Source organism: Cyprinus carpio, chromosome B2, assembly GCF_018340385.1.
Source record: "Cyprinus carpio isolate SPL01 chromosome B2, ASM1834038v1, whole genome shotgun sequence".
NCBI lineage: Eukaryota > Metazoa > Chordata > Actinopteri > Cypriniformes > Cyprinidae > Cyprinus > Cyprinus carpio.
The window spans coordinates 13049561-13182346 of record NC_056598.1 but is presented as its reverse complement, the minus strand read 5'-3'; the positions used below and the strand labels follow the sequence as shown (position 1 = coordinate 13182346).

At 36.8% G+C, this 132786-nt stretch overlaps 6 protein-coding genes, 1 long non-coding RNA gene and 1 pseudogene across 16 annotated transcripts in view; 4 read left to right on the top strand and 4 right to left on the bottom strand.

Annotated features, from left to right (window-relative positions):
• The first annotated feature begins 33439 nt into the window (after positions 1 to 33439).
• LOC122136190 lies at positions 33440 to 61873 on the top strand. Its single transcript, XR_006153998.1, has 3 exons — positions 33440 to 33511; positions 52568 to 52650; positions 61740 to 61873. It is a non-coding gene; the product is annotated as an uncharacterized LOC122136190 (long non-coding RNA).
• LOC109103058 lies at positions 47928 to 57770 on the bottom strand (annotated as a pseudogene). The gene is made up of 2 exons (XR_002019969.2): positions 57030 to 57770; positions 47928 to 50012 (listed from the first exon to the last, which is right to left on the bottom strand). The product of XR_002019969.2 is annotated as an inhibin beta A chain-like (transcript).
• Positions 61874 to 64174: 2301 nt separating the features above from the next.
• Positions 64175 to 72825, bottom strand: LOC109103486 (AFG3-like protein 2). The gene is made up of 17 exons (XM_042718113.1): positions 72594 to 72825; positions 71915 to 72008; positions 71750 to 71830; positions 71539 to 71660; positions 71120 to 71272; positions 70937 to 71011; positions 69904 to 70028; positions 69500 to 69773; positions 69269 to 69406; positions 69019 to 69172; positions 68669 to 68776; positions 67851 to 67976; positions 67650 to 67760; positions 67390 to 67505; positions 67111 to 67311; positions 65668 to 65862; positions 64175 to 65544 (listed from the first exon to the last, which is right to left on the bottom strand). The coding sequence occupies exons 1-17, from the start codon at positions 72684 to 72686 to the stop codon at positions 65302 to 65304; spliced, it is 2409 nt and encodes an 802-aa protein (XP_042574047.1). The 5' UTR covers positions 72687 to 72825; the 3' UTR covers positions 64175 to 65301.
• Positions 72826 to 77146: 4321 nt separating this feature from the next.
• On the top strand, positions 77147 to 96153 carry plcd1b (phospholipase C, delta 1b). Of its 4 annotated transcripts, none has more exons than XM_042718110.1 (15): positions 77147 to 77403; positions 82398 to 82556; positions 85066 to 85294; positions 85385 to 85514; positions 88392 to 88620; positions 90172 to 90373; positions 90564 to 90708; positions 90865 to 91017; positions 93079 to 93225; positions 93327 to 93486; positions 94468 to 94584; positions 94750 to 94928; positions 95004 to 95136; positions 95215 to 95364; positions 95492 to 96153. In XM_042718110.1, the coding sequence occupies exons 1-15, from the start codon at positions 77373 to 77375 to the stop codon at positions 95581 to 95583; spliced, it is 2256 nt and encodes a 751-aa protein (XP_042574044.1). In that variant the 5' UTR covers positions 77147 to 77372; the 3' UTR covers positions 95584 to 96153. The 4 variants fall into 4 exon arrangements, with proteins under 4 accessions (XP_042574044.1, XP_042574043.1, XP_042574041.1 ...); XM_042718109.1 differs by having other exon boundaries at positions 93324 to 93486; XM_042718107.1 differs by lacking the exon at positions 77147 to 77403 and adding an exon at positions 81592 to 81796 and having other exon boundaries at positions 93324 to 93486.
• A 559-nt stretch (positions 96154 to 96712) lies between these two features.
• LOC109079932 (CTD small phosphatase-like protein) lies at positions 96713 to 112307 on the bottom strand. 2 transcript variants are annotated; one of them, XM_042718111.1, is made up of 8 exons: positions 111579 to 112307; positions 107450 to 107610; positions 107172 to 107204; positions 104482 to 104583; positions 102541 to 102597; positions 101073 to 101165; positions 100152 to 100337; positions 96713 to 98882 (listed from the first exon to the last, which is right to left on the bottom strand). In XM_042718111.1, the coding sequence occupies exons 1-8, from the start codon at positions 111652 to 111654 to the stop codon at positions 98757 to 98759; spliced, it is 834 nt and encodes a 277-aa protein (XP_042574045.1). In that variant the 5' UTR covers positions 111655 to 112307; the 3' UTR covers positions 96713 to 98756. The 2 variants fall into 2 exon arrangements, with proteins under 2 accessions (XP_042574045.1, XP_042574046.1); XM_042718112.1 differs by lacking the exon at positions 107172 to 107204 and having other exon boundaries at positions 111579 to 112304.
• A 1594-nt stretch (positions 112308 to 113901) lies between these two features.
• Positions 113902 to 120669, top strand: LOC109103072 (protein-cysteine N-palmitoyltransferase HHAT-like protein). 5 transcript variants are annotated; one of them, XM_042718102.1, is made up of 13 exons: positions 113902 to 114072; positions 115858 to 115970; positions 116657 to 116724; positions 117021 to 117134; positions 117393 to 117413; positions 117646 to 117840; positions 118303 to 118512; positions 118711 to 118882; positions 119009 to 119153; positions 119266 to 119301; positions 119421 to 119622; positions 119804 to 119945; positions 120193 to 120669. In XM_042718102.1, exons 2-13 carry the CDS (start codon positions 115865 to 115867, stop codon positions 120333 to 120335), a joined length of 1554 nt encoding a protein of 517 aa, XP_042574036.1. In that variant the 5' UTR covers positions 113902 to 114072; positions 115858 to 115864; the 3' UTR covers positions 120336 to 120669. The 5 variants fall into 5 exon arrangements, with proteins under 5 accessions (XP_042574036.1, XP_042574034.1, XP_042574038.1 ...); XM_042718100.1 differs by having other exon boundaries at positions 119801 to 119945; XM_042718101.1 differs by lacking the exon at positions 113902 to 114072 and adding an exon at positions 115333 to 115554 and having other exon boundaries at positions 119801 to 119945.
• A 1668-nt stretch (positions 120670 to 122337) lies between these two features.
• On the top strand, positions 122338 to 127409 carry LOC109103076 (kelch-like protein 40a). Its single transcript, XM_019116394.2, has 6 exons — positions 122338 to 123620; positions 123925 to 124085; positions 124832 to 124939; positions 125033 to 125218; positions 125296 to 125445; positions 125552 to 127409. The coding sequence occupies exons 1-6, from the start codon at positions 122511 to 122513 to the stop codon at positions 125661 to 125663; spliced, it is 1827 nt and encodes a 608-aa protein (XP_018971939.1). The 5' UTR covers positions 122338 to 122510; the 3' UTR covers positions 125664 to 127409.
• LOC109103075 (zinc finger and BTB domain-containing protein 47-like) overlaps positions 125956 to 132786 on the bottom strand; it is an 11872-nt gene continuing 5041 nt past the window's right edge. The window contains exons 3-6 of the mRNA XM_042718099.1: positions 129203 to 129350; positions 128957 to 129072; positions 128137 to 128276; positions 125956 to 127863 (exon numbers count right to left, since the gene is read on the bottom strand). Of these exons, the coding sequence (XP_042574033.1) occupies positions 127461 to 127863; positions 128137 to 128276; positions 128957 to 129072; positions 129203 to 129350 (807 nt within the window). The 3' untranslated portion in view covers positions 125956 to 127460. The remainder of the gene's footprint in view (positions 127864 to 128136; positions 128277 to 128956; positions 129073 to 129202; positions 129351 to 132786) is intronic.

Here is a 132786-nt window from a genome sequence, read left to right as displayed (position 1 = left end):
TACAAGAGTGATGTAGAAGTTTTTAGCATGAACCTTACACTTGTGATGTATCTGAGAGAAAACGGATTTCACAGTAAATGATTTAATTTTCGGCAGTAAGAAAAAAAAGTGTTTTAAAGCTTATTGTTTTGTAGAAAATCACAGTTATATGATGTGAGAACAGTAGGGCCTGTAGGGCGTACGTGTTATTTAAGAAAAATATTTTCAGAATTAGGCCTACATCATTTTTTTCTCAATCATAGTCTGTGAGGTAAAACACCGCTTTGGTACAAATGTATTTTTATAATTCCCCACCTGGGGGATAAATGTGTAAATGTTAGAGCCTTCTTACATATATGAACAGCTACAGTTTTTTTTTTCTCCTGTAGTCTAATTTTTTCTCTCATTTCACACTGTATGTGCTTTTCTCTAAAAGGTCTCTATTGCATACCAGCACATTAACTGAAGTGCAGTGTTTTGTATTTAATATTTCTCTAAAACCTGCATCAAATGTAAAATTAAGAACTCATGCCCTGGGAAGTGCATGGGAATTTGTCGAAAGCATGGTTTATCTCTTTATGTTTTATTAAGATATTTGTGAGAGCTATATCACTGTACTTAAATTTCTACACTATAAAAAAACTTTCTATAAAATAAATACATTTTCAAATTTGTAAACAAAACATACGCTATTGGAGTAGGATATATATTTTACAAGAAAATAGTATTCAGTTTTTCTACTTATAAATGCCATGTGTAGCTACGTTCCGTTTGAATTATGTGTGAAAATTACTAGCAATTTCTAAGTGAAAATTGTTTGAAAGTAAATACTTGTGTGTGTGTGAGAGAGTGAGTGCGTGCGCGTGCGTGTGCGTGCACTGGAAACTAAACTGTTGTTTCTCTTCAGCTGTCAGTAGAGGTCAGTGTAACCATTACTTTTTACACAGTTCTTTTAGAAAATAAAGCAATGAGTAGATAAATGTGTGTAATGAATCTTTGCACTAAATAAATAGAAAATCTTAGTAAAAAAAAAAAAAAAAAATTCCCTACACTCTCTGTGTGGAAGGGGCCAGGGGTCCTGTTGTTGTGAATAGTCCTCTGTTGAGGTCACGTCCGTGTTTTATTAGCTGTGCTCTTGAAAACAGATCATAATTCATCAAAGACAAAGTTTCGTGCTTTCTGCTAAGAGGTTTATAGTGAGGAGGAATTACGCTTCCCACAGCACTAGAGTTTTGATTCAGTACTGCTGATGGATTGAGTTCTCGAGCATGTTTTCTTTTAATACATTATTTTGTTCATTTCAAAGCTCTTGTGTCAAAGTGTCATCGGTGGCGCAGTGTTTGGTTTTGATATTATTTAATTTGGAAATCAGCATACCTAGAAAGTGTGCCCTTAAAAGGCAATCTAAAGCTTTAGACATTAGATTTGGGAATTTCCACCAGGACTGACGGCTGCAGTGAGAATAGCTACGTGGCATTAGAATTTTCTAATCGTCAAGTAATTTTGGAAAATAATATCAGTTGTAAATCATGGTAAAATTAATGTAAATCATGGTGTTAGTTCATTTGGATGCCTTTTTTTAGATCATTTTTCAGTGTTAGAAATTTCTCAACTCAGATCAGGTTGGCAGACCAACTGCAGTGTTTTTGTCCTGCATGAGAAAGACAATGTTGACCATTAGTGGGCTAAAGATCAGACACAGGCTTGACTGGAATAGCCTGAAAATTGAGTCTAAAATTAACAAGAAAGTACATGCACACAAAAAAATGCAGACTGGCACATGAGGCATGCTTTTTGTCTGCAAAACGTGAGGAACAAAATGTTTTATGGGACAAATCTGTGTCACTGAAGGCATAGACCATCTCATTGAGAAACAATGTGGCACTCAGATGAACCGTGTTCCCACTTAAGTGTCCCAGGCAAGTGACCTATTTCCTCACACCCTAGATTTCGCTCTCTAGCCCTCTGATTCCCATGTGTACTGAGTTCCCAGACTAACTTTGTCCCACCTCAAATGCCCTCCATCATTCACCCACTCGAGGCTGGTCACTTCTACAATTTCCTTAGTTTACTGTTTTTGTTGCTGTCCTAAAAATACCCTGAAACATTGTACTGTATGTTCTTGTTATGATGAGACTACTCAAACCAAAATGTGTGTGGGGAAAAACAAACAAACATTTTTACCACATTTAGTTTTGCAACTTGAATTTTATTGGTCAGATGCATTCCATGAGTGTTCACATACAGTCCATCCAGTAGGTGGTGATAGATGACCATCTTTAACAGTGAATCATTCAACCAATTCTTTCAAAATGCTAATTCATTCAGGAACTTACTGTTAAACCACGAAATGTATTCAAGTTACTGGTTGCGTCGTAAAAAACACTGAGTAGTTATTTCTTCTGAATTTGTAATTAGGCCTACTTTGCAATCGTTAAAAAGTATTTTCTATATAGTGTAAATTTAATCTGAATTTACTACATTTGTCCTGTTGTAAATGTTATATAACCTACCAGCAATGCTTGTGTCCAAAGTGTCCTCGGATGTGCACTTAAGTATCTTGCTGAATATATGGAAGTATGCATAGCCTATACTGATATAGCGTTCTATAGTAAGTCGTTTATTTATTTTTTTAATCAAATGATTCTTTCAAAACAGTTCTTTTCATTCTTCTGTGAGTTTGTTTGGATCTAGTGTCATTGGCAGAGCGAAAATAGATAAAATAACTGTCAATACTGGGTAAAAATATATATTTTATATTAACTTATTGTTCATTGATTTGCTCTATAAAAAATGTCATGCTGCTTAAATATATATTTTACTTGATTGCAATAAAAATAGGCCTATTTCTCATGTGCACTTTGCTTCCGAGTCTCTAGAGGTCGTCTTTGCTTTAGTTGTGCTAAGCAAAAGCTCGATCTGTTTTACTGGACCAGTGTCTATCCTCTGTCAATTTGGAATTTGTTAATGTCTTTAGATCCCAAACTAAAATTCAGCTGCAATAGTGAAGATCCTTTCAGTAAGATCCATGAAAATCTTGCTCTTGGCATTGGCACATCATGGAGAAGATACCTGCTAACTGTTCAAGTGATCATGTCCCAAATATTTTTTACTATTTATATTCTATTATTAAAGCCATGGCAGGCCTTTTGTTCATTAGTGTTTTTTGGGATGTATTGGAACTAGTTCATGGACCAAACTTGAGGTCAGTTGTTTGGGAATGTGTTAGAGAGAATGACTTGTTCCTTGTTGGGACATGCCATTGGTCTCGGTACATCAAAGGGCTTAGCAGTACCTCCACGCAGAGATATCTAGAGTTCAGAATCTCTCAGCATTGGTATACTCATGCTCTAATAATCAAATCTTGTCAACTGGCTTCATGCTTTGTTGGTCACATGCTATTCGCACCCGCTTCTCTCTGGCTGCTTCATTGTAATATTTTTTATGCCACTTCAATCTTTGTTGTTTGAATTGTTTGGAACACTATGAACAATTGAAGACTCATTGGCATGAAAATGAAAAGCCTTGTCTAAATCATTTCACAGTCTTTGATATAATGTTTCATCTTTCTTAGAATTTGGTGAATGGGAAAATGGTGCAGTGTGCTTAGCTACATGTGTAACATGCTCATTCATCTTAGTTTAAGAGGAAACTAAGAAATCACAATGAATGGTGCTGTTGTTTGTGGACTCTTAATGGAATTTGGGAGCTCAGGGAATCTGTTACAGGAATTGGAGGAGTTCAAGGCAGTGACAGATCTCAGGTGAGCAGTAGGTTGCACCTGCATTCCTTCAAAAGCTCAGCAGACTGAAACTTTTTTGAGTTAATCCACTTCTAGGCTTTGTCGTCACATTTTTTCCCTTCTTGGCAGCTGTGCAGAGCCTCTAATTTTTTATTTGACCCTGGAGAACTTTTCACAGATGCTGTGTTAGAGTTAAATCTTCTTGTTTCCTTCAATCATTCATCATGGTCTCATAACACGTAATGTTAGCGTCAATAATCATTCTGCCAGATAGCATCTGAATTTCAACACACATTCACTTTGAACATGTATGTGAAGTAACATAGCATCCTTTTGATATCAGATACATGTCTAAGAGTTGAATTCTGGGAAGAGTGCAGCAGACTGATTAAGATAATGACTTGAATATTCCTTAGAGTGGAATTATCTTCTTCCTTTGTCTGATCTCTCACAACATAAACAGCTGGTTGTTTTTTATACCAATCGTAAGAGGATAGATTTAAACACACCTGTTTGAGCTTTAGGGTATTATGAGGATATTTCACTAATTTGTTTTCTGAGTATATCCAGACCGATTTCTGCAGGTGTGGGTGACACAATTGAAAAAGTTTCTTGAACAACTTTATGCTGTCCTTCGTGAGGGCTGGGATGAAATCCCAAACTCGTGACTGAGATATGTAACTTCCTTTTTTCACTTCACAAGCAAACCTTTATTCTGGAATTAAACAATGCACCCTTGAAATGCTGTTCTTTTGATGGGTAATGCTGTTTCATAAACACAGTTGTGAAAAGAAAGAATGTATGTGTTAACAGATTAATTGATCGATGACAATACGTGTATTTTTAGACCAATTAGGACTTGAGCCAAAATAGATGCCGGTTCATCCTCCCTGCCAAGTCTGGATCGGAGGCAGCAATCGGTTCTGTGAATAGCTGGAGAAAATGTGCTCGGTTTCGAAACACGTCCGTTGTCATCTGTGTGGCAAATGAAAGATGGGGTCATGCAGGAATTTTTCCAAAACAAAAGAAAATAGTTGGATCGCTGCAGATCAAATAATAGTTTAGTAAATATTACATAACAAGATAGTTTGGGATCTTAATATGGCTGCCAGAGAAATGCCCAATCTTGTGTATAATGGCTCTGGTGTTATATAATACTTGTGGCCTATCCACTTTGTCCTGTTATCAACAACATTTCACATCTTGAATAATTTAGCACAGCCCACAAAGTAATACTAACAAACACTGTTTTATGTGTTACACTTTTGGACACATTTTACTTAGAAGAAACAATAACTCTGTAAGGTGTGTTTCATTAGCATGCCGTATGTATTTATACAGCTTGTAAAGGCCATAAATGGAACAAATGGATTTTAATGAGTGTATTAAATGAAATATGAGGAGGTCAATAAAACACTTAATTTAATCCAGCAGATATTGAGGAATGAAGGCATTTTTAAGGCAATATGATGATGACATGCAGTCATATATTCGACAAGTGATAAAGGTTATATGAATGAAAAGTTGAACAAATGAATGAAATGTTATTGAACAGATTACCTAAATTCCTTTTTTTATCTTTCTTTTGATGATGTAACCGTGTTTGATGGACTTATCCTGTAGTCAAGCATGCACTTTCCTTCTGCTCCTGGCATGACAATCACAAGGCGTTTCTGTTTGGTGATAATGTGAGGATTTTGCCATTCCAAACCAATGTGCAAGCTAAGAACAACACTAACACACCTCCTGTGGAAGTTTGTATTCATGCACACCCAATTTACTTTGGACAAGAGTTATTGATATTTCTGATAAAGAAGAAGGATCAGGAAACTCCTTTTTCCTGCACTGACAGAGGTGGTTGTTTGCAGCACTTGATTAGATATCCATAAGCAGCACTGTATATTACAATTATTTCTGTGAAATAATCTGTACTTTATACTTTTGGATGGACAGAAATACTAATCCAAAATGTCTAGGCATTTTCCACATTTTTTCAGGGTTATTTTTTTTAAAAAAAATTTTAATTTGTCATCTATTTCTAAATATAAATTCTTAGTGCTGTAATGTTTATGTGGTGCTTAATTATTTATCTTGCCTGCATGGCAAGTCTGATGTATGTGTCTTTTATCTGGAAGTACTGCAATCTGTTTTCGTGTGTGTGTGTGTGTGTGTGTGTGTGTGTGTGTGTGTGTGTGTGTGTGTGTGTGTGTGTGTGTGTACTTGTATATGCTACATTTTGGGGACCAAATGTCCCCACAAGGATTGTAAAACCTGAATTTTTTTGACTTTGTGGGAAAAAACAATTAAAAATGGTAAATGATGTTTATCTGAAAGTGCAAACAGGATTTCTGTAAGGGGTAGGGTTAGGGATAGAAAATATTGTTTGGTCAGTATAAAAGTAATAGAAGTCTATGGAAAGCCCCCACAATTCACAGAAACAAAAAAAGTGTGTGTGTGTGTGTGTGTAAACATTACAATATGTCAGCTGTTTTCTTTTTGAATATGTTTTAAAATGTAATTTACTCCTGTGATGGCAAAGCCAAATTTTCAGCATCATTACTCCAGTCTTCAGTGCCACGTGATCCTTCAGAAATCATTGCAATCAATGCTGACTTGGAGGTCAAGAAACATTTATTATTATTACCTTATTATTGTTACAAATAGTTGTGCTTTTTAATGTTATCGTGGAAACCATTCTTTTTTCTCTGATGCACAGATGTTCAAAATATTCTTACATTTTTCTTTTTAAATATAAATTGATTTAATGTCCTTGCTAAATAAAAGTATTAATTTCTTAAACTGACTGACACTGGCCCCAAACTGCGTAATATACTGAATTGATTCATCTTTTTTATGGATATTTAATTATGTGTATAGGGAGCAAAACAGTTTTAAGAGTGGAATAGAAGATTATTATTATTTCCTAATGCTGAGCCTTCATCTATCATGTTAAGCTTGTGTGCAGCTGGAGAAACTTGAAAGTGGGGAATAGTTTCCCAGTTTTCTAAAGAATACGCTTCTAAAAATGAATGGCTATTCACATTAAGGCATCTGACTGAGTCAGTGGAATGTGAGGTAGAAAGGTCAGAAAGAGAGATGAGAGTTGCACGCATAACAATTAGGGAAAAAAAGCATTTATTAACTGACTTCAGTTCATTTGACTGAACTGAGTGCAACATTGCTCCAAATAGGTCCTTGTGACAGTTCAGAGGATAAGGAGTGTTGGTATGGTTTGTAAAGACCTGCCCTTCAGGTATGAGCACAGCCGAGTGAATGACACCACAGAGACACAACTGTTGATTAACATATCCCATGTTTCGTCTATCACACAGCACAGGTCTTCCTAAATGTCTAAAGCGTTTCTGCCCCATAGATGCAGATTCGGAATGAACATTTAATGAGGTTCTCCAGACAGTGGACACTCCCTTGTTATTAGTTCATGACAGCAATTTACAATGAGCGATACTCCCAGAGATTAATGTGGATCATGATGATGATTGTCAGGTCAAACAGCAAGCATTAGAGAAATTATTATAAATGTTTTTTTAGACATCTTGCATGTTAAGTCATATGGCAGTCTACATAAGGAAGTCGGACGTGTTTACATCCAAAAGATAATTAATTTACAAACCCCAAAAAACACCTATGAAGTTCTTGAATCATCTAGACTCAGACTCAGATCTACTGAATAGCAAGATGTTTGTGTGTTTGTCACTGCGTATAGAACTTGCTGATGTCTTCTTTTAAACAGTGAGTGAGTAGTTCAGTGTAATGGTAATGAATGGATGGAATTTCAAGTTACTTTCTGCTTTCTTCAGCATGATAAGTGTGGCAAAAATAGGTTCACAAATAAATATGTGCTGCTTTAGACATGAATAGGCTAATACATGCAGCTGTTTATTGAGCTCATCTTATCAAGCTTCATTCATTTCGTAAATTGTCATATAATTTCACAGACAGGTTACACAAACATGTATTCAAAGACTTTAGCAAAGTAAGCTTTATAATGGCTGCACAGTATAAAAGTGTATTGTATATCATACATGTCTGAGTTTCTCTAAACAGTTGATCTTTTAAGCACAGAAATCTAAAATGCACAGACAAACGTATAGACTTATACATTTACACAGAAAGCAATTAAAGTACACGTTGAGCACACTGGCGTCTGAGCCCCTTTTGGGGAACGTCCAGGGGCACTAATTAACCGAACTGAAATGTCCCAATTCTGCTGTGGCTGAACTATGTGACCACAGACCTGTCAACCATTGCACTTGGGTCAGCACGTGTGGACCCACATTTTCTCCACCAGCAGCTTCTTTGTCCCTGCAATCAATGGGATTTTTTTCTTATTATAAAAAGAAAGAGTTCAAAATACTTTGTAGCTGATGCACACAATGTTCTGTGTTCACTGCTGTCTGAACCTCTTTTCAGCATACATTTGTCCTGTCCGTTTACTTCACATGGGCAACAAGCCAGAGGCATTAATGGGCCAGCGCTAAGTATGTCTCCACTTACTAATTCTCATCCTTTACACTGAGTTTGACTGGATAAATGAAGGAATGGACCATCAACTGCTCAATCAAGTGTGTACTGAGACAGACAGGGCAGAAGCTGTTGCAATGTAATGAATAGCCGTTTTACTGAAAAATATTGTCTCATTGACCTCCTTTCATTTGGCAATGATTGTTGCTAACCATTCTATCAATTGGAGATAACATTGAAGTAACATTCGCCATTTTTGTCCTGAGCTATTGCTTGCACTGGTCTGTCATTTCTGTCAAAGCAGCCTGTAGGAGCCGTCCTAAGAACAGCATCTCTCCAGGTTCACTCGAGTCCTCAGTTAACCTCTAGCTTGTCCCAGTTCTCTGCTCTCCTTCAGAAGCATCCCTGTATATACAAACATATTGGAAGGGTTCATTTCTAATAATAAAACAAATGGAGGCTTTGCATCTGAATGTTTAATGAGAACATCTGTAAAGTGAGGACATCTGTGTGTGTGTTTGGTGGGTGTGGTGGTAGAGTCGGGTGATTTGTGAGTGTTTTTATATATGCATTGCATATCACCAGTGTTTTAAAGTTGAAGGAAATGTTAGGTAAAATGTACTGCAAAGACATTTTGACACACACTATCAGTCAATATCTTTTATGCTCACCTAATGCTGATACTGATAACTTAATACTGATATTTACTAATATTTGATGGTCAGTTATTATTAATTGTTGTTAATGCTCAATTATTAATGAATTTTTTTGCTGCTTAATATGTTTGTGAAATTTTTTTTTCACAAACATATTAAGTATGTTAACAATATTTTTCGGCACAGGAAAAGAGTTTTTTTTTTTTTTATTCTTTAATGAATTAAAAGAACAGCATTTTTTTTTAATATAAATCTTTTGTAACATTATAAATGTCTTGACTGTTAATCAATTTAATGCATCCGTGCTGGATAAAAATTTATTATTATTATTATTATTTAAAATATTGCTTACCCAAAATTCAGAATGGTAATATTGTGTAATGTTAATATAAAAATATTACACGGCACAACTCGTTTCAAAATTAATAATAATAAGAAATGTTTCTTGAGCACCAAATCGTCATATTGTAATGATTTCTGAAAAATAATCTTATTTGTGATTTAATGTATCAAATATTCAAACATTTTATTTTCGAATATTAAACATGTTTATTGATTCCCTACACAAATGTAGCCATAAATTAATGATATTTTGTGGGGGGTTTTAACCATTTAGTTATTGTAATTAATCAAATTCATTGTCTGTCATTGCAGGCTTCATTCACAGAGCTTCAGGATTTGAGTGAAAGGATTATGAATTTGAAGGGGTGAATCTTACAAAGCATCAGGAAATATGTTACACTGTGTACAGGGGCGTTGCACAAGATCCCAGGCCCTATGCATAGGCAGTCCTGATGGGCCCCCATGAAAATATCCAGGTTAAATAAAATATATTCCAGACTTTTCAAGGGCCCTCTCTTCCTTTTTACCCCCAGTCCTACGCCCCTGACTGTGTATTAGTTGTCCCATGGCAAATCATGTTAAAATATTGAATGCTATTGATAATATGCACATTTTGGGGGACATACAACTTTAGAGAAACCTACATTTAAAAGTCTCCCAGCTGCAATACCTGCAGTCATGAACTGGAAAACTGGAAGAGAGCCAGAGGGAAGAGATTTATGGTTTTGGGCTCGAGTATGTGGGAGCCGCTTTGTAGTTAGTATGTTTTTTCCACAGGAGGTGCTGTATCTGTGTAAAGACGACCACACTTCTTCCATGAAAGCCACACAATTCATTCTGGCATTGTAAAAGCCTTAATTTGCATGTGCTCATTATTTACCTCTCATGATTGCCTAATCAAAACAAAGAGCCTGAGTGAGAGAGAATATTCTGGGATGAATTATGGCCAGCTGTTCACTGTGTTTCAAAGATATTTTCACACCTCACATCCTCTAAAATTTCACCTTTTGTCTTGAAATTGAAAAGACCTGATACCGTGAAGTGTTTCTGCAGAGATCAGCGGCACAGGAAAAGAGCTTAACCATTTCTGTCAGCTGTTGAAACTTTTTTCACTTAACTCTCCCTGTGGATTTGAGTGCTTTTCCAGGGATCTGAGATTAGCTGCTGTAAAGCTGTAGAAATCCCCTCTCACGTACACTTATTTTCTCTCATTCGCTGACTTTTTTCTTTTTAACTTTACTGGGAACAAGGTGTTGGTCATTCAAAACTGCATTTCACATTATTACTAAAAAATAAGGAAATATTTGTTAGGAACTGAACATTGTGCAATTCTTTTGGCTGTTGTAAACCTGCAACATTTTTGACCAGTTAAAGAAGTAGTTCACCCAGATATGAAAATTTTCTTGAAATATACTCACTCTTCAGTCCATCAATTAAGTGGATTACTTGTGGTGTTTTCTCATTCTGATGGCACCCATTCACTGCACAAGGTACACTGGAAATTTCTCCAAATTTGTTCTGATGAAGAAACAAATTCATCTACAACTTGGATGGTCTGAGGGTGAGTACATTTAAGCAAATTTGAATTTTTTTGTTAACTACTCCTTTAAGATTTCCACATGAAACAGAAAACATGTTCAGTTTAACATTAAAAAGCACAATGCAATCAGTCAGAGGGAAAAGGCACAGAATGCTGAGGAAATGACAGAAATGAAAGCAATTTGCAGTTGATTAGTTTAAAGAGATCAAAATAAGTCCAAGCTCATGATATCAGCTTACATTGCTCACAGCAATAAACTGTATCCCTCTGTTATATAAAAAAACATACAGATCTAAAATCTTTTAATCTATTAAAATCTCAGTCTGTGAATGATTAAAATGCAGATGTGTGTGGCAGTGTGAACAATTGCTAATTCTGTAACAGATTCTGTGTCATGCGAGCTCTGTCTTCAGCAGATGTTCCTACACTGAGCACATTAAGAGCTTCTCACCCCACTTGCAAAAGTAGTGCACGTTTAACCCCATCGAGCAGCTCCTGTCTTATCCTGGAAGATCAGAAGGCAACAGTTATATTCCCACTGTCCTTCCCAAATACAGTTCAGAATGGTTTACGGAACCTAAATTCAGTTGCAGCTATTTTTTTGTTTGTTTTATACTTCAATGTAGTTGTTTAGAGTGACATACTTGAGTCATGTTCATCCATCCATGGCAATGTCTATAATTTTACAAAATAGTGTTTACCTGGCTCATGAAATGTCTCTTTATAAGGACCAATGAGCAGATTTAGGTCTAAAGTGAATGTCATTAGCTGTAACAGTCATGATGTAAAACATTCTGTAAAAATGAATGATTTCTAAAAATATTTTAACTCACAATTTCCATCTGGTATAATTTTTTAGAGCTTGGCCTAAGTAGAAAATTATAAAGTGCCCATGGTGTTACAAGATTTTATTAATTTACATCTCTTTTCTAGGTCTAGAAATCAATTTGGATTTCATTTATCAAGGTTTTTCAAGACCGTGGGAACCTCCAAGAAAAAAAAGAAGCTGTTGTTGTTGAGGGAGTAATTAAGATAGGAAATATCTGTTTTTGCTTATTTTAAAGCTTGTTTTTCATTTTTCATCATCCCCGGGCGCCGCAGCATAAATGGCTGCCCACTGCTCCGGGTGTGTGTTCACGGTGTGTGTGTTCACTGCAGAGCACGAATTATGGGTATGGGTTACCATACTTGGCTGTATGTACAATATATATATATTGTATTGGTTTAAATGAAGTTGTAAAAAGTATGACTTTTGTCATTAAAAATACAATTCAGTGATTAAGTGACAAAGTGATTAGTTTTAATATAACTTGGGTAAAGTTCAAATTCACGTCAATTTAATACACCCCTGATTCCTTTTAACCACAAGCCATCTGTCATACTATCCTCTAGCATTAGGGATATGTCCATTTATCCTTTATACACAATGTGTTAAACAAGTTTTCAGAGGTCAGGCATCATGCTTTGTTTTAAAAAGTTTGTCTCAAGGTCAACGAGACTATACAATATGAAAGAAAAAGGACATACAATACAGTCAAATATTACAATACAATACAGCACGTAAATACGGCATTTGTTAATTGCCAATCATAATAGAATCATAAGAGACATAAATTGTTGACTGTAAGGGGAACAGTTGAAAGATTTGAGCTGGGAATGATTTTTCTCACCACGAGCAGTGAAGAGCACTTTTCTAGAGTGGACGATGTGCATACTTCAGACTTCACTGAAAACACATGTCTGTGTGTCTGTTTTCACATCTGCTGCTTGGAAAAAGCATGTGAAAATGAATTAGTATCAAGAAGATTTTCAGTTCATGTGATAGATGTACAAGCATTGAGCAAGTCAATGAGAAAGCCAACAAGAAAGTCACTATGCGTCAAAAGTTATTTTTTACTGCATGCTTAAACAGGTTGAAATCACCATGAAATCAAAATTAACATTTAAGAATATTGCAGTGTTTATTATAAATGTTTTTTTTTTTTTTTTTTTTTTTTTGTGCACATCATTAGTTTTAATAATAGATTTGTAGTTTTTACTTCACTTCAAGGACTGGAGTTCTGTGAATTACTTGGGGATTTTTGTGATTTTTTTATCAGCTATTTGGGTTCTGATTCTGACGGCACCCATTCAATGCAGAGGATCCACTGGTGAGCAAGTGATGTAATACTAAATTCCTCCAAATCTGATCCAGTGAAGAAACAAATTCATCTACATCTCAGATGGCCTGAGGTTGAGTATTTTCAGCAAATGTTTATTTTTGGGTAAACTATTTCTTTAACAGTATCAATTTAGTTTCTATGCTTTGCATTAGCATAAAAAAAGATCCAGCATCACAGATGCCCCGGAGGTGCACTGCTTTGTCACCGTCATGACGAACTAAACACCAGGGAGCAGCTGTTTGTGCCCCAGAGGTCACCTTGATCTAGAGATCGGTAGGAGGCTGGTGGACGTCAACATCCCACCACATGAAAAAGCCTATTGATTGAAGAAGCTACCTCTGATGCCTCTATGACTCATCTATAGGAAAGGAGCGATAGGAGCCGCGGCAGATCAAAGGGAATAAAAACACTGCATTAAACATGGAGTTTTTCCTGTTAATTCCGGTCTTCCATTGCACCACTAAAGCTGAGAGCATTACTGTGATTCTCATGTGAAAGTTTGTTTAGTTATCACATCAAAGCATCTGAAATGATTGTCACATGGGATGCACATTAGCCTATCATCTTGCTGACACAGCCTACTGCTCTGGAACCACTGAGGAAATTAGCTTGTTTATGACTTACATTTACATTGTTTAGTCCATGTGGCCTGCACATTTCCTCCAAACGGCTGCATTTGCCCTTCCGGATGGAGTACATGATCTTTTTCCGAGGTCATGCAGTTGTATTCTTGAATATGGTGTGAGTGTTGTAAGTCTGTAACCTTACATTTCCCTGTAACAGGTTCCCAGACTCCAGCGGGAGCAGCACAGAATAATATGTGGTTTCAGGGTGAAGACTGTTCGCCTCTCTCCTTGTCAGCTATAGCCATCGCTGCTTTGGTAAGACACATTTTATACAGAGGTAATGAAAATTTATAGAAAACAGGTGGACATTAAATAAGTTCCACAGTGTCAGTCTCAGCTGTGTCCCATTGTGTGTGAGCTAAAACATCCAAGAAATCTGAACACATGAGCTCCTAGTAAAATGTTTCTCCACTGATTTACATTAGTTATGGTGTCTGTATCCCTTACTGCAAGTATACCAGAGTTTTGGATGTTTATTTGGGTACCAGTCTCTACATAGTGGACTGACCAGTTTTTTTTTTTTTTTACAACCCCAATTTCAGAGAAGTTGGGACATTTTGTAAAATGCAATAAATTCAAGAATCTGTGATTTGTTAATTCTCTTTAACATTTATTTACATTTACATTTAGTCATTTAGCAGATGCTTTTATCCAAAGCAACTTACAAATGAGGACAATGGAAGCAATCAAAATCAACAAAAGAGCAATGATATACAAGTGCTATAACAAGTCTCAGTTAGCTTAACGCAGTACACATAGCAAGGGCTTTTTAAATAATATAATAAATAAAAAGAACAGATAGAATATAAAAAGAATAGAGCAAGCTAGTGTTAGTGTTATTTAATTGACAAAAGTACAAAGAAAAGATTTACAAAGTTTTCACTGACCAATGTAAATGTATTCTGTAAATATGAATAAATTTTGTTTTTGCGGGCTGCAACACATTCAAAATAAAGGCAAAATAAAAGTGAAAAGTTTATAGAATATCCACGTTAAACTTTTTTGAAACAGTTAAAAGTAAGCAGGTGAACTGGTAATGGGTCAAGGTATCATGTTTGGATATAAAAGGAGCATCTCAGGCCCCTTTTACACTAGTGCGTTTTCATTTTAAAATGGCGTTTTAGAATGAAAACGATCCTCGTCTACACTGGTGTTTCCGCTGCGTTTCAGAAATGATCTCTGTTTACACTACACAACCTAAAACGCATGTCACATGACCATGCAGGTATAGCCATAGATATGAATAGGTAGATTCCCTATTATTTAGATCGTGGACGTGTCTATATGTTTGGAGTGATTGAATGGGGAATCTACCTATACATCTATGGGTACAACAATCTGCATGATGTTATTGTTTACACGGTAGTCAAGGATATGCAGAGCGAATGTGGGCAGCCACACCATCATTTTCAAAGGTTTCCGTTTTGGTCCATTTACACTGAAACGCAACCCCGGAGTATTTAAACTAAAATGGGGTCTGCAGCATTTTCAAAAGTTTCAGTTTTCGAGGGTCGAAAACGCCGGAGTAGTGTAAACGATAGGCGTAACCGTAGCAAAAGATATGCGTTTTAAAATGAAAACACACTAGTGTAAATGGGGTCTCAGTCTTTGCAAGCAAAGCTGGATCATGGCTCATCACTTTGTGCCAAATTTCACAAGAGAAGTGTCAAACAAATCAAAAATCACATTTCGCAATGCAAAATTGCAAAGAATTTAGGTCTTTCACCAAGTACCATACATAATATTGTGAAAAGATTCAGGGAATCCAAAGAAATCACAGTAAATGTTTGGCAAAGCAGGACACCTCAGGTGAATGTGCTTGACCTTTGAGCCCTCAGATGGCATTGCATAAGAAACCATCATGCTGCGGTGTTAAATATAGACAGATGGGCTCAGGAGTACTTCAGAAAACCACTGTTATTTACAACAGTCTGCTGCTGCAAAAAGAAATGCAACTTGAAACTCTGTTACTCTAGGTCTAGGAGAAACTATACATCAATTCTATACAGCGATGCTGCCGGGTTCTCTGGGCCAGAGCTCATCTCAGATAGTCAAAAAGGCAGTGAAAATGTGTGCTGTATTCAGATGAGTCCACATTTCAACTTGTTTCCGGGAAAAATGGATTTTGAGTTCTTAGTCCCAAAGACCAAAGGGACCATCCAGACTTTCATCAGTGACAGAAGCAAAAGCAAACGTCTGTCATGGTATGGGGGTGCAGCAGAGCAAACAGCATGGGTGACTGGCATATGTGCGAAGGTACCATTGACACGGAGGCATATACTGGGATTGTACAGAGACATATACCATCAAGATGATGTCTTTCATGGGAAGTCCATGGTTATTAGATGAAGACAATACCAGGTCTTATTCTGCATGTGCTATAACAGCGTAGTTTCGTGGACAGAGTGAATATGCTAGACTGACCAACAGATCTGACTCCTATTGAAAATGTTTGGCTCATCATGAAAAGGAGAATCAGACAACAACAATCACAGAACGCTGAGCATCTGAAGTCTTGTATCAAGCGAGATTAGATAAAAATTTTGCTTGCAGAACTTTAACAATTAGTATCCTTAATTCCTAAACAATTAAACATGTAAAAACAAAACAAATTAAATTAAACGAATTAAATTAAAAACAATTAAAAGGACCGTTGATGTGACAGTGCCTCTGTCCCAACTTTTTTGGAGTGTGTTGCAGCCATCAAAATCCAAATTTGTTTATATTTACAAAATACATTTATGTTGGTCAGTAAAAACTTTGGATATCTTTTCTTTGTACTTTTGTCAAGTAAATAAAAGTTAAAGAGACTGAACAAATCACAGATTCTTGATTTTATTGCATTTTACAAAATTTCCCAACTTCTCTGGAATTGGGGTTCTAAGAATTAACATTATATAAGAGTTAATCAATTGCACTCAAGCTAAATTAATTATTATTATTTTTTTTTGTATATTGTGAACTTGTGAAAGGAGAATTGGATAAGGAAGAACATTTCAAACCAAAATATCAGCTGGACATCAAGGTTATGGCCTCCTAATTTTCTGTCTATTTTACAGTGAGTGACTATTTATTAGTTAAATACTAGAAATTAGTTAGCCTAATTTTTAACATAAAATGACTATTCATAGAAAAAGATAAATTATCTTTTTTAATGAAAATCCTTAATTAAAATCCCGTTATTATGGCACTGTTTTAATATTAATAAACATTAACACCAAAACACTGCCAAATGTGTATTTTAATTTTCAAATTTGCAGTAGACATCATATTTATATATGATATCCTCCTACATGCATATATATACATATATATATATATATATATATATATATATATATATATATATATATATATATATATATATATATATATATATATCCTTCTTCTAGTGGGCAGTGTATCATTTTACAGAATTTACTACAATATTTTATAAAGTCTAGAGGTTCATATTTGATGGCTATTTTGTGAAGTAGGATTGTGACAGAAAGTTAGAAATTTGTGATAGGAAAATGTATTAAAAAATGAATTGGAGTTTGTGATTTTGGTAAAGCACCTAAATAAAATCTCACAGGAATGTAAATTTTTGTGGAATCAACTTCAGATTTGGAACATAACAGTTAGACATATGGCTTTGATTTTATAGCAATTTTAAGATACCATTTTCTTTTTTAAATATTTGATATATATTTTTAGTACAGTACATTTTCTTTACAGTAAACAAACTAATATTTCTGTTTTACACTTTAGTTTTTTTTAAATACTTTCACTTCAGCAATACTCTGGCCTTGTTTAAAAAGAGATTAAACTTAGGCTTGTATTGCAAAGTGTTCATGAATTTAACCATATAAGTTTGGATGGTATTTTATTTTATGTTCAAAACGGGGGTGGGGGGGTGGTTAATAAGGTTAATAAGCTTGCAGTTTAGAGTTCAGTGCACTTCATCAGATGTTGTGGACACAACTGGTGACTCATGAATATGACCATGTTAGAATAATGCTTTGAGCACTGAATGTAATGAATTAATTATTGAGTCTAAATAAATTCTTAGGAGGTCTTTGACCAAAGAAATACTTCAATTACTCTCCTGAAATGAAGAACTAAACCAGTTGTTTCATGCTAAAAATGTGACGCCATTTCCATTCTTGAAGTCATCCTGAACATTTACTGTGACGTCACAGCTCAGAGAAGAGTAACACCTCCCACCCTATGCTTTTTTTACAGTGGTGCGGAGAGCAAAGTTGTGAAAGAGACTACGCAGAAGGAATCCCCTCTTACCTCACTTTATCTCTTTTCCAAAGATGAATACTTATTGACACAGCTAGATGTGTGGGCAGCACCGTTAGAGGATGTCTGCATACGTGGGTGCTTGCGTACGTGTGTTTATACCGTTTTGCGTCCATAACGTCCCTGTTGGAGCATGCACAAACGCATCTGTGAGCATCTCACTTCTATCTGTGGCTAGATGTAACGGATGAAACATTCCTTGACCACACTATGTGGGCACCATCAGCATCATTATCATCATCCCTGAGACATAGAATGGACGGCAGGGTGTAGGTACACACAGTGTGAGGGCCACTAATATGAGAATGACACCTCTCTGCCCACACATGGCCTGTTCCTCACCAATCAGAGTCACTCACAGAGGCATGCAGGGTGGGCGGCCGTATCACGCAGGCTAAGTAATGAAGGTGTTGATGGAGAACACCACCGTTTTCACACGTCACGCCGGGCAGATTGGTCATATGGTGAAAATAAAATGACCCGTGTCATCAGTACACATATACAGAAATAGATCACATGAAATGGTACCGTTTTAATTCATCAACATGCTCCCTGAAGGCTGCCTACCGGTGTCCACAAGGTCCATTTTTGTGATTAAGCCTGTATTTCTATAATGATTACACCCGCTCCCAAAACACACATGCACACACACTGAACCACATGCCCAATTACCAGGTCTCTTATTAGCTTTAGATTAATGATCCCCTGAGGCTTATCTTGTGTGAAAGAGCGCAGCCCCACCAACCCACACACTGCTCACACACATGGGCATTTTAATTGGCAGCAAAATCCAACCATAGTAATGCTCTTACAAGTCTGAGTCATTCTCACAGCACTGCATGCAAAACACAGCGCTATTAACTTTCAAGGGTGTTTGTGTGTTGATAGTTCGATATGCTTTCTAATGTGAGGAACGATATGGCTCAGGCAAATTCAGATTACTTGTTTTTAATGAAAAGTAACCTGGCATGGAACACATCTGCAAAAGAGCAAAGATGGGACAAGTGTGTACTCCATTAACCATTTAACTTGACCTGTAACCAGACTTTAAGGCTCTCTATCGTCATCTGTGGATGAGACATAAGATTGTAAGTTACTTGGACCTTCTTTACGGACATGGACATGATGTAAACACATCGTATTTGTCGACTTTGTATATTGTCATTTTTAGACTAAATCCCTATTTATCCCTGTTCTGTTGTAATACACTACATTTGAATGAAACACTAAAAATGGCATTTGAATGAAACATAAAAATGAAAGACCACACTGCACATGTTGCCAAAATGAAATTGTGATCAAGAAACCATGTGGTGCCAGAGACCTCGATGGAGAACAGGTTTGGAGGATCAAAGGTGGATAAATTTACCCATTTCCTTTTGCACATTTGTGAGACAAGCATATGTGCCAGTAAGTACAGGATGGAGGATGTCTGAAGGGAATAAAATGGTTCAGTTTTTGCTAAGGAGGAACTCAAATAAAACACATCTGACTCAGACACCCTCCATTCAACCACAACACACAATTTGCTGCCATAGAGCATTAGAGTATTACACCTGGACACACAACCACAGATTTACAGTCACACCCCACCAGGCTCTGCAGCCGTGTCACTGACCGCAAACACAAACCCACTGGCACCTGGGAACAGCTAATTTTATCTGACTTACTGTCAGTGTGAGTATGTCTCCTACAGTTGTCTCCAGGCAAACATTCACCTTGCATGATTGTGATATCACACATAATGAGGATTCTGACAGAGTCAAAGCACCATGTGCACCTGTTACAACTGTCACTCCTGCGATCGTGAGTGATGAGTTCTGAGCAAATCACTCCATAGGGGTTTAAACAAGGTCCTATACTTGCCATTGACATGCAATCAGATCAAGTCAAGTGGATTATCACCCAATCAAAACATGGAGAGTTTACATTTGTCCACGTCAACCAGATTCTGTATGTAGGTAGAGCTGCACAATTAATTGAAAAGATAATTGTGATTAAGATTAACTAATCATAAAAATGCACTATTAGCATTTGATTTAACAAAGTGCTAAAAGTTTGTATTTACAACATGCTTTTGCAGTGTTGAGCAGCATAGCCAATCACAGATGAGCAACTGAATGCATAGTCCAACTGGAAGCATTTAAATTAGTCGCTGTTCAGAAGAATACCAAATAAGTTTTGTTCACCACACACTCTGTGAATGTTGCACTTATATCAAATTATTTGTTGACACATTTTAAATATGATATTCTTTGTGCAATGTAAATAGCTTCATTGATTGTTAATGGGAGTTTTTGGTGAAAGTGCAGAACTTAGTCAATGAGCTCCTGATGAACTGTAACTATATCCATAGAAGCATGCAGATTTCAAAGGACAAGCCGAAGGACAAAGGTCGAACCAAGCGTTTTTAAATGGGATGGTTGAGCTTGTGGAGGATTGATCTTGTCACTAAGCAACTGTGACAATTGAAGTTGACGAGCGGTAGTAACTGGTTTGTAGTGGACTTTTTTGAAAGTAATAAACTGATAAACAGGGTTAACAACCTATACATGCTTTCTGTACCAAATACACTCCTTCTGGGTTCAGAGATTTTTTAGAGATTTTTTACGAGTATGACCCTGTATGACATCATAAAAAGCAGAATTCCTTGTATGGGCACGTCTCCCGGAAGTGCGTGCCCATGTCTACCAGAACGACAGCAAGAGCAAGCCCACCAAAGCGCTTCATTTGTGTTATGGAAGTCATCGACATTGCTGCACAGGACTTGCTCGAGAAGTGATTTTGACATTTTGTTTTTTTAGACCACGAAATCAACTGTCACTAAAGAAATGTGTTTTTGGTTGTGAGGAAAAGATAACCTTGTTCAGCTTCCCAAAGAACCCAGCATTAAGGGAACAGTGGATGCAGTTTGTTTCTACGGGGCAGCAACAGAGTTCTAAAAGTGTGTTTGATTTTGTTCACTGCATTTCAGTGACGAATGTTTTATTAGTTAAATAAAATTTAAGTCAAAATGCTCATGACTCTTTAGCTTTGCCCACAGCACGCCTCAGAACCTCAACAGCTGTATTTGTCTTTTACAAATCTTTTACAAAAAACTAAAGACCCTTTTCGAGATATGAAGGATGCAATATTACTTGTAATACTACTGTCGTCACGATTGTGCAATGAATCTTGGGATAGTCTGGGCCACCAAGGGTCAATTTGTTGCAGTCTTTGTGGACCAGGAAACGAAGGACACATTGTAAGGCTGCAGTTGAAAGAGACTTAGGCCTTGTCAGCGCTTATTATGTTTTGGTTTGAAAATGCATATTTTTTTCTCTCCATTTTGGCCTTGCGTTTGTCAGACTCTGGTCCGTGTTTTGTGTGTGTTATGCTCCCCATTTTCCTTCCTTGCCATTATTTTGTCCTTCCTGTTCCTGTCCGTATGTTCATTTAGTCCAGGTGTTCTCCATTTAGTTTGTATTGTTATTATGTTTCATTAGTTCCAGGTGTGTCTCGTCTTGTCTTGTATATTTAAAGTGTTCCCAGTTCCTCGTTCTCTGTCTGCTGTTAAACGTCATACCTACGTTCCTGTGGTTGTATCCCTATGCTTTGTTCAATTTACTTGAAAAAATTGAAGTTAATGTATTCTCCTGGATCTCATCATTCCTTCCCCGAGTGACCATGACAGAACAGCAGACCAAACAAGATGACTATGGCTGAAGACAGACTTTGGTGTTTGCGGCAGGGTGGTCGGGAATTGGAGAGGTATGTAGAGGAATTCCTAGAGCTCTCCAACCAGGTGAGCTGGTTTGACTCTGCTCTCAGTGTCTGTTTTCGGCTGGGGCTGGATGATGTAATTGGCTGCAATCTTCCCACGTATAGTTTTTCCCTGATCGAGCTGGTTAATTATGTCCTTTATTTAAATGGAGTTAAACTGGAGGTAGAAAGGGTTCGGAGCCATTCATCATCCAGTCCCTCCCGAAAACCACCGAGCCACCACCAGCTCACCCCTTGCCAGGACCCTCCACATACCCAGCCAAATGTTCCAACCACCCATCTCCTCCCAGCACCATCTCTGTCCTCAGCCAAGAAACGCCGGCCTCTCCACATTCAAGCCCGCCGGTAATTTCCCTCTCCTCAGCCCAAAGGAGGAGATTGCGGCGGAAGAGACTGTGGACTCCAGCCCCAGAGGCCACTCCAGTGTCTGCTCCATCTCCAGAACTCCCTCCAGTGTCGACTCCAGCCCCCGAGTCTAGCCGACGGAGGGCCCCTGTACCCGAGTATAGTCCACGGAGGGCTCCTGATCCCCAGTTAAGCCCAGGGAAGGCCCCTGTTCCTGGTTTTGGCCCTGAGAGGGCCTTGGAGCCTGTAAGCATCCCCAAGTATTTTTTAGGGATGGGGGGTTTTCTCCAGCTGTAGATGCTGGGGCCACGGCCTCTAAGGTGGCTCCACCATGGCTTCCTGAACAGTTTGATCCACCATGGCTCCCCGTGCTCCCTGCTCTGCCATGGTCTCCTGAGCTCCCAGCTCTGCCATGGCTCCCTGTGCTCCCTTCTCCGCCATGGCCTCCTCAACTGCCTGCTCCTTTATGTCTCCCCAAACTGCCAGATCCGGCATGGCAACCTGGACTGCTAGATCCGCCATCAGAGCATGTGAGCGAAGTGGAGCAGTGTGACGCTCCGCTACGTTTTCCACTCTATAGACGTGCGCTCCACTCAGTCGCTCAACCGCCCAAGCAAGCGCTCCGTTAATATTCCGCTCACGCTCGCCGTAAACCAATTCTCGCTCAGATCCCGCTCCGACATAAAATTGCTCTAGTAGGCCTAATTGTTTACTGTTTGTACCGAAATTCTTGGATAATTGTATAAAATTATTCATGCTGAGTTGCTGTTAAATAGCAATTATCATGTTTCAAAAAGAAATTCTTACATTCTTCTTAATTTTATTAATTGTATTAATTAAAATGTATTAAATATTTTAATCTAACCTTAGCAAACATACCTAAAATGCAAAACCTGAAAGAGTGTATTAGATTTTCGTTAACTTTTATCTCCGTGAAAATAGGCTAGCTGCCGTTGTTGTGCAATAGAACATTCAAAACAGGTTCATTAAAACAAACGCACACACGAGATGAAATATGCGTAGATCTTTTCTTTATTTCTAACATTGTTTTTCGAGAGGTTACGTTTTTATAACATAGGGCTGTATTTTATTATGCTTCATATCTTTCATAACTAATTAAAATAGCCTAACTAAATGGTAATATATTATCTTTCATAACTAATTAAACAACTAAACGATAATATAATAAATAAATCTATTTCATGTTAAGCATAGATTAATCCTTTTAAACTAAGTAATTTAATACTTAATTCGTGGCCATAATTTAGACTAAACGAAAAAATAATAATTCTTAATTCGTCGCTTTAATGTAGGCTGGTCCTAGCATAAAACAGAATAGCCTATTCTAAATTCGTGGCCGTGATTTTGTCTGCATGTTATGATCGGGGCTCCGTACAACCGAATATAGCTAACCTTAGCCTACCTGTTTATTCGTTTTTTTATGGTATGTAACTAGCTCACCTTTTGCTGCACCATGTTTGCGTAGCACATCCTCGTGCTTTCTGGCAATGAGCCGCTCCCTCTCAGTTTCTTCTCCCTTCTCATTCTTAACTTTGATTTTTACTTTACATATATGTATAAGGCTTGCAACTTCGTTGAAACAATATCTGAACTCCATAACTGCTCTACTATTCTCGAGCTCCACAGATTCTCGCTCTCGAACAAGCAAATCACCAAAGGGCATTCTGGGTTGAGCGAGCGGCGCTGAGCGTATTGAGCGAGCGGATCGGAATCTTCAGAAAGGCGCTCTGCGCTCTTAAGGAAATATTACCACTCCGCTCCCCGCTCCGCTCACATGCTCTGTCCGCCATGGGTCCCGGAACGGGCGCCGTCCTGGAGGCCTTCTGTCTGGTAACCCTGCTCCTAGAGGCCTCCAGAGCGCCCCCCTTCCCTGTTGGATGTTGTACGGCACGGGGTGCGCCTTCCGAGAGGGGGGAGTTATGTCAGACTCACAAGCTGTTTAATGCCACTCAGCAGGTGTTGCATGCATCAGTCCAAAAAAAGTTAAATAAAAAGCATCCATCCATTAAAAAAGTGTCTCACACGGCTCCGGGGGGTGAACAAAGGCCTCCTGTGGCGAATTGATGTGTTTTTCTAAGAAAAATATCCATATTCAAAACGTAATCCCTTTAATCTAGCTTGCGCTCACTGTTGTAGACAGAAGCAGTTCCGGGCGGATGACGTATGAGTTTGGCTTTGCGCATGCACCGCTCAGTGACGCATGCGGAAACGCAGCGGAGAGATCAAAACGAAACGGTCACTAATTAGAACTATAAAGCACTTGTAAAGAATAATGTCAGAAGATTTCGATATAAGCCAAGAGGAGACTGGTTTTCCTTTTCTAAAGTAAGGAAACTTTGCTTCCTTTGATCCTGTAAACAAACATTGGTTTTCACGAGACTCACCGGCGTATGTGCAACGCTGACCCCATACATCAGTCCAGAGCTGCTTCCGTGTACAACTGTTGGCGCAAGCTACATTAAAGTGATTATTACGTTTTGAATATGGATATTGTTCTTACAAAAACACATCAATTAGCCTTTGTTCACCCCCTGGAGCCGTGTGAGACACTTACTTGGATGGACGCTTTTTATTTAATTTCTTTTGGACTGATGCATGCAACACTTGCTGAGTGGCATTTAACCAGAGGTGGAAAGAGTACAGAAATATTCTACTCAAGTAAAAGTACTATTACATTAATGACATTTTACTTAAGTACAAGTAAAAGTATCAGTCTAAAAATCTACTCAAGTAAAAGTAAAAAGTAGCTCATTTAAAATTTACTCAGAGTACAAATTACTTAGTTACATTTTAACAGTGGGAGGGAGGCAAATATGGGACAGACCAAAGGTGTCAAACTCAGTTCCTGGAGGGCCATGGCCCTGCACAGTTTATATATAACCCTAATTAAACACACCTGATCCAGCTAATCTAATCATTTAGGCTTATTTGAAAACTACATGATATCTGTGCTGGAGCAGGGTTGGAACTAAACTCTGCAGGGCTACGGCCCTGACACCCCTGGGATAGGCCTATTAATCCCAAACTAGTTGTTTTTAATTAAAGGAATCAGTTATTTAGAATAATAAGACATTTGGGCTGTTACCAGGCAAATCAGTATCAACAAACTCATCTTTTCAATGCAGAGGAAATGCAGAGGCTTCATTGGAAGTGGCATTTAGATGTATTTACACACTGTTTAGTGCAGGAGAAGAATGCATTTAACCTGCAGTTACAAATGCATGAATAATGTTTTGATATACAAGACATAAAATGTTGAATACTCATTTGAAATTATAAGAAATTAATTATTTAAAAAAATCAAAAGATACTTTAAATGTGAAATTAAAATGGCCAGTAGGTGTCAGGAAGTCACTGTTAATAAGTGAGTCATTGCGATTGAACCGAATCATTTAAACGGTTGATTCATTCAGGAACGAAACACTGTCATGTTGCTCAGAGACGCAAAACTGTGCTTTGGTGGCTGTGTTTTGAATTATTTTTTGTTGTAGAAATAGAGCAAAGACAGGCAATATGGTGTATAAAACGCAAGTCTCTTAATTAACTTGTTTACTGACCTGTTGTAAAATATATATCTATATATATATATATATATATATATATATATATATATATATATATATATATATATATATATACAGTATATACAGTATATATGTATAATGATATATGTAATCATGATCATTTTTTGGAGGAAAAAACGACGGCATTCTTTGTGTGATTTTGATTTACTATATGAAATGATATAAATTTGTAAATTTTCTGCCCCTATATCTTCAATTTCATGATCATTCTAAATGCATTTTAGCAGACTGAATCACACAGTGAAAGAACGCACTATAAATGCGCGCGCACATCATTAAAACAATTATGATATTATCGCAGACGTTATATATTACACACTCCGGAACACTGTAAGTCCTGCTTATTTGTGCAAAACCTCTTGCTAAAATGTCAAAGCTTCATTTTAACCACCAATGCAACGATGCAGTTATAGCTTACCTCTACATGCTTGCGAGGGGTTAACGTCTTGTCGAGATTTTATAACCTGCTAGTTTGGTCTCCCTAGGTAAGCACAGCTTACACTGCATAATAAAGCATAAATATGGCCAGGGGGTCACTTCATTTCCTTCGAGTTCAACTTCAGAATATGACGGGGTTTCGTTTTCAGCGGTGTCTGCACCACTAACGCCTGTCTGTCCGTCTGCATCTTTCTTGTTATTTTAGCGCCAGTTTGCCCTCCTGCCCATTATTTACTGCAGTAATTTCCAGGGAGCGATTTTTTATTTGTCTTTTTTTTTTTCACTCAGTAATTCATGTTTTTTAAAATGTAGCGAAGTACAATACTTCAAACAAAATATACTTAAGTAAAAGTAAAATTACAGATTTTAAAAATTACTTTAAAAAGTAGAAGTACACAAAAAAGCTACTCAATTACAGTAACGCGAGTAAATGTAATTCGTTACTTTCCACCTCTGCATTTAACTACTTGAAAGATCAAAGAGAATTTAATATAACTGACTGGATTCATCTGAAAGAAAGTCATATACACCTAGGATGCCTCTAGGGTGAGTAAAACAAGTCCTATTCACTTTCACATTATTGCTACAGATGTGTTACTTTGTACACCCTTCATATCACAGTCCTGCAAAGATGACCGCAAATTCAGTGAATGGTGAGATATTTTCCTAAAAATCTTCCTGCAAGAAGAATTGCATGAAAACGTATCATGTCTGTTCCGTTTTTATCATCTCAGTGAGCATTTAAGGCTCTATGCATGCACACTATAGCTAATTTAATGTTTTCTGACGTTTCAGAGTAGATAAGAATCTTTTGGAAAACACTAGTGTGGATGGAGAGCGTTTTAAATGAAAACTGCATTTTTAAATGTATATTTCAAATGTAATGATTGATTTAGACGTAGCCTTAGAAATGGGACAGTCTTCATCACCCCACTGTGATGCATTTGGTCTTTGAATGGATGCAGCCCCTGAATTGGGACACAGCTTATGCTAATTATTATTATTATTTTTTTTTTGGACTTGATAATGTAATCAAAGTCATAACTGGGCCTTCTAGTAAAAATTAGACTTCTTTCAGGTGCTTAGACAGGAGGTTAAACAGTAGATCTGTCGCTACTTCAGTTTCATTGTGACTTTAAATACAAAATAGACTTCAACATTTTAACTTTCTTAATGCATGTTTTGGTTTTATTGTGTGCAATTCTTTGGTCCATGTTTGATCCAGTTAATTGAATTAAAATCCAGCTCAGCCCAACACATAAATGACATTATTATGAATTCAATATATTAGTAAATAAAACTACATAATTGTAAATAGTACATAATTTGCATCTACCAATAGGTAATATGGAGCTGCACTGTCGATTTTGACATGTGCTGTGCTTACTCCACAGCCTTTTAGAATAAGCTGCACATCAACATGACACTGAATGTAAATAAATGAATAGCACCTGTTTCCCTAAGAATTATGTCTCCAACAGTGACATTGCTGAGATCATTTGTTACTATCTCCTGGAGAGCAGTGACAAGTGTTCAGAATTATACAATACAACAAAGCAGTGGAGGGAAATGTGTGGTCCAGTTTTTGACTCACAGAGGAACCTGAAGAGACTGGCAGAGGACATATGGCTCATACCCCCTGTAGTTGGGCCACAGCATTCTCTGATGTGGCTGATTACACATCAACATCCAGAACAAAGAGAGCAAAACAGAGAGCACTCCATGTGGTCAAGCGTGCGTGACAGTCCTTAATTATCAAAGGTTGGAGTGGGATGTTGGATTGTTTATCACTGCACAGTCATTGAAAGTGGGAAAAAACATCCCATATTCCCATATCTGTGAGTGAAGCCTTGTTTAGGCATGGCAAGGGGATGGCACACGGCCCTTGCCCACGGCACATAATGCTATCGATTGTAAAGGAAAAGCTTTTACAGTTCCTGCAGCCACATGTAAACACAGTGCCTGAAAGATCTTTCTAATTGACAGTGTTTTTGTTAGAAAGCAAAGCAAAACGATGTAAATAAATACGTGAAATAGATAACTTGTCCTGGTAAGGTGAGGACACAATAGTTCCCTCTGCATGTGCATTCAAATTTTTGTATTGGTTAATGTCCAGCTGGCAGTGACATCTGAATGACCGTATGACCGTGCAGAGGGAGTTGAGATTACGATTAAACCTTCTCAGGAAAACAATCAAATGTAATGAAACACGAAGCTGGCGATTCTTTCTCAAGATGGCCTGAAAGGGCTTTCCTCAATCTCTCTGTTACATAAAAACATATTTGGGGCACTTTGTCATGTTTAAAGAAAACACATGTCTGGAAGCCGTTCAGGGTTACTGGTCTGAATATTCAGCTCAGCTGTATAATCTGTTATGCAGTTCATTCACGGATATATTTCAGGGCAACCCTTCTAATGCCATGGAAACCATTAAAAAAACATCAGCAACGGCTTAATTGTTAATTCCTTCAGAATGACATTCAAAACCTGCCACAAAGGTTCATATGTACTTTTATTCATTTATTTTTCATTTTAGAAAAATAATTTTCATTGAATAATGATTTATACTGTCAACGCCGTTAGCCTCGTGGGCAGCGTGCCGAGTCCCAGCTCGTGGACCTTTCCAATCCCATCCCCCTCTCACTCTCTCCCACATCCCTTCCTGTCCTCTCTACACTGTCACTGTCCTATCAAATTAAAGGCAAAAAAAAAATTGCGTCTTGTTTTGGTCTGTTCCTCATTCAAGACTTTAAAGCCTTAATATTAAGTTCTTAGCAATGCATATTGCTAATCAAAAATTAAGATATATTGATATATTTATGGTAGGAAATTTACAAAATATCTTCATCGAACATGATCTTTACTTAATATCCTAAAGTTTTTTGGCATGAAAGAAAAATCGATAATTTTGACCCATACAATGTATTTTTGGCTATTGCTACAAATATACTCCTGCTACTTATGATTGGTTTTGTGGTCCAGGGTCATATATGTTGTTAAATTATGTTACATTATTCATTAATGAATGAATGAATAAATAAATAAATAAATAAATAAATATATTCTGTTGGAAATAAACTGATTTATCTTTTTCTAGGGCAGCAGTAAAGTATATATAGCCTTTGTTTAGTCAGTGTTATACAGGTATTCATTTTCATTGACGTCAGTAACATAAAGAACACCTCTATCACCACTGTCATTTTAATACAGCCTTTTCAAAACAACGCAAATGAGACTCCATTCTAGGAATCATGTTATAGCTCTGTGCCAACCACACACTTCATTATAGGAGAGGTCAATAATGGATTCAGATCAACGAGGCTATTTACGAGGAGCATATACAGGAGACAAATGCACTGCAACCACATCGCAGTACATGTAGAACTATAAGTGAGAAGCATCAACAAATAATAAGCTGAGCTGAGAGTGTGGGAGATGGAATAGGTGTAGGTGAGCTGTAGGGTAACCTTTTGAGGCAGATCTATAATGAAGTTATTATTTTCCTTCTCTCTATGTAGTGAAGTGGGCAGAACCGGCATGAGAGTGAGAGAGAGAGAGGCCTGGCTCTAAGTGGGATGCATTTCAGGGTGGGCATGTGGTGGGGAGACAGGTCACCACCACCGGGACGAGAAGAAACATGGTGCTGCCTCGTGACAGATGTGTCATCATCACCGCTCCAGCCACAGCCAATGTCAGCCCTGTATTGTGGATGTCAAAGGAAGCGGATAGCTTCTTGATCACTAAACTCTTTTATACAATATGATTCAGAAATCCAAAATGGGCAAAGTTTTCAAACAAACCTTTCCCAGAAGTTTATCCCACAGAAAGCCTACTCAGACCAACCAGACCCGCGATTGGCCGCGTCATCAAGCTGGCTGCAGCCAATCACAGGCCAGTCTTTGCATCCTTAAAGGAAGTGGTTAACCTCTTGATCACTAGGTATACAATAGGATTCAGAAAACTGACAGGCCTTTCAAACAAACCTGGAGCAGAAGTTTATTCCAGAGGAAGTTTTCTCAAATCCTCCGACATTTAGAGGTAATTAGGACTTGGAACTCACGCATGCTGTTTACTTCAGCCCTTAAAATCCGCAGAGCATTTGACAAGCTCGTAAACTCTGTAAGAGAGAGCAAAGTATTAAATGTACCCCTCCAAATTGCCTCACGCTGGAGCGAACACTGAGATCCACGTATTAACTTCAACACAACATGTTTGGCTTTTTAATTACAGCCTCTCCCACAGTACGGCGTCGTTACAAAGCTCGTGATATGTGAGAGACTCTCTGTTTGGCCCGTCTGACATTTTAGCAAATATGTCGGTACTGTGTGTGTGCAATCTGTGGTAATTAGCGAGGTCAGGACCACCCACCGCACGCATTTTTCTTAATAATTGCGCGACGTGTACTTAAGAGTGAAAAGCCTGACTGAAGACGTATAAGCGGTAATATAGCCTCCCCCTCTTAGTCCCTCTTCCAACAGCCTACATTCTTCACGAGCCCCCACACAGTGTGTGCCATGTCCTTAACCGATGTGTGTTACTCACCGTGAAGAGAAGTGTGGCCTTCAGGAAAGTTACAGCTGCGGTTTGATCTTACGTTGCACAAACGCTGACAAACGCTGACAAACCACCATGACTACTTTGGTTTGTACATGTGCAGTTGTGAGTGTGAGATTTGTTACTTTTGCATGACCAGTCAGGCTGTGTGTGTGTGCATGTGCAGTATGTGGAGGTGGCACACATGGCATTACACTTTAATCACCCACTATAGCTGTAGGAGTGAGTCAGCATCTCCAGTCTCATCAGAGGAAGGATGCATCCAGAGCCCAGCTGACACTCCACCATACACAACTCCATAACCGACTCGCTGCTTCTCCCTGCTAGTCGGTACAGGCTGTGCTGATCCTCAGGACACAAATGCCTGAGCACCAGGGCTGGGAAAATTGGAATTTGAATTGAATTGGGCACGGCGCATGAGTTGGAATGGCAGAAAGAGGAATTTACTGACTTGCAATTCAAAGAAATTAAACACACAGCTAGCACTAGGCCAACAGACAATTTAGCACAAAACACAAACAATTATGACTAATTGTTCCCATTTTTTTATTAAATAGGCTATATATTTTCTAAACAGATTCTACATATTGTTCTAAAGTTCAGTAAATGACCAGCCTAAACATCTTTGAATTATGCCATAATATACCACAAAGTGTCCATCACATTATTTTCAGACAAATACATAGAAATAATAAATATTGACCTCAGAACTGTAATCTATATAATAAATTATTATAAGTAAATTAGAGCCCTCTGGGGACTTACTTCGTAGTCATAATCGAACACAAAAGTGACTTAAAATGTAATTTGTCAACCGGCATGTTAAAATGTTAATGTTAAAATGCCCAACTTTACAGTAGAAAAAAACATGTTTACAGCCTGGTTCAAAAAATTATTTTGGTCTATATAGCTAATTTTGCCCTTCATGACAACTGTGAGGAGGGTGAATTTTTTTTATAACTCATCCGTTTAAATTATTTTAACCGTTAAAGTTCTGCATAATTAAGGGGCGTGGCCACTTTGTGTGTTTTTATATACCTGTTCTATACTGGTGACACTGCCATCGAGCTAGGTAGATGTGGCTTCAGCAACCAGCTCCCACCTTTTTGCCCATTTTCGATTATCCGGGAGTGATGCGCTGCCAAGATGGCGACGGCCCGCTCTGACCACTTTGAGCTTCAAAAACGCTCTTCAGAAAACTACGGGTGACGTCACGGACACTATGTCTATGTTTTTATACAGTCTATGCTGTAAATACATCGGCAATGACCTACAGCCAATAAAAGTTTGGGGAGGAGTTGTCTGAAATTTTTCCTATGTGTGACCTCCTGTCGCCAAATGAATGCTACCCCACATATTCGTGCAGTGAGAAAACAACGGTAATCCGACGACTTTGAAAATCATGCAGTGTGAACTTGGCATTTGGCTACATATATATTCGGATTGAGCAAATAGTAAGCATATTTGGTGTGCTTTCCTGAAGGAGTGCCCGAACCCAGAGAACTCTCCCATCCCTAATCTGGGACAAGAATAGTTAAGAGTGAGGAGTTAAGGCCAGACATACCAAGCCAACTTCAACGAACAAGCAGCGAATAAAGCCGATGGTGTTGTCGCCTCGCGTCGGCATCGTTGGACAAAAAGTTGCACATGAACACACTGCACAGACTTCGGCCGACTGCAAACTAATCACATGCATTCTGTGCCTATGTGAGAGGAGTTAGCTGTCTATATCAGCAGCTATCAATAGTAAATATTTGTCATTCAAATGGAGAAACCGAAACATAAAGATATACAAGATAAATGCAGACATACAAAACGTAAACAAAGATGTGCTTGCTTGCCGTTTTGAATATCAGTAACATTGATAACTTTCATAATTTTCATCAATTGTTATTATGAAAACATTCACATATTGGAATGCTTTGGTAAGATCATGCCACATCAAAAAACTTTTGTCTCTGCCGGCTTCATTTACTTGCCCGTTTTCATCACTTTTGCTTGAATTCTCCTGCACAAACTTGTTTGCTAAACTGAACATCCAATCATTGTTCTCTCTCTCACCGATGGTCCAACGGCCCTGACACAAACTACCACTGACGTGAGCCTGACAAGTGGAACACACCAAAAAAACTAGCCCTTCGGATGCTCAACGATGGCCCGACGTTGGCCGACAGCTGACCATCGGCTTGGTGTGTCCTGGACTTTAAGCCTGGAACACACCAAGCCGACACAGATGAACTAGTGGTGACAAAAGCAGACTGCGGGGTCGGCTCACGTCAGAGACTGAACAATATAAATACTGTTCAGTTTCTTGCACAGACCGATTGTTTTGTGTCTTTACACATCAATGTATTGTCAAAAGCCACAGTGTTTAATTTGGTTTTGTTTGTGTATGTTTTTGGACTCCCAAAGCCGTGATTCCCATCCACTTCCATTATAAGACTGATAGACTGCAACAGTTTGAGTTCAAAATCTTCATTTGTGTTCTACTGAAGAAACAAAGTCACCTACATCTTGGATGCCCTGGGGGTAAGCAGATAAACATCAAATTTTCATATTTGGGTGAACTATCCATTTAAGTACTATCGTTTCATATATTATTTTTTATAAAATACACAATACAAAATAGAAACTATGTATGTACAGATCTAATTATCCATATCCCATTAAAATTTATTATCTAAATGCAGACTGAATTCCTTTCAGGAATTAAAATTATATTTAAAAGATATTTCAAGATATTGGAATTTATCGTTACGCCAGTAGGAGGCGACAGGGGATTGTCTTTATGAATGAATCATTGAACCGATTCGTTGGAACGGTCAACATACTGATTCATTCAGTAAAGAAACAAGTGACTGACATGAGTGGTTCACTTAATCATTCACTTAACAGATTTGTTCAAAATACTGAATCATTCACCGCTACAATGTGTTGCTCAGAGGCAATGACTTAGCAGTTGTTTCGTGTGGAACTGTGGAAGAAAGAATAGTAAGTAAATATCAGTATTGTGTCTAAATTGTATGTTATTCAGTATCATGTTTTAATTACTAGTTGACATGTATTTTTTTAAAAGCAATATCATGAGAAGGCATGCTGTGGTTCTGAATATCAGCGGTCTCGTGCCAGTCATGCTGATATTCACAACAACGGTCTTTGTCTTAATTATCATACACTACCAAAGTTCACAAGACAGTGAAAACAAAAGCTCACTTGAAACAAGTGTAGCCTAATTGCCAAAGTCATGGGCTATAAAATGAATGAGTACACAAAGTTACAAAGCTCAAATTCCTGCCATACAGCTGTAGTAGTCTGTAGCTGTAGTATAATCTACAAGGCTAAAATTCATGTGATAAACACTGTTTGTGTTTTAGCCGTGGGTCAGTTGCACTGATGAATATAGATGCTCTTTTGCTTTAATTTAATTTGTTGCAATCGACATTCTGCACAATTTCAAGCAACAGTTAATAAACACTCCAAAATTCAAATTCGACTTACCCTGGAGAACCTTATTATACACCAAAACTAATACTGACATACACAAAAGAGAAGTAACACACAAAGCTGTCATACTGCAGGGTAGAGAGGAGGCTGTGTGAAAAAGGGCCTATCAAGAGTGCTCAACATTTTTGCAAGAAATAATATTTAGACAGTCCCAAAGGGAGAATGAGGTCAACGCATCAGAAGACAATGGCTGCCTATTTCATCCACGTCACTTCCTTATGCCTAGAATAACACGAGGACAACACTGGCCCTCAATGAATGAGACTCGCATCAGAGCCTGTCCTCAAACCTGTCCGCTATCCCAACAGGCCAACTCAAGCATGAACGTCCTAACCTTTAAAGGGAGGCATTTTCTTCTTCTTCTATTTTTTCTCATCTCCTAGCAAACTCAAAACCTTACCCACTTTTTTTCATTTTTCAGCTTCATAGACATTTTTTTCTACATATTTTATAAAACTCGTATAAGTGTCTACACATTTAAAAACATATTTTCCTCAAAGGGATATTTCACCCAAAATTTACTCACCTGCAGACCATGCAAGATGTATGACTTTTTTTTTCAGCAGAATAGTAAAGAAGATTTCTATCTGAAACTGTGGTCCTTGGTGATTCATATATTGCAAGTCAGCTGCACATGTTTGAGGAAAAAAGGAAGCATATGAATGAAACGATTTAATAAATTTCTCTATGATATAATTTCCTGTTTTATATTTTTTATGGTTCTGTATGTTGATGACTTTAATTTTGTGAACACATTTTTAAAAAATATAGTATTAAGCATTGAAGCAGTTTTGTTGACATTTTTAAGGAATAATAAAACCTTTTTCATTAGTAGTATTATTTAATTTTTAATAAGTGTATTTATCACCACAATTGTATAACCTTGACTTAATGCCCTCTCAGAAAATATATAAAAAAAAAAAATACAGAAATGAAAACATGCTTATCATAGATGAAGTGTATTCAACCATTGTACATAGCTATTTATTATTATTATTATTATTATTATTATTATTATTATTATTATTATTATAAATGTATAGATCCAGACATATGAAAGAGTATCATGTCATTGACCCACATGGTACATGTTATGAAGATTGATGTTCTTTTTTATTTAATGTGACAGTCCTGGCAATCATTATTTTTTACACACACTGTACTGTTATCCATTGGGATCCATAAAAGCTTGTTTTTCTCAATATCTTAGCTTTGTTCAGCAAGTTGTGCTTATTTGAAGTCATAAATAATTACATGGTATAAGTGCTTTGCTGAGTGATGTTGAACAGTCCCGTCAGAGCGGGACTTTCAAGGCATTTGATCTGTAAATATTGCGCCACCCGCTGAGCTGCCTCACCCTGAGCCACTCCAACCAAGTGTTTCCGACAGCACTGACTAACCTGTCAACGGGGTCACTGCACTTTGTCTGTTTGCAGAAACTTTTACTTATTTATCTTCTTTCACTCAATCCACTGGCTCTGTGCTCCCCCTTTGCACCAGTCTTTTTTCCCCGTTCAGATAAGGTCCGTGTTGCACACAGAGGACCGCTTGAATAAGCTTTACCCATTTGTGACATGGAAAGAGAGTTTACTTTAGTTTACTATGTTATACAAACGAAATGTGTTAGGAATGCAGATTCATCAAACGAACAGCATGCACCACTTCCTTTGCCTGAAGTGACTCTGTTGTTGTTTACTTTCGGCACATGAGGGAAACAGAATTATAGTTTGTCTCAGAGAGGACAGGGGATCTTAATTTGCCATTAATTTGCATTTGATTGCTGGTGTCTTCTGGGAAATTTAGAATATTAGGTTGAAGCAAGATGCATTCAAAACAACTATAAAACAAACAGAGAAAAAATAGTTACTGAAGAAGACAGACGTGCAAATTCTCTGCGGGTGGACAAGAAATGACAGTGGAAGAAAACAATGTTTTTTTCTCCATCTCGTCTTTAATAACTAAGTGGCCTTCGCTTATTGGGTTTTCTCCAAAAATATCTGTGGCATGCATTGCTGTGGGATATTTACACTCTAGCTGAATGACGTCTGTTAAAAGATACTGTTGATTGTTGTATCTTTGTTTTGATGCAGTGACGTTAAAACAGTGAAAAGTAAGAATAAAAAAGTCAAAAGCTGCAAGCTGAAATACAAATTACAAGCTTTAATGTGTAAGCATGTTTATTATGTTATAAAGCAAGCATTGCAATGTAACTCTAAAACTGTTAAACTTAAATGACTAGTAGCTGTGTCAGTGACATTTAAGAAAGATATTTTAATAATCTGCTTTGAAACCCATATGTGAAGTTCAGGTAAATGTACTTTGCACCACAGGACTTTTAAGGGGTTTTTACACAACACCATTTTAAACTAAAAACAGAAAACTTTTTATGGATTTTGACTGTTCTTTTAAGCTGGTAGTTAAAATGTGGTAGTTCTGTATGTTGTTTCAGGGTTAGCATCATCTGAGGGGTTGGCATCATCTCTTCTCGGGTGTTCTGGATGAACAAATGGAAACAAATGGAGACATAATTACCGTAGCTGCTGTTCCAACCAAGAGAAATTTATTTGTTTAACCCAAGATAAAGAATAATAATGCACATTTGATCAGATTTAACTGCAGTACAAGTTTATGAGATGCATTATTTGAATGCTTGGCCAAAGAGATGTCTAATCTAGACTTAAACAGAGAGAGTGTGTCTGAACTCCGAACATTATCAGGAAGTCTGTTCCAGAGTTTGGGAGCCAAATGCGAAAAAGCTCTACCTCCTTTAGTGGACTTTCCTATCCTAGGTCCAGAGTTTTGCGACCTTAGGGAGCGTGATGGATTGTAGTGTGGTAAAAGACTAGTTAGGTATGCAGGAGCTAAACCATTAAAGGGATACTCCACCCTAAAATGAAAATTTTGTCATTAATCACTTACCCCCATGTTGTTCCAAACCCATAAAAGTTCATCTTCGGAACACAATTTAAGATATTTTGGATGAAAACCGGGAGGCTTGTGACTGTCCCATTGACTGACAAGTAAATTACACTGTCAAGGTCCAGAAAAGTATGAAAAGCATCGTCAGAATAGTCCATCTGCCATCAGTGGTTCAACCGTAACATTATGAAGCGACGAGAATACTTTTTGTACATGAAGAAAACAAAAATAATGGCTTTATTCAACAATTTGTCTCCTGTGTGTCTCTCCGCATCACCGTAACGCTATTTTAGAGAACATTCGCTGAATGCAAACTGCGTACGCTCTTCTGTGTCAGCCGTGACACAAGGATACATTTTCTACGTATATTTACGCTTTGATTTGAATGTAAACAGTGCATCTGTGCAGCGCAGCTGTAACAGAAGAGTGTATGCAATTTGCGTTTAGCGGATGTGCTCCAAAATGGCACCACTCGCTGATTGACCACCATATTATGATGCATTGTTGTGGAAACAAACTACCTAGTCACGACTGTTTCCCGAAAACGGTCACATCTCCATTGTTTGAACCACATTAGTTCAATAACATAGGGGTGATGTTCATGACATCACATGCATGTGGTGGAGTAATAACTTTTGTTATTTAACTGATTAGAGATCTCTAAGATCTCTGCTGTGTTGAACATGGCACCTGATGACTAATTTAATATTTTTTGTTCATTGTCATTTTGGTTTATTTGATGTTTGATTAATCGTGGGTTCCCTCTTATGTCATACTGAGGGGTTCCCTTAGGTATGTATGCACATGCACACTCTTCAAAAATGGAGCTTATAGCACACAAATATATAGATGGAAATGCGTTTATATTTAGATAGAATGGAATATATAGATTGTACTGCATATTAGCTTGCTTACTGTGCCCAAGAGCATATTTATTTAAGCCCATATGTCTTACTAACAAGAAGCTATGCTTCTAACCACAAGTCGAGAACACTAGTTCCAACCACATAAGTTTGCGACACTGTTTGCGAATGTTCATTTGAACTATGGTTTTGGGAAACATCGAATCATTGAACCTTGTTGGTAACGACAGAACTTACGACCATAGTTGGCACCCCAGATCGGGAGGTGCAAGATTCAATCTGTAAACGTCTCACATTACCAAATAATGCACGCTGAACATCGGAGCCGACCGAGGTCCTCAACAAGATTTTATTTCCGATTCTTGGGAGGGGAAATCAGGGATAAATCGACCTAAAACTCCTCTAGTGTTAGGATGGTTTTTACACATAAGTGGCTTTTTTGGGGCCTGAAAACAAACTTTTGAAAATGGGTTTTCAGAGTGTTATCTTTATCATGTAAACAACAAAAATGTGAATTCGTGAAAACTGTGACTTCATGCGCATGCTTATTATGTTTCCAGTCGATAGGTATGTGCACAGGCACATAGTGCTTCTTTACAAAGTGACATCGCCAACTAATGGCTTGGCATCCATAATACAGCGTTTTTAGTAATTTTCGATGATCCATGTGAACGGAGATCATTTTGACAATGTTGTCATCTGTATTAAACACTTTTCAAAACCGCAAAGGAAAAACATTTCTGTTTTTAATACATTGTCATCATTGTTTGGTATAAAAATTATACTTTGGTATAGCGCTAATTAGAATGCATAAGACACCATTTGTTTTCCTGCAAATGACACGATAAAACCACTGATGGGATTTTGGATCAGTGCACAAATGGACAGATCTGTGTAGGGCCATGCTCTCTATCATCTTATCAGCCCTCTTTCTCTTGTCCTGAATGCACTTTCTGTGCCCTCTGCAGGTATTACTTTACCTGCGTCCATGTTCAATCCCACATACTATGCACTATAAAGGAGTTTATGTCTCAGCAAAGAGAAGAGGAGTCAGGGGTGGAAAAAAAGGGAAGAGGAGGTTTGTAGTGATAACACAGGAGCCGTGCAGTCTGTAGGCTGCCGTTCTAGTTTTTCTCCACAAACAAAGAGATGAGTGTTAGATTTCCCAGTCACTCTCACTCTTATTGTCAAAGTGAGAAAGCTGACCAGACCAGCAGACATGATACGTTGTTCTCAGCCTTGAAAACAACAGATCACCTTGTGTGGACTTCTACTGTAGGCCAAGGCAGCAAGACCTCATTTTTTCTAACCCTTTTCTATCTTTCAGACTTTTTTATCGCCCTGAAAAGAGTGTCAAGATTTGCACAACCCCTCGGAAGCCTGGCATGAGATTAAGCTCTTGACAACCTTGAGATAGCTCTCCCTTCACTGGCGTTCCCAGGAGGGAATTATTGTCAGAGCCATGGTACCATTGTTGCTTTTGAGTCTTGAATAGGCAGCCTGGGTCATCTGAAAAAGACAAGTGCACATCAGGTATTAGATTAACACCCAAACACACAGCATGTGTCTCTAGAAGCTTGTAATTATGGTTGTTAAATGAATATTCTGCGTTCAGTACAAGCTAAGCTCAATTGACAGCATTTGTGCATTAAAAAATGCTAGATGGAAAAAACCAAGATGCGCATAAAATCTTATAAACCACATTAAAAAAAAAAAAAACTCTTAATTGAGGCAGATAATTTTTTATTGTTTAAAATATACATAAACTAAAACACATTTAACAAATAAATTCCTGGGAGCGCAACTAAAAACGTGACTTTGCCTCAACAGATCATGTGATTGGACACTGGACTAACCAGCGGACCAATCACATTGCAGACCTTCTAAAATATTGTTTTAGTCTATCTGAAATGCCTGAGCAAAAATCTGTCATCAGGATGATTTGGTATAATTGCCTCTCAAAACTGTCTCACACGATTACGCTCTCAAACATTTGCCTCCGAACACAAGATAACATGACACCATTTGTTATTGCATTTCATCTGTGCAAGTAATTTATTATGTAGGAAAAAATAGTCACAGACATCCCTGGCTGCAGCAATTATTTATGATTATATTACTGATACTTTGTACAAGTTTCATAGGAAGTAAATATTTTGTCCTCTTGAAGAGGGCTAATCTGTAAATGTTAAAATGCTCCCTTTTTTTGAAAAGTAAAACAATAGTTAAGTAAACAATATGTGTAATAAAATGATTTTAGTGTGAAAAATGTAATATTAACCTTAAAAAATACTAAACCTTAATTTAAAGCTTAAAACCCTGACACCTCTGTAAACATGACTTAAACAGCTTTACAGCTCATGTAATACACAAGTTTTAAAGGGGTCCTATTATGCATTTTCACTTTTTGAATTTTAGTCAGTGTGTAGTGTGTATGTTTGGGCATAAAAAGATCTACAAAGTTACAAATCTCAAAGTCCACTCCAAAGGGAGATATTTTGTTAAAAAAAAAAAAAACCTTTTCAAGAACTACAACGAACAGCTCGTTTGGACTATTGCGTTGTTTTCTGGCGTTTTGTGATGTCACAAAGCGGTCCATTAGAATATCATTAAAATAATTCCCGCCTACGGAAAGTCGAATGGTTGGGGGGTGGGGAGGGGTGAGGTCGTGGTTACAACGCTTGGTTGAGTGCATCAGACAAGACGACGACAAGGAAGTGCTGCTGTAGTGTCAAGTTTTCGCAAGTTATTACACATGCACCTGAATAATTTATGTATGTAAATATGTGTTACAATTATGAAAACGTTTTTATAATAAATTGCTGACAGCACAATACTAGACAATGACGTAATCTGCAGAATTTACATTTCAATTACTGTTGGATTCCGTCATGTTTTAGGGCACGCTCAGGAGCACACAGTGTAAACACACACCACAGAACAAGCTGACCGTTTTCTATTAATATTTTTTTGAAAACCATCTTACATACTCTTAGAATAAAAAGGACTAAAAAAAGAGCAGTGGTTTGTCTGAGAGGCTGCAAATATTCATTATTCAGTATCTTTCACTACAGTGGTACTGATATAGGCTAACTGCTAAAACACTTTGGTTAGAGTAGCAAAACCATGGCTATTTTAAAAGGGGAGAATATATAGCTAGATCTCAAACAGTGGATCATTTATCATTGTTATATATCATCATATTGCCCAATAAAACTGCTCAGTGTAAAGAATTAAGCCATTATAGAGGTAACAGAACTTACTAGAAGCTGCTTTAAAACGATGTGTATTGTGGATGCTATATAAATACCTTGACTTGAACCAAGCTGAAGATCCTTACTATTAGAGATGCCGAACAAGGATGCAAGTGATCAAATTAATGAATGAATGAAACTTAATCTGTACAAACAAGTGGCTGGGTATCAACGAGCTGCCTCAAGATAAAATTTCCATAAATGATTTTCTTCTATTTTTGGTGTGAGGGCTTACAAAAGTTTAATGCAAATCACTGTATATAATAAATCTACAGAGATCAATTACTAAGCCACATCTTATTTGAGTTGTTTACCATACCGAGTTTAATTGTCATCCGAGTTCTGTAGTAAATGTAGACATTTTACATTATTTTATGTTTATATGATTCAACTTAAGATCGCGTTGGAATGATTAACGCGAATGATTAACCCAGGTTTCTAACGCTGAAAAAATTAAATTTTTCACACCGGCTGTGCAAAGGGCTATGGCAAATGATGTTAAGTGAGCCTTAACCATGCCAACGTGATCTTAAATAATATAAACATAAAATAATATAAAATGTCTACATTCACTATATCATCCAGTCTCCACTGTAGCTGCCGTGACCTTAACTCCCAGAATGCATTGCTGCTGCTGTGCTGATTTTTATACAAAGCCAATAGAAGGCTTCACTACACTAAATAAATGGCTATATAGAGGAAACGACTTATCATTTACTGAATCGAGAGCCTATCTTCTAATCTTTAACATGTTTTACACTAAACCATACTTTTGTATTTAACTATTTTTAGAGTTTACCATGAAAAAAAAGTTGTTTTATAAGAGAAGTCACTGACTTTTTGCGACAGGTGGGATTCAGCTCACGGCACTTCTCATTTATTCCTATGGTATCCGTAAGCAGCAATTGAGTGTCGTACAACTCTGAAATTCAGTGACGTCAAGGCTGTAATGTGATTGGTTATTAAGGCACACGTGATCCGAGTTAGCCGTTACGCTTTCTCCAATAGTAAGTAATACAGACCCTCAAATCTCCTAAGACAAGCTCTGATTTTAATTTCATCTTGCATGTAATGTCTGATAAAGCAGCTTTTGTGAGCGGAGCGCTGCTTTGTGTACAGCCGTTACTAGGGAAACCTCTATTTCTACCACTCCAACAGCACCTCCAGCTGGCAGAGAATGAATTTGCATATAAATTTGCACTGCAATATATGTTATAATGTTAGAATTAAAGAACAATAAACATAATACATATGCACTTATCTGTAAATGCAGTTATTTTTAAGCGGTTGTTTACATCCTATCTAAAACGTGATTTAGCCAAAAAAAATAAAATAAAAAAAATAATGTTACCACTTTAATATGTCTTGCAATCTCCGTGCATGTACAGATTCTGCGCAATCCTCTTGTTCAATATTCTCGAGGTCTGAATCTGGCTCAAACTGATATGGCAATATTGACACCATCCTTAACTATAACAGAGCAGACGGAACTTGCTGATTTGGCAAGGGGCGGGGCAGTACTGAAACACCGTAAGCTGTTTAATCAAAACGTACTGGGACAGCTAACCAATCACAACACATTTAGTTCTTTCAGAAGGCGGGCCTTCATCAAACCTGGAACTAATCAAGCCATTTGTGCCAGGCTGGGCAGAAAGGTATTTTAATAATGTTAATTATGTGAAAAATAATGTGTTTTTCGAACCACCAAGCATGAGAGCATGTTCTAGTACACCCACAAAACAAAATCAAGACTTTGTAAATGAGCATAATAGGACCCCTTTAATAGAATACCTAAAGCTGGATTACACTGCATGACTTTTCCCTGGTTTACAGTCTGGAGGAGTTGTCACTAGTTACCGAAAGTCAGAGCCAGCCATATCAACCGTGTCTGATATTTAGAGTTGATTTTAGAACACACTGTTATCTTTTGTCGCGTGTCTCCTAATAACAAGGCGTTTGTTTATGCTCAAGTTTGTTATGTTTAGAGCAAATTGAAAGGTCTGGTAGTGAGTGATCCTTAGTCGTTTATTGAATAATTTCCATTTACAAATTGTACAAGTATACAATGCCTAGTGTTTAAAAATCTCTTCAGATTTAAAAAGAAAATGTAGTGTATTCCAGCCTTTAAAGTAAGTCATTTATAAATTTGTAAGCTTCACATTTTTGCTTTTAAATCCTCCAAAACCTGGCCCATTTTTTACCATTGTTCCTCACTGTAAACTAGGGCTCACGATTTCATATCACGGTTATTGTGGCCATAAAAATTCACGATATAGATGTATCGTGATATCTATAGCAACCTTGGGGCGGGGGCGGGGGGGGGGGGTTGGGGGGGGTATCAGTCAAATTATTTTTTTACTTTGTTTGAGTTTTTCTTTTTCACCCAACGTACATAAGGATACTGATAAACACAGGGCACAAGACTCTGGCTTTCTCCGTCTTCTTTGAAGCTCCTATGAAATAACAAGAGAGAAAATACTGCAAGTTCAACAGTATGATGAATAAATATTAATGGTAACTCTTTACAATAAGATGTAATTTGTTAACAATAATGTATTAACTAACATGAATGAACAATGAACAATACATTTATTACACAATTTATTAGTCTTTGTCAATGTTAATAAAATAGAGCAGTTCATTGTTCATGTTAGTTCACAGTGCATTAATGTTTACAAACACAACTTGTGATTTTAATAATGCATTATAAATGCTGAAATTAACATGAACTAAGATTAATAAATGCTGTGGAAATATTATTTGTTATTTATATATGTTAACTAATGTAATTAACTAATGTTAACTAATGAACCTTATTGAAGAATGACCGCAGATGAGGCATTAAGTGCATGACACTGCGACCAACTTAACATTTTACAAGTTTAATGTAGCAATGTGGTTGCTCAGTTTTTCAAGATCAGTTTTAATCGTGTAACTGTTAATAGATTTGAACAAAGAAATAAAGTGTTACTATGCACAGGCCATATTGATTGCAAATACAAAAACAGGACGAGTAAAGAAAATGCGGTACTTATTAAAATAATCACCCTTTACTTCAATATATGAACACAGAAAAACGCTGTTAACAGTTTAATATAACGTTTCCCATTCTATGACTAGTAAAATAACGGCAACTTACTCTGCCGAACATGGCTCTCCTCAGAGTAGCTCCGAGCGCTGCGTGGTCTTCTGGTGTGACAGGTGTCAGAGTTAAGACACAATACTGCCACCTGAATTTAAAACAGAATTACCGTATAACGCAAAATGTCATGAAATTTTGGATGGATACATCAAAAGTAGATCAGTAGACTTCAATATTGACTAGTGTCTGTGAATATTAAGACCCAAAAAGACTATTTAAATGTGAATATGCATGTTCTGTGGGTCTCTGTGCGAATGAATGGCACAGATGCACAGTTTCGTTTACTACTGAAATGCGTGTGATCAGAGGTTGCATTACACTTTAACATTGTCCGTCATTTTGATGGACAGGGTCGTAAAAATTCCTTCATAATCTATTATTACCCGTCATTTTAATTTTCATGTTTTAATTATAATAACACATTTAATTGCTTGTATTTTTGTTCACATTTTAATTGTAGAGATGAACAGAGACTGCATCACTTTTCATATTCAACACACACCCTGCAGTGACAGCAGAGGCCACTAAAAACAAGAAAATATGCTAGGGCTGGGTATAAAATAAAAAAAATTCTCAATTTTAATAGATTCTTATTTTTATGAACCAATATCGATTCTTAAATCCCAATTGATTCTGTTTTCAGTTGAAAGATGAATGAACAGTGCGCCTCCCATCCAATAAATCACAGTGAGCTTTGTGCGTTGTCTTTGTACATAAATCTCAGATTTTAAATTCTGTCCATTTTATTAGGAAATTCAAGCAATAAATACTGTTTTGGCACTCTTTAATGTGGCATGATAGATCGCTTTAGACACCTCAGATCAAGAGAAGCGGCAGCGCACCTGAACTCATCATCTCTTTCGCTTTACTAGTGGGTACTCGTCTGTGCGTAATCAAAAATATAGCAAAGGATTTTGACTGTTTTATTTTTGTTCTGGAGCTGATGATCCCACGCTCTGCTGCCACACTTGAGCACACTTGCCGCCAACTGGATAGGGATGGGAATTACAGTTATAAATTACAATAGATCACCTCCCGTGTAATCTGTTAAAGTTAAGGACGGCCTTCAGATTTTTCAGTCACTACTAAAAAAAATTCTGTAAATGACGGAAAATTTGACCTCTGCGCGTGGCGCTTGTGGTGTTTTCAGCCTCTGCTGCTTCAATATAGGAGTACATGAACACATGATCATGATCTCTAGAACTGCTCTGAGAGTCACTTCATGAGCATTTTACAATTTCTTTTCAGAAAATCTATAATCATGTCATATACAAACAGAAACATAAAGGTCTTCATAGCAATCTGTCAAAATAAAAGTTTGGTTTAACTTGAAGAAACCATGACAGATAAAATTTAACAAAATAAAATAGGGCCCTAAAAATTTTAGAAACCTTATGTTAAATTTTTTGTGCTTATATCTGTTGTTTCACAGTGCTCAGAAAACTCTCATACTTCATATCTAAATCTGTCCTTCAGCCCGTTTTTCAAAAAGCACTTTTTTAAATACGTGTGCAACAGACTACCAGTTTTCACAACTCTTGAACAGGGAACTTAGCCAATATTGAATTTAACGTAAGCCTGTCACCATTGAGACTCTCTGTAAATATGGATGGGAGGGCGCTGGCCTAATTCAAGGCCACCATGTCCCATTTAGGGGTTTAAAACGTGTCATACTGTCTAAAAGATGGTATATACAGAGTCCAAGTTTTAGAAGGCATTTAAAACACATCCCCATCTTCATTTTGACAGATGAGGTGTTAAATAAACACTTCAGCCCTTATAACATATACAAACACCCTTCCAAACACATTTATTCTTAGAGGATTGACAATGCTTAACACCCACACAGATTCTGTAGATCCAGTCCCCTCCTCTCAGCCTTTATTCTCCTGTCAGGGGTATTTTGAGTTCTCCAAGCTCATGTCCTTGAAGGACAGGAATGCATGTGATGTTTATACCTCACAAAGTCTACTGATGATATTCATTGTCAATCTTAGATGGCAAGCAGCTTGTTTCTAAACAGAAAGTCATTTAATAATACATTCATCATAAATGAAATAGATGAATGTATACAAATTCTTATAATAAATTAATATTGCAGTTTGTGTGGAAGCTGTACCAGGAAGTTCAGGAAATGAACTTGAAATCTGCCATGTTTGTTTTGGTTCATCATCCCTTTTTTATGGTTCCTGATGAATGTTACCAGAGGATGTAGAGTTATCAACACAAGTAGACCCAACAAAGATGTGAATGCCTTTTATGGCACTATAAAGGCACACATGCATGTGTGACGCATTGGATAACAGTCACCAGCAATATTACACATGCACAATTTCAAAGCATGTATTGTTTGTGTATATAGGCGGATAATTAAAGACTCATGTAAACACCCTCAAGCCTCAGACGTCAAGATGTCCAAGCTAAAAGAACATCTCTGTAAAGTTTGCAAGACTAATTCGAAAGAGAACTGACCTTGACCTTTATTTCGTACTGGATCTTCAAAGGCAGAAGTCATATGAAAGTACTTGTCACAGGCGGCAGTGGAAAAGGATATGACTGGTTAACGTGATCTCTGATCATCTTTTTGTGTGTTTCTATGCTGAGAGATTTATTTCACATGATTGGTGATAAATCATCTGTGTGTTCTGTTTGTTGTGATCTTTTTGTGTTGAAGGGTTTATGGGAAAGAGATTATGTCTTCCTCTGAGAGAGGCTCTTTTTCAAAGGACCTGTGGGGGTTTTATTTGCTGAGTGATGATAGCTGTAATTACCTTTCTACCCCTGGGTCACATCTCTTGTCCTGACACAGCATGCTGGTGTGCTGACAAGGTCCCTTTGTAAGTGCACATATCTCTGATTGAAGGCCTTTTATGCTTTGACTATGTTTAATGGCAAACCACGTACTTATACATATCGGTTTGTGACCTACACTATTGTTCAAAAGTTTTGGAAAAAAGAATGATTTTATTCAGCAAGGAAGGGCACATTTTATAGATCAGAAGTAAAGACAATTAAAATGTAACAAAAGATTTCTATTTCAAATAAATGCTGTTCTTTTGAACTTTCTAATGATCAAAGAAAAATAATTATCAAGGTTTCCACCCCAAAAAAATATTGAGCTACACAACTGTTTTGAGGATTGATAATAATATCAAAAATGTTTTTTAAGCAGAAAATCAGCATATTATGATTTCTGAAGAATCGTGACACTGAAGACTAGAGTAGAAATGCTGAAAATTCAGCTTTGCCTTCATAAAAATAAATGACAGTTTACTATATACTCAAATTATAAAATTTCACAATATTACATTTCACTGTATTTTTAATCAAATAAGGGCTTATTTTTTATTATTTTGACTTATTTCAAGAACATTTATATATTATATATATATATATATATATATATATATATATATATATATATATATATATATATATTAGATGTTTCTTTTGACTTTTTACAGTCTAAACCTCCCAACAGACAGCTGCTACAGTATGTGGCTAAAAATGACAGAAAACGGCCCTTGAGGAGTTCACACTAGTTTGCACAGCATCTGCTTTGGCTGTGAAGTGTTAATATTTGGGGTAACGTGTCAGATTTGTCAGTTGATCTGCAAAAAAATATTCTTAATTGGACTACATTTAGTAAAAGGCAAACTAGGTAGCATTTAGTGTTGAAATACAGTTCATCAGCTGGCCTAGTAAACACACACTGCTGACACTGCTGAAAAGGTGAAGTTGTACAATTCAGCTTTAATAGTGAAGCAAAGAATATGCTGCAAAATAAATTAGATATAAAACATGACTAGCACATATTTTGATTTGTACAACATAGCAACATACAACCATATGTTGCATAACTCTACATAAAACAACACAGTAAGTTCCTTTAGTGTCTTGTACTTTAAACCTGACAAAGCAGATTGCCATTGCCAGGACATTGTTTCTATCTCTTTAATTAATATATCTGTTGAGTAGGTTAGGTTTCAGTTCAGAATCTAAGACCTTTGTTATACATTGGTAGAGACAAACACTGTCAAACACAGAGAGCAAAAGATATCTTAACATTGAGGCTGTTTCAGGAAAAAACAAACAAACAAACAAACAAAATATTGAGTTAATGGTATGTTATGTTGGCCATACACAGTTGTTCCTAATTTGAATAAATTCACAGAGCCGGGCATTTTGGGGATTTGCTCTGAGAATGGGATGTGTATGGTCTTTGGTTTACTATATGTAAGTTCCAAATGCATATGGTTCTAGACTCTGATATGGCAACTAGAATGCGACCCATAATGCTCTGGGCCTCACATGGTTCGAATGTTGGCTTAGTGCAAATTTATATTACTTTTTATCAACATTCAGAATGTTTAGGAGAAAAATAATAATAGGTGATAATAATATAATAATAATAATAATAATAATAATAATAATATAATAAAATAATCATATTAATAATAATAATGTAGTTTGGCTCCAGCAGCTGGTCAAACTAATTTTTCTTCAAGTATTTCTCATAAGAAAAATGAAATAAACACAACTCCTTCTTTTAAGATGTACTAAAAAATGTTGTCTGTGAGAAAAGGTATGACAATAAAACAACATTAAACATAAGCTAAAAGACAAATAATAATAATAATAAAAAAAAAGAACATCCAGTAATAATACTTGCATAGAGTTGCATGTCTTTTTCTTCTTCTTCTCAGAATATATAATTCCACACTTCAAAATAAGTCTCTTTATTGCAGTGCAGAGAATCAGGGCTGACACTTTGACCCATGCACCCGTTCCCTCAGTCTCCCTTCATTAAAAAAAATATATTATGCTTTATTCTCCTCCGTCATTTTTATATGAAAGTGCCACGAAGACCGCTCCAATAATCAGTCCTATTGGAATGATCTAGAAACAAATAGGTTGCCCGAGTTTGCAGTTCAAAAGTTTGTGTGCCAATCCTCTGATATGTGCTTTGTACCAACATTAAAGTGTTTGTTAGGAGTTCATGGCATCTTATGAGCAGCCACACTCCTCCACTATCATGTTCTGGATGTCTTTCTTAATGATCTTCTGCTCCTCGTTGTAGTAGAGCATGGACATGGCCCGTAGGCGGGTGGGTACACAGCACGACTTGATGTTGTTAAAAGGGCTGTACCCGCGCATCCGATAGTGATTGATGACGGTGGAATGGAAGGAGAGGGCAGAGCCTGTGATGCTGGCTACATGGCTGGGGCAGTCGCCCTCGCAGTAGTTAGCGTGATACCCAGATGGAGCGATGATCCAGTCGCTCCACCCGATGTCCTTAAAGTTGACGTAGAACTGCCGTTTACAGCAGACGCGGATTTTGCCGTCGCACTCCAAGCCACGCTTGCTGCGCCTGTGCTGGTGCTCCTCGGCTGGCTTGAGCACAGCCATTAGGAAGGGTCGGTGAGATTGTTCTCTCTCTTTGCCCTTGTTGTCTTCTGCGGGCACCAGGATGGGCACGGCGCCGGCTTCGGCACACATGGGACAGGAGACGCGGAGACTGAGCAAGCTGCTGTCCCCGTCCAGCAGGGTCTGCACCGTGCGGGACACCGGTAGCGTGTGCCAGCCGCTGCGCCGCGTGTCCACAGTCTTCTCAGACACCACCGCTTCTTGGGGTCCATCCACAGAGCCTGGATCAGCTTTGCCATGCTGCAGGAGCTGCACAGACACCTTCCCCTTTCCTCGGCTGCCCTTGGCAACTTTAAGAAACAGCCACACGTTGGCCTGCTCCACCACGGACAGAGTGCTGCCCTCCTTAGAAATGTCAAATTTCATGATGTCAGGGGCATCTCCTGTGGATGAAGCACACGAGGCAATTGGTTAGCTTTATTTTTGCGATTGCATTGTTGAGTTTTGAATGACACAGCATGTTTTAACTTTGTAACAGTTGAAAAACTAACAAAAAAAAGTGAAATAGAAGGAAGAAACATTTTCTGTGCATATTTTGAAGGAAAATTCACAGAATTATGCAGAACGGACTTAAAAATTGATTGAGAGTACTCCACAAATAAAAACTAACAAATGAAAAACAATGTTTTAAAAAAAATAGAAAAATAGTTACAATTCTAAAAATTTTGTATTTTCATCCCTCGTATTAATGATTGATGTAGGCGTGCAAGGCATTTTTTTTTGTTAGTTTGTTTAAAAAACAAAACTAAACAAATACATTTGTATGATTCTAAACGAAAAAAATTTTTTAACTGACTTAATATATTTTTTGTTTTGGTTTATGATACATGGAATATTACAAAATTTGAAACCTTTGAAGCATACCTGCAGTAAACATGAAAATGAATAGCAATGACAATAAACTGTTATGAGAAATGGATTATTTAAAACCATTTTAAAGGATACAAATCAGGAAATTCAGCTCCATAAATGAAATGTAAAACTAAAATAAAATAAAATAAACAACAACTAAAATTAAATTAAAACTAATAAGAGTGAAAACAGGAAAAGAGGGAAAATAAATAAATTAATTAATTTTTAAAAATGCTGGTACAGAAAATATGATCAGTTTAACCAAATTAATTAATAAAGAAAAATCAACTGATGGGAATGTGTAGAATTTTGTGAATGGTGGCTGTTCCAATTCTATGGGAATCTGCCAATTTTTCAGTGGTGATCTTCATGCAGAGATTCTGTGTGGCTCAGTTTATTAATGACAAACTCTCTCTGTTAGAGCCACCAGCTCAACATGATCAGAAAACACATAACGCCTGCTACATTAAACTCTTTCTCTCTTTCTGTAAGAGAGGATATGTTCTTTTTGCGGTCAATCTCCACCATCTGCAGTCCTTCGTCAACACCTAGACCTCAGTCCATAAAAACATTTCCGCTTCTAAAATCCTGGCACTCCATTTGTGTACATAAAGCATGTATGTTATGACAAGGGCCTTCCCTATAACTTGCACATGACTGTCTGCTATAAGCCAGCTCAGCATCAGTAACCATTGCTGATTTACAGACCCAACATACTGACTCTCTTAAATGATCTCTGTCAACCCCTTCTCAACAGGACAGCTATTAATTCAACTATTTAGTCAACATGTCTACAGTAAATAAATCCTGTGTTATCTGATATAAAAGACAGTCTGGCATAGCTGTGAAAAGACCTTTTCTAAAACTCAATCTTTTATGCTCGTCAATGTGGCACTGAGATATCTATCTAGACAAATACAGTTGCAGGTTTATTTTTACTCAGTCATCTCATATGACACTGTATATAATAGTGATCTATGAAACTAAAGAAGGGTCAATACAGTAAGTTCACACAGGACTAGACCATTTTAATTGTTTGTCAATGTAAACATGAACCAGACTGAAATCTTTAACCATTGTGATTCAGTGTCTCGCACCATGAGCACTGTGTTTTTAAGACGTCACTTTTGCATCTTGCCACTTAAACACAAGAGCAACTGTTTATTCATTTGGGGCTCGATTGTCAGGCTATGTGAAAATCTGCCTGGATGAATTACTATTTAAAGATCTCTGAGTAACTTTACTGGATGGTCTGTTCTCTTCATTGAATCTCCCATTGTCAGAAAACTCCCACGAAACACTGAATGGACTTAACACATAACAGGAAGAACTATTTTTAAAGCTTAAGTGTGTAATTTGGATGCTAAAATGCTTAGTCCTATTCCAGCTTAATATGCAGATACAAACATAGCAGTTGATTCACCCCCAAAACTATAAACACTAAGAGTCTGTGGAGCTTTGGAAAGATTTTTGTCAACTCAAAAAATGGCATGAGTTTGGGGCAACCAATGGCATTTGTTAGGAAACATTCATTATTTTTGAAATTCTGTTTGGTGGAATTGCACACCACTTTTAAAGCTAATATTCCCTTACTCTGTGTATTAAGTTGTCAAACAGATCAGTGAACAATGCAGTGCCACCACACTAATGTGAATCTGTTTGAAGTTTTTTGTTATGCTCTTATATAATTGGTTAATTTATCAGTTGCAACACCTTTTTAATTCTGCTTTGAGAGTTGTTGATAGTAAAGGCTGGAAATTCTGCCAAGAAATGAAAAATCAAGAATATAGCAGGTTAATATTAGGGAATGAACAATGTTTTACCGTAAACATATTATAGAAATGCTGCAGATGTTTTCAGAGAACGAAACAGCACAGGTTTCTATTTGCAGATGAATGTCTCTCTCTATCTTTGTGTCGCTATCGAGCCTGATCTCTTATCAGAACACCTCTTAACTCGAACAAGAGCTGCAGTGTGTGATCAAGTAAAAAGACTTCGCCTCTCTTTCCATATTAAAAGGCAACTGCTCTTTTGCCATTGTCATTTGGTTCCTGAGTTCACTGTAGTTGTTTTGTCTTTTTTGTAGGTTTAAACACATGCCACGTGTCTCTGAGGTCTGGGTGAGGTGGACATTTCAGAAGCTCGTACTACTGCAGTTTGGGGTCGAAGGTCAGCTGTGCCCACTGTCACGTAACACACTGAATTATTCCACTTATTTGTACGCTCTTATCATACTGTCTGTATGTTGAAATTTTGCTATAGTTGTGTCTGCGGCTGCGCACTGTCAATATCAAGGACAAGATTGTTTTTAAAATAGCATAGTTGCATTAAATAATCTGCTTTAAGCACAATGAGCATGACTACTTGAGCATGTCGAATATCAGAGAAGATCAAAGGATTGTTTACTTGGTGTTACATTTATGCAGTGAGTCTTTAAAAAAAAATGAAACACTGCCAAGAGATATGAGATAACCCAGTTAACACTTTCTGATGACATCAGGACTGAAAAAAAGTATTTCTCAACCTTTTTTGGCTTACCTACAAATTAAATGTTTGAACTTTATTAAACTAAATTCAGCAGACACTGTGGGAGAAAAACAGACCCAAACAGTAGCATCCTGACAAACCAAAGCAGTTTAAAAATATAGAAACAGATTTAGTTTAATATAATGGTGAAGACGTCTGATAGGATGAAAAAAGAAAAGCTAAAGTAGTAGAAAAAAAAACATATAATTGCTCATATTATTTGTTTTATATTTTTTTTTCTTTTCTTAAAAATAATGCAATTTAATAGTTTTTTATCTCTGGCAGCCCCTCTTTGACCCTTAGAACCAACTTATTTTAAAAAAGTATAAAATAACTATAATTAATTTAAATAATTTAAAAGTTTGGTGTCAGTTTTAATGTTTATAAAAGAAGTCTCATATGCTCACTCCAATTATTTGAACAAATATACAGTAAAAACATAAATATTTATATTTTTGAAATATTGTAAAATATAAATTATTCTTTTGATAAAGAACCAAATAAAGATTTTTTTTTAATTTTAATATTCTGATTGTGTTCTCAAGTAACATTTCTTCTTATCAATGTTATACAATGATACATTTTTTGTTTGAATTCAAATTATTTTTTAACATTATGGTTTTGTTTTTTATTTTTTTTGTGATTCCTTACTGAATAAAATAATTAATAACTATAGTAAAAAAAAAAAAAAAAGTCTTACTGACCTAAAACTTTTGAATGATAGTGTACCACTGGTTGGGAATCACCAAACTAAAGGTATTCAGAATTGTCAAATCAATTTTGTCAGATCATTGAATTATTTTATAAATAGACCAAAAGTCAATTGCTTTTGTGTTAGATAAAAAACAGCATCCACACAAAACCGGTGTTGACAAGAAGCCTCACTGTAGTCAGATGTATTGTTGTACCAGGATGTAAAAGTGATATCACAGTCCCCAATCACTTAATGACCGCAACACAAAACACATTCATTGCATAATCAAGTGCCATCTTGCATTTACCTATAATACTGTCTTGCACTGCTTTGTCTCAAACAATACACAAAGCTATCACCTACCTGTTCCCTAATAATGAAGCCTCAGGTATGAATTATCAGGAGACAGGGTTGACACAAGGGTCAGAGCAGGAAATAAATAGTTAATAACATCCCTCAAGAGTAAGCCTCAAAGAACTTTTAAGACCTGAGAGAGAGGCAACAAGCCAAGCTATCCACACCAGATCATCAAAACTGCCTGAGAATCAGATACAGTTTCTCCAGTGTGTCAATCCCACTCTCATCCCAGTTCTTCAGACAGTCTAGAGACCTTTGTGAGTGCATCACAACAGATCCTTCCCAGAAGACCAGAACTGGCACTACAATGTCAGTAAATGGATAGTTCACTCAAAACTCAAATGGTTTCAAACCTGTTTGACTTTCTTTCTTCTGCTAACCCCAAAAGAAGATATTTGTAAAAATGTTTTGCTTATACAATGAAAGTCAATGGGGTCCAATTTTGCTAGAACACCATATGTTCTTCAAAAATCTAATTTTATGTTCCACTGATTAAAAAAAATGTCTTACAGGTCTGCAATGAGGGTAAATGACTGAATTTTCATTTTTGGGTGAACTGTCCCTTTCATAAACTATCCCTTGGCTTAGATGAATGATTTTGTACATTTCAAACGAACTTGATCTTTCTATTTCACTAAGATACTTTCAAAGAAACCCCGACCATTCCATACACCAACAGAGCAGCCTAGAGTAATTACTGGGCCCCATATTTTGATGAATGGAGCAATTATGGCCAGCTAACAGCCCTGTGGGTTTTGAATGGGATCGAACCACCCCATTCCCTGGAGCATCATTAACACCCCTGCAATCTCATAAAGGTTCTAAGGGGCCTTTTTTAATCTTAGGTTCATTCAAATGGTCTTTTTATAGCATCAAGGCATAATGCACATTTATGTAAGCAAACAGGCACAATAGACAACACCGTCAAATGTTTGCTGGCTCCTTCTTGTGCTCAATATTGATAGCTACAATTAATGAGCTGCGGAAATTGTCCCATTAAGCCTGTGGGGGACGGTTGGTGGTCAATCTGTGTATAAGAATCAGATGTGACTGCCAATCCACATCATGGCCAGTGCTGGTCTAAAGATAGGTCAGCCTTGATATCTTTAGAAACACTGCTTTATTGTTTTTGCATAAAAAAAAACAAAAACTAAATGCCATGAGATTGGACCGCTTCAACCATCCGCTTCCGCACCCCATTCAGGCAAATGTTGTTAGCTTTTTTTTTAACAGCAGTGTCATGCTGATTTGTGGATCAGTGACATTGTTATAAATAAGTCATGAGGAACCAATTAAAAATGGAATGTACTTGTGGATCTTCCCATCCCAGACTTAGGCCTAGTTTATTGAACCGACTGGGAAGTAGTGTTTGTTACGGGCGGCACCAAAAGCGTTTTCAAATAAGAAAGAGCATTGTTTGTGTCATTTTCAGCTTTTTTTTCTGAATCATTGTAAAAAATAGATGGCTGTCTTTTGGCATTAGCGACATGGCATAAAAAGCATATCATCAGGTCAGCAGATACACATTTTCAGAGTAAAAAAGCTCAAAGATTAGAGTTAATATGAACTGTATGACATTTAAAATGAGAGATACTTTGTGAAAACAAGAATTGGTCTCTCTAAAGGGCCGTTCACCCAAAATAAAAATTCTGCCCTCATATTGTTCCAAACCTGCATGAATTTATTTCTTCTGAAAAAAAGAAAAGAAAAAAACTCTTTGAAAGAACATTTTGGATCCAAAAATATTGGACCCCATTGACATTCTTCAAAATATCTTCTTTTGGGCTTTACAGAAAACAGAAAGTCATACAGGTTTGGAACAATGTCAGGGTAAGTAAATGATGACAGAATTTACATTTTGGGGTAAACTATACTTTCAAGTAGATTTTAAGGGAATACGCAACATATTTCGGATGCATACCATGATAAAGTGTTCATTTGATATTAAATCACTGTCTCTACAGTTTCCCGTTGCTTGGCAGGATTAAAGATGTTTAAGCGGCTCCATTCAATAGCTGCTAATAAGGGCATCATTTCCTCATTTCATATCAGTAGCATGGCGCCGAGAGCCTCCCGCAGCAGTGCACAGTCAGAGTGTTAATACTCCACAGCTGCAGTGCATGTGTTCCCCTTAAGATGACTCTCCCTCCCTCAGACCTCCGCTAACACCTACCTGAGTGCTTTTTAAAAGCACTCCTTCGAAACAGTAGTCTGAGTGGAGCCATTTGAGGTGACATCCACTGTACATCATATATACTGCAAGCGTTTGCGGTGTACATCTTAAGAAGGAACGATGAACGGACATTTTTGCGCATAATGGGGTGAATTATCTGACAACTCGAACAATTCAAAACCGAAAAAGTCCCACTTTACAATATCATTAATTAATGCATTGTTAAACATTATATAATGCTTCAGATCAGTTCAGTTATATATATTTGGGTAATACGGTTTAGTTAAAAAATTAGACATTAGGCATTATAATGAAGCATTGTTATTGTTAATATATACATTTTCAAAAGGTAAACGTATATTAGTATCTGTAGAAATTACTATTAACTAAGATAAATAAATGCTATAAAATTAATGTTCATTGTTAATTCATTATAACACATAAAGCATTTCCTAATGTTAATAAATTGAACCTTACTATAAAATGTTACTAGTATGTCTTAAAAAATATTTTAAATTCTATATATTATACGTTACAACTATATATATATATATATATATATATATATATATATAAATATATATATATATATATATATATATATACAATATGTACTAAGTAGTTATACTTGTGAATATATTACTGAAATTCAAAACAAAGTTTTCTAAGTCACAAAGATTCATTGCATTGAGCGTTTCTCCACCGTCTCACTCAACAGGTGAGAGTTCATCACTTAGCAGCACAAACAAGCTATTAATGTCATCACATTTCCTCACGAGGCACTAAAACATCCCTCACCTGGCTCAGCGAAGGTGATGATCTCAAAGGGCTGCTCCTCAGGTTGCTCTCGGTGTTCCCCCAGCCCCCCTCCGTCTTCCTCCATCTCCACCGTGCCATCCTCCCCCACCCGTCCCACGTGCAGCTTGCGGATGGCGTTGAGCAAGGCGGCTCGGGGCACCGGGTGTGTGACGTTGGGCCGGGCGTTCAGATGCAGCATGTTGAGGATGTGCCTCTTGACCGCCTCCACCATGTCGGTCTGCTCCTCCGAGTCCTTCTGCCTCTGGGCTAGAGCGCAGGACGGGCAGGGGGTCACGGGATCATCCGGCCGCCCTGCGCCTTGAGAGCTGCTCTCGGCCGGCGTGGGCGAGCAGCCCCCTGACAAACAGCCGGAGAGCAGCAGCAACCCTGTCATGAGCGTGAGTGAGGACATCCTGAGTGACGGCAGACTCACACCTCGGTCCTGTTCTGTTCTGCTGCCAAGATCACAGTTGCCGTGCTGGCTTGCTTATCAAATCGATGCGGAAAGCGGGAGCCAGTCCAAAATAATCCTTATCTGAGCGGAGCGGTCATGGTGATAAAAGTTGAAGAGGGTTGAACGAAGCGCCGTCGGTGAGCTCCTCCTGCAGGTCGATGAGCTCCGGGTCGCTCTGGAGAAACCTGACGGTGCACGGCTGCCCGTGCCGGAGTTGAATGGTTGAGTGGAAAGTGGGCAGGGTTAGACAGTTCTCTGACTCTTTCTTTAGCACTCTCTCCCTCTCTGGCTTCTCACTGTTTGTCCCCTCTCTCTTTCTCTCTCTGTAATTATACCTTCCTCCTCTTCATCCCTCCCTCTCACTTTATTACAATCTTTCTCACTACTGACTCACTGACTTTTTCATCTCCCTCCCTCTCTCTCTCACTCTCTTCAGTGACTCCTCCAGTAACGTGTACCATTATTTTCCTCGTGAGAATCTAAGTTGCTCTTACGCACACTCCCTCTCTTTTTTTTTCCACCGATCATTCATCTCTCCAGCCATCAATCCGTCAGCACCTGTTGTGCAGGCTGGCTAACTGTGTGGTGGAATAATCTCCTGGGGAGGGAAAAGTCGAGGGGTCAACGTGATTATCATGGCTATCTGTGTGCATAACACACGTGTAAACATAACCAGTCACTCATTCATGCTCGGTTAGGCACACACACAGCGTACAGACACGATTTTTGTAGGCATGGGTGGGAAGTAAGGCACTTCCTTTAGATAAATGAGCATTAAAAAAAAGACAAAACTGTTATATTTAATATTCACTCATTCAGTCAGGACAGACATTTATTAGAGGGATTCATCTGTTTAAATGTGACTTTCCTAAAAATAGATTTCGGGCCATTTAAATGAACCTAATCACCTTTTATTAAATATGATTATTTTTTTGCATTTCATGTCTGTATCTGTAAGATTTGCATCATAGTGATGCATGGCAGTGACATCACTCGACTCCCTCTTGTGGTTATAATACGTATATACTCCTCATTTAACATGATTTCAAGCAATTATCCCATGAGCAGCAAATTAGGTGGATTTAAAAAATAGACCAATTAAGAGAAATAAAACCCCTGAAGGTGATTCAGCTGAATGCAGGAATGTGCATGACTGCAGAACAGACACACCGCAGCGTTTCTCCAGATGTTTGTGGAGTTCAGACCTCATACCTCCAGAGACAAGTGAGGGCTATTATTCGGCCATGATGTGTGTATGTCAGACAGATGCATGCTGGTCCATACATGTGTTTGTGTGAGCTGGAGCACATCTCACCTTTCATTCCTTGGCTCCTGTGAACAAGAATTACTTACAGGCTAACTCTTTCCCTCCTGAACTTCAGTTTTAAAAACACTCAATTATGATGGCTGGTGAAAGTCAAGGCTGAGCAATTTTACATTTTTACCAACAAGATCGCATGTATTTGATCAGGAATACAGAAAAACAGGATCCCACTTTATATTAGGTGGCCTCAACTACTTTGTACATACATTTAAATTAATCGTTTGATACAATGCTTATTGTGTACATACACATTTTTACATTTTACTTATTCTTTTAAAAATACCTGCATGTAATTACATCTGTAATTAACTTCTGTAATTAGATTTATAATTACACTGTTGACCCATCCCTTTCACCTTCACCCACCCTTAAACCTACCCATACCACCAAACTGTGCCTAACCTTACCCGTATCCCACCTCAATTGCAGCAAAAGTGTTTTGCAATACAATATGAACACAGTAAGTACATTTTTTATGTAAATACATAGTAGTTAAGGCTACCTAATATAAACTGAGACCAAAAACAGTAACATTGTCAAATATTATTAAAAATTATTATTAAAAAATCTTTTTGTGTGTGTGTAATGGCAAAGCTGTATTTTCAGCAGCCATTACTCAGCATCTTATGATCCTTCAGAAATCATTCTATCATTGTCTCATAAACCTGGCATTGTGTACAATAAATATTATTGGCTTTTACTAATAGTTTGTTCCTCTTTTTGAAAGTTGCTTGGATAAAAGCATCTGCTTAATGCATAAATGTAATTTAAGATGCTGATTTGGCACCCATTTCTTATCTATGTTGAAAACAGTATGTTGAACAAAAAGTTAAAAAGAATAGCATCTGTCTAAATTGGAAATCTTTTAACATAAATGTTCTCACTGTCACTTTTGATCAATTTAATTTGTTCTCATCTTTAAACCTGCATGTTGTGGATAATCAGCCAAAATATCTTGATTTAAAAGGTACTGTGAAAAATATATATACATTAAAAAAAACTCTTTCTAAAATGACTTAATCTAATAGCTTAAAGGCATAGTTCACCTAAATAAAAGTCAGCATTCACTCACCCTCATGTTGTTCCAAACCTTGTGTGACTTTTTTTTTCTGTGGAACATATTTTGAAAATATTTTTTCCATATAGTAAAAGACAGTGGGGTCCAGATTGTCATTTTTGTATTGCATGTTCCTGTTTACTGATGCTAATGATTTTTTTTTATTGATTATTTTGTATAATCAAATGCAAAAGCATAAAAACTCCCAAAGTTTCTTGCTGATGTGCTCGTGGGCTCATCATACGGGCAACCCTTCATCCACCCACTGGCATCACTGCATCTATTCCTGGACTTGTTAACACTTAGAAAAGAACACAACACTCCAACGGATCATTCTCAACTCTTAAACACTTATTCTTAGCATTGCCACATGTTCGCCTGGGCAGCGTGTGTGGTGAGTTTGCTATTTCTGAAAGGTGCCCATAAGGTGGTGTCATCACACATCCTACTGCCTGCCACGCCTCCTCTCTCTATAGATGACACACAGAGGGACTCTGGGAATGAGTAAGACAGGCCTCATCATCTGTGCATTCTCACGTGTTTTTAATTGACTTTCTTTCTTGTGAAAACTTCTACTGTCTTCAGACATCTCATTCGCTCAATTACTTTAATCAAACCCACAAGTCTTTTTTAGTTTTTCTTCTCTGCAGTCAATTCCACATATGCGTTGAAGAACAAAAATATGAAGTTGGAAGTTGTTAAAAATGGCTTGTTCCTGTAGTATTTTGTGCTTGTGTTATGTTATGGTGTCATAACTGTGAGTCTGATGATGTAAGAAGTTGTAAGGAGTGAGTTTTGGCAGGATAGTCCTCACCCACTACTACACTTCTGTATGAGTCAGGCCGCACTGAGTGACGCTGTGGTACTGATGGTAGGCGGGATCCCTCGCGCTTTTTCTTCATCACTCTACCTGCTTCACCAGACGCTGATCATCGCCAATGAATCACCTGAAGTCATGTTTGCAACTTTCACCGCCAACTGCCTCTGCATCTCCTGAAGCAATCACGTTTTTACATGTGTCCATGAGTTATTCTCTGTCAAAATGAGTAACAGTTAGTTTTTCTCAAACTTCCTGAACTTGCTACATAAAGCAAACTTCTGGTGATTTTATAAATTATACTGACATACACTACTGTTCAAAAGTTTGGGGTCAGTAAAATAAGACAATAAAAACAATTAGAATGTTACAAAAGATTTGTTTCAAATAAATGCTGTTCATTTGAACTTTCATTTCATCAAAGATTCCTGAAAAAAAGTATTACGTTTCCACAAAAATATTAAGCAGCACAACTGTTTTCAACTTTGATAGTAACTGACCTTTCGCAGGAGTTTGATTGACAGGCGACCTGACCAATCATAATGCAAACAGTGTCTCACACAGATCTGGGGAGTAAATAATGGCCTCATGTAGCAAATCGATGTGTTTTTGTAAGAAAAATACCAATATTATTAAAACGTTAAAAAACAGTTTTCTCTAACTTCTGGTAACTGTCGTACACACAAGCTGTTCTGGACGTAGGACGATAGGTGAGAATATGCTAGTCTCGCGAGAACCAACAAAGCAAAGTTTACTTACTTTAGCAAAGGAAAACCACCCCCTCTTGGCTTATATCGAAATCCTCTGACATTTTTCTTTACAAATCCTCATTTTGTACTTCTAATTTGTGACCGGTGTTTTCTTTTGCTCTCTCCTCTCCTATGCTTCCGCGTTCGTCACTTCTCACCGGTGCAAGCGCTATGCATATGTCTTAGGTCAACCACCGAAAAGGCACTCTTTTTTGAACACACGTACAACAGTTTGCGGAGGTTAGAGAAAACTTTCTAACATTTTAAATACGGATATTTTTCTTACAAAAATGCATCAATTCACTATAGGAGACCTTTATTCACCCCGTGGAGCTGTGTAAGGCACTGTTTACTATGGATGGATGTGCTTTATTGGACTTCTTTTGGACTGTTGAACAAAAACACCCGCCCACTGCCATTATAAAACTTGGAGGAACCAGGACTTTTTTTTAATATAACTCCCGATTGGATTCATCTGAAAGAAGAAAGTCACATACACCTTGTATATGCCTTGGGGGTGAGTAAATCATGGGCTGATTTTTTTTTTTTTTTTTTTGGGTGAACTAACCCTTTAAGGATTTTCTTTAAGGCTGTTTAAACCAAACGGGGCTAAGTGAATGTTCTTTCACTCCATTTCTCCTATTGACAGACTCGAGCATGTGACTGTAATTTCTGTTTGCTTTTGATGCGACGTGACACTCTCATTTAGCATGATCAAGTGTCAGCCGTTAGTGGCTGAACGCCAGTGGGTGGGACTTATGGTGAGAAGACTATTTGTCGATGTCTTGTTCTGGTGGCAGTGTTTATGCAAACGACGACGTCCAGGTGGCATCACCTTGCCCCTCAGATCCAAAATGAGCTGTTTTAAATAAATGCTTTGTTTATAATAAGGAGGGAATTTTAAGCTATGAAACTTGCAGGATGTTTTAATGGTACAAAGACCTCTTATATGCTAAACGATCAAGGCAAGTTTGATTTCTCATGTCATGATGCCTTTAAAAAACAATCCAGCTGGCCATGATAGCATAGGCAGCATGTCAACATATAGTGCAACTGTGCCTCCAGCAACCCGAGAGTGAATCCCTGCTTGAAGTCCTTTGCCGTTCCTATTCCCCTCTCTCAGCCCCATGCTCTCCAGTCCAGTGAAAGCATATTCACTTCACTTTCAAGGATTTTTCATATTTTAGGCGGCCAAGAAATGTCACGTTCTACACTGACAAACCTCAAAACTTCCTGTCCGAATAGGATCAATGCAAGCAGTCTCACATCATCCAGCTCATATATATATATATATATATATATATATATATATATATATATATATATATATATATATATATATATAGGGACAGACGTCACAAATGGTGACTCAAAAGCTCCTTTGACTTTTTAAAGCAGTTTCAGTATGACTTTGACTCCAGCAGTTCTCACTTTCCCGAGGCGAGCTGCTAATCTATGCAGGTGATGTCACAGTGTGGGGAAGACTTTCATTTAGTGCTGAATCAGAGGAGACAGAGAGGGAAGCCTCTTCATGTTTGCCTGGTCTAAATGTGGACATCCTCCCCAGCAAGCAAGCAGCTGATTCATACTGCTGTTTAAACGCAGAAGCGCTACAGTAAATGTTACGCCACTGAAAGTGGGCTGCGGTGTATTTTTGAATGCTCATCACGAACACTCATCACGAATGCTCGCGTGAATACACATTTAAAGTCCATGCTTTCGTTGAGCACGTTACCAGATTCTCATGGGGGCGCTGCATCTGTTGAGAGAAAAAACGATCCATATTTGCTTCCAGCAACAGTTCAAAAACAAAGAGTGGAATTTCTCCTCGTTAAAATTTCAGCCCTCTATACAAACAAAATGACAAGAGTGCCATTGGCCCCTAAAAGGAGCCAAATAACTTCTTTTTCAAGCTTTTTTTTAGTTGTCATTATAGACTCACTGAATATAGATGGCCATTCAGAAATGTGTTCATTAATTTACTTGATACAGACAGTAACGTGCTGCACTAGTTGTGTTTAAAATAACATTCTGTGACTCTGACTTTACTTATGTAACATACTATATACTATCCTTTGATTTGAAATAATTTATAATCATTTGATTTTTGAAGTTTTAGTAATTTTGAAATTTAATTTAGTTTTAGTAATTTTAGTACTTAAAATTATTTATTTTAGTTACCAAGGCAACGTTTATCATTTTTATCTAATATTTGTTTCAGCTTTATTTCAACTACTGATTTATTTATTTATTTTTAGTTTCATGGATTTGTGTTTTGTTTTTAAATGCAAAACTGTGGGGACAAAAAGAAAATGCCACCCAATTATACATGAACAAAAATAGACAGATTTAAATGTCACAAAGATTTAGAACATATCACAGCAAGTTTCCAGTTTATTTCTAATCAACATAACTAGTTAACTGTGAACTCCCAAATGTCTCTGAATTATTCACGCACTGAGTCTGATTTAAATGCTAACTAGCACACAAGATTACAGATTGTTTCATGAATCTTTTTTGACTGACTCGTCAAAAAGAAGCAGTTCATTTTCAAAGCTTTCCTGTTCATCAGTGCCACTAGATTTCAAATCATTTTAATTCATATTTCTTGCTGCATTTGCAACCATTTTTATCAGTCTGGAGCTGTGGATCAGTGTATCTCCTAGCAATCTGAAATCCATGTACTAAACAAAACCAACAAATTCATGCCACACACAGAAGTATTAAGGACTAAAGAGAAACAATTTGAAATTTATGTGGATTTATTTAGGTTTTCAAACATGTTCAAAACCCTTTGCACACAACAAAATACACATTTAGATGTAATATCAAGCTGAAGTCACAAAAGGACAATGCGTATTAGATTGAGTTCTGTTTTAAAGCTCAAAGCTCGATTTGTGATTTGGATTTGCACTGTAGAATAAATACTGCTGTCATAAATAACACACGTTCATAAGCTGGTCATTAACATAATGAACTACTTATCTGCATTTGTGTATGCTTGCATCCTATTTCATTACAAACGCGAATTATGTCGTATGTAACTATTTCAAAATGAGCAATAGTTTAGTCAGCCTGTACCACAAAGAGCAGCTGTCTGGGCCATAAATGAAGCAAATAGTTCAACAGAAGAAAACACATCAAAAATGACTGCTCTGTCCTTCAATCAAAAGACATGAACATAAACTGCATAAAATAACATGGAAACCAAAGGCTGATGCTCAAACCAGTGAAAATCTGAGAGAGACAAGAGTGACTTTGTGTGACACTGTTCACAACATTCATGTATATTTCAGTTTTTCAGAAGCCAGTGAGCAAGCAGAACTGCAAAAAGACCTTTCAGAAAGGTCACAAAATTGCGGCAGTTTTGAACTGGGATCTTAATGTACAGAAAGAGTAAACGCAGCCTGTGCATATCAGCGGCAAAGCTTACAGGTGATTTAACATGTCTCCTGTTAGAAATGAACATATATATATATATAGAGAGAGAGAGAGAGAGATTTTTTTATGTATGTCTTCTTGGTCATTGAAAAGTAAAATTGAAGTGACTAGAGAGAATCTTTCTTGATAAGCTACAGTGCTTTTGCCTCAAGTTAAACATATTTTTTGGCAAAGCGCTGATGTGTCAGGTAAAATACAATTCACCTCAACAGAAGATCTCCTGATCCTTTAAATTTCGCTGAAACACAAACCTCAGCACAAGAAAGTTTATATTTCACTCTACTGTACACAACATAAGTCCAATGCTTACTACCAAGAGCTGCAGCTCTTCTGAAGAACAGGGTACTTGCCTCAGTGTCCGTCAGGCAAGTGTTTCCCATCTCTTAAATAAGTGCTCTGGACCGTCCAGGGTCATGGTGAACGGGTGTCCTCAGAAGGGCATACCACCAGTGATCTGTCGGGCCACCTGCTCCTCTGTACTCTCCTCCTTCTCGCTGCCGCGCTCCTTGTTCCAGTCCTTCAGGCCCTCCGGCAGTGACGTGTCCTCGTCCATGCTTCCCGTTCCCTCCACAAACTCTTCATAAGTTGACTTTTCAGCAAACGGCCTTCGGCCCAGCAGCTCCACCATGTCATTCTTATCCAGCACCTCTTTCTCCAGTAGACGTAGTGCCACCTAGTGGTAAAAAGAGAGCATTACTGTTATGTTTCACAGTTTTCTGTACACACATTTCATGTGACATGATGAGGAAAACAAATCAATGTAAAACGCATTGATCCTGATAGTAGTCTGCTGTACCTTCTCCACCTCAGCCTTCTTCTCATTTAGCAGCTGCTGGGTGCGCTGATAGGCTGTGTTGATGAGGTTTCTGACCTCTGTGTCGATGAGGAATGCCGTGGCCTCGCTGTAGGGCTTCTCCAAAACCATTTCTCCCTGCCGTGGCAGGTCGAAAGACACCTGCCCTACCTTTTCATTCATGCCAAACTGCACAATCTGTAGATGGAAGAGTAACAGTTTTCAGCTGGGTTCTGTGGATTATATTAGGGATGTAATATGTAAAAGATACAGTAATTAAATATATGTATAACTGTTTTCTTTTTTTAATATATTTTAAAATATAATTTTCCTGTGATGGAAATAGGGCTGCAAAATGATGAGTCGTGATTAATCTATTCATGTGTGTACTGTGTATATCTATTATGTGTATATAAATACACACATATACATGTATATATTAAGGAAATGTTAGATTTAAATGTAAAATATTTATATTTCTATATAAATTATATACAAGTGTTTACATACAATACATACAAATATTTTTACATATGTGTGTATTTGTATATATATAATAAATATACACAGTGCACGCATATACTGTAGTATGTAAACAAACTTTTACTTTGAATGCGATTAATCATGATTAATCTTTTTTAGTATGTAGATGGAATTTTTATTTTTATGATTTTAATTATGATTTATTTTTATTATGCTGTTTTTTGTGTTTAAGTTAAATTTCTTATTTTTATTATTAAAAAAAAAAAAAAAAATATATATATATATATATATATACACACACACACACACATACACACACCTTTAGGTGTAATGTTAAGCGATACCTACTGAAGACACAAAAGTTTGAAATATACATATTTTGTAACATTATAAATATCTTTAAACAGTTTAATGCATTCTTGTTGAATTTTTATTAATTAAATTTTTTTTTTTATTTTAACTTGCCAACCCTCGAATGGTAGGTACTCAGAGTTTTCACACAAATATTATGCAGAAAAAACTTTCAACACCGATCATAAGAAATGTTTTAATTATTAAATAATAAAATAATTCAATAATTATTATTTTTTTAAATTATGGATTTTTTTGGCATCTTTGCGTGTTTTCTGACAGGACAGTGGAGATTTGACAAAGCGAGTGGGAAAGAGAGAGGGAGATGGGATTGGGAAAGGTCCACAAGGAGGGATTCGAACTCTGGAGACACAACCGTGCCATATGTCAGCACACTGCCCATAGTGCAGACAAAATGAAACAATAATGTATTAATTATTCCAAACTTTTGACCAGCAGGGTGTACTACTTATCCTCTCCATTTTCCGAAACAGCACAAAATAAAATTAAAGTAAAATCCTATCAAATGACAATTTCAGAAATCATTCATTTACTATGTATGAATCACCAATGATACGGGCAATGGTCAAATCATATAAATATATGACCGACCTGTGCATAGGCACTCTGCGTTACTTTCTTCAGGTCATCTTGTGCCCCTGTGGTAATGCGGCCAAAAAAGATCTCCTCAGACACACGTCCACCCAGCATCATACACATCCTGTCCAGCAGCTGCTCCTTGGTGTACAAATACTGCTCTTTAGGCAAATACTGGGCATAGCCCAAACCCTTCCCACGCGGGATGATGGACACCTGAAACAACCAATGATTTGACCGTGTACACTGTAAAAGCAAAGTATTACAGTACAGGTGAAAAAGTGTGAGTTGTACTTTAAGCAGAGGGTCGGCGTGCTCAAGGAACCAGCCGGCTACAGCATGACCAGCCTCATGGTAAGCCACTGTCTTCTTCTCCTCTGGCTGCAGCACCTGTGTCTTCTTCTCAAGACCTAAACATGCAGGGAGTTTAGGATTATCTGCACTTCAAACCAAAACTATACATGCACTCTAATAGATTAATATCACAGTTTGCTATAAATATGTTTAAGAAAAAAATTCAAGTAAGATTTTTAAGTTTCACATCTGTCACTTACCCCCAATGACTCGTTCGATGGCTTGCTCAAAGTGTTTTTGGTTGATGGCATCAGAAAGGTGGCGGGCTGCAATTAACGCAGCCTCGTTGCACACATTAGCAATGTCCGCACCTGTCAGAGAGAAGTCATTAAGCAGTGAAACTTGGTTCACATCTTATAAACAACTTTTGAAACTCAAATGTATAAAAAGTCTTTACATGCCTGAAAAACCAGGTGTTAGAGCAGCCATCTTCCTTGCCAGAGATTCTCTGTCCAACTCTGCTTCCAGCTTTAGTGGTCTCAGATGGACTTTGAATATAGAGGCTCTGCCTTTGATATCTGGTGGCCCTGTAATCATTATGCAATATACAAAACACACATGAACTTAAATGACAGTTTAAATATTAGGGGTCAGTAAGATTTTTCATATTTTTATTCAGCAAGGATTAATTAAATTGATCAAAAGTGACAGCAGAGACATTTATAAGGTTACAAAATATTTCAAATAAACAGTTCCTTTGAACTTTCTATTTATCAAAAAATCCAAAAAAAATAAATAATAAATCACAGTTTCCACAAAAATATAAAGCAGTACAACTGTTCTTAACATTGATAATATAAAATATGTTCACAAAATCAGCATATTAGAATGATTTCTGCAGAATCATGTGACACTGAAGAATGCTGAATATTCAGCTTTACTATCACAGGAATAAATTACATTTTAATATATATTAAACAAAAATCATTTATTTCAATTTGTAATAATATTTTACATTATTGCTGTTTTATTGTATATTTGATTGATTAAATGCCGCCTTGGTCAGCATAAGAAACTTTTCAAAAACATTTTAAAAAAATCGAATGATCCCAGACACTTGAATGGTAGTGTACACTTTTAAAACATTAAACACATTGATGACTGAAAAAAAATGCAGCTTTTAAAACAGCCTATGATTAAAGTCCACCAATAATTTAAAGGATACAATTTGTAATTAACTATTAAAAAAAAAAAATGGGCTGGTGACAAAAACCCTTACCGATATATATCTGTCTATCAAAGCGTCCGGGCCTCATCAGAGCTGGATCTAGAATATCTGGTCTGTTGGTGCCTGCCAGCACTACAACATTGGTAGCAGTGTTAAATCCTACAAATGAGAGAAAGGGATATAAATTTGCATATATAATTCCATTACATCATTTTTAATACTAACATTAAATACTGTTTGATGATCTGACACGTAAAGAATCTAGAGTTTGAGACCAATAAAATGCTCATATTTTTATTACAAGAAATTTCAATGAAATTATAAAGCAATCTAAAAAAATTTTTTAAAAAAAATTGAAATGAGTAAAATATCTTAGAAACTAGGGTCTTCTAGGTACAAACCATCCATCTCAACTAGTAACTGGTTGAGTGTGTTCTCTTGTTCACTCTGTCCGCCGAAGTTGCCTCTGCCTCTCTTTCGTCCTACAGCATCGATCTCGTCTATGAAGAGGATGCAGGGTGCATTCTTCCGGGCCAATACAAAGAGATCCCGAACCTACCCAAAATGATTTAGTCACACTGTGAACAAGGTTTGTTGGAAAGCATACAGAACACCACAAAGCTCATAATAGGAGACAAAAAATGTACTTACCCTGGCTGGCCCAACCCCCACAAACATCTCTAAGAACTCTGATCCATTCACAGTGATGAAGGGGACATTGGCCTCTCCCGCAGTGGCCTTGGCTAGTAAAGTCTTTCCTGTGCCCGGGGGTCCGGTCAAAATAGCCCCCTAAACAAGTAGATTAAACCCTCTGTTGAAATCTAAGTTGACTTACTAAATTACAAGCCTGTTATGTAATGTTATGTATAAGTCTTGCGCTACCTTTGGAATCTTGGCACCCAAATCCTCGTACTGCTTTGGGTTCTTAAGAAAGTTTACAAACTCCATGATCTCCAATTTGGCCTCCTCACAGCCTGCCACATCCTTGAATTTGACATCAATCTCATCTCGTAGTACTTTGGCAGTGGTCTCGCTGACGCTGAAGAGCCCACCCATTCCCCTCCCTGGCCTCCCTGCCCCGGCTGGCCCTCTCCTCAGCATGAATAGTAAGAACCCAATGATCAATACAGTGGGCAACATGCTGAGGAGGAACGACCTGGAAATTACAGAAGAATAAAAATGAAATTAAGAAACAAATATACACAGCATTTAAAGTTCCTTATTTGACTGAAGATAATTTTCTGATCCTTTACTCAATTTATTGCAAATTTGAGTCAATATCTCACCCATCACTTTCAGTGGAGTAGACGACTGGCAGTCTGTTCTCTCCTTCGATACCCAGCTCTAGCTGAGCAGTTTCCAGGTTTCGCTCAAATGTGTCCACACTGCCGATGTTGAACCACACATATTGCTGTTTGGAGGAAGGTTCACAGTTCATTGTGTGTGATTAATATGCATAGTTTTTAGGGACAGAAAAAAAAAAAAAAAAAAAAATCCTGTATTTATACTACCACTCAAAGTTTTGGGGTCGGTGATATTTATAATGTAGTAGTAGTACATTCTTATTTAATGCTATGTCAGTATATTATGCTATTTTCATGGCAAAAACCATTAAAAAAATTCAAGTATAACAAATCCAATAAAAACCAGCAAACAAACAAACACGTTATATTACACAAGATTTTTTTACATTAACATGATAAAAATTCTAAAACTTTTTATGGCAAAATTATATTATATATATTATATTATACTAAATAACTTTTGATTTTTTTTTTTTGTTAAATTTACCAAAGCTGCATTTATTTGTTCAAAGATACAGAAAAAAAACTAAAATTGTGAAATTTGTTTTCTATTTGAAAATTATTTTTTTTTTTTCAGTTGTAATTTATTGCATTTTCAGCAATCATTACTCCAGTCTGCAGTGTCAAACATCATTCTAATATTCTGATTTGGTGCTCACGAAACATTCTTATTATTATCAATGTTGAAAACAGTTGTGCCATTTAAATTTTGTTGTGGAAACCATTATATATTTTTTTCAAGATACTTTGATAGAATTTCAAAAGAACAGTACATTTGAAATAGAAATGACATGTAAAAAAAAAATATTTTCTGTGAATTTCAATCAATTTAATGCTGAATAAAAGTATTAATTTCTCAAAAACATATATATCTTACTTTGTAGTCTAATGGATAATCTTACTGATAGTCTAATGGATAATCTGTTTAATTATATGATCACCAATGAAATTAGTGACATCAATGATATCTAAAAATAATAATCATAACTGTATCAAATCATTGTAAAGGACTCACCCCGTCAACTGGAGTTTTACCAGGGGTAAAGATGACTTTTACATATCGCTTGTTTATAACCTCCAACCTGTCAACCTAGCAGAGATAAAATACTTCATGGATCAAAGTTCAAATGTAGGTGGAAAGAAACGTCAAACAACATTGATTGAAAATACAGATGATCAAATATAAGTAATTACTTACCACTCCTTTAGCAAGGTAACCATTTACAAAGTCTTTCCAGGTGACCTCTCTTCCTCCATCTCGGAAGAAGAAATAATATGTGACGGCTGTCCAGAAGGCCGTTCCACACAGAAAATACATACGGAACTCTTTATCATCCCACGGCAGATCACCCTGCATGAAATGTCAGAGAAATTAGGGCATGTTATTGTGCATTGTATTGATCTTATTGCGAACAAGTCATCCATGCATAGGTTTTTTTTTAATGCATTAAATATTTAATTTTTTAGCAAAATGTTACCCTTGATCTTCCAATTAAATGTCAAGAGTTCTCTCTGGTGACGTATCATAACATCTGCCTCAGCAAACAGCAGTCAACAAGCTTTAAATGTTACAATAACCCTAGTATTACCAACAGTAATTACTAGACAACGTTTAACCTTTTGGAGACGGCTGTACCAGCTGGATTCATCCTTCCGCCCCCCTCTTTTTCCTCCTCCTCCTCCTCCTCCACTACTTCCACCTCCACCAGTGGTCTTCTGAGCATTGGTTGGTTTGGCCTCTGGGTTAAAACAGATACAGAAAACAACATGATTATATTGCATGTCAAAAGGCAATTAGCTCACATTATAAGCTTATGAGAAATATTACCTTTGACCTCTGCGTTGGATGGCTTGGGCTCACCATTTTTTGGACCACCGTTTTGATTATTAGGGAAGTATTTTTCGAATCCTCAGTGGAAGAAGATAAAACGCATTAGCAGAACAGTCCAGCTTTGAGAACTCAGTGTCATTTTATAATTCATGTAATTCACACCTTTGGGAGGTTTGGAGCTTAGTCTTCTATAGGTGCCCAAGACCTGAGAGAGCAAGGATCTTCTGTCTAGGACGATTTGCCCAACACCCTGGACCCAAAAGCAGATACACTGAGCTGATGAACAGACATAATCACAACTGCTAAAAAATAGAATGCTGTAAAAATGAAAAAAAAAAAAAAAAAGGAGCACTGGAGCCCTTTGGAGAACCTCTAGGATCCTCTAATAAGTCATATATCTTTTTTTATGTTTTTGAATGTTGACAGTACTCAGGATCCTCCCCTTTTCCCGTTATGAATTATTATGTAACTATTTTCAGCAGATCATACGAAAACAGATGATGGTGAAACGCCAATTAAGCTTTAAATGGTTTTTATACCTATAATAACGATGTTCACGAATATCATTACAATGTTAAAGAAGCAATGCAGAGTTAGCAATAGCACGAGCTGATGTTTTGGACGCTGTGTTGGTATATCGCTGTGACATAACATGAGCTGGACGCGTTACCCAACGCAATGTCAGACAGGCCGAGCCTTGTTTACTGTCAAACTCTCCGGTCTGTGACAGCGGACAGGACACAAATGACAAAATGCGTATTCGTGATCAGATCGTAGCGTATTGTGATGCGTTCCCGGATGATGAAAGCTCCAGATAAATACAGTCAAGCTGCACATTTACCGATTGCACGCGGCTTGTTGATCTGACATTAGGCAGCAGAGCGTGGAGAAGGTTCCTGCAGCCTCTTGACAGAAGCAGATATCGGTGTGCCATCACGGCACTGTGCGCGCTTGAGCCTAATCAATACAGAAAACAAGACATCGGACGAAAAGTTTTGACAACATGAACTTGAAATTGACTGCGTCCCATTGCGCTTTACTTCCGGTGCACGCTGGTGACGCGCTCATTGTAAATATCCATGGTTAACCCTCTGTGGTCCAGTGTTTCTTTACTGCACTTTCTCTTTATTAATTGCTATTAATTGTTTTTTTAGTTGCTGAATTGAGATATCCTTTTGATATCTTTGTGGTTCATCAAGTGATAAAAAGTCTAGGTATAACTGTAAATAATGAAAAAACAAAGTGTAAGGAAAATATTGTATTACTTTTTACATTTTAGATTTATAAAAAACATTTTGTAGACAATGCTGAACGTTACATTTCTAACAACCTTTTAAATTTCTCAGTTTCTTCACCTTGGGAAGCCTATTGAGCCTTTCTATGTTATATTTTAAGATATAAAAAGACTTAAAGAGTCATAAGAAAAAAAAGGAAAATAAAGAAGATATAAAATACATCAAAAGAAAGTGAAAATGATCTTAGAGTATTTTGTAGTTATGACATCAGACTTATTAAACTCTGAAATGTTAGTCAATGGGAGTTCTTAAATAAAACCTTTTTTTTCTCTCGGCATTAAAGGGTACTATTTTCACTGAACTACACACTTTTTATAGTTAAAGAAAGATGCAGTTGTTCTTTGTAATTTATATCAAAAGTGAATAATCTGGGGAATTGTTTGCAGCATACTTCTATTTAGGGAAGTTACGGACAGATTGATTTTGTTTCTTTAAGAGAATTACTTCTTTTTCTCTCTAATCCGTTTATTATCTGTATAGACTGCGTGGCCAAATTGAAACATGCTCCCAGTGTTTTTTTTTTGTTTGTTTTTTTTCTCAGAAGGGTCATAGCAGGGTCACAGTAAAGGACAGAGCAAAACACTGTCAGTAATGTGTACCCGAGCATGAAGCAACATATTTCCCAAAGTCTTTGACTTGGCACTGCATCTCGCCCAGCTGGAAGGATCACATTCTTTTTACAATGTTAAGTTGACCCATTTAAGGGGCCAAGTCCGTTAGATTAAGTTATGATAATGAAAAATATCCTTTTTAATTTCCCTCTTAATACAGGCCCATGAAAATAGCTATAGAGGTTAACAAGTACAAATATTTCTTTTAAAAACAACAGCCGTTAGTTTATCTGAATGCAACACACCATGTAAGTTAAAATGTGAACAAGAAAATTTTTGTTGAATTATTACAACATTAACCTTAATAGTAAGGTGAGTAAGAGTAGCGCGGTAGAGGGTTTGCAGGTGGTAAATTATATAAAAGAGCATTCCATGCATGCCCATATATCCTACAAAGCCTTATATGTGTCTCTATTCCTCAGTATCAGTAACATGCGTTTAGAGTTTCTGGTTCCCTAAATTCACATATAAACTTTAATGAAAGAGTGACCTGCTGTGGCCAGTTGCATAAAATGCTTAGATTAGTCTTACTTCTTTAAGTTAGTCATCTAATTTTCTTAAAAATTGCTTATAACTTTTTTAGGTCAGTTTCAAAAAACATTGGTTTAATCTGAATCTGAAAAATAAGATTTATTGCCCCTTGGCTAACTACTAGTTGTTCAGACTACTTATTACTTATCTTAACATAGTGGCTTAATTTATGAAACTGGCCACTGATTCAACAATCAACACGTTGTGTATATAAATTTGTATGTTTAAATTTAGTTTCTTTTATTAAATAAGATTTAGATCAAAGTCATCTGACTATTGTAACCAATGCACAAACTGCTGCCCTCTGTCTGCATTCTTATCCTGGGCCCCTTCAACATAAAGATGGATTTGGGGAATATGGCCTCTTCTTGAGGCTGCAGATTGGCCTAATGTTAAAATGCACTCATCCCAGAGCTGACGCTGCTGAGAGGGTAAGCCAGCCATGAATGGGACTGCTGATTGGTACAACAGCACACAGATACACTCACTACTCCATGACTATTGTTATAATAAGGACAAGCTAAATCATACACAGAGGGTAAGAGATGACGAGACATTCACAATGACTTCCTAAAATCACTGAAGAGTTGCACATGAATTAACAAAGACATTCTTCTGTGAAGTATTTGTCCAGACATTCATTTTATCTTTGATATCTCAGATCTCAGTTCTGCCTGTGAAGGTATTTACTGTACTCTGTGTGACATGTATGGCATGTTAACAACAGGATATAATAATGATCAATCACCTGTGACACACAGGCGACAGGTCGTTTTTCAAAAGCTGCATGCTTTAAAAATGAGCTGGAAGAAAACTTGCATACTTACAGCATTTTTTTAAGAATGCATTCGAACGGATCACATGATCACTGGGAAGTAACTGCTAGGTCACAGTGACTTGTCTTCTGCCCTTCGTGGTAATGAGCAACACAAAATCGATTTCTACTTTTTCAGTCCTCCTTCTGAATCCAGTACAAACTATATAAACCATACAATTTATTGTAAGCTTTATACAATATTCAAGTATAAAAACTATGTGCACATATATTAAACCATAAGTCATTCACACAAACTGACACAACTTACACATATGATTTCCTTTCCTAAACCTGAATATTGTAAAATGAATTGCAATGTACTCTATTGACAGTCCTGATATTTTAAGGTTGTAATTTGTAATTGTCTAAATCACATCCTGAAACTTGTTTAACCCTCTGGGCTACACATACTTGTGCTTGGGAATTACTTCACTAGAACATGACATACAGTACAAAACGCTGTTCAGTTCTTAAGGAAAAACACAAAAAATGAGGGCTTGAAGACAGATTTCATTAACCTTAAAAAGTTCATTACGCTAATAGTACGTGCAACTGAACTTATAAGCAAACATGGTGATTTTATAAAGCAGATTTGATGTTTTGATACACTACATGTGTGTATTCCATGGGAATGCTGTAGCCTAAATCATAAAATGCCAAAGAAACTACCATAACCTGAGGGAAAAAATCTTTATCTACTTCTAAGCTTAAATCAATCACAAATTGGACATTGACATTTGTGAAATTAAAGGCCCATGAAATGCAGTTGTAGGCGCTTGTCTTTTTTTCTTCTGACTGGTTGGTCTCTTTTGGTTGAGTCTGGCTTATCAGACAGTGATCAGCTGATGAGTTGCCTTTCAAAAAGCTCAGAAAGGACTCAACAAACATAACTTATTATATTGCATTGCCTGTTTGCAGCTGACAAATGAGTCAAGAGCAAGGCTTTACAGTGGCGGTTTGTTTAGAAATCTGATATATTATACACACACACACACAAAAAAGAAACCTTGTGGAATGTTTGCTTTATACTCAGCTGTCACACAGCAGATCTGAGAGCTGAGTTTCTTGATCGCTATCAATCTGCAAAGGAATTCCTCAACAAAAGCAACATTTAAACCTCTCCAGCCACAGTATTTATACACAGAATACCTCAAACCACAGAGGACCACAATCATGTGAAATGATAACCCACACAATTAGGAAGAGGCCCAAGAATGCTTGAATATGTGTTGCAGTTTTTATAGGCCTGTTTGAGAAATTCAACTGTTTGAGTATTTTTTTTCTGATGAAAAACAGATTAATTGCATTCATAAATCTCATAAACAAATATCTTGATCCTATATATCTTCCAACATATAAGGTATTTAATATATTTTCTATATATATATATATATATATATATATATATATATATATACATATATATATACACTGTATATATATTATATATATATATATATATATATATATATATATATTTTTTTATTTTTATAAAGTGTGTTTGTTCTGCTGCCTTAAAAATCAACTTGAAATGTTAAGTTGTACTAAATGACAACTAAGTACAACTGAGTTAACTATACTTAGCTGTGATATATATATGTTGTACTAAGAGTATGCATTTACTGCGTGTGTGTGTGTGTGTGTGTATACTGTTTTGCATGTGCATCATCGCATTATCATTATTTATAAGATGCATAGCGTTAAAAAGTCCATACTTCAGCTATAGTATATTTGAATCTAATTAATGTAACCCCACTCAATGCAGTTTTTCTCTTTGTATCCCTTTAAACAACTGCCTACATATCGGATATGACTCAGAAAAATAAAAAGGGTTAAAAAATAATTATTCACATGACTAGCTCACTGCTTTCCAGCCTATGAATTATTAGTGCCGCCTGACAGATTCACTACACTAATAGTGCTCTCAGCTGACATGACTAGTGTCTTTAACTCTAATAACAGGTGCAGCACGTAGTGGACGTTAAAGAACTGCTTCTCCACAATAAAACAAACCAAACATTCAATCTCAGTTTGAATTTGCTTTACTACTGTTTGAGCATAATTTATCATGACCCCTATAGGCAACTGAAAGCACAGCATGCCGTTATAAGATGCTGAAGCGATCAGTGGGAGTGGCTCATCATCATGAGATACATTTACTGAGACGATATCCGCCACAGGCAGGTAATCTGTACCTGTGAAGAGAAGGCTGGAGGAATAGTGCAGCGCTCAGTTGCCTCTGCTTTGCGATAGCGAGACTTTGCGCAGTTTTATGTTGTTTCTTTTTGCGTGTGAACTCCTGGAGTCGAAAACACTGGACAGATTGTGTCCGAGGAGGATATAACAGTCAGCTGTATTTACGAGAAATGGATTCCAACGGCATTGCTGAGAAACAAGGTAAGTGTTGAATGAAAACTAAAACGGAACTGTGTTGCAATTTAAATGAACTAATCCGAAATGTCACAAAAGTCAGTCGAACAATCTTCTGTAAGTTCAGTTTGAGAGCAGTGAATGTTTAGACAGACCTGTTCACTAGACCTGCACGCGCTCTTGAGTTTCAGCCACGCGCAACTGAATGTTATCCGTTACCAAACATGATTCCTCAGGCACTAATTTATGAAATATTTCATTTGAAGGTAGATGTTTCAAAAAACGGAGAGTGGGAAACAAACTGAAGACGAACCAAGTTTTATTTATTGTGTTATAGCCCACATTAGAATATTGATTTTAACTTGTGCACTAATTTTGAAAATAGCCTACTTTTGCGAAACACACATTTTTTTGGTTTTGTTTTGTTTTCAGACAGCTATTTCTGTGGATGTCGTATGATAAACGCATGAATGGGTGGTGTATAGTGTAAATTGAGTTAGAGGACATAATATGGCTGCCACACCCTTAGAAACTTTGTATTGTCATGTGTTGGGTGTATTTGTCAATCTCTTACAGTGCTCCAATTTTGCAGCAATATAATAACCTACTAGACTTTCTGTTGAGGATGGGGCACAGGAGAGGCGTCAGTAGCCTGGAGCAGCATTCTGCTGACTGTCTCACATAACATCCCTTTCATTACTTTAGTTCCTCTGCCTGAAACTTCTGTCAAATTATGGGTTTACTTGTTTCTTTAAACCGAGGCTCAGCTCATCTTGTGGTGTTTTTTAACAGATCACAGTTTACAAAAAAGTGAAAAAATATTCTTAAAAAGAGAAACATTGTATTTTTTTTATTTATTTATTTTGTTTGTGGTTTTTTTTTTAAGGTGGTTGGTAGTGTTACAGTAAACGTGAGCTGTGTTTGGGTTCTTAAAAAGCCTAAGGCATCTAAATGACTGCATGCTTGTTGTGTACACACCTCCTGAATCTCCAGTATCTCTGTCATCCAGACGGATATGAAGGATCTAACTGTCCTCCCTGGCACTGAAATGGCAGCAGGAAGCAGCCTGTGGGTTTGTAGGGGCAGGTTTTTGTGTAAGAGCATATTTACTGGAGGGGCATTGGATCATCGGCGGGGGGGCACTGTCGTTTGATAAATATTTTTTTTGACGCATTGGCAACATCATAGTAGCATGGAAATCCAGACCTAAATCTGAAAGATCTATATAGAATGACAATGAAAGATTTAAGGCCCGTTCACACAAAGAACGATGACTATAAAGATAACGATATTAGCGTCCACACCAGCGAACGATATCTTCTGTTTATTCTAAGCGCACGCTCTCGTCTGGCGCTTTAAATTCTCGAGCGCGTTACAACAGGATGGATTCTGATTGGCTGTCAATTTTTTTATCGTTCATCAGCTGGAAAAAAATCGTTTTGAAAGTGATTCCAACGATATCGTTTTTCTTTGTCTTTATTGTTATAGTTGTGGTGTGGACGCTGCTGTTCTTTAATACTGAAAACGATTTTTTAGAACTATATCTTTATCGTTATCTTTATAGTTATCGTCCTTGGTGTGAACGGGCCTTTAGACTTGGGGTTTTATCTAAAAGAGGAACAGAAGACAGCGCTGAAATTTGCTGTTTTGCCGACCGGATACGGTTCCAATGATCTATATAGAATGACATTCTACCCTATAATGTTAGCTCCAATGATCTATCTATATAGAATGTCATTATAATTTTTTTTTTTTTTTTTTTTTTTTTTTTTTTTTTTTTTATACCTGTCTTGATTCCTAACACACAACAGATGACGATTGTTAGGTTAAACGTTCAGAATACGATTCAATATAAGGTTAGTATAGCCTAGTTCAGCACGTCAGCGAATGGACAGCGACTCATTCTCGCGTTCTATGAGTTCAGTAGCCTACATTTTTGGGAAAATGTACATTTTTGGGAAACGCGCGAGGAATTGCGGCTAACGTTTATAACCTTGCACGTAGAGAGCGCTTTTTAAGAGCTAATAGGCTAGGCTACATCGAGGGAAACCCGGCCCCAGAACAGATAGCCTAAACAACAGAACAGGGACAGAAAATAATAATATAAATATAATATAGGCTAAATAAAAAACATAAAATTTGGCCTACAATGAATAGCTATATATTTTTTATACTTAAATAATTTACAAATTACGACGACAAAAATAAAACACTGAATCAGTTTGAAGCTTTGAAAAAACCGGCAAAAAAAATGTCCCCATCAGACAAAGTGTTTTCGTATAGATGTTTCTGAAAACTTAAGGCTTTTTTTCTTAATAAAACGAGTTGGACATCATCACACAAATGTCTGCGTATGGACCAACAGAAGACTAAAATTCCCCTGCAGGAGAATAAGGATGTCACAACAATAATGAGCCACTCACACAGGGTATAAGGTTTAACTGATTTTGTAGTTTTTGATTTGCGTAGAGTGCAAATTCTGTAGAACTTGAGAAATAGATAAAAGAAAATAAAATACAGGAAATGGAAAAAATAAAATACAGAAAATACAAAGTGTGCTTCAACAAAATAAAATAATTTCTTTAAACACCGTTTTTTCTTAGGGTTTCAAGGACTTTAAATACTCTAAAGGACTCATTTTCTAAACAAAATAAATAAAGGACAAAAATAAATGTATTTTCTGCTATTACTTTATGCTAATACTTGGTTTTAACCTGGGTTACACACCTCCCAACAGTTTATGCACGCACCAAGCAGAAATGACATAAGCCCGTATATCTTTACAGACAGCCAAGTATAAAACACAAATGCAGTTAGAACCCACAAACATTCATCAACAATTCACCGGTTTTTTTTTTTTTTTTTTTTTTCTAATTAGCTGCTAACAACTGTCTATAATATAGACGGACAAACTGTTCTTCAACTTGAAATGGATTTTGCGCGCGCGCGCTGCAAATCAAATGTAACAAGTTTACTCGGCGACCAATAAGCATTCACCATGACGAAGCCTAGTAACGTGTCAAACGCCATGAGCAACCAAAATTATGCATTTTCACCATTCTTTTTATTTTATTTACTTTAAGTTACAGTTTGAACATTTAATATTAAAATAATAACTAAAAGGGATTTTTTTTTGGGCCACGCCATGGCCTGTAGGAGGGGCATCAATGACCGCTAGGGGGGGCACGGCCCTCGAATGCCCCACCACAGCGCCGGCACTGGTAGCCTGTGGGTTTCCTGTTGGGGGGGGATAGATTAACTATAGGGGGGGCACGGCCCTCGAAAGAACCACTGAAAGTGTTTGCTTTCTTTAACAGAAAGCTGTCATGTACATAGCCTACATACTTATCTGAATCCAAAACAAACAAAATACAATGTCAACAAGACATAGGGCAGAACTTTGTTTAAAGTAGCTGTTGTGCAATAAACACAAGTTTACTGTGAAAATTAGGTACAGAAATGTAGAATGAAATTAAAAATTTGTATAAACATCAGTGTAGCCTTTATCAGTTTTATTTTAGTGTTATTTATATACTATTGTAGTACATATTCATATTTGGAATCAGCTTTTGTTATTTTCATTTTTCATTTTAGTTTAGGTTTTAGTAATTTTATGTGCTTTCGTCACTTATTTATTAAATATTTCTATTTAACTTTAGTTTATTGCTCTTTTACTCATTTTGGTATTTCATTTTAAACTTTAGATGCCAAGGTGCCTTAATATGCCTTAGATGCCTTAATAAAAGGGATATGTTAGAAATATTACCAAGTGGGGACCTAACTTTAGTTTATTGCTCTTCAAATTGGGTAAAGTGTGGGGTGAAAATGTTTTCTGGTGTTGTATGGCCGTGTATGATTCTGAAACGATCATTATTACTACCATCATAATAGAACAGCATATCAAGGAATGAGATTTCAAGTGTGGCTGCTGGCACATACAGCCACTAGATGGCGCCATTGATTCTGCACAGAAAGACACTCAAAAAAAGCCCAACTGTTGTGTAGTATTCGCGCTTGCAGCTTTTGACTGTATAGTCTCTGTCTCAGGTATACTTTTAATAAGTATACGTATTAAATCTATCTTTAAACAAACATCCTTAAAGTGTTGTTCGAGTTCACCAAAGAATATAGCCACTCGATGAGCTCAGGTGTCACTACAGTGTTGTTCTAGGGTTGAACTTTGGATTAGTACACGCCCCGAATCTGAAATCCTCAGTATCCGTGACAAGTGAGTGGGCACAACACAGCAGGTCTTTGGGATATGTTCGTGGCTTCCTTATTCAAAAGCAGTTTTGATTTTTGTTGCGGAATATTCCCAATATGCAGTGTGTACGAAGACAGCCAGCGCGGACCAAATCTCAGGAGTCCTTATACCGCGCGCAGGTGAAAACAACAGCGAGAAACAACATGAAACGTCTCGGTAGGACAAAGAATAAAACGATAATCTTATGTGTAATCTGAGAACGCGAGCTTTCATACTTGCCTTTACAGTGGCATTCAGTTGGTTATATAAAGATGTGTACAGTTCATTGACAAGCACCTCGAAGGAAATCGAGGAAATTGTCTTACTTTATTAACTTGCCTGTCTAGAATGCAGTCTAAGTAGGGAGCTTCTGCTATTGTCGTAAATAGAGCAAGAACACATCACGCCTAATTGATTCATGGTTGTGTTTAAATTACTCATAAATACACACCACCCCTTTGTGAATAATTCATTTGTGCTATAGCAGTTTGACCTAAAAGCAGGTCCTGGTTGGTGTCAGGTGCCAGTAGTGTGTGTTCACGTCTTTTTATGCAGTCTTTTGTGCTTTACATAAAAGTTTATAAGCCACGTCTTCTTCCTCAGCAGCTGGACTCATGAATGCGTGTGTTCTTTCCTCAATTGGACCACAGAGCGACAATACAATCCTCTTTGTTTGTTCTGCATTCATAAAAAGGATGTTGAGGGAAATGACCCACAAATCTGTCTTTCAGAATGAGCTTTGAAAGAATGAGCAGTCTTGCTCTTGTCCTCCCCACAGGTTTGGAGGGTGACGGGGACATGCAGTTCCTGATGAATGGCGGAGATCTTTTGAAAGTCCGTTCGGGTTCATGGAAAAAGACACGCTACTACAAACTCCAGGAGGACTGTAAGACTTTGTGGCATGAATCCAAAAAGACCCTGAAGTCCAAACAGACATGTGAGTTCCAAAAAGGATGTGCACAGGGGTGTGTCGGTCAACCCTTTCTTTGCTTGTGCGCTCGTGTCCTGCACTGACATATATTGTGTTTTTTGTGTCACTATATAAATGTTGATGAATGTCTCAGAAGTTACTACAGCGCTTCCTTCCTCAAATCCACATTTTTAAGTATAAACAGGGTAAAATGAATGCATAAAGACTAAATGAGGTTGCATATAATATGTACAGGCAGTATAACGTTAATGTATGTGACAGTGAAATGATCTTGCTATATTTAATATTAAAGTTATTTTATCTATAATGAATACTATTATCAGGTTTGTGCCAACAAAATCAGTTTAAGGCTGACGTTTACTGGGTGTGGTTCAAACATACTGATAAAGACATTAACATTGCTTGTGATTTATTGAATTATTGATGTGTATTGCCATTCAAAAGTTTGGGGTCTGTAAGATGTACATACGCGTGTATATATATATATATAATATATATATATATATATACAGTATATATATAATATATATATATTATGGATACAGTAAAGACCTAGTTTGGGAAACATTACTATTTTTTATGTTTTTGAAAGAAGTCTCTTCTGCTCATCAAGCCTGCATTTATTTGATCAAAAATACAGAAAAAACAGTAATATTGTGAAATATTATTACAACTTAAAATAAAAGTTTTCTATTTGAATATACTTTAAAAAAGAATAATTTATTCCTGTGATGCAAAGCTGAATTTTCAGCATCATTACTCCAGCCTTCAGTGTCACATGTAACATCCAGTCTATCACATGATCATTTAGAAATCATTCTAATATTCTGATTTATTATGAGTGTTGGAAACAGTTCTGCTGTCTAATATATTTGATGAATAAAAGGTTAAAAAGAACTGCATTTTTATTCAAAAAAAAAAAAAATTCTAATAATTTATATTCTAATAATATATTTTCTTTACTGTCACTTTTTATCAATTTAACACATCCTTGCTGAATAAAAGTATTGATTTTATTTAAAAAAAAGAAAGAAAAAAAAATTACTGACCCCAAATTACTGACCAGTAGTGTATATTATTACAAAATATTTATATTTTAAAAACATAGCTTCTTTTTTTATTTTTATTTTTTTTACTTTTTAATTCATAAAGGATCATGTGATAATGATCCTAAAAATTCAGCTTTGCATCACAGAAATAAATGATAATTTAAAGTATAATAAATTTAAAAACAATTATTTTAAATTGTAATAATATATCACAATATTACATTTCATTTTTTTTTTCCTGTATTTTTGATCAAATAAATGCAGGCTCGATGAGCAGAAGAAACTTCTTTCAAAAAAATTAAAAATAGTAATGTTTCCAAACTTTTGGTCTGTATTCAGCAGGGATGCATTAAATTGATCAAAAGTGGTAGTACAAAATATTCCTGTCTCAGAAAAATGCTGTTCTTTTGGACTTCTATTCATCAAAGAGTCCTGAAATATCATAGTCTCAACAATATTTAGTAGCACAATTGTGAACATTGATAGTAATTATAAATGTTTCTAGAGCATCAAATCAGCATATTAAAATGATTTCTGAAGGATCACTTGACACTGAAAACTGGAGTAATGATGCTGAAAATTCACAGGAATATATATCAAAATAAAAAACATTAAGTTAAAATAAAAATCACAATATTGCTGTTTTTACTGTATTTTTGATTAAATAAATGCAGCATATTAGATTTAAAAAAATATATAATCTTTTAACTCCAAACTTGTAATGTATGATTATATCACTACATCTTTACATCATAATGATTTCATAGTGATCTCGTGCCCTTGTTAAATGCTTAGAATTGGCAAGAAGATTTGTGTATCATTTTTAGATGTAATTAATTAAAAGGGCTATTGATGAAACAAATGTTTCTCTAAATTAGCTATTTGTGTACTAGTTGTGTGTTTTACTACAGCACATTAAAGTTACATTGTCATTTTGTGACCAGTGCTGTAAAATACAAGCCTGGGGCTATGTTTAAAACGCATGTATATTTTCCCTCAAAGTATGCAAATGTCCAAAATCAAGCTTCCTATGCTTTTTTTCTTATGAAAGACCTCTTCTGCATAGAATTTCCATATGCATATTACCGTGATGATACAGCGTTTAACAGCAATCCCTAATAGAAACTAGGAAAAACTACTTTTAGGTAATATCTTTATTATAAATAGAATTTTTAATGGTTTTAAGCATAATCACTGTACGCATACTTAGATATTTTTACTGGAAAATAAGTTACTGAACATTTTTGACATTTAAAAAACTGACATCAGGTAATGACAAATTTTCGATGTAAATCATCCAAAATATAAGCTCACCATTTCATTCACAGTACAGATGTTACATTTGCACACTGCTAAACTGCAGTGTTATTTTTGATAATGTTGGGAAAGCCATGGATGATCTGGTTCTGGGTTCAGTGGGACCCACATTGTTATATATTATGTTTCTGTATCTGTCTCTCACCCAGTCTCTGTTGAGGACATTGACGAGGTACGAACAGGTCGGCAGACGGAGGGTTTGAGGAAATACACAGAGGAGTCAGTGGAGGGTCGAGCGTTCTCCATCCTGTTTAAGGGCCGACAGAAGGGCCTGGACCTGATCGCCAGCTCTGAGGAGGAAGCCAAGAAGTGGGTCGGCGGTTTGGAGAAGGTCATCTCAAACATAAATAACCTCTCTCCTCAGAAGAAAACAGAGCAGTATCCTTTTCAAACGCCTGTGACGTTGAGGTGCAATTCAAGCGTTACTTGTCAAATCTCTTTCTAATTGTCCTTACATCAAAACTCCAGCTGGATCTACAGCTGTTTGCGTAAAGCAGATAAAAACTTTGATAACAAGATCAGTCAGAAAGAGATGAAGAGCTTTCTACAAGACATCAACATTGAGGTGTCTGAAGACTATGCTGAAATGGTCTTTCAGGTAATATTTCTCTAATTATGCAGGATTCTAACCTAGTTTGCCCTTCTATAATAATGATCCCACAGATAGTTAATTAACAATAAGCAATACATTTTATACAGTATTTATTGAACATTGTTAGTGTTTAGTAAATAAAAATACAAATGTTCATTATTAGTTTGTGTTAGCTCAGGTCCATTAAGGGGATAGTTCACCCAAAATGAAAATTCTTACTCACCCTCATGTCGTTTCAAACCCGTAAGACGTTCGTTCATCTTCGAAACACAAATCAAGTTATTTTTTATGAAATCTGAGAGCTCTCTGACGCTACGTAGACAGAAAAGCAACTGCAATGTTCGCAGGTCCAGAAACGTAGTAAGGACATCGGTAAAATAGTCCATGTGACATCAGTGGTTTAACCATATGTTACGAAGCTACGAGAATACTATTGTGCGCAAAGAAAACAATAATAATTCAACAATTCTTTTCCCTGACTTACCGTCTTCTGCCATTTTGGAGAGTCACCTACCCCAGAACGTAATCAACATAATCAGCTTTGTTTACGTTCAGGATAAAGCACGCACATGCTGAACGTAAACAACGCTGATTATGTTGATCATACATGTTGAGCAATATTCTCGTAGCTTTGTACAATTATGGTTGAACCCCTAATGTCACATGGACTATTTTATAGATGTCCTTGCTACGTTTCTGGACCTGGGAGCATTTCAGTTGCGTTGCTGTCTATGTGAGCGTCAGAGAACTTTCAGATTTCATCAAAATATCATAAATTGTGTTCCGAAGATGAACGAACGTCTTGTGGGTTTGGAACGACATGAGGGTGAGTAATTAATGACAGATTTTACATTTTTGGGTGAACTAACCCTTTAAAGGGGTCATATGATGCTGCTAAAAAGATAATTATTTTGTGTAGTGCAATGTGTTTATGCTGTTTAAGGTTTAAAAAACACATTATTTTCCATATAATGTACATTATTGTGTCTCCTCTATGCCCCGCCTTTCTGAAATGCGTCAATTTTTACAAAGCTCATCGGTCTGAAAAGCGAGATGTGCTCTGATTGTCCAGCTATCCAGTGCATTGTGATTGGCCGAATATCTCAAGCATTTGACAGAAATGTTACGCCCCTTAACATACTATGCCATCTCCCAGGCCAGCTGCACGAGACTCAGTCCAGCTGCTCTGCTCGTGCACATCCCATCATCGGTTCTCTTTTAGCAGTTCAGTCAATGTACTGTTAGGAGTACCTGAATAACTCAGGATATTGGTTTATTTCGTGTCAGAGGGAGTGTCAGGGCACGTTGTTAAACCAGATAATTTAAGTAATTAGTGGATTAGTGCATACTGGAGACGCGAACCGTTTCAAACGATTCAGTTCGATTTGTTGAACTGGTTCGAACGGTTCACTACGAAGATCCTGTTAAAAAGAAAGATTCGTTCGTGATCCGGACATCACTAGATGAGACAAAACCAATAAAACCCATTACAAACATACTTACTGATTATAATGACTTATACTGTCTTTTTACGCGTTGCGTATCACGCTGCGTAAACATTAAACCATTTCTGCATTTGTGTTTTGAGAACAACAAGCATACTCCACTGCTCAAAACTCGCGCTTGAATTATCATTGGCAAATTATTTAAATATAAAAAAACGCACTTACAGGCTGTGAGTCAGAAGTGCCAGACTGTCCTTGCAAAGTTTGAACTGCCCAACTTTATAGAAACAGCTGTTGTGCCACAGACGCATTGCAGGCTGCTGATTCAGGAAACAGTCCTCATCCTCCATAAAATGCGCAGCACACATCTGAATATTCTGGTACAGTGTTGAAAAACAACTTAACCACTGATTTCTTCTTTTGGCCGTTTTGTGTTTAGTTGTGTCTTCTTTGAGCCATTTTTTTGGGGGGGGTGGGGGGTTGACTCTTAACTTTTATAAAGAATATCTCTTTGGATTTGAGACAGTCTTTGCAACTTCACAGATCTTCTTCATGCACCAAGAGCTTGTAACACTCCAAAGAGAAAGGAAAAATTGAAATCGCATCATATGACCTCTTTAAGAGATACTTTTAAATTTTAAAGGGGTCCTATTATGTTTTTCACTTTTTTAACTTTAGTTAGTCTGTAATGTTGCTGTTAAAACATAAAAAAAATCTGCAAAGTTACAAAGCTCAAAGTCCTCTCCAAAAGGAGATATTTTATTTAACAGAAATCACTTTAAAAACAAACTACAACTAACGACTCGTTTGGACTACAACGCATATTTTCCGGGATTTGTGATCACAAATATTGACGAATGGTACGAGACCTAGTTGAGCTGCACTAGAGAAGGCAACAAGTGTTATCACTATGTCGAAGACACGCTAGCTTTCCCAAGACAGATGAACTTAGAGTGGTTACAATCATCCGGCTTTAAATCACGCTCAAATTGATTTGATCCTGATGCAATATTTACACTGAAGCTCGCAGCAGGGGCATGACATTTCATGCCAATCACAACACACACTGGCCCAGCTAACCAATCACAGCACATTTCGTATTTCAGAAGGCAGGCCCTCATTTGATAGAGGAACTATTCGAGCTGTTCATGCCAGACTGGGGAGAAAGGGTGTTGTAATAATGTAAGATATGTGAAAAATAATGTGTTTTTCAAACAACCTAGTATGAGAGCCTGTTCTAGTACACCCCCAAAACAAAATAAAAAAGAGCATAATAGGACCCCTTTAATAATAGCTTAGTAAATGTTGAAATTAACATTAGCTTAGATTATTAAATGCTTTAGAAGTATAAGTTCATGTTAACAACTAATTGAACCTTATTGTAAAGTGTTGACAAGAAATAACCTGACTAGAAATGCCCCTGTTTCCTCTCTTTCAGAAATGTGACGAATCAAAGTGTGGATTCCTGGAGGGCAAGGAGATTGAGCATTTCTATGAAATCCTGACTCAAAGAGAGGAGATTGATGTCATCTATGGAGAGTATGCAAAGACAGATGGTCTCATGAGCGCTGCTGACCTGCTCAACTTCCTGTTGAATGAACAGAAAGAAGACGTGTCTCAGAATGATGCCCTTCAGCTTATTGAGAAATATGAACTTGATCAAAATGGTAATGCCTCCTGCTTGAGTTAATCTTATTTGTAAGTTGCTATGGATAAAAAACATCTGCTATACACTACCATTCAAAAGTTTGGGGTCAGCAATTTTTTGGTTTGTTTTTAAAGGGGTCATATGATGCGATTTCTATTTTTTCTTTTCTTTAGTGTGTTAAGTAGCCATTTGTGCATGTGTAAGATCTGCACAGTTACAAAGCTCAAAGTCTCCCACAAAAGGATTTATTCTATCTAAAAGAGAAGGCTGATCCAGACCGGGCTAAAACGCCTCATTCAAACACGCCCCCACATGTCTATGTCGCGATGTGGAAATATTTGCATAATGCCACCCTAACAGCAAACACATAGGAGCTTTATCACTGTGTCTGTTACGCGACTCTGTTCCCCTTTCGGGCTTGAACTGATGGTAAAACTAAGGACATTATTAACTGTCTTTAAATTTATGTTGAAAGCTGAAGCTCGTGATTATGGAAAGGGGTGTTATATTTCCGACGAGTGCTTGCAGTGTTTGGCCAGTCACAATGCACTGGGTCAGTTGGCCAATCAGAGCACACTGCGCTTGTCAGAAGGAGGGACTTTGTAGAAAATGATGTGTTTGAGAGAGGCGGGGCATAGAGGAACTACAGTAATGTACAGTATTTGAAAAATAATGTGTTTTTTGAACATTAAAGCATGTCAACATATTCTGTTATACCAAATACACAAATTAATGATCTTTAAAAATAGCATCATATTACCCCTTTAAGAAATTACTTATTCAGCAAGGATGCATTCAATTCATAAATTTCATATCAGAAATTAAAGACATTTAAAATGATACAAATATTGCTGACAAACGATTAATCGCGATTTAATCGCATCCAAAATTAAAGTTTTTGTTTACATAAATATACACAGCACACACACATATATTATGTATATGTAAATACAAACACATGCATGTATATATGTAAGAAAAATGTTTTATATATTCAATATATTTATATATAATATAAAATGTAAGAATATAAATGTATATGCATGTTAATATTTCCAAATGATATGCTGTGTGTGAGTGTATCTAGATATACATAATAAATATACACCGTACACACACATAATATGTAAATAAAAATGTTTATTTTGGATGCGATTAATCGCGATTAATCATTTGACAGCACTAGTTACAAAATATTTTTATTTCAATTAAATGCTGTTCTTTTGAACTTTATATTCATTAAAGAATCTTTAAAAATGTATTGTGATTTTAAATTATTTATTATGTTTGTAATTTATATTATTTGTATGTAATGTAAATGTTTTTGAGCAGCAAGTCAGCAGTCAGTATATTAGAATTATTTCTGAAGGATCATGTGACCCTGAAGACTGCAGTAATTACTCTCCCACCTCAGGAATAAATTACATTTTAAGATACAAAAAATCTTGCCAACCACAAGCTTTTGAGCGATAGTGTAAGTAAATGTATTTAGTTTCAGTCTCTGAGAAAAAATGCAAGTATAACTATAATGTCTTTGTAATTGCATGTCTGTGTTTTGCACTTTTTGTAGCCAAAGCCAAACAGCAAATGACAAAGGATGGCTTCCTAATGTACTTGAACCAGCCGGAGGGGCTGATCTTTAACCAGGCTCATAAAAGTGTTTACCAGGACATGAACCAGCCTCTCAACCATTACTTCATCTCCTCCTCTCACAACACATACCTGCTGGAAGACCAGCTCAAAGGACCCAGCAGCACTGAGGCGTACATAAAGTAATCATGTCAATCATTCAACTTTTGTTTGCAATTTAATGAAATAGTGTAAAGATGAAAAGCATTATTAGATACTATTAGATTATTAGATAATTAGATACAGGCTTCATAATGAAAGTATCTCAATTAATTTACCTTTCTTAAAGCATGGCTTATTTTTTGAGTACCAAGTTGTATTGTCCCTTTATAGAGCACTTCTGAAGGGCTGCCGTTGTGTGGAGTTGGACTGCTGGGATGGGTCTGATGGAGAGCCGGTCATTTACCACGGATACTCTCTCACCTCAAAGGTCCTCTTCAAAGATGTGATCAAAGCCATTCAGGAATATGCCTTTAAGGTAGAAATATTTAAATCAATGAAAGCAAACAGCTGTCATTTCACCAAGATAATATAGTGACGGATAATGTTTGTTTTGGGACTTGTAGAGCTTGTCCTTCTGGTGTGCTTTCCACGTGTGCCTGACTGTCAACAATGTGTTTTTTCCTTTTGCCAGACATCCAAGTATCCTGTGATCCTGTCTTTGGAGAACCACTGCAGTGTTGAGCAGCAGAAGGTCATGGCTCAGCACTTGATCTCCATCCTGGGTAGCGCTCTGGTCACCAAACCCCTCGGAGATCAGATGCCCACATGCCTCCCTTCTCCAGAGGTTAGTGATTGCAAGATGTTAATGTTTAGTAATCCGCTAAGCCATGTTATACAGGCATATTCAGTTGCAAGACTATGCAAGGCAATACCGTATGTTTATCTGGTTATTATAAAATACAAAATAAACCTGACAGTGTGCTCGGGAAGCAGAGTCGAGCTGAGAAGGTATGTTTTGTTATAATGACAGACTGATTGTATGCTATCCTTCTAATTACACACCCAATTGTAAATAAGAAATTAAATGGGCATGAATCATGAAGTTGAAATGATTTTTATCATTGAGAAGAACCAGATTGTTTATACCCGCTGTAGAATAGGCCATTCCAGGATGACACACAAGTTTTTAATACTAGGGTAAAATCCTCCATGTTCTCTCTGCCAAACCTCTTTATCTCTGAAGCATGTTTTATTATTTTGTGCTGGTTTTAACCATGAGAAAAGTTTTTATTTTATTTTTTTATTTTTTTTTTTCAGTTAACTCTTTTGAAGAGATTTTTAACAGAGTTAGTTTTAGAGTTTTTAGCAAAAATACATTTTAAAAACCTAATATAATTTGTTTACATTTTTCTTGCCATGAAAATAGCCACAGAAGCTGGCATGGGATTAAACACAAACCAACAAAATGATGTAAGAACATTGAGGCAATGGTGGAAAGGAAAGAGACACAGTGTTAGAGATTGGTCACCAGGAAAGGTTATCAAAATATTTAGTTGGGATGCAATGATATTAACATTCTGGTCGATGCAATAAGCCAAAATAAGTTTTTTTGTTGATGATGATGCCTGGAAAACTTTTTAAGGACTTATTTATGAACCCATAAAAACAAAAATTATTCTCATAGCTCCATAAAATTAAGGTTGAACCACTGATGTCACATGGACTGTTTTAACGATGTCCTTACTACCTTTCTGGGCCTTGAACATGGTAGGACCCTCGCTGTCTATGGAGGATCAGAAAGCTCTCGGATTTCATCAAAAATATCTTAATCTGTGTTCAGAAGATGAACAAAGGTGTTACGAGTTGCGAGTGACGTAAGGGTAATTATTGATAGAATTTTCATTTTTTGGTGAACTCTCCCTTTAAATACAGCCAACCAACGAACGATACCTGGAACTGAAGATCCAGTGTCTCTTCATACACACAGATTACTGATATGGTACCAATATGTCATATGTTCCTACTGTTCAGTGGTTGGAATTTAAAAATATTTGACCACAGAATGCCTTGTTTGACCAATTTAGAAGGGTTTTAGGCATGCTTTATTTTGATTTAAATGCGCACAGGAGTATATGCCATTTATACCAATTGAATTTTTACTTAAAATCTGTTGAAACAAATTTAAAAGATCAAAGTAGTTGATTTAATCCAGTAGCTGTGGCTTTAGATGTGAGACCCAAGAGAGTTTTCCAGCCTGTGTGAACAGAAGATGCTTTCAGGATGGAATTCTGTGGAATGTGTGGAATTTATACAGCTGCTGCTCTCTATTTGAAATCGTCACTGCATCTCAAACTCTATGCTTTTCACAAAATAACAAATGTCAACTCTTCAGAAACACTAGACTGACACCTTCAGCACAACAATTATGCTCGCATACTTCGAAATGAGGAAGTGGCAAATGCAGAGTTATGCGATCACTTTGATCCGTCGTGGTTTTGTGGCGACCTGCTTTGAAAGACTTTGCTTTGGGTTACTATGACGACTGGTGCTTTGCCTGCAGGGGAGCAGATGATTAGCATAGCTTACATAACGTTGTTTTCCATTCCCCTTAGTCAAGGTGTGGCCTGCCCTGGTCACTATCACAGTCAACAATACAAACGCTGCTGTTCTCCAGGGTATCAGTTACAGCAAACGCTTCCTAAAACTACTGTGTTAGAAACATATGCTCTTCAGTTTGTGCATTTGTAGAAATACCAATATTTGATAGTATTCTGCACTGTTAAGCTGAGATCTAAGAATTTTATTTTTTCATAAGTTGCTCTTAAAATGGTATTTGCCATTCCTTTTGGTGACACTAGTTATAAAAAACTGCTTTACACATATGGCTGTGTCGTGTATTATTTAGGAGCTCAAAGGCCGGTTCATAGTCAAAGGGAAAAGACTAGACAGACTTGAGGACATGTTTTCAGAGTCCAAAACATCAGACAAAGAAAGTGTAACAGAGGAAGAAGATGATGAAGGTGATGAAGAAGACCAGGAAAAGAAGTCTAATGTAAGCTGATTTCTGTGCTCTGTTTCTTATGTACATATGTGACCATTGTAAAAAAAAAAAAAAAAAAAAAATTATTTTGTAATTGCATATACCCAAAACAGAAAACAAAGTCGCTGAAGTTGGCGAAGGAGCTGTCTGATATCGTGATCTACTGCAATAGTGTCTATTTCCATGGATTTGAGGATTCCCGGGACAAGCAGTCCTTTTATGAGATGGCCTCCTTCAAAGAGGGAAAAGCTGTGAAACTGGCGGAGGAATCAGGTGTGATGTCACGACTTATGCCGCTCAGACACAACACAGACTATTAAACACATGAGTATGTGTCATGAGATGCAGACTTGGACTCTGTCCAGCTGCACAGATTTATCACGCTGCAAAATACACAGTCAGAAACGTGCTTAACGTCACAGATTTTGCATGAGGGAGACCTTTGACACAACTTTGAATATGGAAATAAGCAGGTGACTAACAAGTGAAAGAGCCATTCATATATTCATCACTTTACTGGACAGCAAAAAGAGAGACCGATTTTATTCATGAACGTAAAACTATCTATTAAAGTCTTAAAAAAAAAACGAATTTATCTCATTTCAAATCTATACAAATTTTATTTTTAGTAAAATATGGTAATTTACACCGAAGTTACAGCATCTAAAACAATGTACACTATAGTTCAGTGTTTGAAGTCACTAAGATTTTTTATTTTAAGATTAGTTTTTAAATTAATATTTTTATTCAGCAAAGATTCATTCGATTGGTCAAAACTGACAGGAAAGACCTTTATAATGTTACAAAAGACAGCTGTTCTTTTGAACTTTCTATTTATCTAAAAAAAAATCTTATCAAAAATAGTAAGCTGCATTTTTAACATGGTTGATGATGATAATAATAAGAAATGTTTCTTGAGCACCAAATTAGCATATTTAAATTTTTTGAAGGATCATGTGACACTGAAGACTGCAGTAATGGCTGCTAAAAAAATAAGCTTTGACATCTCAGGAATAAAATGTATAAAAACTGAAAATTTATATTTTAATTTGTAATAATATTTTGCAATATAACTTTTTTTTTTTTATTGAAAATGCAGCCTGTGTGCGAGCGCATCTGTGTATATATTATATTTATATATAAATAAATTTTTTTTAAACATTTTGACCTAAAATCATCTGCCTTTTAAAAACTTTTGTCTATTTGTCAACTATCCAAACCCATTCCTCAGCTAATTTTATTTTTCTGTCACAGCGAACGATTATATCCGTCACAATATAGACAAACTCAGCCGGATTTACCCAGCGGGACGGAGAACAGACTCCTCGAACTACAACCCTGTGCCTCTGTGGAACGCAGGCTGTCAGATAGGTAAAGAAGACATGAATTTTATACCCACCATACAACTGACACTAAGACATGTGTATTATCAAATCTAGTTAGAGTGGAAGTTGATGTTAATGTCACAGTGCTAAACTCACAGGCTTCTTCTCCGAACCTGATTACAACAATTCATTTGATCTCCCTTTTCTCCAGTGGCCCTTAATTTCCAGACGCCCTGCCCAGAGATGGATCTGAATCAGGGGCTCTTCCTCCAGAACGGACGCAGTGGTTACAACCTCAAGCCTTCTTACCTTCGAGACCGAGACACTAAATTTGACCCCATCACTCTTCCAGATGGACCGTGGTTAAAGCACAAGACTCTTCATGTGATGGTAATGGATCTGTAGTTGCATATCTTGGTTACAATGCTGCATGTTACATGTGCACTATTTCTGTTTGTCTAATAGGTGATCTCAGCCCAGCAGTTACCCAAAGTGACAGAAAGGAAGTCCTCCATTGTTGATCCTATTGTGAAAGTGCAGATCTACGGTGTGCCGGCCGATACCACTACGGTGGAAACGCAGTACATTGAGAATAACGGTATAATAACTCCCTAAATGTGCTGAGTCAGGACTCCTCAGGATCGAGATGTTGCTTAATCGCTCTGTTGTTTCTCAGGCTTCAACCCCATGTGGAATGAGAACTTCCAGTTTGATGTGCGTGTGCCAGATCTAGCCCTTGTGCGCTTTTTGATTGAGGACTACGACTCCTCTTCCAACAATGAATTTATTGGCCAGTACACACTTCCCTTCAACAGCCTAAAGAACGGTTAGTGTGTTTTAAATACATGCTCATCTCTTTGTTTTTGTGAATTGCCATTGCTATAAGTATGCATGATAAATATTGCTATAACCATATAAGCAGACAATCAATAGTTTGTTTTTTTGTGCCACAGGATATCACCATGTACCACTGCTCACTAAGAATGGAGACCGCATTTCCTCTGCTGGACTTTTTGTTCACATCATCGTTGTGGATGCTGAATAACACATGGCGCAAGTTTTTTTTTTTTTTTTTTTTTACTGTATCTGAGATGATCATAGCTGGAAATGTTGAAGGGTCAGCAAAACATGAGGCAGCTTGAGTGATGCTAATGGGTAAATGAGAAATTGTGGGAATAGAGCAACTTTTCTGAAGTTGTAATATGATGGTCTCACATATCAGTAACTTTTTTTTGTACTTTTTACAATTTGTAAAATACATTTTAGTATACCAAATAGATTTCTTAACATTGAGTGTCAACCTTTAGTATTAGTTAGTTTAAACTGAGTACTGTTTTTAGATATTCAGATTTTAGCAGAGGAATCATTTGAGGGTGGAATTACAAATAAACACAACCACTCCATCCTCTGGGTAGTATCTCTAGATACATGTTTTTAAGCCTGCATTAGACTTTGTATCTTTGTCTTAGGTAGTTACATACCACATCTGATTTATGTCATTATTAAATGAGGTACTTAAAATGCCATGATACTCATAAAATCTGTGATTTTGATAAAACACGTTGCCAACTGTATACATCCATGTAAAGGTGAAATAAATGTAAGTTATTTAAAACTGTAGGTTTTTTTTTTTATATATATTGGCTAAAACCAGGGAAAAGAGGCATGAAGAAAGTTTAAGGAGCTTGTGAGATGATGCCATATTTGGCAGTTTAGACACTTGGTTTCACATCTATAAGACCGAAAGAGAGAGCTCTACTAGTGTGGACATCCGGTCCACGTGAAATGGTAACATCACAGAACTTCCTATTGAACAGCAGATAATTTGAGAATTGGATGACATTAGCATTATTTGAAAGAGTATCACAGTCTGAAACTTTTTAAAACATGCTTTGAAATCATGCTGGAGAACATGATCATCAGGATTTACACAAACCTGTAGAGTTTATATAGCTATTAAGGGACAAACCACATTCTCAGACATTCAAAATCCAGGTTTTAAATTCATGTGTTTATAATCATAAAACCAAAAGCTAGTCTAAAATGTCTCAACCAACCATTTAAGATATAACAAAACACACTTTGCGAGCTGACGTGCTTTGGAGAAAAAGTAACACCTGAGATACTGAACTTCAAGTACATGCAATATAAAATAAGTCAAAAAAGTCGTTGTGTTGTTTTTAAAAAGGTGCTTTAATATAACATGTCAGAGTCCGGAAGAAAACTTACGACAACCATGAATCAATTCAGCTTGAAATATACTCCAAACATCAGCACTGTACAGCCTCTCTGAACTGATTTCAAACCCCCTGTGGACCATTTAAAGTGTCCGTATGGCTTACTAAAAAAAAAAAAAAAATCGATAAAGACAATAAGGCATAATTTAATAGAATGTGCAGACTTGAGATATTTAAGTGACAACACAAAACCAAAGTGTTTTAAAAACAGCACCTGACTGTTTAGTTGTGAAAAACAGCGAAAAACCAAAGCAAACAACAACTGAGCACAACCAAAAGTGTTTTAACGCTTCCAGATCACCAGGACTCCACGGTGTTCACAGAAAAAGGTGAAATGTGCACATGTGAAATGTATTGTTTGACAATTCGAAATAAAACCTATAAATACTAGCAAGCCAAATATCCAGTCAGTCTGGAAGATCGACGCTGACGACTGACGAGAGGCTGTACAGCACGTCAACAAGCGTGGGCTAACATAAGCATGCATCTCAAATACTGACAGAAGACCATAAACGTGAGAATGAATCGCTCTCCGTCACCTGCCACAGAACAGGATGAAGAGAGCGATAGAGAGAGGTAGACGATGAAAGACTGAGGGGAGGGGGAGGGGGAAAGAGGACAACATGTAGTGACCGAACTGTGACGTGGCGGACTCTGGGCAGAGAGCGGTTATTGCCTGCTCCTCACGTCTTAGGCACTGCGGTGATGGAGAGTCTGCACAGCTTGCGCATTACACTTTCAAAGCCCCCACTGGGACAAAAGGGCTTCGTTTAGCTTTGCAAGAGGACAAGAGAAAACCCTTCAGGCCCTACCGCGTCCGTTCTGCTCTGGCACATGCTGCACAGCGCTCTAGTCCCTGGGCTGGTACTGGTGGTACCCTACAGGGAGGTCTTTTGTAGTGTAGTATACAGTGGTAGCAGCAGCAGGGTATGATTTTAAACAAGTCGAAACTAATCCAAAAAATATATAAAGATGATGGACCTGGACCTGTACCAATTCGCAAGAAATCAAGACTCAAACAATAAAAGATTTAAAAACGATAAAAGGGATAGATTTGCAGTTGTGCATCCTGGTTTCCATAAAGGACACTTCCCCTTTAAAAACGATTAGCGGGGAACAACTGCACTGTCTACGCTACTTCACCAAAGGCATTCGAATCAACGTAACGTTCCAAAAAACGACTAGCGGCTAAAATTCTGTTTTTGAAATGTCCAAACATTTGTCTCCAGCACCAATATTAGCATCGGGCCTGTTCGCTGAAAACGAAACGTACTTCAGCATCAGATTGCGAGACAAATATTAGCGATTGGCACGATTTAAGGGGTTAGTTGGCAAAAAAAAGGCTGTGGTATGTGAGACGAGTAACCTAACAAGTGCAAATGCATTGCTTTGCTCTTAGAAAACAAACTAAACATATACAAGTCTAGATAATAGTCTATATAATGGCACAAGCTAAAGCAAAATCGAAAACAAAAGGAACACGAGAAGAACAGAAAATGGAGACGTGTACCCAGCTTTACATAATTAAAAATCTCTGGCCTCTGTTACAGTGCTTTTATAAAAAGAGTCTCACCTGCCTCCGTTTTAAAGCATATAATTCTTGAAAAGATTAGGTTCTCTTGTGTACAAAATGTTCATTTCCCGAATAAAAATGACATTCAAAAAAGGCACTTTGTTGGGTTGGAGAGGAAACCCCACAGTCCTTTAACCCTACGGATTTCTACCTGCATAGCAACACCTCAGAGAATGGTTATGACTTGGATATTTCGTTTCAAAAAAGGGAAAGAAAAAGTAGTTGAATTTTTGGTTTATCATAAGCACTTTTCAAAAGAGAAATATTTGAGTGTCCATTAAATGTTCAGAGTCTGTTTATATCCTGGTGTGCGTGTCCTGGTGGTATAGGTGAGGTGAGGACTGCAGGCTGGAGGAGAGAGGAGAGAGGAGCTGGGAGCGGTAGGACTCGCACTGGCCCCTCAGCCTGCTACCTGCCCCTCAGGTTCTGCAGAACACCGTACACGTCCTCCTCTTTACTCAGTCCCTCAAAGAAAGGCAGCAGGTCCCGGAGCTCCGTGTCATTCATGTCATCAAACCACGACTGCACGGGAACCCACAAGACATACACACACAGTTATTATCTGACATGGTCTAATAATCACATTCGTGTTATGACATGTTTTTGGTCCAAAATCTTGATTCACATAACTGTATGTTCCACAACAAATATTGCTGGACATCTGTCACATTGTGAAGCAATTTCACTTTCAGTGTTACGACGGAAAAAAATACTGCCTCAGTGTACTGAGTTGTACTGGTTTTTACAGACAGTGTAAATTGCTGCTGAAACCAAAGTAGATCCTAAATAAAACAAAAAAGAACAAGGATGGGAACAAAGAAATGTATCAGAGTTCAGTTTCTGATTCTTATGATTCTGGTTCCATAACGATTCTTTTGGCTCTTTAGATGCAGAAAAAATGGTGGGTTGGGGAATGCAGTATCCAAATTATAAGATCATTAAAATAATTAATTTTTATCATATATAAATGGTTCCCACTTTATATTAAGTGGATTTAACTACAAATCATTATGTATTACATATAAATATTAATTTATAAATCTTTACAATATAAAATGGATAATAGTAAAATCTTTTTTTTTCAATACACAATACAATATGAAAATGTGTAATATTCATAATAAAATTTCTGAAAAAAAATAAGTGATATGCTGAGCCTTTTAAGTTAAATTAAATGACAAAAAAATATATAAAAATAAAATATGTATTTAAAATATATAAATAAAATACAAATATTGAATCAACTTTAAAAAAATGTGCAAAAGTTGCATTTTAAAAAGTGCATACTTATTTACATTTAAAAAGGTGGATACTAATTCTACTCACTTATTTGAGGCAAATTCTTTTTCTAAAATATCTATAACAATGTGTACAGTATGGTGTACATTAAAGGTACACTATGCAATTTTGGAGTTTGAAATAAAACTGAAAGTGTGGTAAAGACATGGTTTGTTTTTTCACGATTAATAATATATATTTTTTTATTAATGAAAATTTAATTCATTAGTATAGCTTTACTATACATTGTCATATGATAACCAGTTTTACCATATTAACCAGTTTGGGTCTAAAGCAGAACATAACAGCAATTGTACGCTGTGTGTGTTTAATTCACTAACAAGATTAATTTGGACGACTACATTGGCTGAGCTGTATGGTCGTGATTCGCTAAAACAATCTGTCTCATAAGAGTTCATCGTGACTCTGAATGTCATGTTTATGTTTTTTTTCCCACTTCTATATAAGTGTAAGAGTAACCAAACTGTGGTTTAGTTAACCGTTTCATCAGCATTCAAAACTCACAGCATTTTCAGGATGGAAAATGTAGGAAGCAGGGGAGTTGTCCACAATGATGACGTTCCTGAGCTCTCTCCCGAGCCGACTAAGGTCTTTAACATAGTTCCCTCTGTGGAAAACACAGGACTCCCTGAAGAGTCTCACCCGAAACACGCCCCACTGGTCCAGCAGGTCAGCCACCGGATCAGCATACTGAAGCACACACAGACACGACAAACACTTACAAACAAGTTAAAGGAGGACCTTTCAAGCTGCTCATGCACTGATTAAACAGTCAAGTCACTGTAGAATCATCCAGCTGCTCCCTGCAACGAATACAAATAGAAAACAGAGAAAAAGCAAGCTGCTAGGGCAACGCAACACTATTTCCATGTCTATGCAAACAAAAACCTCTACATAGAGGACTCTAAGGAAACCTACAAACCACAGTCAGATATGTGCCTCTCAGTAAGAAAGCTTGCTATTAAAGCCAATGAGCCATTATGTTCTCGATATAACAGACACGGAAGCAACCAAGACACGAGATCTAAACTACTTTCTTAACAGCTAATGTGTCACTAAAAGCTATGAGAAGAACAAAACACATCGGCTACAGATACGGCGACAAATGAAACTTCACAGCGTATCGAAAAGCGGCCAAATGTGAGCGTTCAAAGGTGAAGGCAGCAGCGACTGTAACTACTGGTACATGGCACGCATTCTGGAAGAGTCACAGTTGCCATAGAGACACTTACCCATGCATTAGCGGCTAAAACAAACGCAGGCCACACAGAGACAGAGAGGGGGGTCAGATATTAGCAGAGCAGGTATGAATCAACACCCACCCAGCAGGGGTGTATCACAGTATTTTCTCCCTTAAATACTGCGGAGTCTTTTGACATGTTTGTTGACATTAAGTGAGTCGGTGTCGTAGTGTGGTGGACGAACCTTGGCTAGACTGGCTGTGAAAAGCACACATTCAAACAGCTCGCCCATTTTCTGCAGGAACTCATCAACGTGAGGTCTTTTGAGCACATACACCTATGAAGGGGAGATATTGTGATACACAGAGCCATTTAAGTCAGTTTAAATCATATCAAAGTGCTCATAACACATTAAATCGTTATAAAACAATATAATATAAAATACAATATTATACATAATGCAGTAAAGGGATAAACAGCTATTTAAGTACATTTTAAAGGATAATAAATGTTCACTTTTTTTTTAATATATTAACTAATACAATTTTGAACAATTTAAGTCTAAACACATCTAACGCATTTTCATAATATATTTACTAATTATTAAATATAATCCTTACAAATCTCTAATATTTATAAAACCATACACTATAAAATATGAAAATGCATATAAAACATTTTTATATTTACAAAACAAAATGTACACAAATATAGTAATACACAGAGCATTTTAAGTTCATTCAAATGATAAACTGAATCTTTATAATCTACATAAATATTTATGAAACAATACTTAGGCAATAATGTAATACATTTACATAATACATATAATGATAAAATTTCCAAAACCAAAAAATATAATATTGAGACATTTAAGTTCATTTTAAATGATAAACTGAATCTTTATAAATCTTTATAATTTATAACACATAATAGTTCAATCTTTTTTAAACAATACGCTACAAAACATTATATAAAAATAATACATTTTCACAATATTAAAAATTGTGAAACAAAAAATATAAGTCATACATTGAGCCATTTAAGTTAATTTAAATGCTAAATTGAATATTTATATATTATCTGTATTATGTGTTATTATAATATATAACACATAATAAGTGAAATCCTTTTTAAACAAACTAGAAAATATAATATAAAAATGTATAATATATCTCCATAATAAACATAATAATAAAATGACAAAACAAAAAAATAAGTGATACGCTGAGCCATTTAAGTTTATTTAAATGACTAATTTAATCTTTGTCATCTTTATAAATCTTAATAAAATAAATTACAATACTAGTACATCATCATAAAACAAAAATACACCATAACATATAATGTAGCAATATAACATAATAACAATATAATACAATGGAAGTCATTTTCTTGTTCTTCAATGTGAATGCTCAAAGAAACACAAATCCAGCACAGATGATTTGCATCAGCTCCATGAAGACAAACGACTGCCACCTAGTGCAAGTAATCATGAATAGGCCTCCCAGGACAGACAGCCTATCCTGGATTACTTGAACAAGGGAACAGCCACTCAGCCACCACTTCATCTAATCAAGTTGACACTGACATAAAACACATAACTGCTACAGAATACACTAGAGCATTTATAATTGCTCAAACCTTCACATCTTCAGCAATCTGATGTCAGTGTAATATGAAACCAGCACATGTTTCCATTACTACTGTACCTGATGCACCGTGCCATCGATCTCCACTGGGACGATGAAATCAGCGTTGCTAATGGGCTGCGAGAAAGAAACAAACAACACAGACAAGTTATGATCTGACTAAACCCACCCAAACCTAAGTAAATAAAGCAGATATTACATTGAAAACTAAACCCTTGTTTTATCGCAAGCATTGCATCACTCAGACTCATGAAATCCATCTTTACAAATACAGAATATTTAAATACCCAGAATAAACCATATCAGGTTGCATTAATCTATTAATTATAAAATTCTTATCACTACTCAGCCAGTTGTATCACCAGATTCTACAAAAAATAACATCTTTTGGGGGCTTCTCACGGTTTGTGTCACACACAATTATTCAACATCATCCCAAACAACAAACATGACAGTTGCTAATGTGCATTTTCTGTGAATCATAACTTCTCTCATGCTTTGTCTTTCTTATAGTTAAAATGAATCCTCAAGTGACCTTTTAAGTCACATTTACTACATCCAAATATTACATAACAAACTAACAACAGCTGATAAACGCAATCAGATATTATTGATTTGTGATAAGCTCTATTTACATATCTTTTGCATAAGCAAAATGACAGTGCAGTGATAACAAACAGCAGAGGGCGTCTGTGCTCTTTCAACGCAAGCCTGCCTAATCAAATATTAATAATCTCTTGTGAGGGAGGTTTGAGAACTGCACACCTCAAATATTTGTCCTTAGCATGACAAATCAATGGAGCTCAAGGCAACATTACCCCGCAAAGCCTGACATATGAAACAGTCCGATTTTGAGCAGTTTCAGCCTTAAAAAAAAAAAAAATCTTATTTCGTATATCAGGCTTTTATAGCTCATGCTGTATGACTCAGATTCTTTTTGTTTATTCAGAGGCCCAAAATATGTAATTTTGTGCAGTTCCTAACTTACTAATATTTATATGGCCAACATTGCGAGTTTATTTGTATATTTGGCGATATATGTTTATGGATTATAAAGTAAACAGAAGTTGCTTCAGATCAGTAAGTGTTTAATCTTGAAATATTACCATCAATATAAAATTGATATTGTTTACTTTATAAAAATCATTCAGGATTTCACAGCAGAAAGACACGTGTAAGGCGACCTAAAGTGGGATGTTTTAGATTGATACTAAAATGTCTTTTACTTGCTAAAAAGTGTGAACTATCAATCAGATGGCAAAAGGCACGTAGTCTACTAGACTGCATACAACAGGTTTTTCAGCAAAGTTCTGATCATGTTGATAATTTAGAGGCCATAAAATTGTGTATTAATATGATACATTTGGTTTTAAAGGATTAAAACTCATTTATAAACAAACTACCCCATATCGGTGATATTTTAGTATCATTAAGATATTATTATATTATAGTTTTATTAATATTTTGATTGTTTTATTTTCTGTTTTCATTTTCATTTTACTTAATACTTTAATTTTGTGCGTTTTTGTCATTTTTATTTTTTTTGTGTCTACATAGTTCTTATTAAATTTTATTTAAGTTTTAATTTTAGCTATGAAGTTAATTAAAATGAGAAGTTTATTTTATTACAAGTAACAATTTTTTTTACAGTTTTAATCTTAGTTTCAGTTTTAGTTAACCATAAAAACCCTGCCCTGCACTAAATTTCGGAGCTTCATGCACAGATCAAGAGGCTGAAAAGCCCAATACTGAGTTTCACAATCAGTGTTGCTCTTCATCTCTCCTCCTACTAGCAGCAGAGACAAATGAGCCCTGACTGGGCCGTCACAAAGCATCACAGGAAGCTCTGCCCGCATACATGTATATCCCTAACGCAAAATAGGTCACAGTGGGTCACAGTCACTGAGCAAATTACAGATAGAAGCCACAGTCACACTGCATCTGCAGTCCATCCCTGGCTGTTTCTGAACTAACTTCTATAGGCAATAACTGATGAATTACCTTAAACGAGCTGTGCACCAGAGTCTCATCCAAGTCTATCACCACACACTTCTTCCCATAGTCATTTATGTTAACCTCGGGGAGGAGGTACTTCTCTGGAGGCTGTGGAAATGTAAAACAGAGAGAGCAAACATGATGAACAAGGAGCAACGTCAGAGAAATGAGACGGGAGGTTAAACCGCAACGTGTTAGACCATTATCAAGCGAAATTAGCAGACATATAGAAGAAAAGCAGCACAGTTCCCAACCATCTACACATTTCCTCTGGAAACTGTAAGGGACAGCTTTGGGCATTTTAGGAAGTGTGTTTCCTGAGCTGCACAGATGACGCTCATGCAGTAACATCCCAGGCTCTTCCGAGCGGAAGAGGAAAGGATTACGGCCGTGCGTGGGATTAATCAGAGATGCAGGATGGTAAGGTTAGAGAGTGAGAGAGTGACTTCAGCACTGGCTGCCTGTATGAAATCCCATCACTTTATTTATAAGCTACGGGTGAATGGGTCCCTCTCTTGATCCAGTTTTCTAATCCTCGCTGCACCGTCTCAATACAAGCAGAGGCAATCTTGTTATGGAGGGAGGCAGTATGCTGTCGAGTCCATCTAATCTAAATCCCTGTCTGTTTAATGGGATGAATCAAGTTTAGGAGGAACCGCTGGGGTGCAGTCATGATCCTGGTCCGAACTGCTGAATGAACACAGAAAGAAACTAGAACACTTACATTCCAGCTTGATGCGTCTTCCTAGTCAGTACACAAACAACGGTACAGCAAATCATGCAGCAGAAACGTAATTGTGGGGTTACTAAAATCTTGTGAGGAAATCATTAAGGATCATGAGATCTGGACTTAGAGATTAACAGCGGAAGAGATGCGCTACACCCTTTTAAATGAACCTTTTAAATGAAGAAGTGAACCTTTTAAATGAAGAAGTGTCATATTTTTACTTTCATCAATATTACAACATAAGAAAAAAAAATGCAAGGAAGCTACTTGTAGGTTGATTTTCAACAAGGTGCAAACCAAGACTTGAAGGGATAGTTCACCCATGATTTACTCACCCTCAAGCCTGAAGATTTGGATACGAATACTATCGGAGTTGTATTTAAAAATTTCCGGCCTCTCCCAAGATTTATAATGGCATTGAATGGCTGTTGATCTTCAATAGTCCAATAGAAGTACAATAAAACACATTCATCCATCATAAAAAGTGCTCCACACAGCTCCGGGGGGTTAATAAAGGCCTCCTGAAGTGAATTGATGCATTTGTGTAAAAAACACATTGGTCCTACAGCATTCGATGGACCGCCACTCTCCCGTGTACACTCGTATGACAGTTAGCAGAAGCTAGAGATTACACTTTAGGAAGTTTTAAATATGGATATTTTTCTTACACAATCGCATTGATTAGCTTCAGGAAGCCTTTTTAACCCCTGTAGCACTTTTTAATGATGGACTGGAGCAGATTATTGGACTTCTATTGGACTACTGAATATCAACAACCATTATTAAACTTGGAAGAGCCAGGATATTTTTTAATATAACTCCAATTGCATTCTTCTGAGAGAAGAAAGTCATCTACAACTAGGATGGCTTGAGTAATGCCAAACGGAGTCATTTTCATTTTGGGGTGAACTATCGCTTTAACAATAAGGCTGGCCTAGTTGACAGATTTTTTAATCTAACTGATATCTGTACACTACCATTCAAACGTTTGGGGTCGGTATTTATCAATTTAAAAAGTATTAAAAGTATACATTTCTTTCATTTTTTTTTAAATCTTACTGACCCCCAAATACTGAACTTTCATTGCAAATTATAAGGCTTTGTTGAATTCTCCAATAAAAAAAAATTCTTTTTAGTCACTTTGGATAACAGTGCCTACTAAATGATTAAATATAAATTGGTTTTTTCAATTGATTAATCACGATTAATCACATCCAAAATAAAAGTTTTGTTTACATAATATATGTATGTGTACAGGGTATATTTATTATGTATATATAAATACACACACATAAATTATATATTTAGAAAATATTTGCATGTATATACATTTTATATTTTATATTCTTATATTTTACATTATAGCAAATATATTTAATATATAAACATAACATATTCTTCTTAAATATATACATGCATGTGTGTGTATTTATATATACATAATAAATATACACAGTATACACACATATATTATGTAAACAAAACTTTTATTTTGGATGTGATTAATCGTGATTAATCATTGACAGCCCTAGGCTTTGTTGAATTCTCCAATAAAAAAAAATTCTTTTTAGTCACTTTGGATAACAGTGCCTAATAAATGATTAATGTTTTTTTGTTTGTTTGTTTTTGCTCAGCAGCACCTTTAAACAGACTAGATTACAGTGGAAACTCACTTGCATTATCAAATCAGAAGCAGTCATACTCCTAATAGTTAAAAAGCAGGAGGGTGGGCACAGCCAACACATGTTGAAAATGCCTTAACCTATAATTGTGTGGAAAAACGTTAGGCTTTCCAGGCGCCTCAGAAGTAGTATAATATACAGTGCATGCAAGCATCCATCAGGCAAAGTGCATCACTGTCCACAGAGTCACTCCAAAATTGGATTCGAGTGTACAGTGGTGCGGCGCTCCATGCGGCATGCGAGAGCACACAGACAGACGGCACGGAGTGGAGTGGAATCATACATACACTGGGGATAGGGATGACCTCAACCTGGTCACACTGGGACATGAGAGATGAACAAACAAACAGGAGAGGAAATGAGGTGCTGAACCACAAGACAAATGGACAATAATTCAGACAAATGTGATGCACAGAAAAAGAGAGAGAGAGAGTTGTGATGACTTCTATTTAACATCAGCAAACCACACATGACGCTGAGACACAGAAGCAGAGGTCTCTGAATCAATACACATCTGACTGACTGCAATCACTCCCTGTGGAAAGAGGATGTTTGGGCGTCTCACCTTTGGTGGAGCTCCGTTCTCCTCCACAGGTGAAGGCAGAGGGCTGCTGTTGTTGTTGGGGGTGGCGGGGGGCTCAGCATCGTAACTTCTCAGACAGCAGAACAATGAGCTGAAGATGCTGCGAGTCCTCTTCTTCTTCAGACTGCTGTTAGACAGCGAAACTGACAAAAGAGTGCACAGAGAGAATATACTGAACATGGTTTAAAACACATGACTGCAATAATAATTTACTAGGCATGCATTATTTATTTCAGGTTGCGTTTATAATGAATTCATGTCATTTAGGTCCCCCCCCCCAATTCAAACAGTTAACTTTTTACTGTACATCAATGATTTGATTGATTAAACTTCTGATATTTACAATAATACCACACCTGTTACTAGACAATAGCATTTTTTTATTTTGAAAAACACTTAAATTATCTCTTTAACCATTTTATGGTTATTTTTATGGTCACCCGCCATAACGTGAAAACGTATTAACTAATATAACACCAAAAAATGTATGCACAATAGTGTCCAACAGTCTGGGGTCAGTATGATATTTTTAATGTTTGTGAAAGAAGTATTTTATGTTCAAGACTGCATTTATTTGATCAAACATACAGTTAAATTGTAAAATTTAAAATAACTGTTTTTTTATTTGAATATTATTTTAAAGTGCAATTTATTACTTTGATGGCAAAACTGAATTGCAGTCATCAATGTCACATAATCCTTCACAAATTCTTCTATACAGCTTTGTGGAAAACATGACATTTTTTTCAGATTCTCTGATGAATAGAAATTTCAAAAACAGTATTTAGGCCAATTTGAACAACTTTTTTTGCAACATTTTAAATGTCTTTACTATCATTTTTGATCAATTTAATTGTTTTTTTTCTTTCTTTAGTTGTTCGTTGTTTTTTTTCTTTTATTTTTTTTGTGTACTAATTGGGGGTGGATTTGAGTGTTTATATTGATACATATATAGGCCATGATATTGGTCATCGATGGTCAGTTTATATATGGCCCATAAAGTTTAAAAACACTTTTTAGGACACTGGTGGTGGAATGTCTGAACACCCTTTAGGAAAATGGCTTTCTCCCAGTGCAGGATGTGACTTGGGCTCTTTAATTACACGTCCAGACGATTACAACTGATTATGGACAGGCTTTACACCAACACACTGCACAACATCAAAGACCCTCACGGTTCTCCTCTCTTCATTCACACACACACTAATAATAATCTGCCTTCATTCCAGCGCCACGGTGGAGGCTCTAAATGTTAACACTGAGGTCACCAGCAAGTAAAGGCCCTTTAAAAATAGTGACAAGCAGGGGAAAAAAAAAATGAAACTAGAACCCACTTGCTTACAAACCCCACCCCGTCCCCTTTAGGCTCCTAAACCCTCATCCCTCCACTCATTGGCTGCCAAATCCAGCACCATTTTAAGGGACAGAGGCTATTTTCCCTCATTCCTGAAGCTTCAGTGACGACTTCAGAGGCATTGGGAGAGAGGGAATATTTGAGGGAGAAAGGGAAGAAGAGAGGAGGGGCAGCAGCAAGGGAGGAGGAGCTAAGAAAATGAACAGCCTATGGGAGCCGTGCATTCCTCTCCCGCCCCTTTAGCCATCTCAAAGCTTCAGCCGAACATCTCGTGCTTTTCTTCTCCAAATTTCAAAAACGCTGCAATACTTTACACCCAAATTAAGTATAATAAAAACCTTATGCCCTATCAAATGCGTCACAAATTATGACAACTGGAAAGATTCCGCTGACATTTACAACTTCAAGTGGACTTTCAATAGTTTTGATGGAGAAAGCAACTTCTAAATATGTATTACGAGCTGTTATTTTCTTTTCAAAGGATGGGATCCTTTTTCATAAGTGGGAGGACAGCAGCTTGGCTTCACTCAGGAATACTGTACGAGTTGAGATGTCAGAAAGCATGTACAGCATCATGCTTTGAGGTGTAAAAACACACATCTTGATATCTACTGACTAGCTGTTGCAATGAGAGCGTCTTTGCAATTCCACAACAGAGACCTAAACACAAAAGGAAAAAAACACACATCTGTCTGTAATCTTGTTTTTTAATCGCCTTTAAAAGATAGAGTAATAAAGAGTAAAAATCTAGACTACAAAAGCTCCCAATGAGCAACTAGGCCTAGTTTTTATATAAAAGTATTTCCATATGCATTTCAAATAAATAAAAGAATAAAACGCAGTGAAGTGCAGAGAGTTTTACATAATTGTGGACAGAATGCAAAAAAGGTCCCTGTCAGGCAACGGGCCAGAGACATTGATCACTGCGGCGGACTCACTCAGATGCCATCAGAGCTGAAGGCATGAGAAGATGCAGCTGCCTTAAAAAATCTTGTAATTACTACTGACTTTAATTACTTCTGGCTTAATATTAATCTACATGTTGGAAAGACTCATTAATGGCTTTGAAGAGGGAGGCCTGGTCTGGATGAGATCAAGGCAGTATATGTAAGTCACAAAAGGCATTTAAAGTGTTGCCTAATAGGCCATCAAGAGCACAAGGACCATTTTAGACGGTTCAACTTTATTCTGTGCTGTTTTGAGAGCGCAGCTGTTGAAGAGCTTCTCTACTCAGCCACTCAGAGGTCAAAGGTAAAGTCCTGGAAGTGCTACATCCAAATATCTGCTGTCAGAGCCGGACATCCTCAGATGAGCAGCCAGAGACAGCCCTGCAAAACTGCCTTCATATAGCTGCATATCTCTACAGCAGAGACAGATGAACTCACTTTTCATTTTCTTCCAATCTTCATTTAAAATATTTAGATATTTAAGGCAGGATACTATAGGCACACCTATTGTTTTTTCATGCACTAGTCAATTTTATTTGAGCTATTTTGTTTTCATAGCTTTTTTATGCTATTTTTTTTACCTAATGGAAAGGAAACATCCTAAATACAGTGTTTATTTGAAAAACGTATTTATTTTTACTATACTTTATTCTATTTGTGATATTTTTACATGTTGTTTTCTCAATATTACTTTTTTCTCATGCACTGAGCCAGAAATATTTCATTTCACTTCAGTTACACCAAATTTTTCAGTTTTATTCCTATCAATATACTTACGATTTTTACAGAGAAGTGTGTTCTTATATCATTTGCCTAATTTATAGAACACTTAATTCCTAAACACATGGTGAAAATGTCTTTTTTTTCTCTGGCTGCTGACAGTATTTTCTGATTTATGGAATGATTAAATACAAAAAAACAAAATCACTCTGTTAAAAACCAATCTGTAAAAAAAAAAAAAAAAAAAAAAACAGAATAAACCAATAATTTTGAACCTGATGTTATCCAGTGTTCAGATTTATTTTGTGGATTTTTATGCAAATTAGTGCCAACATAATTACACAGTGCCTTATTTTCATAACATTTCAGAAAACTTGGTGTTATCTATTAGTTAAAATTAGTGCCATATTCGCCTGTGGTGTCTTGCTGTAATTTATATATTTATATATATATATATATATATATATATATATATATATATATATATATATATATATATATATATGTATATATATATATATCCCTCCTAACAACCTAAAGCATCACATAACTTACTTGTCCGTAGAGTAAAAAATAAATAAAATTGTAGGCAACTAAATAGCATACCTACTTAACTATTGCTGTTGCTGACTGGACTGAAAATAGAACAAATCAAAGTCCACTGCTTCTTAAAAACACACTAAATAAAACATGTGCCCTTTAAAGCACTCTACTTATGCAATTCTTCCTGAGCACTTCTGCCTCGTAACAGAAAGAAAACTCTCCATCCACATCACGGGCGACCGACGCTGACAGAGCCCAAAACTTTCGGTCTCCAGCAGTTCACACTGCGCCTTTACGACGACTCCGTTATATAAACACACACTCGGTCATCGTTTTGCATCAACAATAACACACTGTCATATAAACGCATATTAAAAGTTTTCAAAAACCGCCTCATTTTCACTTCTGTTCGCGCAAACAGTACTGAAATGCCTGAAATGTTTCTTGTCCGCGGACTGAGGCTCGCAGCGCGCTCGTTTAAAATGGTGGGTAGAGCTAACAAAACGCGCAACAGCGAGCAACCTGAACACACAAAAACACCTCTCACCTTTCTCAGCATTTGACGAGAGTATCTCCTCCTCCTTGGGGTTCGTAACCTGCGTTATTATGGACGTGTTGTCCATGGAAACGAGATGTTAGCTCCTTTTTCCAGCGAGTTCTGGCCGTGTCCGTGTCTCAGGTTGTGCTAGCAGCTAACGTTAGTCGAGTTAATGGCAGATCTCCAGCCAGCAGCAGACTGCTGTCGCTCAGGCTAGCGTGGGCGAACGGACTGCACCCGACCACTAATCTTTACGTTTTGTTGCATTAAAATACGCGTCGCGGACACACATTTGATCAATCAGTCCGTGCGGATGCGCATAACAAAACTCAGTCGCGCCAGCGCCGAATAGCTAACAAGTAGTTGAAGGCTGTATTGCTAATATAAGATAGCGTTAGCGAGCTGACCATGAAACATCCAAATGAAAGTTAGTCTGAATAAATGACCTGCGCGATGTCTGAACGCGTGCGTCTAAACTCCGGGAGCTATATCGGACAACACCGACATCTGTGCGCTTATGCGATCGTCAAAAACTGCCTCTTCATGTTTTCCCGTGTTTTCTGGTCTCTGCTTCCAATATGGTGACGGCGAGTGTTTGATATTCACGAGATAGAGCTGAGGAGCAGCAGGAGGAGGTATTTTCTGGGAACCCCCTCCCTTCTATTAAAAATAAAAGCACGGCCGGGGAGCACGCAGTCGCGCGATGACCGGAGTCCGTACAAAGTTGACCGATTTCTTCATCGACGCCTTAGAAACTCGACTGTGGAGCTTTGATATTTAATCACAAGTCAAAGTAAAATACACGAACCTTTGGTCTGGTTTATAGTTTTCAGCTCTGGTTCGTAATCATAAGAATGAAATGGGAGAATGCAGTAAGAGAAGAATAAGATTGACATTTAGAGATTCATCAGCTTACTTTATTGATTGTTTTGATTTCTTCCTACTGTTGTTTAATTTATATTGAGCAGCTTTAATATGCGAATAAAGAGTGAAATTCTACGCAATTTATAGTAAAGAAATGGGTATGGAATGTAAATAGGCATCTGCATCACACAAAATCCGGTAAAAATTTGCCTGTGCTTGTATTACAAAGCGGAAGCAGGCTATATATGTCTGCTCGTGAGGTTTAAATAGTTAAGGGCTTTCCCCATGCGCAGTTCATTTCACAACATCGCATGTCTCCATCTGCTGTTCAACGAAATTGTTGCAGTTTTGTAAAATAAATAAATTTCTTTCAAAGTTTGTGTTACGCATTGTTTGTGTTGTCTCGGTCTCTCCATGCTGTGTAAAAACTGAATAAAATAAAAACAAATAAATAAACAAACAATCGGGTCTGTATTTTATGCAGTGCCAGTAGGTGAATCCAATAGAAGAGCAAAACCTGAAGGCTATTAAGTCAGCACACATGAAACATAGCTACATTTTCAAGCATTTCCATGTTAACCAGTGCATTTTGTGTTTTCGTTTTTATTATATTTAAGTGTAAACTGATGAACCTATAAGGTATGTAACATTTATTTATTGTTATGTAATTATAGTTATCATAATGTATATTTTACATTCTTGAATCTTTGCTGCAAACTTCTTCTGTATGCATTTTAGGCATTTTAAACACTGTTTCAAATTGTGGGGCTGTAATCAATAGTTAAATCAGAGCAAATTGCATATAGAAGCACATTTTAAAATATGAATTTTTCCAAAAATGTCGACTTTCTATTAGTATAATTCAGGTCCTACCTTTACTCATATGGTGCGTTGCAAATTTTTGACAACCAAGAGTAACAGAATCATACTGAGGGAGAAAATGATGACTTGCTGATGATAATTTAAAGTGCTTTGAGAAGTGTCCATAACAAAAAAGGATGATAGATTATATTTGGTTGACTATATCAGTTTTGCTTTTCCTTTTATGCATTATAGCCTTCAGTTGGAACATTGCTACGGTGAAATTAAAATTGTTAATGCTTTTTAAATACATCAATTATGCCAATTGGGCTGTATTTATTTGTTAAAAAATACAGTAAAACATCTTTCAAAAACATTTAAAAGCCTTAAATATTCTGAACTTTTGGCCGCAAGAGTATTGCCAATGGCTGAAGTAAACAGATGGTTCATCTTCATTGGATTACACAAGGGACTGCTTGAAGACAGTACAGAACATCTACACACGGATCAGAAGATGACAAAAGAAGGGGTTTCTCCAGCCGGCCATGATGCACCTGTACCATGAAGCGCTCGTTCTTGAATCTGTGCGCCTTTTTGATTGACGGTTCTAGTGCCACCACCCCTCTGCAGTTTCAGTCCGGATTATAAATACACTCTCTACACCCCTCCCGCAACATCCACACCAGCCACTGCTGCTTCTCACAGTGCACCATCGGCACTGGGAAACCGGGACGGATGTATTAGGAGAAGCCCCTACTCACCCCCCTTTTTCTTTTCTTTTTTTCAATTTTGTGGGGGTTGACAGACATCTGTCTTCAAACATCTGAGCGGCTGTGAGGTTAGTACTGAGCAAGTGCACTTCCTTTTGAATTACTGTACTTACTGTACACGGTGCAGTAAACAGATAGTCCCACGGATCATGCGGCGTGGGGGCGTTCAGAGCTGTGCAACATCATTTACATTCAATAGGACTTCAGATATGCGTGCAGCTATAGTAATTAGTTGAGACAGATACTCAGATTTTAATTGAGCAGGTACACGCATTGTTTCTTAATTAATTCAGTGTTAAAAGGAAATTGATTTGGGAGTTCAGTCCTCGGTTTTTCATACTCCTGAAGGATCTCCTGATGTGTGGGAGATCGCATTGCGCTGCAGCTGCTGCACTGGACCATGAGCAACTGCTCGGGCTAAAATAGGAAGAGGGTGCACGGCGCAGCTGACTGTGCTGTTTCTGAGGAGGCACTCCCATTTAAGTCACTGATCACAGTCTTGTCTTCTGAGAAGTTGATTGGGTGTCAACTCTGTAGGAATGTTTTTGTTGTTTTATTCGTTTTAGTTTTTTTATATCTGTATCTTATTGTGATTGCCTATAGGCTGAGGCTGCACCATTGCATATATATATATATATATATATATATATATATATATATATATATATATATATATATATATAAAGGTGATTCTTATACATTATTGATGATCGATATGTGTGACCTTCACAAAAATTATTGTAATTAGTATGGAGTGTCTTCCCTGATCGAAAACAGCGTTTACTTTTACTTTTACTGTTGGCACTTTGCAGAGAGGCTACATGATTTAATACAGTACAGTATACAGCAGACACAGTAACAAACATCATTATATTGTTATTTCACTGCATCGAACGAACTGCACAAATAAATGGTACATTAACAATTAAAAGGCTCACATATAGGCTAGGCCTATCTAAGTTAACATGTTTTTGCTGTACCTTTTACACTAAAGTTTTAAAGCATTACAGAGCACCACTCCTTTATAAATTGGATTTTGCAAACTAGTTATGCAAGAAAAACTTGATTCTGGGTGCCAAAACCCGAAATGACAATAGTGCCTCTTGACTACATCAGTGTGGTTGCAGTTGTAGTGACTTTGAATAATAACACGATGATATTAATAATAATTAAAAAAATAAAAAAATCATGAAATTTTGATTCTAGCACTTTATTACATTTATCTTCTAAAATCGTAACTTTTTACATTTAAACTCAAGTTTGTAACGTCATTAATATTAATAGGACCGTCACAAAAGTCTCCTGTGATTGGGCAGTTATTTTCCCGCTGATATCATTAGGTGAAAGTTTCGCCGGCTTCTTCTCCGTCGGCTGGTGCTTCACATAATTACCGTGGAAATGTTTATTTTCTTACAGTTTTAGAGCTAAACTTTATCCCCCAACCGCAAATATACATTTTAAAATCCTACAAGTATTAATATAGTGTACTTCTGACCTGGTTATAAAGAACCCAAAAGAAGAGAAGTATCAGTGGATATCTGAGGAGACGGGTGAGTGACGTTTGACCTGTAACGGCCGCTAGTGAGTACGATCGCGAGGCTAATAAAAGTACCGTACAATACGGACAAATATTAAAGTAAAAACGAAATTAGGATTTGACATCAAAATAAATCACTGTTTTAATGTACATTTGCCATATTAAACAGTAAAACAAACCGTAAACAAGCTTGTGGAGTTTAGAGTTGTGGAGCTGTAAGTTTTCGTTGTATTTACCGTGTTTATTTCCTGCAGTGGTCAATGGTTAATTTTAGTACAGAGTGTAACAGGATTTTAATGTTAAGACTTCTCTTCAGGTTAACCATGGGGATCAAGACAGCCCTTCCCAAGACTGAGCTGTACTTCTACACTGCTGTCCTCTCTCTTGCGCTCTTATGGGCGGGCAGCTGGATCATTGAGGCCTCCAGTGGTACACTTCATTTTTATCTCTCGCTTTTTCTTTCTACATTAAGATCACAGAAATATGTTCACATCAATCATGAATGCCCTAGAATACAACGACTAAAGGTGCATTTGCTTTTGTTCATTGTAAAACAGAGCACTGTAGTATTATTGTTTCTGTGTGGATAGACTGTTTTGCTTATTGACATCCGAGCTGGTAAGTTACTGGAGCAAACTAGCCATGTCCTGCCTCAACCTTTTTAGAGATCACATATTGATTATGTCTTCTTTTCGCTTTATACACAGGAACATCAGTTTAGACTAACATAAGGCTCTAAGTGTACCAGACAGTCCTACATTGATAACCCTCAACAACCCCTGACTCTCAAATAAGATCTGTTATGGAATTTGTATTATCTTTGAAATTCATAATACAAAGATTTGTCAGATTTCACAGGACCGTTTCATAATCTCAAAATATGTTTGAGAGTTTGGATTATCACAGAGAAGCCTCTGAATATGCAGGCTGGCAAAATTTACCTTATGAAATCCTAATGTAATGCTATTTGGTTTTATATATATATATATATATATATATATATATATATATATATATATATATATATATACACATAGTATATAAAGAAAGGAAGCTTTATCATTTAGCCTGAAACACACCTTGCTGCTTTTGGGAAACTTGTTTTTTATTTGCAGAGAATGTGAACAGAAAGGCATTTAGGGAGAATGTAAAACCAGGATGGCACTACTTTGGCAGAAAAATGGCAAGTATATTAGATCCTCTACTGCTGTAAACACATTTAAAAGCCACCTCAAGACATATTTGTTTGATGAGGCCTTCATTATTTTTAATGACTAGTAGGTTTGAGCAGATGTATTTGTGGTGTTTATTTTATTTTTTTAAATTGTACAGCATGTTGGTACAATCTGTGTTTTTTGGGGTTGCTAAGTGCTTTATAAATAAGTTCTGATTTGATGTATATTACATAAATGACTCTGTTTAACCATATTCTGACTCAAATTAATCACTTTCTGTTACTGATATTCTCTGTTTCTATAGGATGTGTCAGATTTTGAATGGGTAATGTGGTTTACCACTTTCCGCAACCATATCCTGTTTGCCCTCTCCGGTCATGTGATTTTTGCTAAGATCTGCTCAATGCTGTCTCCAAAGGTACTGAATGGGGTTTTTCACCTTATGCACAATGATCAAGTCATTTAAGATTTAAGAATGATAATATTTTGCTATTGATATTTTATGGGAGTGTTTTGTGAATATTGCATGATTTTATGTATGGACAGAGTCTGAATAAACAATAATAGTAAAAAAAACACACACATTTTGATATTAACAATGCATGTGTTAAATGATCTAACTTGAATGTTGTGTGAAATGTTACATGCTTTCGTGTTTCTGTCTGCTGACCAAAAGACTGGTATAGATTTATTCAAGGTAACTCTGAAAGTACTTGCCATTACAATTCTTGTTTGGATCATACTACTAACTGACTAACAAATACTAGTACTGCTACAACTCAAGCTAATACTGGACTTATTTTGTCATTTCTAACACTTAAAACAGTAGCTCCTTAAAAAGTGCAAAAAATCCAATTAGTACTGTTGTACGTGACAGCTGGATTACATAAATTTGCCTTTTCAGAAGGATTTTTCTTCCTTACCCACAGAACAGATCTTTGATCTATATGCTGTATGGATCTCTGGCTGTGCTGATTACTATGGGATGGACATACATCACTCTCATCCTGTCTCACTGCATCATCCTCTACAGCGTGGCCCTTGTCAAGAGGAAGTGGCTCTGCTTTGTGGCTGGACTTACCAGTCTGGCAACTTTCAAAATGGAGCCCTTTAACACCTGGCAGGTGAGAAGGTCCATAGGCAGTGAATGATAATTTCTTCAGTATGATTTACAGTTATTGAATTGAATTGAATCAACACTGAGCTGACTTGAGCTGAATAATAGCACTATTGTCTTTGTAGAGCTGCTTTACAGCAGAACTTGAATTTGTCTCATATTTAAAGAAATTTGCATCATTGATTCTATTATTTTCCTGTTTACTACTGTGAAGCTGCTTTAAAATAATCTGTATTTTGTAAAGTGCTATAAAAAAATAGTACTTTAAAAACCTAAAGTTGTGAAAGAATAGCATATATTCATAATGTATGTATTCTTACAGCAGTTTGAATATTGTTGTGTTGTTGTTTATAACCCCTTACATAACATCCTTTCCCCCACAGTCTGTGGTACATGTGTCCATGTGGATGAACAGACGCATTTATTTTTGTCATTTTGATGTTCTGATAATTTGTCTGTTTTAATGCAGGAAGGATTTGCAACAGGCTCTTTTGATCTCCAAGATGTCCTGTTCTATGGAGGCTGTGGCTTCTCCATTATGCGCTGTATGAGCTTTGCCCTAGAGAACTGTGAGAAGAAAGATGGCAACTACAGTTTCCTGGATCTGATCAAGTACAACTTCTACCTCCCCTTCTTCTTCTTTGGACCTGTCATGACCTTTGATCGATTCCACCAGCAGGTGAGTCCTGTATTTTGAGAATCTCACAACTTCCTAACATTTTTCTCAAGAAAAAAAGCACTTTAAAAGTCCAGTTTATGGAATCGTCTAATATTTTACATAAAACATAATCTATAGAATAGAATAAATAATTGTTATAGTTTTGATAATGTCACTCTGGTTAGGTATGCACTGTAATGATCCCTCTAATATTCTCAGGCTAACAACCCTAACTTGACTCGTAAAGAAAGAGAGATGTGGAACATCACCATTCATGCTTTGGTGCACCTTGGGGCTATTTTGGTGGTGGATGTCTTCTTCCATTTCTTGTACATTTTGACCATCCCTAACGATCTGAAGCTTTTGAAGCAACTGTCTGACTGGTCTCTGGGTCAGTAAATAACTAGAAAATACAGTAGACTTTTAGAAATTATGTTACAAGTAGTTTCTAATTATTTTTAAGGAAAATTTCATTTGTTTACTATCACTAGTCGGTCTGAATTGTTTTACTATTCAGCTGGCTTGGCGTACTCCAATCTGGTGTATGACTGGGTGAAGTCAGCCGTCCTGTTTGGTGTCATTAACACTGTATCCAGACTGGACCATCTTGACCCTCCTCAGCCTCCTAAATGCATCACAATGCTCTATGTCTTCGCTGAAACGTAAGTGTAGTCATTAACAGAAGAGAAAAGAAAGAGTATGTTTTTGGAAGCAGTTGACGGCTGTGTTACCAGATCACATGTTTACAGTTTCTTCTGACATTGACTTTTTTAGGCACTTTGACAGAGGAATCAATGACTGGCTGTGCAAGTGAGCAAATAACCAATTCTATCTGTGTATCATCACATATCATTTTTTAAAATATATATGTCTCTAATAAACATAGAAAAACATTAAACTTAACATGTATCACCTGTTCTTTGCTAAAGATATGTCTATGACTATATCGGAGAAAACCATGATGCCATCTTCAAGGAGCTTCTTGCAACCATTTGCACATTTGCTGTCACAACTCTGTGGCTTGGACCCTGTGAGCTGGTTTACATCTGGTCTTTCTTTAACTGCTTTGGCCTGAACTTTGAACTGTGGGTGGCTAAATTATTTTCTCTGCCACCATTCTCCACCATTGAGGTAAGATCCCAAAGACATTCAGTTGTGAGGGATTTGAGCATTTGGGTTTTGAATCATTGCACTACCAATTGATTGTCTTTCAATATTACGTCATGACTGATTGGCCTACATTTCACTGATAAGAAAATAACAGCATTTGCTTACTCTGAGTAATAATGTAATATTAATATTTTTCCAGAAGAATCTTATGCCTGAGGCAATGTCACGTCGAATCAGGGGCTTATTCAACGCGGTTAACTTCTGGCAAATTGTCCTGTACAACGTCCTGGCTCTGAACAGTCTGGATTTTGCTCAGCTGGTTGCTAAGAGACTCCTTTTTAAAGGTAAGTGTTTCGTTTTAGACCATTATATAATAAAAACGGAAAGTAAAGTAGCTAGAATCTTGTGCAGAATGTGTTTCTTACATATGTATTCTTTCTTACATGTGTAAATCGCTCATATATGATGTATATATACATCAAACATACGAAAATATTGAAACATGTAGTTGTATCAGCACAAAAACTCCAGAGGAATGGGGTAAACACAGCATGTACACAGAGAATAATAGCACTCTTGTGATTCCCTCAGGCTTCCCCTTGTCCACTCTCTCGGTGCTGTTTGTGACTTACTGTGGCGTGCAGCTGATAAAGGAGAGAGAGCGAAAGCAGGCTCTGCTGGATGATCCGGAACCAGTGCCGCCCACAGAGGCGGACAAACAGAAGGCAGAGTAAAGGACAGAGAGGTCATTGAATCTGATCCAGCACTAGATCAGTTCCTCTTGTTAATTCTGCCCCTGAGCTTTTGTGCCAGACCGATGCAGTCCCACCACTATGGTCAATGATTAGCACAAGTCTGTTTTAAAAACACAAGATGTTTTTAACTGTGAATAGTTCTGAAGTGCACTTTAGCCAAATGCAACCTGTTCTCTGACATACTCTAGCACAAATAAACCAAGTGCATTTTTTATTTATATTTTCAGTGGATATGGCTATTTAAAGAATGGGCTTGCCAAATATTTTATGAATAAATAATATATTGAACAATAAAATTAAAATGTACAATGTTTTCACTGTTGTCTTTTATTTCATTACTCTTAATATGTTTACAGCAGTGTAATTTGAGTATTGTTGAGACACTATTATAGTTTTTATTTTTACTTGTTTACATGTTGTGTTTTTGTCATTTTTACTAGTTTTTCTTGTTAAAATGTCTATATAATTTTTATTCATTTCAGTGATTCACTTTACTACATCATTTTAGACACTGAAAATGAGAAATGTTTCCTCAACAACTACATGTAGTTGAAATAAAGATTCTTAAATAGTTTTTGTTTAATATTGTATTTAAATTAATGATTATTTTTTATTTCAACCAACAACTTCTTAATGGTTTTAATTTCAGTTTTAGTTAACTATAACTGTCCTGGTTTACAGCCATTATTACACAAAACATACATTCTAGGAAGTTGTTTAATTTGTATTTTTATTATTTATAAACAACAGTCACAATGATGCCCCATTAAACCACACAAAGCTTAGTCACTTCACCACATTAAACTTTGTGCAGTCACATATTTCTGTTACTCATGTCCCAATCTAGCAAATGATACGGTGTGAACACATTCCCCTATTAGGCTTTGTCCTACATCGAGCTTTGAGTGGCACACTAGAGATCTGAGTTGATTAATGTGCCTAAAATATACACTGATGAATACTGTAGGTCTGCTATGCTGTTATCAGCACACAATTACATATCTCCTAGTTTTCAGTCTCCCTTTGGATTTTTTGTCACCTTACATGGGTTATTAGCGCAAATTAGAATTTCCCTTGTCGTCATATACACTATATATATATATATATATATATATATATATATATATATATATATAGGTTGAAAAGTATTCTTCAGATTATTAATCTTGTTTAGACTAAGAAAAAATAGTTATTTTAAGCAATATTGATTGAAAGGTTTGAGGATTTTTCTGTCATCACTTCAAAAACTTCCCTTTGGAAAACTTTTTAAGAACTTTTTATTTTTAAGAGTGTGCCTTTAGAAAGTTAACTTCAAACTGGAATTATTTTATTAAATACCTACTTTGTGATTAATTGGTTCAATGTGTAAATGTAAACAAGCTATAATAACCTAGTGGTCAGCACATGTGTTCAAACATATTACACCATGGGTCTCAAGTGAGGAATGAAAGTTTTTCATTCCTGTTTTCCCTCCCATCTCCAGTCCTCCCTGTATGAAAAAATGTCAAAACAATGAAAATGAAATGCATTCTACTGGAACTGGAGCAAATAAAGCACTGTTGCACTCATGGTGCCGAGGTTCAAGTCTAGTTGTAACTTCAAAGATTAGCAATGCTTGCTACTATGAATTGATGCTAATAGATGAAGGAGCCCATAATACCGAGTTGCTCCACTAGGTGGACTTTATCTCCCAAAGCAACAGGCAGTTCTATTTCTGTTTGTCTCATTTTGAAACTAGTCTTAAATGGGTCTGATTTCCATCTTTTCTTTCACTCTGTAACATTCTTTTCAAGCTGTTCACATCTCACAACCATCTTGTGGTGCTCTACTGTCCTTCTTTATAAGATCTACAACTTAATATTCCCAGTGAGCAACATGTCAGCTGTTGGTCTGATCTGTTTGGTGGGGGGAAGGGAGGGAAAGCTTGTATTTCAGGCCTTAAGTGTGGTTCATTTACGCATTTCTATATATAGATGGACAGTCAGTAGCTGATAGCTTGTGACAGCTGAGGAGCTGAGGCCACACCAAAGCGTCACATCCTCCGCCATTTCTCTTTTAGAGTAACAGTGTTAATACAGTCAGTTCAGTTCTGCTGTGGGAGAGGACCAGGACTCCCCTCCCTCCTACTGAAATATCACATCAAACCATAACAAGATGGCCTCCTTGTCAGTGGATCCAGTGACGGAGCCACGGATGTACCAGCAAACGCTCCTACAAGATGGGCTCTGTGATCTCCTGGATGCTAACAAGTTTGTGGACTGTGTTCTGAAGATCAAAGACAAAGAGTTTCCTTGTCATCGGCTAGTACTAGCCGCTAGCAGCCCTTACTTCAAAGCCATGTTCCTTTCAGACCTGGAAGAGAGCAAAAAGCGGGAGATTGTTCTAAAAGACATCGAACCTGGAGTCATGGGAATGATCCTGAGGTACATATATACCTCAGATATCAACCTGACTGAGCATAATGTCCAAGACATTTTCATGGCGGCCAACATGTACCAGATTCCATCAATCTTCAGCGTGTGTGTCTCGTATCTGCAGCAGAAGCTGGTTCTTGGTAACTGTCTGGCCATCTTTAGACTGGGACTGTTGCTGGACTGTCCACGTTTGGCTATGGAGGCTCGGGACTTCATCTGTGACCGGTATGCCCTCATCATTCGGGACCAGGACTTCCACCAGTTGGGTCCCAGCGAGTTGGCGGCTATCATCACATGTGACTCCCTGAATGTTGAACGAGAAGAGTTGGTGTTTGAATCTCTCATGGACTGGGTGGAGTACGACACAGGCGAGAGATTGAAAGACCTGCCGCAACTTCTACACTGCGTACGTTTCCGTCTTATACCGACGAGTTACTTTAAAGAGAAAGTCGAGGGCCACAGATTGATCAGGATGAATCAGGAGCTCAAGAAGGAGCTTCAGATCGTCAAGGATGCACAGAAAGGAGTGCTACACAGGGTCAAAAGGGTCAAAAATGAAGATGGGACAGCAGATTCTGAAGATGAGGATGAGGAGGGTTTGCTGCCGGGAATCCTAAATGACAATCCACGTTTTGGAATGTTTCAATCAGACCTTTTATTGATGATAAGCGATACAGGAACGGTAGCATATGATGTTGGTGCAAACGAGTGCTACTTGGCATCTTCATCCACCGAGATCCCCAAGAACCACTGCAGTCTTGTCACAAAGGAAAATCAGATCTTTGTTGCTGGAGGTCTGATGTACAACGAAGAGAACAAAGAACAGCCGTTCAGTTCCTACTTTCTTCAGGTAACGCATGGTCAAGTCTTGCTAATGTTGCTAAATATGTTTATATTACAAATCAATGATTCAAAGCATCATGAATCTCTGGTTCCAAAAATACATTTGTGAGAATGTCCCACAGGGTCCATTTAGCTTCAGAACAGCTGTTAAAGCTTTGAACCTCATGTGTCATGTTTTTTAATGTTGCCTGCATGACATTTTCCTCATGTAATTCAAGTGAAACCTTTGAAGGGATTGTCTAGGAGGAATCAAACAGGAACAATGCTTTAAGATCATTATATTTTAATCTGAGCTCTTCTTCATTCTTCAGTTTGATCCCATGAGCTCTGGATGGTTGGGGATGCCCTCACTACCAGACCCTCGGTGTCTGTTCGGTCTGGCGGAGGCTGACAACTCCATCTATGTGGTGGGAGGAAAAGAGCTGAAGGAGGGAGAACGTGCGCTAGACTCTGTTATGATCTACGACAGACAGTGAGTACAATCATATAGCAAATGACAATGACAGAGCTCATATTAGCAGCGTTTTTGTTTTAAACTGAAGAGGGGTTGCACAAAGTGTGAGGATGTTGATGCATTCATGCATGACAGAAATATGAAAAATGTAAGTTCTGAAATTCTCAGTTAAGATTTATTTCTCTTTTTTTTTTACATGACGCACTATAAATGCATATCTGTCAACACTCCCGTTTTTCCCGGGAGTCTACCATGTTTCACATCCATCTCCCACTCCCCTCCCATTTTGTAATTTCTCTAGGTAATTTTAATGGCCCAAACCTCGTTATATGAATAGTCCCATCAATATATTATTCCAAGATTGTCCATTTGCCAGATATAATTTGAAACGCATCCAACTCACACATTTGACACATCATATAAATTTCAACCCATTTGTGACTTCAACCTGGCAACCTACAACCTTGCACTGCTGATATCTGTGCAGGCAGTGGATGTATAAATCAGTCTAATGAATCCTTCACTGAATGAATCAGAGCTACAACTGAATCAACAATCATTCATTTGACTCACTTTACTTTGACATGTCAGTTCCATGTCAATAAATAATTAGTTACTTCAATATAGCCATTAGGCATATTTCACTCTTTTTGGTAGATCTTGAGATTGATTATACCTCTCCAGGTCGGCCCTTACCATAACCCCTGTTCAACAGGATGTTGTCTGTCATGGCTGAAGTTTGATAACTATACATTTTCACACAGGTCATTCAAATGGGGAGAGTCGGACCCTCTTCCATATGCAGTTTATGGACATGGAATTGTTTCGCACAAAGGACTGGTCTATGTGATCGGTGGAAAAACTGAGAGCAAGTGAGTAAGGAATCTGGTTTTATCATACTTTACAAACACATTATGCCAGGTTGTCTTTGGTTTTCATAACCAAACTTGAAATGTGACATACAGGAAATGCCTGAGGAGAGTATGTGTCTATGACCCCTCTAAGTTTGAATGGAAGGATCTGGCACCCATGAAAACCGCCCGCTCGCTATTTGGCACTGCTATTCACAAAAACAAAATCTATGTGGTGACTGGAGTCACTGATAACGGCCTGACTAGCAGTGTAGAGGTCTATGACATCGCCAGCAACTCGTAAGTCACACTTTTGTCATATTTTGTCAAGACTCCTTAACACAGGCAAGTTGCTCACTTGTGCATCTCCTCCTTAGCTGGTCAGAGTTTGTGGAGTTTCCTCAGGAGAGAAGCTCTCTTAACCTGATCGAACTGGGCGGCTGCTTGTATGCTGTAGGGGGTTTTGCTATGATGCCCAATGAGACCACAGAAAAACTGGAGCCCACTGAAATGAATGACATATGGAAGTGAGTACTTATGTTCAGCTCACAGACTTATTGGCCTAAGGAAACTTGGTCATATATTTGAAACTAAAGTTGAAATTTGAGAATGAAATTGCGATTTGATTGACAGGTTTGAGGAGGAGGAGAACTGCTGGAATGGGATCCTGAGGGAGATTAGTTATGCTGCAGGGGCCACAGTAGTTGGAGTGAGTCTGAACACCTTGAGATTCACAAAGATGTGATCTACAGCTGTCTTCTATTGATAAAATACACAGTAAACAATGTCAGCCACATCTTCATAAAAGAGCAATACATATTCCATTGAATCATTTGTCACAGACTTTGCTTAATGTTGATATAGTTAGTTTGTGATAGATATTAAGGTACTGTATGTAATAGAGCAGTGTATGATGCTGCTGTTCCAAGAAAACTCAGCAGATGGAGACAAACACAAGACCATCTATTTTTTTTTTCATAAGAATGCTTTGTTATTTAGATGCTGAACAATTTGACTTATTTAAATAACCATGTACATTGATTTCTATCATTCTATTATGTTATTTTAGATGACAACTACAATTGAACATTTCGCAATTATGACCAAGTACAATGTTCTTACATTCAAAAAAGAGAAATAAATGGCAGTGACTGAACAATAACCTAATATACTGTAGACAATGACCAAACTAAAAAACACGAACAACAAAACACAATCGTCTGTGGTAAAAGTCAACACAAATATTGTCATACACCCTCCAAAGCCACATGAAAATAAAAAAGTAAAGGTGAAAGAATACAAGGATTTTCTATTCTGTATGCCATCTTTTTTTCATGTTGATACTACTTGACATCATGACTTTCATGATGGGTCCTGGATGGAGCTTCAGAGTCATTTTTTCATCATGAATAATAAACAGCTAGTGCTGCGAACACAAACACTCTGGAACAAAGAGATCTGAACACCTCTCAGGTTTTGGAATGTTGTGCATAGACCAAAATATTAATGTAATTACATAGACAGAAATGAAAACATTACAGCAATAAAATAAGACTGCAATACCCAATTCATAAAAAAAATATTGCTGTGTAAAAACATTTACAGATCTGAAACTACAAGATTCTTGTCTACAAGTGCAAAAATGACCAGTTAAAAACAATAAAAAATAGATTTTTCATTTAGAAGATCAAACATTAGAGTCTGCGTGAGACTGTGAGAAATGGATAAACACTAAATAGTGGAGAACAACTGATTTTTTTCATTATTAATATATAATACAGTCTCTACCAATTCACCTGTTAAATGGCTGCTGTAGTGTTTCTGACCTACATGTTCAGCCTAAACACATTAATCTAAACATCACCAAAAACACAAACCATCAAGGTTTCTGAATACTTGACTCATAAGTGTCCATCTGTTGACAAATTGTAGTCATTCACAATTTAGACAAAGATGGAGAATCAGTTGAATTAGATTTTTAAGGTGCTTCTGAACAAATACAACAAAAAATTATGACAGAAATAATAAAACTATGACAAAATGTAAGGCCTAAACAAATATCTATAAAACCCCTTACACCAACAAGCCAGTAAAGTGCCATAAACAGAATCCACTGACTGCACATTTCCACCACTAACAAGACCTGCGTTACTCACTTATAAGTCTCTCACTATATATATCAGGTCATCACCCCAAACATAAATAGTGCTAACTAACAAACTTTTACATAAAGCATCTAAACCGAAAGCTATATAAACCGAATATGCTGTTGTCTATTTATCATTCTCCTAATATACTGTACATAAAGCATATATGTCTTACATTTTGCATTCTACATCTAGGTAATAGTTTTAGTATCATACATACTTAATACTTTTTGCCTAACTAGGTTTATCATAGCACAGAGGGCTCATTTGATAAGGGAACGGAAGGGATATTAGAGAATATGACGTGAAATCAAAGTAAGTCTAACATGATATCCCAGACTCTTTGCTACATAAAAATATCTCTGCATCATAAAAAGTCTAATACAGAGCAGTAGTTACAGGTTCCTGGAGTCTGTAGAGTAGAGCGGCATAAGTGAACGCGGCTGAGAATGTGACGGACCCCTGTCCACTGAGTGGAGCATAGATGATGGAAAAGAGACTACGCCATGCAGATGTGGCCTAATATCCCTCAGTGTTTCCATCCCGACTGGCAGTTGTTGTTTGGCAGCAGCTTGTGCTTGATTGGATATAGCGGAGGAGTCCAGCAGGGGAGGGTTCCTGACCTGGGAACACTTCTCTCGGTGAGCTTTCAGCATGTTGGAGAAGCGGAAGCGCTGGCCGCACGCTTCACAGGGGTAAGGCTTCTCTCCCGTGTGCGTACGCCGGTGCCGCTTCATATTGGGACGACTCGTGAAGCTCTTCCCACAGATCTCACAAATATATGGTTTCTCTCCTAAAAAGAACCAACAGACCTCTTAGACTGACTATATAAAGTGCTTCACAATACCATAGAAGAACCTTTTGTCTAAATGGTTCCATAAAGAACCTTTAACATCTGAAGAAGGTTCTTCAGATTACAAAAGGTTAAGAAAGAGATGGTTCTTTAAAGAACCTTTGACTGAATGGTTCTTTGTGGAACCAAAAATTGTTCTTTTATGGCATCGCTTTAAGAACCTTTTGAAGCACCTTTATTTTTTGAAAGTTTGTTTGTGTAGATGGATATGGTTTTTTTGTGTCTTCGTTTGTTGATCATTTTGATGTTTCTTATTGAAGTCTTTCCCACACCACTGACACATAAACTGCTTGTGTCCGATGTGGATGCTCATGTGAGAGCGCAGTTGGTACTTATACTGAAAACACTCACTGCAGACCTAAAGGACAAGGAGTGGACAAATTTCAAACATGGCCAGCAGTTAATAATGGAAATTATGAAACCAGATTTTCAGGTCCTGGATGCTGATTGGTCAATTCTGTGCTAAAATCAAAACGTTATTGGTTATTGTTTATTTTACTGGGCAGACAACATTTATTCTTGCTGGGTGTGAATAAGATTTTCTGATTCAATAAACTCTTTATTTATGTCATTTTCACATATCACAGTATATTTTAACATCAATTTTTAAACGGTAATAAAAAAGGACATTGTTTTATACTGATCCAGATCAGTAACTCATCTTTTTTGATCTATCTAGTAAAAGGACTCATTGGTTTTGGGAATCGAGTTACATTGATTGCGCTTAATATTTTTGATTCACTAAAAAGAACCTGTTCATAAGAGTCATTTCTTCAATAATCTGACTACACTAGTAATGTTATGTTTGTTATATTGTGCGGTCGGTGAGGACAGCTCAGCTTTTATTGTGTTGCTGAGAGGAAATGCTGATAAAGGGAAGGTTCTAATTATGCATACTGTATATACCTATATATACATCATTTAAACATCATTTTAATAAATGTTAATGTACGTATGTTTTATAATGTACCTATTTGTATTATAAAGCAATAATGTATATATTCACAGCTTCTACTTTATTGCTTAATTTGACCTTACCTCACACTGGAAAGGCTTCTCTCCTGAATGTTGGAGAGAGTGGACCTTCAGTGACATGCTTCTTTTAAAGGACTTGCCACATGTCTCACAGGTAAATGGCATCTCCTTTGTGTGGGCTAAAGATGTGTAGAACAAGACAATGATTAGTCAGATAATCAAAGTTTACTGTTTAAAGTATAAGACAAGGAGTAAAGGTTTGAGAGAGGAAGCTTTCATTTAATTTAATTTAACTTTAACACAACTCACCAACCATGTGCTTGCGTACATGTGCCATTGTGTAGAATTTCTTCTCACAGATCTCACAAGTGTACTTCTTCTCAGCAAAGCCATGAACAATCTTATTGTGTTCATGGAGCGACCAGAGCTTCCTGAAAGCTTTTCCACACGTTAGACACTACAAAATGAGACAAAGACCAGTAAAAACAAATCTTGTCCATTGCATTGAGTTTTTTGTGTTTGTATGGGTTTGAATGTTCCTGGGTATTGCATTATTTCTTTAACATAATTGTCCGCAATAAAGAAAAGGAAAAATGGGTACAAACACTTTACAATAAAGTTAACTATATTCAGTTAACTATATTCAGTATATTAACTAACAATAAGCAATACATTTGTTACAGTATTTATTCATCTTTGTTAACATTAGCTAAAAAAAAAAAAAAAAATGTTCATTAGTAGTCTATGTTAGCTCAGGTCCATTAACTAACATTAATAGATACAACTTGTCATTTCAGTTATAATGCTGGAATCAATAAGAATGAAGAATAATAAATGCTTTAGATGTATTTTTCATTGTTAGTTTGTGTTAACTATTGTGGTTAACTAATGTTATCAAATGGAACCTTATTGTGCTGTAAAGTGTTGGCAATAAATGTTTTAAATATCTAGGTGAAGTGCAGAAATATGTATTTTCTGTATTCATGCTGGTTTCATATGGTTTTGAAAATCATTTATACAATTTTCAGGAAAATGGTTTTCAAATATAATTTTAGATATGAAAAGACATATTTTTATACAAATATGACAAATTCCTAATACATAATATCATAATATCATTAAGTTTTGAAGTGTCACACCATATGACATTTCACAACCTGAACTAAACTTGCTTTGTCATAAAAAGGTCAAATAGATATTTTATGTTAAAAGTTTTTATTTTTTATTTTTTTAAATAAAAATTAATAACCTGTGAATCCATTAAATGTTTCTCTCTCTCTCTCTCTCTCTCTCTCTCCCTCACACACACAGACAGACACACACACACACACACACACACACACACACACACATTTATTTATTTATGAAGAGTTCAGATGCAAAAACCTCTAAATGCCGTCTAAATACCATCTGAAATTTTCTTCTGAAATTAGCATTTTTTTATCAGGCCCATATACAGGTCCTTCTCAAAAAATTAGCATATTGTGAAAAAGTTCATTATTTTCCATAATGTAATGATAAAAATTAAACTTTCATATATTTTAGATTCATTGCACCACCAACTGAAATATTTCAGGTCTTTTATTGTTTTAATACTGATGATTTTGGCATACAGCTCATGAAAACCCAAAATTCCTATCTCAAAAAAATTAGCATATTTCATCCGACCAATAAAAGAAAAGTGTTTTTAATACAAAAAAAGTCAACCTTCAAATAATTATGTTCAGTTATGCACTCAATACTTGGTCGGGAATCCTTTTGCAGAAAATGACTGCTTCAATGCGGCGTGGCATGGAGGCAATCAGCCTGTGGCACTGCTGAGGTGTTATGGAGGCCCAGGATGCTTCGATAGCGGCCTTAAGCTCATCCAGAGTGTTGGGTCTTGCGTCTCTCAACTTTCCTCTTCACAATATCCCACAGATTCTCTATGGGGTTCAGGTCAGGAGAGTTGGCAGACCAATTGAGCACAGTAATACCATGGTCAGTAAACCATTTACCAGTGGTTTTGGCACTGTGAGCAGGTGCCAGGTCGTGCTTGAAAAACGAAATCTTCATCTCCATAAAGCTTTTCAGCAGATGGAAGCATGAAGTGCTCCAAAATCTCCTGATAGCTAGCTGCATTGACCCTGCCCTTGATAAAACACAGTGGACCAACACCAGCAGCTGACATGGCACCCCAGACCATCACTGACTGTGGGTACTTGACACTGGACTTCATGCATTTTGGCATTTCCTTCTCCCCAGTCTTCCTCCAGACTCTGGCACCTTGATTTCCGAATGACATGCAAAATTTGCTTTCATCCGAAAAAAGTACTTTGGACCACTGAGCAACAGTCCAGTGCTGCTTCTCTGTAGCCCAGGTCAGGCGCTTCTGCCGCTGTTTCTGGTTCAAAAGCACACGCCTGTGCACGGTGGCTCTGGATGTTTCTACTCCAGACTCAGTCCACTGCTTCCGCAGGTCCCCCAAGGTCTGGAATCGGTCCTTCTCCACAATCTTCCTCAGGGTCCGGTCACCTCTTCTCGTTGTGCAGCGTTTTTTGCCACACTTTTTCCTTCCCACAGACTTCCCACTGAGGTGCCTTGATACAGCACTCTGGGAACAGCCTATTCGTTTCAGAAATTTCTTTCTTTCTTTCTGTGTCCCGCTTACCCTCTCGCTTGACAGGTGTCAGGTCGGCAGTCTTACCCATGATTGCGGTTTTGAGTAATGAACCAGGCTGGGAGTTTTTAAAAGCCTCAGGAATCTTTTGCAGGTGTTTAGAGTTAATTAGTTGATTCAGATGATTAGGTTAATAGCTCGTTTAGAGAACCTTTTCATGATATGCTAATTTTTGAGATAGGAATTTTAGGTTTTCATGAGCTGTATGCCAAAATCATCAATATTAAAACAATAAAAGACCTGAAATATTTCAGTTGGTGTGCAATGAATCTAAAATATATGAAAGTTTAATTTTTATCATTACATTATGGAAAATAATGAACTTTTTCACAATATGCTATTTTTTTGAGAAGGACCTGTATTTATGTTCAGTTATTTCACTTTAATCACATAGAAAAGGACCTATACATTGCCATTAGAGTAAAATTACTGGACCTTAACATAGCAGCCCGATAAAAATGCTTATTTTCACTCTCTTTATTCACCCATCAAAAAAACATATAATTTTCTTATTTTTCATAATATTTTCTTAAATATTTCATTGAGAAGACTGAAGATACTAGATTATCTATCCAACTACCGGATTACGATCCATCAGCCCCATCTACATGCTCTGTTGTTTTTGATCAGTTTGAGCATGTATCTTTTGCATCCTTGGGGGAGATCGTTGAACATTTGAAGCCTACAGTTTGCCATCAAGATATTATCCCTACTCACATTTTTAAACAAGCTTTTAGTGTTAATGGTCCGAGTGTCATGGCAATAATTAATTGTTGCTTGGTCTCAGGCTCTGTTCCTGTCTATTTTAAGCATGCAATAGTGCAGCCTCTTATAAAAAAAGCTAATTTGGATCCAAAAGGTTGTTCAAATTTTAGACCGATTTTAAAACTTCAGTTTTTTTCAAAAGTTTTGGAGAAAGTAGTAATTACAGCCCTTTTTAGAGAAAAAAATCAGTTCTCGAGGTTTTCCAATCAGGTTTTAAAGCAAAACACAGTATAGAATCAGTACTCTTAAAAGTCTACAATGATATTTTATTAACCGTTGACCCGTTAACTGTAGTTTTATTAGATCTTAGTGCGGCGTTTGATACTGTTGACCACAATATCTTGGTTTCTCGTCTTGAGCAATATGCAGGAATTCAAGGAGTGGCTCTTCAGTGGTTTAAGTCGTATGTATCAAATAGAAGCTTTGCAGTTAATGATGGTGAATTTTTATCAGTTCCTCTCACCTGTGG

Excerpts from the sequence above, each read along its gene's own strand:
- plcd1b (XM_042718107.1), top strand. The coding sequence starts at position 81,697 with ATGCAGTGTGTACGAAGACAGCCAGCGCGGACCAAATCTCAGGAGTCC. Across the intron at positions 90,709-90,864 it reads TTCAGGAATATGCCTTTAAG|ACATCCAAGTATCCTGTGAT; the intron begins GTAGAAATATTT and ends TCCTTTTGCCAG. Across the intron at positions 94,585-94,749 it reads GAACGCAGGCTGTCAGATAG|TGGCCCTTAATTTCCAGACG; the intron begins GTAAAGAAGACA and ends CCTTTTCTCCAG.
- LOC109103072 (XM_042718100.1), top strand. The coding sequence starts at position 115,865 with ATGGGGATCAAGACAGCCCTTCCCAAGACTGAGCTGTACTTCTACACT. Across the intron at positions 117,135-117,392 it reads GCTCAATGCTGTCTCCAAAG|ACTGGTATAGATTTATTCAA; the intron begins GTACTGAATGGG and ends GCTGACCAAAAG. Across the intron at positions 118,513-118,710 it reads TTGATCGATTCCACCAGCAG|GCTAACAACCCTAACTTGAC; the intron begins GTGAGTCCTGTA and ends TAATATTCTCAG.
- LOC109103486 (XM_042718113.1), bottom strand. The coding sequence starts at position 72,686 with ATGGCACACCGATATCTGCTTCTGTCAAGAGGCTGCAGGAACCTTCTC. Across the intron at positions 67,977-68,668 it reads TGATAGACAGATATATATCG|GGCCACCAGATATCAAAGGC; the intron begins GTAAGGGTTTTT and ends TAATGATTACAG. Across the intron at positions 65,545-65,667 it reads AGAAGGCTGAGGTGGAGAAG|GTGGCACTACGTCTACTGGA; the intron begins GTACAGCAGACT and ends TTTTACCACTAG.
- LOC109103076 (XM_019116394.2), top strand. The coding sequence starts at position 122,511 with ATGGCCTCCTTGTCAGTGGATCCAGTGACGGAGCCACGGATGTACCAG. Across the intron at positions 123,621-123,924 it reads TCAGTTCCTACTTTCTTCAG|TTTGATCCCATGAGCTCTGG; the intron begins GTAACGCATGGT and ends TTCATTCTTCAG. Across the intron at positions 124,086-124,831 it reads GTTATGATCTACGACAGACA|GTCATTCAAATGGGGAGAGT; the intron begins GTGAGTACAATC and ends ATTTTCACACAG.
- LOC109079932 (XM_042718111.1), bottom strand. The coding sequence starts at position 111,654 with ATGGACAACACGTCCATAATAACGCAGGTTACGAACCCCAAGGAGGAG. Across the intron at positions 107,205-107,449 it reads AGAACGGAGCTCCACCAAAG|TGTGACCAGGTTGAGGTCAT; the intron begins GTGAGACGCCCA and ends CTCATGTCCCAG. Across the intron at positions 102,598-104,481 it reads TGGTGCACAGCTCGTTTAAG|CCCATTAGCAACGCTGATTT; the intron begins GTAATTCATCAG and ends TCTTTCTCGCAG.